This window comes from Scomber scombrus, chromosome 24, assembly GCF_963691925.1.
Source record: "Scomber scombrus chromosome 24, fScoSco1.1, whole genome shotgun sequence".
NCBI classification, from domain to species: Eukaryota; Metazoa; Chordata; class Actinopteri; order Scombriformes; family Scombridae; genus Scomber; species Scomber scombrus.
Window position 1 is genome coordinate 3,862,267 of NC_084993.1, and position 121,896 is coordinate 3,984,162.

At 37.8% G+C, this 121,896-nt stretch overlaps 5 protein-coding genes across 5 annotated transcripts; all 5 read left to right on the forward strand.

The window, feature by feature from the left end:
- Positions 1 to 10,824: 10,824 nt before the first annotated feature.
- LOC133976489 (SH3 domain-binding protein 4-A-like) lies at positions 10,825 to 25,659 on the forward strand. The gene is made up of 4 exons (XM_062414707.1): positions 10,825 to 10,948; positions 12,034 to 14,387; positions 25,159 to 25,347; positions 25,435 to 25,659. The coding sequence occupies exons 1-4, from the start codon at positions 10,825 to 10,827 to the stop codon at positions 25,657 to 25,659; spliced, it is 2,892 nt and encodes a 963-aa protein (XP_062270691.1).
- A 9,676-nt stretch (positions 25,660 to 35,335) lies between these two features.
- On the forward strand, positions 35,336 to 35,977 carry LOC133976285 (ADP-ribosylation factor-like protein 4C). Its single transcript, XM_062414450.1, has one exon. The coding sequence runs from the start codon at positions 35,393 to 35,395 to the stop codon at positions 35,975 to 35,977; it is 585 nt and encodes a 194-aa protein (XP_062270434.1). The 5' UTR covers positions 35,336 to 35,392.
- Positions 35,978 to 57,490: 21,513 nt separating this feature from the next.
- On the forward strand, positions 57,491 to 121,089 carry LOC133976662 (titin-like). Its single transcript, XM_062414920.1, has 20 exons — positions 57,491 to 57,518; positions 57,965 to 58,090; positions 58,183 to 58,343; positions 58,643 to 58,730; positions 70,467 to 70,613; positions 71,270 to 71,395; positions 80,630 to 80,784; positions 81,040 to 81,124; positions 81,588 to 81,737; positions 82,388 to 82,513; positions 82,606 to 82,766; positions 83,287 to 83,374; positions 94,080 to 94,232; positions 94,467 to 94,592; positions 119,403 to 119,563; positions 119,816 to 119,903; positions 120,184 to 120,285; positions 120,673 to 120,699; positions 120,851 to 120,936; positions 121,051 to 121,089. The coding sequence occupies exons 2-20, from the start codon at positions 57,997 to 57,999 to the stop codon at positions 121,087 to 121,089; spliced, it is 2,163 nt and encodes a 720-aa protein (XP_062270904.1). The 5' UTR covers positions 57,491 to 57,518; positions 57,965 to 57,996.
- LOC133976364 (protein mono-ADP-ribosyltransferase PARP11-like) lies at positions 83,656 to 87,218 on the forward strand. The gene is made up of 6 exons (XM_062414561.1): positions 83,656 to 83,753; positions 84,241 to 84,264; positions 84,632 to 84,712; positions 85,822 to 85,883; positions 85,993 to 86,113; positions 86,514 to 87,218. The coding sequence occupies exons 1-6, from the start codon at positions 83,672 to 83,674 to the stop codon at positions 86,591 to 86,593; spliced, it is 450 nt and encodes a 149-aa protein (XP_062270545.1). The 5' UTR covers positions 83,656 to 83,671; the 3' UTR covers positions 86,594 to 87,218.
- Positions 111,927 to 116,944, forward strand: LOC133976363 (uncharacterized). Its single transcript, XM_062414560.1, has 8 exons — positions 111,927 to 112,127; positions 113,065 to 113,214; positions 113,528 to 113,650; positions 113,743 to 113,903; positions 114,231 to 114,318; positions 114,604 to 114,696; positions 115,396 to 115,435; positions 115,837 to 116,944. Coding segments are annotated over exons 1-7 (663 nt in total). The 5' UTR covers positions 111,927 to 112,081; the 3' UTR covers positions 115,398 to 115,435; positions 115,837 to 116,944.
- Positions 121,090 to 121,896: the final 807 nt, after the last annotated feature.

Consider the following 121,896-nt stretch of genomic DNA (forward strand, 5'->3'; position numbering starts at 1 on the left):
CTAGCTAACTGTATATAAAGTAGTGTAAACTAGCTCCACCTCCAGCAGCTACAACAGTAACATGCTGCTCTAACACTGATGCTTCACTATTAATAATCTAATGATGTCATATATAATAATATATCAGTCAGAGGGACCAAACCACTACTTTTACTGTAATACTGCATACTACATCACTCATAATACTGCAGTACTTTTACTGTAATACTGCATACTACATCACTCATAATACTGCAGTACTTTTACTGTAATATTTTAACTACATTAAACTAATAATACTGCAGTACTAATGTACTTTCAGTAGTAAACTTGTATTAGTAGCTGATTAATCAATAAGTTCATGGAGTGCAGGAGCAATATGCTGCAGTTTGGACTCAGTGTACAGTATATAGGCTACTGTGCGTGTGTGTGTGTGTGTGTGTGTGTGTGTGCCCCGCCCCCCTCGCCGTGACGTCACCAGCTGCCATCCAGCAGCAGAGCAGCTCTCCTCCAGTCCTCCGGCAGACCGGAGCAGGGACGGACGTGGACGCGCTTCCTCTCGTTCACCTTCATACAACAACTTGTGGGACTGTGGAGCTTTTTTATTCCATCTTTTTTTTAAAAACATTTATCTTTCTTTTCATTCATTTTTTTTTGGGTGGATTTGTAACCCGCAAATGACGCGAGAAATAAAAAGCAGAAGATGAAGTGAAGGCTCCTCAGCTTCTTCTCATTAAGAGCACCAATCAAGCTTCAAACCCAGCAGGAGGTCAGTTCACATTACAGCCTCATTTTCACTTTATCACTAATATTGATCTTTTTAAACACATTATGTCTTCAGTTTAGTGTCTAATTTAGTAGATTAATGTGCAGGGAGAAATTCGGCTTCACCATATTTATGATTTTTCTTCATCCAGCATGGTGTTCACTGCTTTATAGTGAGCTTACACTGACATTTAATGACTTTTTATAGCGGTAAGTTACATTTAAAATGTTTCTGTATCAATGTGAGGTCGGTCCTGGTGTTATTTTCTATGCTTTTATGTTTACTTATGAGCCTTATCGTGCTTTCCAGTGTTTTCTGGTGCTGTTTTTGTATAATATGGTTATAATATTCCTATAATATAACATTAATTAGCCTATAGGTGCCTTTTCTTTTATTCATACCTCCTTTTTTTATTCCAACAATCATGAATATTCATAATTGAGCATGAACACACGGCTGCAGAGGAAGGCTCAGCAGCAGATGGAAATGAAAATTGACTGGGAAATGAGAAGTTGACGAGGCGCGTGCCCGTGTGTCACGTGCGCGTGCACGCGGGCGTCTCCAGCGGCTCCTTAGCCCTGCCAATAAGGTCATCTGATAAGCTGAAAATCCTCTCTGTGCAGCCTCACGCACGCACGCACACACACACACACAACACACACACACACACACACACACATACACACACGCTCAGGCACACACTTACACTTACACACACACTCACACGCACACACACACACTCACACACACACTGTCTTACAGCCTGCAGTCGTCCACAACTTTGTTTAATTAGATAGATTTTTGTGTGTTTCCTGAGAATATTTAGACACACACACACACACACACACACACACACACACACACACACACACACACACACACACACACACACACACACACACACACACACACACACACACACACACACACATCAGGGACTAGGTCAGGAAGGAATGTGGGGTTTTCCAGTTTCCCAGTTTCTTTTTCTTCCTCCTCCTCATTCCTAACCTTTCTTCTCCTCCACCTCTTCTCCCTCGCTCCTTTTCATTCTTCCAAATTCTCCTCCACCTCTTTTTTTTCTTCCACCTCTTCATCCTTCTTCTTTATCATTATCTTCCTCTTCCTTTCTGTTCACTTCACCTCAATCTCCTCCTCTTCTTCCTTCCTTCTCTCAGTCTCTCCTTCTTTTTCCTCTTCCAAACTCTACTCCTCCTCACCTTCTTCTTCATCATATATCCTCCTCTCCCTCTTCTTTTGTTTTAGCAGAAACACAGGTGCAAACACTGATGTGAAAGGGAGACTAATCACCTCCACCTTCACACACACACACATGCACACACACTAAACCCACACCCACACACACACACACACACACTAAACCTTCACACACACACGCTTTACGCTAAGCCTGAAAACTGCATGTCATCGTTTTCCAGCTCCCTGTGAAGGTGCGCTCCATTTTGCAACACACACACACACACACACACACACACACACACACACACACACACACACACACACACACACACACACACACACACACACACACACACACACACCTCTGTGCATACATCAACTCAGCATGTCGTCTCACACTCACAGACACAAACACCTTTTTCATTTTACATTTTGTTGCTTAATTATCCATTAACGAATATATGGCAGCATATGCAGAATATAGTAATTATTCTGGGCTCCTGGTGTGATTTTAAAAGCCTAAAAAAGGCAGCTGATGAGCTCCAGTGAGAGGTGGAAAGAGGCAAAACACAATGATTTAAGTACCATAATTAAAAATGTGCAGCTTTTCTACACGTCGGAGTAGAAGATGAATATTAAAAGACGTCTTCTGACTGCTGAGATCACTTTTTACTGCAAGGATGGAGATTTAACAGCATGCAAAACATCCGATAAACACACACAACTACTAATATTGATTTAGTTATGCACATGGATATGATTTATTTACAGATTACAGACATGAAATGAAGATTTTCCGACGGCATGGATGTTATGTTTGGCGTTTCATTTTCATTACATCAATTATTCACACAGTCAGACTCATAACTGCATCACCATATGGCAAAATAAAATACAACTTCCACTGTGTTTCCACTGCTCTTCTTTCATTTCTGCATTTATATGAACTAAAAAGACTGATTTGAATGTTAGTGGTGTAAAGATACATCGATTTACACTCACTGGCCTCTTTATTAGGAACACCTGTGCAACCTAATTCAACCTAATACAACAGCCCCGCTCTTAATTCTACATTTATGAAGCTTATACATTGTTAAAAAGGTGATAATCCTGCTTTATGTTCATGTATTAGGGTGCAGTATATTGAATGGTGTTCCTAATATTTTGTCCACTCCATTAACATACATGAGAAGGGCTAAATATTAATAACACAAGTCAATATATTGAGATCTATAATGCAGCTTTAAGCAAACATCTTGCTTTAATGTATAAAAATAGTAACTTAATGTTCTTTCAGGTTTTTTTTATATAAAATGTGAAGGTTTTAAAGCTCACTATATCAAAATAAAGCACTTTATAGTGAAAAGTAGGTCTAGTTTTTCATTTAAATGTCTGGGTGAGCTCAGAAATGATACTTTAGTTGCCATTTGTGATTGGATATCATCTCATATCGATTACTGGCTCCTGAATCTGAAACGTATCTTGGCAGATTTACGATATCGGCAAACATCAAATCAATATAATATCATATTTTGAAGAAACTTGTGATTTACAGCCCTATTTAAGGTATGATAATGAATCCAAAACACTTAAAAGTAGTTTGGAAAATGAGCAGCAGCAATGTAAAGCTGTTGAACGTGAACAGAATCAGTTTAAAGGTCAACTATTAATTTAAAAACTAAGCGCTACTTTTATAAATGTCACTTTAAATGGCTGAAATGTTTATAAAGTATCCTGCATTTACAATATTAACAGCCTTTTAACACATCATCATAATCATCATCATCATCATCATCATCACCTAATGCTTTATTTATCCTCCACTCAGCTGTTGATACATTAAACTATCCGCTGGCCTGAATTCGACCTGTTGATGTACTAAAAAAAAACCCCAAAACACCACTTTCTCTTCCTGAGCGTGAGCCTTTTTTTTCTTCTTTAAACCGCCAGAGGAAGAAGAATCTCCCTCTGCGGCAGGAGGAGAGGAAAGGAAAGGGAGGATGCAGCATTTAAAAAGAATTAGCACTTGTGGGCTCATCTATCTGGAAATTCATCCTGTAGGGAGAGAGAGAGAGAGAGAGAGACAGAGACAGAGAGAGAGAGAGAGAGAGAGAGAGAGAGACAGAGAGAGAGAGAGAGAGAGAGAGAGAGAGAGAGAGAGAGAGAGAGAGAGAGAGAGAGAGAGAGAGAGAGAGGAGAGAGAGAGAGAGAGAGGAGCGATTGTGATATTTTACGGATGAATTTCTCCGTTGATGAATGGTGGCGGTCGAGGCAGAGCACCAGCGTGGCCTAATGTATTTGACCACATGCCAAACTGAGGGCTTTTCTCTTTTCTCTTTTCTTTTTTTATTTATTATTATGTGTTTGTTTTATCCTGCAGCTTTAGAGGAGAAAATAAACAAACCCCCTGAATATAATAAAGCTGCTTTTGGACAATCAGAGAGGAGGAATATGATGTTTCAATAAAAAATGTGGCAGATTCAGTGACTTCAGGGATGAAGTTACACCAATGGACGGCCGGATGAAAATTGTTTCCTAATTGGCTGTTGCTCTTTTCAAAATGAATCAATGCTTATTAAATAGAGTGAAATCAGCTTAAGTCCTGTTTAAGGGTCAGAAACAAATACGTGTTGGCAAGATGATAGTTTTAAAAGCAGCATCAAGTTTGTTAAAATGTATTTGAAATGACATTTGCACCATTATTTTAAACCAAAAGTCAGCCTGAATGCTCCTGAAAATGTCAAATGGTGTAACCACAAAAGAATGATAAATATTAAATATTTTTATCCACCTATAGTGTATTTAAGTGGACTTATACTAATAATTACTTCATTGTAAAGTATTTCTACATTTAAATTTTAAGGCATTTAGTCAATACTGAGCAGGAAATATCCTAAAAACAACCATTTTTTCTAAATAAGTTTTGACACATTATGTAAAATGTGTTATAAATCATAGTGTTGCTTTGCTAAAAGTGGATTATATTTATTCCACATTTTAGTCCACACTTATTTTCCTGTATATAATCAGATTATTATGAAAAAAAAATACTGGTTACACCAATTGGACACTGAGTTGCATCACGTCATTGATCCTAGAACAGACCAGCATCTCTTCTACCGTCCACTAGGGGAGTAAATCATGAGTTTCTTCATGATACGATATTATGTTGATTCAGTGTTTGCCGATATCACAAAGACAGTCAGATGATGATATACATTAATGCTATTAACCTCGTTGATCAGTGATTTATTGCTGCAGATCGATGTATCTTCACACTTCTACCATCTACTGTCATCCACTCTGCAGAGAGATGCTGAACTAACACCAGAAAACACACTTTTTTTACCACTGTGACATTTTTTAACAGAGAAAACATCGAACAAATGAGATAACTGTAGGTCATAGCTGTGAGTCAGAGAACAAACAAGTCTTGTCCCTGAACTTTTAGTTATAATAACTTCATTTATCACGTCTCCCCTCAGAGCTGATGTCATGTTTTTAAAGGCAAATGGATTCAATTTACTCAGTTTAACGGCTACATTTGTAAATCTGTCTGACAGCACGATGAAGGGTAGAGACAATACTTTCATTCAGAGAGCAATTCTTTCATCTTTTTCCTCCTGTGGCAGCTTTATATCATACTGTAAATCACAGTTGTGTTTCCGAGCCAGGCGTCCAGACAGTAACTTGTGTGATTAACCCTCCTGTCGTCTTCGCGTCAAGGAAGGAAGGTAGGAAGAAGGAAGGAAAGGAGAAAGGAAGGAAGGAAGGAAAGAAGGAAGGAAGGAAGGGAGGCAGGAAGGAAAGGAGGAAAGGAAGGACGGAAGGAAGGACGGAGGAAATAAAGAAGGAAGGAAGGTAGGAGGGAGGAAAGAAGGAAGGAGGGAGGGAGGGAGAAAGGAAAAGAGGAAGGGAGGGAGGAAGGAAGGAAAGAAGGACAGAGGAAAGAAGTTAGGGGGAGGAAAGAAAGAGAGAAGGAGGGAGGGAGGAAAGAAGGAAGGGAGGAAGGAAAGGAAAGAAGGAAAGAGGGAAGGAAAGAAGGAGGGAGGAAGGAAGGAAGGAAGGAAGGAGGGAGGGAGGGAGAAAGGAAAAGAGGAAGGGAGGGAGGAAGGAAGGAAAGAAGGAAGGAGGGAAGGAAAGAAGGAGGAAGGAAAGAAAGAGAGAAGGAGGGAGAGAGGAAGGAAGGGAGGAAATAAAGAGAGAAAGAAGGAAGGAAGGACAGAAGGAAGGAAGGGAGGAAAGAAGGAACAGTCAAAACAGACGGGAGGACGACAGGAAAGTTAAATGATCTCGACAGGAGAATAAACCCTAATTATAGGCGAGCATCTCTCTCCATCGCCACTCGTTTCACCAGCAGTGTGCAAACATTCAAGGACATTTTATCCCCCGGAGTTCTTGCTCATTTTTTTGCTGGTTCGCTGCCACTTCGTCGCAGGTGTGAGCGCACGTCCGCATGCACGCTGTGGGAGTAGATTTGCATCGCCGCAGGCAACAGCGGGGCGGCTGGCGAGGTAACCGACTCGAGTAGGTCTAATTTGTTTGTGTCCTTTAGGTCAGGACTGAATTAAACACACAAAGAACCTGAACTCAGATTCCTGCAAAAACAAGATGAAGCAAGTTGACCTTTTCTCCAAGTTTTAAAGTTAAATAAAGTTTTTTTTGTTGTTGTTTTGGACTTCAGCAAACATGGAAAATGACTCAGAAGAGCTTTAGAATCACCAGAGGGAAGAAAAGTTTGAATTTTAAAACTGAAACCTGATGAGATTTTGTTATTTTGGAGCTCATAAAGTTGTTTTCACCTCATTTAATTAAACCAACGCTGAAAATCAGGCTGAGTAAGGTGTGTTTGAACTTGATTTAAGAGACTTTTAGGCTCCCAGCTTCCTGCTTTGATGTGGGATTACAGCCTGTTGGAGTCTTAACTTATGAAAATGTGACTTTATTACATTTAAATATCCTAAACTGTTGACGTGATTGTGTTTCTGTGCTCATGTGTCTGATTCTCTGCTCATTTTAAACAAGCCGAGATGGAGAAAACGATAAACTCTGCGAGCATATGGCTGCTGGAAACGGTCATCCAGGGATTAGGACGGGGCCGACCCTCGGCTAATTAAACTTTCGGCTCCCTGATGTCCTCGCTGCTCCTCCACAAGTCAGTTTGACTGAAACGAGTTAATAACAGAGAGTATTTCCCCAACTCGGTTATTAATGCACCAGAGGGGTAAAAAAACAAAACTATATATATATCCCTGATTCCAATTTTGAGGAACACACAAGCCCTCTAGCAGTTTGCTGCAGATCCCCTGGAAGTCTCCTCTCTCTCTGTAATTGAAATTTCCCTTCTAACGTGAAGTAAATCAAAAGTAAAATAGAGTTCACCCCCTCCCTTCTTTATTTCCCCTCATATTCAGCATCTCTGCCATCTGTGTGGGAAAGTCTTGTTTTCTCAGACGAGGTCACACGCAGAGTATCACAGTCTTGTTTAACTTTTTTGTCTCTTTTTTTTTTTATGCGTCTCGTGTTGCTTTTATGCTCCTCGAGTCTTGGATGTTTTTTTTCTCTTGGCACAAAAGTTGTGAGGCTCAGTGTGAATCATGTAGGACTGTGAGATGAACCTCCTGCTGAGAGGGAGCAGCTTCCAATTCCTCTTGTTTTCTTTCCATCTCTTTTTTAGTTGTGCTGCATCTGTCAGAGCCGTCCTCACCTCCTGCTGCATGTAGCGGGGGGATCGCCTTGGCGGGATATCAAAGTGGGTGACAGTCTCTTTGTCTGCAGGCTTGTTATTGATCGCAGGCTTGCTCCGGCTGCCCGCTGAGTGCTCATTTCCGAGCCAAGGGAGGGATTTTTATCGACGGGTGACGCGGCTCCTTGTAAGACAGGGTGCTGGAAAATGAAATGTCGCCTCGGAGGAGTTTGACAAGCTTTCAGCTCAAGCTCCAGCTCAGGTGAACCGATGCAGCCATTAAACAAGCCTCGCTTTGTCTTCCCCCTGCATGCTTTGTGCAGCTGAGAGTGTCACACAGTTTCCTTCAACATCTCAAGAGGATCTGCTCTGAAACAATCACAAGATTTCACAAAAAAATTGGAATATATAATCTTAATTCTGTCTAGCCACGTTTTAAAGACTAGACTCGACTACTGTAGTGCAGAGGAGGTTCACAGGGGAGCGATGAAAGCACAGGAAGTACAGCTACTTTGCCGTTTTTTGCACAAAGCTGCACCAATTAAGTGGAAAAGTAAAAGTTTGGCGAGAACTTTTCATTTTTTTGAAATCCTTTTTTGAAGCTTTAAGGGTGAAAAAGTGATATAGCACAGTCTTATAACAGTGTGAGGGATTTCTTCCATTATCATGTTAATAAAAAAAGTCCATTCAAATGCTTTTCAGTGTTTCTAAGCAGATGTTTTCATGTATTCATGTGCAAAATGAAGACTTATGACAGGAAATGTATCAGTTATGATGATGAAAATGGGCATACGGTGCCACAATTGAATGTTTTATCCTCCTTTGAACCTCCTTCATGATATCATGCAGGTTGATTGGTTGTGTAGTCTGTCACTGCAAGAATGTATGACTCTACAATTGCTTAATTTTACACCTTATGTCACCTCATCAGACAAAGATATTGTGCAATCTGAACCTGGCTTAAGAAAAAGCTAAAATACAGTAAAATTGAGCAAGCCATGGTTCCAAATGTATGGGAATAAAGGAGAAAATGTCATAATGTGCAGCATATAAACAGTACAGTTCATGTTATTCAGTATCCTGGTTCCTTTTGTGCATGTAAACGTACTTATCGGTGAACATCCTGCATCCTTTTGTATCTTCATGTAGCGATGCAGTGAAGCTGAATCGCTGCAGACAAGCACACAAACCAAATCTCATGGAGCAGCAGTGTGTTTCAGATTGCCTATTTGACCATTTTGCTGCTGTAAAAAAAGACTGAAGTGAGAAAAATGATCATCAGATAAAAGCTGTCCTAATTCTCCATATCGCCAAATAACTCACTGAATCCAAAATCCTCGATTATTGTCCAAACTTTTATGTTTCCCCTCAAAAAACAGAGTGAGCTCTGACAGAAATCTTCACAATTATATGTGATACTTCACCATATTTCTGTCCTTTCTGGTTGTTTGCATTGAAACGTGAAAAGAAAGTTAATTTAACAGTTGTTTTTCTGGAGGAGGAGGAATTTCTCACCAGCTGTTCATAGCCGGAGCAGCTGTACAAGCAGACAAAAAGCTCCGTGTGTGTTGAACTGAGATACAATTTTGCTAATAATAGCTTCAATTTCTGTGTTTCATTCTCAGTTTGGGGTAAAAATAGCTCATAAAGCGGCGTGGCGACACTCTTTACGGAAACAAAAACCTGCGTCTGAATCACAATCCTCACACAGTGTTTAATGTGAAAACACTGAGCCGAGTTTCAGCCCCAAACATTAAAGCCCCTAATGAAAGTAATCAGTGAAAGGTATTCACATGGCAGCCTCTACAGTCTGTGTTCCTTTAATCAGATTAAAATGGCATCATTAGTGTGCAAATGCAAATGTTCCCACTGTCGCTGCTCGCCACATCCTGCTGGAATAATAATAAAGTCTCTCATGACCGACAGGAACAACCTTTTCGTTGCAAAACAATTTCTTGCTGCCACTCTAATCAGATTACAGTTCTCTGCTGACTGCGTGTTTTCATAAACAAAATTGAATCACGGCTCAATTCTGACAAGGAAATTGGTAACTGGGTTCATATGATGAGAGATGTAAATACTAGAAAACGCACATGGCAGCGCGAGGATGTCGAGCCAGGGCAGGGAGAGAAGCCTTACTGTGAGATAAGAAAGGTTGATAGTTGATTTGAATCATCTCTAAGAAAACAAATTGAAGCATTCAAACCTCTTGGACACACACCTATAATTGTATAACTATGTTTTGTTGGTTTTATGTCATTTGAAATGACAGTTGCACCATTTTCTACCAAAAGTAAGACTGAATGCTCCTGAAAATGTCACATGGTTTAACCACAAAACAATGTAAATGGTTCCTGATCTCCATGATTCCTCAGATTAAATGTAATATTTAGAACAATTGTATTCCATTACCTTTATTTAATATAAAAAGTTATAATGTAAGATCATGCCAAACTAGTTGATATGGTGTTTTATTGAGAATGTACTGTTTTAAAGCAAGTTTAAAGTTTTTATGGTTACACCACTTAGACATTTTTGCCATAATCCTCTAATATATTCTCTCAAAATGGATTAAAAGCAGAAATTTGATGCTGGGTCCACAAAAAGAATGTAAAGCAAGTTATTCATACGATTATTTTCACATTTTAACCCCTTTAAATTTGACTAAACCACATGGACACAAAAAAACGTAATTGACCCTTATATAAAAAGCATTGTTAGTTGTTTAGATCAGTTTTTAGTGTTTTCTCTTCCTGCTTAACATCGTGTTTCTGACCTCCTTCATTGTCACTTTCCCGCAGAGTTTAAATCGATTTCGGTTTAATTTCTTTATTGCTTTCCAAATTGCTCCCACAATGAATCACCTCTCTCTCTTTCCCCTTCTCTGGGCTCACTACTCACACTCTTTGCATTGATTTAAGTAAAAAAAAAATCTCTCTGTGTGTTCAGCTGGGAACTCGTTACGTTCTCCTCAGCATCCTTCATACTGAGTTCTTTCAAAAATGCAGTGACCTTATTTTGACCGTTTCAAGCCTCTAACTGTGTTAGTGATCTAGAAAATTAAACTCCCTCCTCCAGCGTTGCTCTCCTCGGGGGAATGGTTGAAGGGTTGACACTCTGGATTAAACTCCTCTCTTTGGTGTTTGATTCCAGATGAAAAGCTGCCAATGAGCGAAAGCTACGACGGAGATCGGCCATGGCTGCCCATCGAATCATCAGAGTGACTAACAACAACCACATCCTCCCTCGCTGTAAGTCTGAGGGGACGCTCATCGACCTCAGCGAGGGAGTGACAGGGGCAAGCCTCACTGATGTCAAAGGTCAGTATATCATTATTGTAAAAAGAGAAAAGGGGAAAATGTCAAGATCGAAGACTATGTCTGAATTAAACAAAACTCGCTCTAATTTTGTTCTTTTCATCTTTTTTTTTTGCAATCAACATATTCAGTTATCTGCTGGAAACTGGCTCTTTCACTTCACTGGTTGCACTCCATTACAGCTTTGTTTACATGCTCTATATACGCTAATGAGGTGAACTAAAAATAGCGATTGATGCAGTTCATCTGCTTGTTCGTTTGACTCGTGATCTGTAAAAAGATTTTGTTGTATTCAGAAGAATTATAATGTTTGTTTTGGTGGTTTTCAGTTGCCTTTGTGTTGCAGATAAAGGATTAAACATTTCATTTTTCAGCTTTTAGGCTTTTCTCAAAGTTTTAGGCGGTAAACCAACACAATTAAATCATTTGGGCATAAACCTTCATGTCGGATCTGTAGCGCCATCACCTCATTAGTTCAACTGGTCCATTATTTCTGTCGTGTGAGACGCATCGTTAACAACAGTATTTTGATTAATCAGCAAATGATTAAGCGCACTCATAAACCACCAGTGTTGGGTGATGATTACAAAAGAAGTTACATCTGAAGTCAGACCTTTAAGATTTTGCTCAGGAGGGTTTTTTCCTCATTTTTTAAATATTTAACATCTTACTGAATACATACATATAATCAATGGGTTGTTAAATGATGTCACAGAACCAATTAAGCCCATGACAGACTTTTGACTTTTTTCATCAAGTATCTTTTCTTTCTATTTTATATTCCAAAATCTACATGAACTAATGAATACATTTTCAAAAGAGAGATAAATGTTGCTTCATAAGAAATGATCTCCCTTATAAATCATGTCAGTATCCATGAAAAACAGCTGAACTTAGATTTTTGGTGCTAAATGGGAACACTTACCCTAACTCGAATGGGTAAGTCTTGAAATAGAGTAACTGGTAATCTGTTAGCTTAACTATTACATTTCCAAAGTAAACTTCCCAACCCTGTAAACCACTTTGAAATCAGGACAGAAGCTGTAACACTTTTATGATCTAACACATTTTTCCTCCTTTCCTTCCAGTGCCTTCTCCCAGTGCCTTAAGGCTGGATACTTCAGCTTCCTATGGAACGGCGCAGGAAGTGGTCGCCATAAAGGATTACTGCCCCAGCAGCTTCACCACGCTGAAATTCTCCAAAGGTGACCGCCTCTATGTGTTGGACACATCGGGTGGGGAGTGGTGGTACGCCCACAACAACACAGAGATGGGTTACATCCCAGCCGCCTACGTCCAGCCGGTCAACTTCAGGAACTCTTCGCTCAGCGACAGTGGGATGATTGACAGTCTCGGGGAGGGATACGAGGAGGGGTCGAGGGAGTTTGGAGGTTTGGGGGAGTGGACAGGGATGACCCCGAAACCCTCCCCGATTTACAACAACAGTCCATACTCTGTGAACCCTTTTATCCTCCCGTTAGATCAAAACTGTAAAGATACAGACGTAAGGAACTCAGCAGACCTTATTCTCTTTGATGCCTTGGCATCACCATCAGCTAGCTCCACCTTTAACACAAGTACAGTTATGACGAATGGGTTTAGCAGCTGCTACATAAACAGCACCACCCCAATCAGCCCAAATCAAGAGGTTGCACCAGACCTCTACAGGGAGAACCCTTTTTTCAGGAGTAAACGTTCTCACAGTCTTTCAGAACTGTCCGTCCTGCAGGCTCAATCAAATCCAACATTACCCTCTTCTGGATTCTTCACGGGCCTCAAGGCTCCTGTGCCAGAGCAGTTTCAGAGCAGGGAGGATTTTAGGACAGCTTGGTTAAACCACCGAAAGCTAGCCAGGTCTTGCCATGACCTGGAATCCCTGGGTCAGAGCCCTGGATGGGGTCAGACACAACCGGTGGAGACTAATATCGTTTGTAGGTTGGACAGTAACGGAGGGGTTGTTCAGCTCCCGGATACACAGATCAGTGTTCACATCCCTGAAGGCCACGTCAGCCATGGAGACTACCAGCAGATCTCCATGAAAGCCTTGCTAGACCCTCCTCTGGAGCTCAACAGTGACCACTGCTCCATAGTCAGCCCTGTGGTGGAGATCAAGCTCAGCAACATGGAGACCAAGTCCTTCATCACGCTGGAGATGAACATAGGAGTAACTGTGAGGAAGGACAGCTGTCACACTGCTGAGGTGCTTTGTGTTCGGAGCGATTGCAAAGAAGGGCCTTACACGCCGATCCCTAATGCTTACATCTACAAGGATACAGTCCAGGTCCAGTTGGATAGTCTTGAACCTTGCATATATGTGGCGGTTGTGGTTCAGTCCCAGTACATGAGCCACAATACAACAGTTTGGGACTACGTGCAGAGGAAAGTAACTCTGGGTGTGTATGGACCCAAGCACATCCACCCTTCCTTCAAGACAGTTGTGGCAATGTTCGGGCATGACTGCGCTCCTAAGACCTTGCTGGTGAGCGAGGTGGGTCGGCAGGCTAGCTCCAGCCCGGCGGTTGCCCTCCAGCTGTGGGGGAAGCACCAGTTTGTACTGGGGTACCCTCAGGACCTCCTGGTGGGATTGTACTCCAACATGTCCAACTATCAGGTGAAGGTGAACGAGGGTGCTGGGGTGATTCGAGGGTTTCAGGTCAAACTGGGGAAGGTTAGTAGGCTGCTGTACATGATCTCATCGCATAACCCCGACAGCATCGCAGACTTCACTCTCAGGGTCCAAGTCAAAGATGCTCTGGACTGTATCCTCACACAGTTCTGCGTCCAAACTCCACAACCACCGCCAAAGACTACATCAAGGATAACGGGCCAGAGGAGGTTCTTGAAAAAGAAAGAGGTGGATAAGATCGTCCTCTCGCCTCTGGCTGTCACCTCCAAATACCCAAAGTTTCAGGATTGTTGCATTACCAACCTAAAATTTGGCAAGTTGATAAAAACAGTTATCAGGCAGCACAAGAGCACCTATCTGTTGGAGTACAAGAAGGGGGATGTTATCGCTTTGCTCAGTGAGGAGAAAATCAAACTGCGAGGGCAGCTGCGGACCAAAGAGTGGTACATTGGATACTATCAGGGGAAGATGGGGCTTGTCCACGCCAAGAATGTTTTGGTTCTAGGCAAGGTGAAGCCCATTTATTGGTGTGGGCCGGATCTAACAACCACCATGCTGCTGGAGCAGATTCTGAAGCCTTGCAAATTTCTTACATACATCTACGCAACAGTGAGGACGGTTTTGATGGAGAACGTGGGTAACTGGAGGGCGTTTGCAGACGCTCTAGGATACGGGAATTTGCCGTTGAATTACTTCTGCCGGACCGAGCTGGACAATGAGCCGGAGAAGGTGGCGTCGGTTCTGGAGAAACTGAAAGAGGAGTGCACGAACATGGACAGCAAGGAGAGGAAGTCGTTTCAGAGGGAACTCATGATGGTAAGACAAGAGGAATGTGTGTGTGAATGAGTTTTTATGCTTCTAATTCCTATTGTTTTCTATCATATTTTGGACTTTAAGGTCTCACACCATCATTTCTAATTATAACAGAATCAGTTGTTTAAAGGAGACAACCTGGAGGTGGAACTAGACATCAGAGTATTAAGAACAAATGGAGCAGAATGACTCAATTGAGCAACTGACTGAACATGTTACTTAGGTTTTACCATAAAAGTAGCAAGTAACAATAAGAACATTTCGCATTGACCTGGAAGAAGCTAAAAAAGTTAGAAATATGTTCTTACAGTATAAATTGACCTGGTTTTCATTGAGTTTAACCAGTCCTTTTAAACTATAAGGAGTAAGCTTTGTCTTTTGGCTAACATAGAACGAAATTCCTCAAAGATTAGGTTGACCAATAGTCCAAAAAACACAAAGACATTCCTTTTACACTTATAGAAAACAAAGAAAAACAGCAAATTGTCATATTTGAAATCTGTAAACAGTTTAATTAGTGACTACTCAGGATTTCACTAAGCAACAGCCCTTGTTATAGTCATAATAGCTGCAGATTTTCTCTCTGTATTTTAGGAAAGAATTGAATTGCTTGCAGTCTTAAAACTGCTGTTACATTGCAAACATTCACGCTCAGCAAAAGCTTTCACTGCACAGTTACTGTTGAACAAAATTGTCTTGCATAAAAAGCCTTTCCCCCCAAATGATGCACATCATGAACTGGGCAAAAGGAGACTTTTTTTTATCAGCGTCTCTCAGCTGCTTGCTTCATCATTAGTTGAGCTTGATGGCAGCGAAAAGGAACAAAAAAAACAAATTCCCCCAAACAATCAGAGTCACTTGCTGTCTGAATGATTAGTGAGTCTGTTACAACACCCTTCGACATCATTTCTCTCCACTGTAGCCCGCAGTGCAGTCGGACAATGTGACACAACCTGGAGAATTTGAGTCTTTATGCTTCCTTACATGAATGGTAAACAACTTGTCTTATAGAGTGGGTGTCTCACGCTGGGGGAAACAGCCATCACATGAAAGAAAATGAAGGAGAAAATCCTATAAAGGAAAGCATTGAAAATAAAAACATAACATCTGTAGCTCTCTCAAGCGAACACACACACACACACACACACACACACACACACACACACACACACACACACACACACACACACACACACACACACACACACACACACACACACACACACACACACACAGGCCTTGATGTGTTTTTCTTCATCTCTTCCTTTCTTCAGCACCCTGTGGGGAGCGAAATAGTCCCGAGACATTTCCCAACAGCAGACGCCATTACTCAAAAACTACTTTAGTAAAATACACGTTCACAACTGTTGTTTATCCAGGCGGAGTCGATGAAGCATGCACACACTTTCGTTTGCAGCGTTACGTGCAGGTTTCGGAGGAGTACGTGCCTTTTGCTAAATGGGACTTTTGACAGCAGCGGTTAAGTAGTTGCTGGCCATGTTTTTACCTCTTTTAGCTCACCTGCAACCACCTCTCCCCTGTTTAGCTGTAAGTCATGTGACCCCCCCCCCCCCCCCCCCCCCCTCCCATAATCTCAGTAAGTCTAAAGCAAAGAAGGCATGCTTTCATGTTTCATAAAAGGCTTTTATTCTCACGGCTACCTTCAACCCCTGCTGAGGCTTTTTTAACTTGCTGCATGCACAAAGGATGCCTTGGCTTTCTTATCGTCTTGGCTCCATCCTAGCCTCCTCTGAGCTTCATTTAAAAAACAAAAATTTGCTAGGGAAAAAAGAAAGGACACATTCAGATGTCCTCCAATAAAGTCCAGCAATTTTCTTTCATCAGGAACACTTTGATCATCAAGGACGGTGTAGTGTATGTGCAGGAATTTAGCTTTTAATATTTTATATATTTAAGATCCTTACTTGAGGTTGAAAAACAGACAACACTAATGGAAACGATGGACATTTCCACCCACACTTTATGACATTTTGCTCTTTTTCCACATTGAATTGAAGCTGTTTGATACACAGTTTTTATGGCTGCAGCATCCCATCAAAAAAGAAATACACTACATGTTCTCTACTTACTTTTATCAATTTATAGCCAAAATTCAGTTGGCATATTTGGCATCTTTGTACATGTTGAGCTCTTTTCTTGAAGTTCTGTGGCCACACAATATGAGCTTCTGAAGATAAATCCATTAATCTACGCTTAAGAGTTTAATTTTCATGTCTCTGTGTGCTTTCTGTGCCACCGTTCATTATGTTTAGTTGTTTAGATCGAAGACGTTTGGTAATGACTTTACAGCCTTTATAGCTTTGCCAGTGGACTTTTTTTTCTTTTCTTTTTGATATATCTCTAAATTAAATGTGTAGTTTGGTTTCTTCTCATCCTGCAGCATCAGTAGCAGATCTTGGCAGCACCGCTCTGTCAGATTTACCTGTGGGAGCTTTTATTTATCCACCCAAAAAAAGAAGCTGATACATCGTCTTAAACTGATTTTCTCCTGGATTTTTATGTCCTCGACACATCTTAAACTTGTTATCCCCTACTGCTCAGGTTGCTGCTGCGTCTCACCTGCTATAAACCACTCTGGTGGGTGTTTTTATATGAATGTGTGTTTCTCCTGCAACATTATCCCTCCAGAGAGCAGCGAACTGTCATCAAGCTGGAGTAGCAACTTCACAGGCTTAAATTACTACATCTTCTGCTTGGAGGAAAATAGATATAACCTCTCTTATATAATTTTTACTCAATAAGACATTGAGTCTCTGGGCTGTATCCTTGTAAACCTCCAGCTTACACAATCCTCGATTAGCAAACAAGGAGTTCATTCTTTGCTCTGATAATGTGGCTTTCTCTGGACAAAAATACACAAATCCACTAAAAGGAGAAAGAGAGGGATTAAAATGACACAGTTTGTTACGATATAAATAGTTTGGAGCACCTTATAGGAACAAAGACCACGCCATGAAATTGTAAAGGAGAGGATGGGATGTCATGGGAGGAAGTCTCATAGCTTCATTGTCTTTAATGACAGACAGAAAGAAAGGGTGAGAAAAGCAGGAAAAATAGGGTGTGGATGTGATAACTGATACAAGCAAGAGAAGAAAGAGGTTAGACACACCTTCAGTACAAAGGTTGAGAAAAAAAACCTAATCTTTGTTCATGAATCTAAGTTTTAATTAAATAATCTTCCATAACAGTTTCATTGTAATGTGATATAGTAGGTTTTTTTTCAGTAATGAGTCATGTTTGCAACTTGAAATTCAGTATTTATATTTAACAGCATGCTCACTAAAATATGTTATTCATATACTGTGTGTTTTCAGCTGCATCCGACATTTAGGAGTCAGCAGGCGCTAGTTCAGTTCAGCTCTGGAGGATGTGTGAATCGTGCAGGTCTGGAGTCAGTCAGCAAATCTTTCCTGCTTATTAAACTGAATGTGTTAAATACAATAGATGCAGCGTGTGCATGTGGATGTTTCTGCAAATGTACCTTATAATAGTAAAAATGTCATATATGATATCAAAATTGAGTGTCTCATTAAACATCCACCAAAATCTTAATGAAAATAAACATCTGTAACTATCAGAAAACGTAGTTCAAAGACTCATTTGCCTCATTTGGCTGTGTTGGCACGATCAGATTATGATAAATAAAAGAAAGTCATATTTTATTTTCCATGCTGCCGTAGAATAAACTACCAAATCTAATCAAATGGATCCTACTTGGTTAGAAACCTTGACTAATAAACTATCTAGTAAACTAGGTCAGACCACCCAAATCTGTGTTTTTATGTAATTATACCTCCTGAAGTGTGTGGTGTTAAGGGTTTTAACATTCTCCAAGCAGGACTATAATGTGTGAATCACCACTGCTAACCTGCATCTGTAGGATTTCCAATCAAAGTCAATCAATTGGACACAAAATTGACACAGATTGACACTAGAAAGACGACAAACTGTTAAATTAGAGATGCCAAATTGGACTAAAACTGGTGTATCGTCTGAAACCTTAAAACTGAAAGCGTTGCAGCAGAATAAACTCTTTTTTGCTCCCAGCTCTTGTACCTCACGAGCTGACAGGTGTTCCCATGTGAAATGTGAGCAGGCATTGATCAGGAGGCCCAGAAGGTGCATCCGACACCGCAGATCTTTTATTGCCCCCTTAGATCAAGTTACGAAGACCAAGGACAAATGAGAAGAGGTTGTGAGTGGTGGAGAGAGGCTGAAAGGCCAGGAGGGCGAGCTTTAATAATAGATGTGTGCACAGAGGTGGGGTTAACACGTAATCCATCCTCCTGCTTTTAAACTGAAGTCTTCAGTCATAAAACTCAATAATCCGTGGCTCAAATTAGACAATTAGACTAAAAAATCAATTAGACTTCAGTCCCCCTGTGACAGCCAATAAAAATCAGCATGTTTAGCAATTAAAGCGATGAGTGTTTAACAGCCGGGCTGCAGAAACTATAAATGTGTCAGAGGAACATGAGCTCCTCTGCGGCTGATCAGAGAGAGAGGCGGTGTGTATATCTGACAGCAGCATGGCAGACAGTTTTAACTTGATGATTTCTTTTCCAAATAAATCTCCATGACGGAGGTGATTGATCCAAACCCAACAGTCAGAACAGCGAAGGAGAAAGCAGGAAGACTGCTGTTAAATGGCTCGATGTGGTTTAGTCAAATTTAAAGGGGTGTCACCATTTGACATTTTCAGGAGCATTCAGTCTTACTTTTGGTAAAAATGGCGCAAATGTCATTTCAAATGATATAAAACCAACAAAAATACTAAATGTAGATTTTAACAAACCTGATTCTGCTTTTAAAACTATTTTTTAAAACATATTTTACATCTTTTAACATTATGCCAACTCACTGATCCAAATGTTTCCTCAGTGCAGTCATGCTTTCAAACTATGATTTTAGATAAAGAAAACTTATTCAAATGTTGAGGTTTTGCACTAATTTGTGGGAGATGCTTGTTTTGACATATAGACAAAACATTTATTAGTGGAATTAGAGATTAAAAACAACCAAAAGGTGTCCAAAAACGGATCCCCTTATAAAGGATTTATAAGTGAGTTATTAATTAGATTGTAATCACTTCATAAACCATTACCAACAGTTGTAAATGAGTTATAATCTAATTTCCCCATTCTTCAATGCAGGGGTCACTATTTGGCTTTAGATAAAGGTCGGCTATACTTCTGCATTTTTATTCATTTGGGTTAAATAGGCTTTCAGATCTTCCCCCATCTATCTTGATGTTTCTCGCCATCTCATTATGAGCATTAATTTATGCGTTATAGATACCCTCTGATCTTCTTTTGTGGTTGTTTTTCTGCTATAGTGTCAAATTAAAAATCTTCTATATTGTCCTTTTTTCCCACTCGTTTAGACTCTATTTCTCAGTTTTATCCATCTTTGGGCATATCAGATGAAACTATCCTCCCGAGAATAAAAGGCACAGCAGGTTTTTTTAACAATCAGTCAGCCATAAAAAAAAAGACATATGGTTACGATTGAGTGACAGATGTCAGAAGTTATATATATATATATATATATATATATATATATATATATATATATATATATATATGTGGACAGATTTCTTGATTTAGAGGAGGAGGGGAGCCAGTTTTAACCCTGTTTTATTGTAGCTATGAAGACGAAGGAGGAGGCCTTACTTTAACAATGAGTTCATTTTAACCTAATTATGACGTTTACCTAAATTAACGACATATAAGAGATCACATGCATCTCTAAAAAGAAGCATTCAACACTGTATTCAAGTGTAAAAGCATCCATCTCTCTATACATAACTCTCTCTCCTTCCCTGCTTACCTTGCCTCTTCTCCTCTTTGCTACCTGTCAGTATTATCAGCCTACCCTCCTCCTCCTCCTCCTCCTCCTCCTCCTCCTTCTTCTTCCTTCCCTCCTTCCTGTTGAAGCTTTCGGAGGTGAAGCTCATTTAGCTGTCAGCCATCCCGGTCAGCTGTCAGCTCCGTCTGTTTATCTGCTCCGAGGCTTCGAGGCTTCGAGGCTGCAGGTCGACGCTCATATCTCATATTTTTCAGACACTTTGTTGTCTGTCACGCATGGTTTAAACAGAATATTTATCATAATAATGTGGAAATATGGGAGTGTATCCTTTTTATTTTTTATTCATTGTAGCTTTCGAGGAGCGCAGGATGTTACATGTCAAATTAAGACTCCAAAGAACTTCAAAAATAGTGTCAAAAGCAGCACAGAGAAGTTTAAAGTTGCTCTGAATGAGAGTGAGAGACTGATAATGTAACTCCAGCTGGAACAGTAACAGCTGACCGAGTGTCCCTGAGCAACACGCTGACCTTTGACCCCGCATGTGGCGCAGCGTTTATGCATCTCAGAGGGAGTTTGACAGTGCCCAAATTTTCCGAGCCGGCAGGATTAAAGGAGTGCACCTATCTGCCCCCTCGATCACCTACTGACCTTTTGTTTGAGGCTCAAACCTCTTTAATCCTTTCCGGCTTAAATGACACGTCTCTGCTGCACGGAGCTCCTGATTTGCATTTGAACGCATCATGCTCGTTTCTGGACAAGCAGCTCGAACCCTGAAGTGTGTGTGTGTGTGTGTTTAAGTGTGTGTGTGTTTGGATTGACCCCCCCCCCCCAGTCTATATTTAGACCTGAAACCTGTGTGAAGCCTGAATCAGCAGACGGAGGTCATCGCATTTGGAAGGCCAAAGCCCTCGTCGTCGGCCAGGTGGCGGAGAGAGATAGAGGCAGTAAAAGAGGAGGAAGGAGGGAAGGAGGGGGGGTGGGGGTGGGGGGATTACAAAAAAACCAAAATAATCCATCATCTCAGTTTGAATTGAGAAATATGACCTGAAATGTTGTAGGTTAATTCACTTCATTGCAAAGAACCCCCGCAGCTCATAATAGGAGATAAAAGAGAAGATAAAAGAGATAATGGACAAATAATGAGAAGATTGAATGTAAAAATAGATCAATTTTAATAAGTAGCAGGTGCACGACCTCGAGATTATAGGATTTTGATAATGTAATAACTCCGTCAAGCCAGAATGAACAGATGGTAAAAATCTGCAGAAAATCCACTTTGAAACAGAGAAGAAAAGATCAATTTTCTGACTTTATTTTTTATATTATTCTGAGTAAATACCAAACTATTCTATTCTTTTTTTTTGCACAAAGAAGAGAAGTCATACCTGCAACTGCTCATTGATTAAAGACAGAAGGAAAGCATGCGTTGTGTATTTATAAGCTTTTAAGGAATAATCAATAATTGGACATTAATGTAGCTTAAAATCAATAACAGGAAAGGAAGGAAATTGCTTGAAGTTGGCGTCCAGACTATTGATCCGGTCGTACTGATCAATATATTTCTAACATTTTGTTTTATTGATTGATTGATTGATTGAATGCTTTTAATACACTGTTATGTCAGGGTTACAGCGGATAATTGTAAATCTGTGATAAACATACTGTTGCTTATCACAAGTCTGAATTTGAGTGACCGAGCAAAATCAGAAAACCTTAAAATGTTCTGCTTATTTCACATAATTAATTTTTTAAAACAAACTTTTCTTATTATAACATGATACGCTTGTTAAGTCCTCATAACAAGAAACATCCACATATCATTAAAACAAGAAAAATATCCATATTTTAGAGAAGATTGTAGCCTAGAAAAAGTGAAAATTACTAGTTTTTTGTGAAATAACAAGAAGGTTTTGTGACATAAGAAAAAAGATATCTAGTAATTAACACAAATTATCTTGTTAGGACATGAAAAATATCTTGCAATAACATAAAAACGATTGTGTTAAAACAAAAAATATCCATATTATAACTTAAGGGACGATACTGACTAGAAAAGGTGAAAATAATGGTTTGAAAAGTAGTTTTTTATGAATTTTTTGTGAAATAATAAGAAAGTTTTGTGACAAAAGATAAAAAATAACCAGTAATAACATGAAAACGATCATGTTAAAACAAGACAAGTGTCTCATTATGACAAGAAACTAAATACAGAACTATTTCCATCAGCATAATATTCAGTATTTTGTTTAATTAGCATCAGATTACACAGTTCTTCTTCTTCTTTCTCCTTCCTGTCAATTCACAGTGTTTTCCGTAGAGATGTTAATAATTAACATGGTCGGTGAATAATATATCATGCTTCAGATCAGTGGGTTTCAATGGGAGACACTTTAGCAGTAACAGCGCTGTAAATGGTCGAACTTTACCCTGATTACATGTCGGAGGTTGAAATATGAGCCTTGCAAAACCGATCTACAGCTTTACAGCATATTTTGTTTGACTTTTAATACATGAAGTGTTTCTGTAACTTCTGAACTTGCACTTAATATTTTTGGGTGCATACGTTGAGTGTGTAACTGTATGGACACTTCCCACCCTCACAGTCACTTATTATGAGTCTGAATTTGAGAGAAATCAGGATGAAATTTGGTCCTTTGTGGTTTAGATACGAGCGTTTTGGCGGCTGGAGACTCTGAATTAAATAGATTAAGTCGAGATTCCACAGCTGAACAAATACAAATGTATTAATTCAGTATTTTACTTTTCTTTTTCTTTTTTTGCCCCAAAATAATCTTCATAAATGCATCAAGATGTCTCTGATATGATTAAATACACAACATGAAACACATTTAACAAACCAGATGGGATAGCAGATGCTTATGAAACGATTAAGCCTCAAGATTTTAGGCTTAAGTAGCAAATTATATTCACATATGATCAAAAAATGTTAGTAATTATTCATATTACCATATTTTTTTAAAGATATTTGCCACCATGTTAGATTAGGGCATTTATTTCATTACTGATTCATGTTTTTGTCTATTAAATGTCAGAAACAAGTGAAAAATGCCATCATAATTACCCCCAAAGTTAAGTTAAGCATAAACAAATCACATTTAACATAGCATTTAATACTAGACAAAATGAATGAAACTATTATTGAAGTAGTTGTTTTCTAATTTTCGGATTAAAAAGGACATTAATTGGAAAGAGCTTTTACGAATTGGCATCTCTTAAAGATGTAAGTAGCTCTATGAATTCTTGGACATACATTAGAGCACATTATGAAGCTGCTTTTCTATATTCTTATGATTGTTTTCGTGTGATCATCGGTAGCCAGGCGACATGAATCACATCACAGATTCGGCTGTGATGTTGTATGAAGGCCATTAAAGACTAATCTTTTCTGAAATCCTTGATGACGAAGAGTTTCACGCAACGCCGACCTCCGATCCGATCTGATCTGATGAAGACATTAATAATAAGACGAATGTTCACTGAGCGGAAACTGTTCAGATGGGGACTAAGAAGGACGAGAACAGAGGAGCCTGTTTGCACATAATTTACATATTCAGACCCTGATTGGACGGTTAATTCATCATGTCGTAGATCATTTACAGAGTGAAGTGTTTTTACTTAACACTTACATACTTTTTACAATTAAGACGCAGTTTTAGAGACAACATTTTTATGTCTTTTCTTGCATTAAAAAAAATTGCATGGGCTCAAATGATCACTTTGTTAATGTCAAAGAAACATGTGGTTTGGGTTAAAATTACTACATCCTCAAAGTAAATGGACTTTTGTCACCATGGCTGCAATAATGACCACAGGTTTATGGTTAGTGGCTGATTATAGGTGAGATTTAATGTTGGGTTAATGCCTCCACTGCTCCAGGTCATAATTACCACAGCTGCTAAATGAAGTTATGTTTGAGACTGAAACATAACTATTTATCGTTTTTGGGTGTCTAGCATTTCTACCTACTGTGTTGTTTTTCTTGAGAGGATCTTCTGTTTTCAGAGGAACTCATTTTCATAAAGCCGAACCTCATTTTTGAGTCTTTATCTGCATTTTTGAGGTGTAGTAGTTCAACTCAAAACTAATATTTAAAGAGTACACAAGGTTTGTCTTATGCTTTATATTCATTTAGCAACTTCTCCCTTTGTTTTTCTTGCATAATTTTAAGTATTATTTGTAATATCTTCAAGTAAGATTCCTAGAAATCTGCTTCACACATCTGTTAAAGCTTTGTTTAGATAATAATAAAGAAAACCCCCCCCCCAACATTTTCCAATGTTTACTGTTGCTTTCAGCTTACTGAATCTGGCAGCAAAAAGAAAAACCTCGCCTGTATCAAATCTGACAGGTATATCTCCACAGGACTATCACTTTGAAGCATGTCTGAGGATGTAAGATGCTGCCGGAACTGAGACCCCCTGCTTCCCTCGACCAAAATCTTATCTCTAGACAGAAAAACACACATGCACAAACCCTCAGTGGCCGTTGTGCCTCTTTGCTAGAAAAACAAAACTGAAAAAGAAATTTTGCCTGCAGCGTTTTTTTTTTTCCCAGTCAGCTGCACTTTCATTAATGCTCAGTATTTTTAAACCCTTATTTTAACCGGGTTAGCGGAGTAAGAACATATTTACAGCAGTAGCCTTTGGGACACAACTTCTTACAAGAAGGGTTAGGGATTCATATTCATACATTCAACCATGGAGAACATTGTTTTTTCCTCAAAAGAATGTGTTTTAATCCTTTGAAACAGCGGCACAGATTGAAAATGTGGTAGAAATTTGAATAAGTAAGGTCATTTGTCATGTAGAGTGTTTTTGAGTATATTGAAAAGCGCTCCATAAATCCTGTGACGAAGGTTGTAGATTAAATTTTTCGATTGCCTCGTCTTACTCACAGGTTTTTACTGACCGTCTCTCTTTTTCAGGCGTTGCTGAAGATGGACTGCCAGGGTCTGGTTGCCAAGTTGGTCCTGGATTTTGTCTTGTTGACCACAGCAGTGGAGGTGGCGTCCCGGTGGAGGGAACTCGCTGATAAACTGGCCCGAGTGTCCAGGCAACAGATGGAAGCTTACGAGGCTCCTCACCGCGACAAGAGCGGCCTACTGGACAACGAGGTGAGACTCTTCAGAAGGTTTTATTACATTGATAGACATCTTCTAGTAAAGATAATAAAAAACGATATTTCTCTCTTTACCCTTTAGTGCATGTGGAAGCCAGCCTACGACTTCCTGCTGACTTGGGCGGACCACGTCGGAGACAGCTACCGCGACGTGATCCAGGAGCTCCACCTCGGCCTGGACAAGATGAGGAACCCGATCACCAAGAGGTGGAAGCACCTGACCGGGACGCTCATCCTCGTCAACTGCCTCGACACCCTCCGCAGTGCCGCCTTCTGCCCCACCGGATATGGAGATTTTGCCGTCTGAAGGTTGTCCCTCCATCCGAATCCGAAAGCTACCGGAGCTCAGTACACCTGTGGAGTTCGGTGTCCAGGACAGTTCAATGAAGGACACATTGTTTGGATGGACATAGGGGATTTTGGGTGTTCTGGTGAGCAATGTTTGGGTGGTCTGGTGAATCTCTAGGCTTTATTTAGCCTCAGATCTTCAGGTGCAGTACCTATGTTCTGGTCTCTTCTGTGGAGGCTTGGATTAGTGCTGTCGCAGCCCTCTAAACTGGTTCTTGTGAGGCACCAGTGGACTTTCTGTGGCGTTGGATGTTGGATAAATCGGTGTGAAACTGGAAGATTTTTTTCTTTTGTCATTTATCTTCCTACGTCTGTCTTGTTCTCTCTACCTCGCACCGTGTTCTGACAGGATGTGAAGCAAATTTAAGAGGCAAGTAGGCACGAATTTGCATCTGTGTGGGTTGGAAATGTAGGGATGCCGGGGCTTTATGAGTCAGCATCATTAACGAACAGACAAGAGAGAGAAGGAGAGAGAAAAGGAGGGGAAAATAGAAAGAACCAGAGTACTAACTAATGTTGTTGGTACGTTACGGTCAAATGGTCAAACTCGCTAGAATGATACAAGATGAAAATTGGCTTGGTGGTCTGAACACACCTTAATGTTTGTCCTACTTTCTTTTTCTTTCTACCTCACCCTTTGACTTTTGACATCTGCTGTATCTTTTCATATTGTCTTTGTTTATCTTTTGCTGTCTGTCACTATTACATTTTCTCTTTCTATCTCACACTTGTTGGCTGGGTTTCCATCCAATTATGAGGCAAATCTTAACCAAATTTCCAGAGAAATTGGCAAAAGAAAAAGCAGTTAGGAGTCACTGCAGAAGAAGAGGACACAACAAGATGACATCATTTAAAAAGCGGTGGCAGTCGAAGCTCAAATGATGGGAAACCATGTGGAAAACATGATGAAATATGACATGTATGTTAGTTTCATGTATTATTTCTCATTGGTCCTCACAGATCTGATGTTTTCAGCTCTTCGGTGACATTTAAATCATGTATGTCATCATTTATCCACTAAATCTGTTTACATGGCACTCTCCATCACAATACACCACATTTCTTTTGAATTTCTGGTGTTTCCACTCAGGTTTTTTAAATACAAACTAAGAAGGTGGATGGAAACCCAGCTACAGAATCTTTTTTTTGTGGTACTTTTCTTCTTCTTTTTAAAAATGTGCTCCAATCTTTTCCCCCCTCTCCCTCAGGAAAACATCAGAGACCTCAACCACTGCAGTTAATAACCACACATACTGTGAATACCTTTCCACCATCTTTAAAATTTAGTCCGATCCTCATTCTTACAGTCGTTTCTGTTGCCAAGCCAACTTTTCAACTCTAACACATTTTCCCGCCATTTCTGACTGGCAGTTGCAGAAGTTGCGGGAAATCCTTTGACCGCCCTCTCACTCGCATTTTTCTACAAGGCAACGCAAAACCTTTTTTCCCCCAATCAAATCTAATTAAAAATGGTTTGTACACCGAGAACATTGCTTGCCAAAAAAAAGTTAGCCCAATGCTAATGTCACATGTGACTCAGCGCAGTCCATGCAGTAAAGATATATCTGTTTATGCAAGATATACGTCTATTTTTTTACACTTGCAGAAAACACAGAAGATATATTGTCAACAGTGTTATTTTTGTGTATTCTTGGATTTGATTTTCGCCTGTGTGAGGTTCATTTCAGCTGGTGTAACAATGCTGCAGTCCAGTGCTGGAAATGGAAAGTTAGAAATTACTATGACATAAAATGATAAAATCGGTGTCTAGCTATTACAAAAAAAAAGTATGGACAGCTGGGATTTTTTCAGCCAAAGAATAAAACACAGCCCCCCCAAACAAAGGTTAACACTGTCTCAACCATAAGTACAATTCCCAATTTAACAAAACAAAATTAGTTGGTATCGTGTAGTGATGAAGAAAGTACTTAAATGCATTTTGACAACAATAAAATGTTAAAATCAGACAAATTTGCATTACAAAAATCGAGCACTTTTCCTTTACATTTCAATATTTTTTAACTTTCTGACAACTCCAGGATGCAGTATTGAAGTATTATTTTCATCTTGCATATTTTACCATATGAGGAGGTTCAGTATTTTCATTAAAGACACATCAGGCCAGTTATTTAGTTTTTTTAAAATAAAGAACTAGCATCTCAAATAGTCTTGTTTTTGTCAAATTCGTATTTAAAACAGCCTTTTTGTCTCCAATTTGTGTTTTTCAAGCTTTTTGTCTTTGATTTTGTGATCTCAGCAACTATAATCAATCATCTGTGACGCTTTTATTGACTTGAGTTCTACACTTTCATTTTCAGTCTTTGGTGTATTTTCTTGTTTCTTTTCTATATGTTTTTGTGACTGCTGCAGTGACCCTGTATCTGTTTGGAGTAATGATCTGAACAGAAAGTGTGGAAGGAGTTTATATATATATTTGTACCGAATGCCGATTAAGTATTGACACTTAAATTGCGTCACCACATCACCTGTGACAGTGTTTCTGTTCAGAAGGTATGAATAAAGCTGAATATTTAAAAATATATATATTTAATTCTGTTTTTATTGATATTCTCGTGTCTCCTCACATGCATTTACTTTCTTAAACAAACCCCTAAATCTACTACTAATGTGTTTTCCAGGATGTATTTTGGTTGCCTCGTTTATCCAATATATAAACAAGTTACTTAAATGTTAAATTAACAAGATAAGGCATGCAATTCAGAACATTTTAGAGATTTTAGAAGGTGTATGCTTCCCTCTTGTGATGGGGCTAAGCTCACACTTCCCCATTGCTTTCAGACTTCCTTCTAAACTAGACTAAACTTGTCCTTAATCTCTCTTTTTACTGCATGTACAAAGAAGAAAATAGCATCCATCATCCCATTTCACTCTGAGTAAGACAGCATTGTGATTCTTTGCTATTTTTATACTGTTATAATGTTAGATGATTCAGGCTTGAAGATGTATAGATGGATTTGAGAAGCTGACTTTGGTGAAAGAGTGAAAGAGTGAGAAAAATAATTGAAATCCTGCTGCTATAGTTTTTTACGTAGCCTCCGGAGCTGGAGGAAGCTTCCTGAAGCCGACCAATCAGAACAGGAGAAACTAAATGCCCCTGACATGCTTATTTGCGGTCCGACGAAGAGACCTGAGGGCCGATTGGTTAGGGTTAGGTATCAGGAGTATATCAGAGTATGACGGGGTCAGAGCCAATCAGAGGGAGAGTCTCTCCGATCAGACCCGAAAATGTGCATAATATGTTTGATGATGTATCTAAGAGAGCAGATTCCGTAGTGATGCAGTTAATGGTTGAGTAATTCTTCCTCCAGATCTCCTCCAGCAATTCGCAAATCGGGTCCCCAGCTCCGATTCTCTCAGCTGCAGAAGAGCGTTCATTAACCGACTGTGTACTGTGTCGAGTGTTGTGCGATGCTGTCATCCTGGAACACACACACACACACACACACACACACACACACACACACACACACACACACACACACACACACACACACACACACACACACACACACACACACACACACACACACACACACACACAGAAAACATATTCAAATATCTCACATGAATGCACAAAGGATCACATGTACCAATGCATGCACACACGAGTGCACACAAATCCATCCTTGTATGTGCCACACACAAACACACAAATACACACACACACACACACACACACACACACACATACACACGCACACACACACACACACACACACACACACACACACACACACCCACACACACACACACACACACACACACACACAGAGTTAATTAAAGCAGATAATTATTCTTCTTCAGTGGATGGGCACCTTGACACAGTCGTCCTTTGCCTCTCAATGACTCACCCTCGACATTCCCGCTCGTCTCCTGGATACAACTGCTGACTTGGACTTAGAAAACTTTAATATCTTCTGAGAGGCAATTTGTGGTACAGCAGAGAACATGTAGACACATTAAAAGCACATCAGATGAAGAAGCTATTATAAAAATGATTACACTCTAGGCAGGCATTGAAAGTGCATGTCAATAACTGCATACCAGCAATCAGTGAGTATACTCCACATCCTCTATGTATCCATGTATTTAACATCCTTTAAACCAAGGTTGTCTGCATTTAAAAACCTTTTTTATTTACAACTTCACAGCATTTGAGAGAAATTTAAAGTGATAAAAAACCTTCGCTTCAAACTGTGTGTGCAGCCAGTTGTGTTCACCTCCTGTTGCACAGAAAGAAAAATTCACACTGTCGGGAGATAGAAATTTTCAAATATTCTCTAAAATGTTTTTCTTTGGGGCTGCAAAAGCAGAGTTTTCTTATCGCCTCACACAACACATGGAGTTTGATGTTTTGTTGGCATGTAAAGCTCAATTTAGAGGATTCGTCTAGAATCTTGATGAGCAGATTTAACATAGTTGTTTAACAAAATCTTCCCTATGTGGATCACAGGTATTGTTCTTTAATCTAAGAGTCGATCTTGTGTCCACAGAAATCACAGGACAAGAGAGATGTGAGAGGAGAACTAATTTTTCTTTCCCTTCATTAATTCTAGGACAAATTGGCCTGCTTGGAGCAGCTTTTGAAAATGCAAAACAGGTGGTGAGATGAAAAGGCTTTGAGCCGTCTGTTTGTTTCATCTGCAGGAGTTTTTGTATGGAAGCGGGCCAGGCTGGTTTCACCTTGTGGCTCTGGAGAGTGTAAAGAGCCCTTGAAAGATGAGGGGAAAAAAGGGAAAATATAACAGCTTTGTCTGTTTTTTCTCACGTCTGGTTTTCAGCTGCGGGGGGATGTTTTCCTGTCTTCATGTGGAAGCCTCATGAAAACCTCCCAGTCATGCTGATTATCACATCTTCATATAGAGGATAACTTGTTTCTCTGGATCTGTTTCAGAAAGTAAAACCTTACCAATGATAGCCTACTCTCAATTCAGGTGTTTTAGACAACTATAGACCCTTTCTCTCTAAGATCCTTGAGAAAGCAGTCGCCAATCAGTTGTGTGACTTTCCACATACTAATAGATTATTTTAAGATTTTCAGTCAGGATTTAGAGCCCATCATAGCACCGCGAGAGCACTGCTGAAAGTTACAAATGACCGAAATTTCATCAGACAATGGACTTCTCTCCCTACTTGTCTTGTTAGATCTTAGAGTTGCATTCGATACCTTTAACCATCACATCCTATTACAGAGACTGGAACATTTAATCGACGTTTAAGGAACTGCATTAAGCTGCTTTAAGTCCTATTAATCAGATCGATTCCAGTTTGTAACCTTTAATGATGAATCCTCCATGCACACAATTGTTACACACAGAAACGCTCATTAATATGCAGACAATACTCAATTATATGTATCAATGAAGCCAGATGAAACCAAGCAGTTAACTAAACTCCAAGTATGCATGACCTGCAACCTTCTGCTACTGAAGTTATTGTGCTTGGCCCTGAACACCTTAGAAACACATTATCTAATGATATAACCACTCTGGATGGCATTACTCTGGCCTCCAGCACCACTGTAAGTAATCTAGGAGTTATATTTGATCAGGATATGTCCTTTAACTTCCACATAAATCAGATTTCATGGCCTGCCCTCTTTCACTTATGTAATAATACATAAATCCTGTCTCAAAAAGATGCATATAATCTAGTCCCCACATTTCAGGTTGCCCTAACAAGTCTCTAAAGACTCTCCAGCTGGTCCAGAATACTGCTAGAAAGAGAGATCATATTTCTCCAGTTTTAGTTTTGCAGTTTTAGCATTGTCTTCCTGTAAAATCCAGAATAGATTTTAAAATCCTTTTCCTCACTTTCAAAGCTCTTAATGGTCAGGCTCCATCACATCTTAAAGAGCTCATAGAACCTTATGAACCTACTAGGACACTGCATGAAGGCCCACTTGTGGTTCCTAGTATGTCTAAAAGTAGAATGGGAGGCAGAGCTTTCAGTTATCAGGCTCCGCTCTTGTGGAACCATCTTCCAGATTGGGTCCGGGGGGCAGACAGCCTCTCTATGTTTAGGAGTAGGCTTAAAACTTTCCTTTTTGATAAAGCTTATAGTTAGGGCCGGCCAGGCTTGTCTTGGACCAGCCCCTAGTTTTGCTGCAATAGGCCTAGACTGCTAAGAAACTTCCCGTGATGCATTGAGCTCCTCTCCCCCTCTTCATCTGTATGCATTTATGTACCATTGATGCATGTTATTAACCTGGCATGTTCTCTCTCCTCTAGTTTTATGCTTTCTCTCCTCTTCCCTCCTGTTGTTTTCTCTCTCAACCCCAACGAGGCTGAGGCAGAAAGGCAGATGGTCGCCCACCTAGAGTCCGGTTCTGCTTGAGGTTTCTTCCTGTTAAAGGGGAGTTTTTTCATCACAACTCTCACTGAGTGCTGCTCACGGGGGAATGTTGGGTCTGTGTAAATTATATAATATTTACGCTCTATTTAAAAAGTGCCTTGAGATTACTTCTGTTATGATTTGGTGCTATCTAAACTGAACTTTTAACTCTCCTCTTCATCAGTTAAATGAAAAAAAATAAGTTTAAAGTGATTAATTGTAAAAAAGAGAAGAAAGTAGACAGCTTAACCTTACAAAAAACTCAATTTCCAGAGAGGTGACTGGACGTTTCTGATTGAAGCTGGACTGATTAACACCTCTGCTCTGTTATAAATCACACATCATGGCAGTTTTTCTCATTTTCACTTGGAAAGAAGTATGTTTCCTTTCATTCTTTTTGTACTTTTAACCTTTCCAAACACCAGGCTGCAGCTCGTCGTCTGTTACCTGAGGGACAGCAAGGAGACGGTGGAATAAATTATAGGTAAATTAGCAAGGGAGGCTCTTGTTTTATGGATGAGGAGACTGTCTGGGAGGTGGGAGCGAGACAGAAAAGTGCAGTTAGAGTGAGTTGTGTTCTTACAAAGTCAGGTTGTTTATAGGCAGGACTTTAGTCACTTTCAGGGACACACACCAAAACTTAAGACCGAGGACGTTGACTGGCAATTCGGGACAAAAGCTGAATCTAATGTAAGTCTATGTAAATACCCTAAAAGTGATTTAAGTAAACTTGCTTGTTTGTGTGTACATGCATGTTTTTGTTACCCCTTTTCGGGCCTAGTAGTCCTCATGGGGACCCTAATGAGGAAAACGTAATCTGATATCCTAGTTGAGGTTAGTCTGCTCACAATGATTGGAAGTCAATGCAATGTCCTGATAATGAACTACACTGCACTCTCTTATTCTATTGTAGCTTATTTTAATTTCCAATTTAACACTTTTTAATTGCATATAAATGTCTTTTTATATTGCTTTTTGTTGATTTTGAAATTTGTCTTGGTGTCCTTTTGTTTTTAATTGCCTTGTTGTTGAAATGTGCTATACAGATAAAGTTGCCCTACCTATACGCAAACTCAGCAAACTCTATGTGTGTGTGTGTGTGTGTGCATGCGTGCGAGGTGGCAAGCAGCCACACCCTATTTTATAATTCGTTTCATTGATTTCACACACTCTCATTAGAAGGTAAATCAATGGAGGAGGAGGGCAACGAGAACAATTAGTGTGTTCTTGATGACTCAGGTTGTGGAACTGCCTTCTTACACTTTGTGTGTGTTGTCTGCTGGCTTTAACTTTTACAGCTTAAAGGGCAGATTTGTGTTTTTAAAAGACTATCTTAAAACAAGATCCCCTACAAAATGCTTATATGAGGCTTCATCAGTCTGAATTAGTCATATCAAGTGATATCTGACACATTTACAGACTTTTTAGCATCAAATTCCCTCTTAGTGTTTCCCTGTTGAGCTGTAAAGTTGAAACATAGAAGATGAAGATTTGACTCATTTTGGGCGACTGAAGCTTCAGAAAAACAGCTTTAATATTCATTTGGGCTCCTGAAAGTTGTTTTAAAACAGATTGCTGCAAAGCCACAGAGGTGCAGAGCTCATTACAGGTTAAATTTGCATAATTTTAAATACACTCAGAGTCAAATGAAAGTCAGGAAACTGTCAGTCAACCCTCATTTCAACCGCCCACACAGTCCTGAACTAATCAGCTAAAACAGGGAACACCTGTGTGGGTGGAGCCTGCTGACATGTCTGATCATTAAAGGTGGTTTAAGTGTATTTTGCTGAAGCTTCACTCCAACTAACTTGATTTTGAAGGTTATACATCACTACACTCATCTCTCTGTTGCTGTTCATTCTCCTGTGAGTAGCAGAAAATCTCCTCCTGTTGTCAAATGTTGTGCTGCCATCTAGTGGTAGTTATATTACAGTTCTTTGAATGCATGTTTTAGCTTATTTAATATAAATCAGGTGTACTAGATTCATGCTAACCATTTTTTAAAAGCATGCTTGTTGCATAAATGCATTTAGGACTAATTGTATTGTTTTCTTTCTAATTTAACCCTGTGAAACCTTTTTTTTACTGTGATAAAACTGTATTGAAGTCTGTATAAATAATATAGTGTTATGTTATGAACTGTCTTTATAGGTCTCTCTACTGAAAGGTAACACCAAACCAGCATACAAGACATTTAAGGTGTGTGTTTTAATATCTATCTATCTATCTATCTATCTATCTATCTATCTATCTATCTATCTATCTATCTATCTATCTATCTATCTATCTATCTATCTATCTATCTATCTATCAAAAGCACTGGAGTCATATATGAGGGTGCATATATATACATTTGTCAATCCTTATCTTATTTCTATTTAATATTGTGCAAATATAATATATATTACAATATAATACCATAGACAGATTGTTATTTAAATGTATTATAAGCTACATATTTGTATCTCATAGTAGGCTGCTAGTTGTGTGTAGATGGATTGATAAGATGAGTGAAATTGAATTGAATTGAATTATTAATATTATAACTGGAATATATCATACTTATATAATATCTATCTATTGAGCATATTGGACATGTTAAACTGCACAAGTGAAGCAGGAAAATAACGTGAGAAATATTTCCATGCTTCACCTCTGGGTGTCAGACTTGCAGCAGCTCAGGCAGCTTTGTGCGCAGAGGAAACACTGCAGCCAAATACAAAATAAAAGCATGTTTGACCTGAGTTCTGCTGTGCTTTATGATCAAACGTGAGGCTTTTATCTTTAAAGGCAAACCGGAAATCTCATTTTGTCATTTTCTACTGCAACTTGACACATCTATACATGGCAACGTTTATAGGCTGATCCACGCGTCACACACCATACGCTGGTGTGTGTGCATGCGTGTGTGTGTTGGTACATGAAAGCAGCTGCTGCGCACTTGGACACACGCTCAGACACAGAGACAGATACATGATGTGACACTCGGCCACGCGTAATTTGCGCATTTTGGAGAGCGTGGATGTGTGATGATTTGACTGTTTCTGGACGCCTGGTGCTGCTGGAGTGAGTCCAGGGATGCTGCGGCTTGTCTGGCTGCCGGAGTGCCTTCGCGCAACCAGAGGCTGCGCCCTCCACATCTGCTGAACAGGAGAGGCGATAATCAGGCGTCTCTGCGTGTTTTTTTTTTTTCTTCTCCTGACCTCACGCTTTGACTCTCACCGGGGGAATCACCCGTTATGGATCCCTCCTGGGACATTTAGACATCTCCTGCGGTGATATCTCTCGCTGCTGGGGACTGTGGGAGTGCATGCTCTTCCTCCTTCCCAGCCTGCAAGATGGGGAATAGTTTCTCCAATTTGGCTGCCTTCCAGTCCTTGCACATAGTCATGCTCGGGTTGGACTCTGCAGGCAAAACCACCGTGCTGTACCGGCTGAAATTCAACGAGTTCGTCAACACTGTCCCCACCATTGGCTTCAACACGGAGAGGATCCGACTGGGCGGCGCGGGGGCCTCCAGGGGCATCAGCTGCCACTTTTGGGACGTCGGGGGCCAGGAGAAGCTGCGGCCCCTGTGGAAGCCCTACAGCCGCTGCACAGATGGGATCGTGTACGTGGTGGACTCCGTGGACGCCGAGAGGCTGGAGGAGGCCCGCACCGAGCTGCACAAGATCACCCGGTTCTCAGAGAACCAGGGGACGCCGCTGCTGGTCATCGCCAACAAGCAGGACCTGCCCCGGGCGCTGGATGTCGGGGAGATTGAGAGGCAGCTGGCTCTGGCCGAGCTGAGCCCCTCCACCCCGTACCACGTCCAGCCGGCCTGCGCCATCATAGGAGAGGGGCTGGATGAGGGCATGGACAAGCTGTATGAGATGATAGTGAAGAGGAGGAAGTCACTGAAGCAGAAGAAGAAGAGGCAGTGATAACAGATTTTGGAAAAGAAAGCTATATATATATATATATATATATATATATATATATATATATATATATATATATATATATAAAAAAAGAAATCCTCTACTATAGAAATATAAGCTGGAAGATTCAAGGTATATTTTAAAGTGATACATAGCAGATATAAAGAAAAAACACAAAGAAGCATAAATATCTTTATTGATTACCACACACTCATTGCAAGTCTCCATATATGATAATGAAATATATTTATAGTGAAGCCACATGTGCTAAGAATACCAATAATGTCACATCAAACATGCCGAAACTCCATTTATCAATCTTTTTATTTGCAGAGAACAACTGAAATAGGTAGAATATAACCATGAATTATACAAACTCATAAAAAAAATCACTACAAGCTCAGATTTATGTGAGAAAATATTGATGGTTTGCCTCTATTGGTGACTGTTTTAACCCTCTTTACAGGCAGATAGTGTCTCCATAAACTCTGGCACTCCCTCTGTAAGTCCCTGCAGGAATATTAATAGGACTGTTTCACTGGGGATGCCTCCAGTAAAGCTGAGATGTTTTTATAAATTGTATATGGATCTACTGGCAGAGTTCCCTGTTGCTGCTGTGTTGTGCTGTGCACAGATGTGAGACTGTTAAATGAATGTGATGTGGGATGCACAGGCTGGTGTTTAGAGCTGCGAGGTGGCATTACAACGAAGACGAATCCCCTTGGAAAGACACAACTCTCTCCGTCTGTCTCCTTTAACATCCTCTCTGCCACTTTGAGGTGAAACAATAAGTAAAATGTAGAGCTGCAGCTATTATAGTCAACTCACAGCAAATTAATCAGCAACTGTTTTGATGGTAAACTTAAAGTATTTGGGTTTTTGGCTGTCGGACAGAAAGAAGAAACTTAAAAATGTCACTTTAAACTCACTATTCACTATTCTTAGACATTTTAGAGACAACACTTCTGGTCAGTTAATCCAACAAATATTCAAAATTCAACAAAAATAATAAAATATAACCATGACTCTTTTGTTAAGAGTTCATTAAAGCCATTAAAGTTTGGACTTCATAGAAATATTTGTCAGTTTTGAGGGTTTGTGGCTCAACAAAGCTGACCGGTCATTTGGGATGTAAAGAGCTCAAGACAAGATTGATGTTTCTTAAAAGTATCTCAATTCTCTTAAAAACATGTATTGTATTTGCCAAAATCACAGTTGGAAAGAATGTTGATGTAGGAACCAGCAAATCTTGAAATATAACTTTCTAAAAGTTGTGACTTTAATCATTTTAGACATTTCTGAGTTGTGTCTTTCCTGGAGAACCGTCTTTGTTTCCCCTCCTCTGGAAGCCTTATCGTAGGTCTTCAGCTCTGTGAACAGCTGATTTTGTCTCTACAGAGCTCAGCAGATGTTTGTCTGCTTCTGATTGGGAACTGATGATTTTATCACAGATTTGTCTGATTGATTTTATCTGCTCACCTCGGATCTACAGCACGTACATGTAGCTCTCTGTTTGTAGCCTCGGTTTTGACACCTTTCTTCCAAGTTTAGTCATTTAAAATTGCAGACACAGTATTTGTTACAGTCGATTACAACCTTCAGATTTAAAGCCGCTCTGATTTGCTGCCAAATACTCGCAGACAGCACATAAAGAGTAATTTAACACCAGGCTGGACAGCAGTTTCAAATTTTGTGCTATAACCACACAGTGATGTCCAGCTTACTAAACTACACTGATTCATCACTGCAGCAAAAAACAGATTTTCAGATGCTGTAAAGTTGCGCCATAACTGTTTTTCTGATGGCCAAAAACAATGTTTTGCTTAATTTTTAAGTGCAGGGATATGACTATTTATTTGTGCACCGAAATTTCCCTTTGAACATTCATAATGGAGCCAGAAAAGGAGGTGTGACATTAGCAGCACAGCCATAAATCCTCATAACAGCTTTATTTCCTTTTTCCTTGCCAGACACATTTCTGTCATTCGTGCATCAAAAATAATTAATTGTTCAGCAGTGGTGGAAGGAGTACTGCAAATTTTTACTAAAGGGAAGTAGGAGTATAAAAATACCCCATAAATAGCTTGCATTCAAAAGCTGATTTAAGTTAAAGTACTTAAAGTATCAGAAGTAAAAGTACTTTAACTTTCACTTGATTTTTTTAATGTTTTAATGTCTTACAATAAATCAAATGGGATTTAATGTCTAATGTCTAAATTAATTGTACTTTGTATTGTTGACTGGCAGAAGATTAATTTTTTTCCATTTTCTCAAAATATATTGACTGAACAATAAATCAAGAAAATAATCATTAGTTGCAGCCCTATTGAATTCCACCACTGCTGTTCCCTTTATAATCCACTATTGAGGCTACCAAACAAATGATCATTAACAAAATGCCGCCTGTTATCATGCATTGTGCACAACCCCAAAAGTATCCAGTACTTTATTATTTTCCTCACAACAACAAAGCATGTAGTCGTCAGCATAGAGTGAGCAATTTGAGACAAAATCATTTAGTCGGTCATTGAAATGGCGATCCTAGTAACGATTCTGTAGAAGAAATAAGCTGATCTCTTTTTCCCTGAAGTTTCTGAAAAGGTGTTATGAGTGCATCCCACATTACATTGATCTGCTGGTAGCGACAGGACAGAAAAGACGAGGAGCGAAGTGTCTTCCTGTAACCACGATGTAGTGAAACAAATTGACAGGCTGGAACCTGTTCAGCTGCTTCTAAAAAGTGACTTTTTTTCTCCCTCTTATTGAGAGATATTTAATCAAACGTTCATGCTGTGTGGGGGAGGTTTTTTTAATGAAATTAGTCAACCCTTAACTCTGACAGTATTAACATCTTGCTTTACCCATTTAACTACACACATTACACATGATTGATAGCTTGCAGAATATATGAGATTAGCATTTTTGTCTTAGCTTTGGTCCTAACTGACAGGACTGTTGAATGTCTCACATGGACTGTTGGCTTCATGCTGCGTTCAAATCAGAAAAAGATGCATAATTAACTGCAGTATGTTACTTAAATGTCTTAAGTAAAGTTGAATGTTTTTGAAGGTATCTTGGAAGGCTGCAAAAATGTACACGTTGTACTTGTAATTACCAACGGGCGGTAGTCAGAATATCATATTTTCAATGTTTATCCAACATGAACGTAGCATCCTCCTCCTCCTCCAGTGATCAGTCGAGCTGTGTTCAACATTGCATGACAGCCGCACCTTCCGATTACGATGTAAATTACATGGTATAATGTTACAGCCAAGATACAGCAAGACCAAACAATGTATTACATGCCAAAATGGGAAAAAAAGAAAGAAGAAAGAAGTATTTTTGGGATTAAACTCTTTGTAATTGATCTTGTGTGTTCTCTGGTTCGTAATTGGTCCTCAAAGCTTTAATCATGACAGGAAACTCCCAGTAGCTAAATACCAAACAATATGGTGTGATGTGACATTCGTGTGGTGTTGGAATAATTGGAAAAATTATTTCTCGTGAATATCCCCTCAAGTCAGAACAACAACAAAAATGTTTGGTACACAACTTGCTTTTTAGGCAACCAAAATGTTACAAGAACAGAAAACTGACTGTCATGCGACCGTTACGTCCTCAATCTGTGAATCTGGGGTTATGCCATAGTTAATTGATCTAACCAACGTTGTCGCCATGGTAGCACCTGTCACTCAAAGCAGCCATGTCCTTAATTATGCCTAAATTTAAGCATTAATAAAATTGACATGGGTGCGTAATATAAAAAATCACACCCAAGTTGTCATGAACAAGGAAATTAGACACGAAAATCAGTTTTATGGGGATTGACTCGTTTTTGGAGCCAACCTCAAGTGGCTATTGAAGGAACTGCAGTTTTTGGCACTTCCAGGTTGGGCTTCAGTTTTGAGCCCCAGAGGTTGCCACTTCGTTAACATGTGCATAGGAGCTGTAAGCAATTCAAAGAATAAGGTTTGCTTCTCAGATTGTTTCATTTGAATAGTTTTTAGAGGCCTGAAAAAATAAAAATATCATGGTATGAAAGAACCTAACATAATATGTCTAGAAGTAATATTTTTTCTTCTTTTCTAATTTATCAATCACTTTCCAACCCATCATCAAATTCATTTAGCTCCTTTACACTCCAGAGCCCAGTTTTTGTACCGAAATGCGCCACAAACCCTACAATAATCACAGTATATCCTCTGTTTCCTTTTTTAAACCTCTGACAGAGCGTAAGAGGTTTCAACTGATTCTTTATGTGTTTCTGTGGGTGGCCATGAATGGGATTTTATGTTTTATCTGTGTATTCTCCTGCATGCTAATCCCTCACACTTCCACCCTCGCCAATCGAAATGGAGGCTTGTCACGTTTCTGCTGAGCATGCAGAAGCTTTGAACACTGCAGAACTGGAACAACGTATAATGCTTCTTTTTTTTTTTAATGCAAGAGTGTGATTATTGTACTTTTTAAAAACCCTGAACCTATGTAATTGGGGAAAAAATGTATTTCTGAGTAGAACAAGAAACTACAATTTGACGACATCTGTACTTAATATCGTAAAAAGAAAAATATGTGGGGACATTATGCACCAATGATTAACCAAAGTGCGTTTGTTGAAGGTTATCTATCTAGCAAAACAATGACATTTTTAGACGACAATTAATCCTGTTTATTTATTCAGTACTCGAAAGCAGCAGTTTTCAGTTTAAAAAATGAAACTTCCTCAAAAATAGCAATGGTAAAAGAAACCAGCCACATCTGTTTGCCTGTTTGTCTCGTTGTGTCCTAAACTGCAGTACCACCAATGTCCACTGGATGCTGCCTCTTAAAAAACTCCAGCTCAATCAACATAAATGGAAAACCTTGCAAAAAACACAAAACGTGTGAATATTTTCCTCGAGAAGATTATCAAATAGACCAAAATCCGACACCTTATCTGTATTATTGAGTCCACCCTGTTACATAAGCCCAGTTTATTGTTTAATGTTGGGAAAGGCAGCTCGTGTTGAGTCAACAGAGGCTTTAAAGGTTATCAGGAGCCACCTGAGAAAAAGCTGTTTGCATTTCTCAGACAATGAAGCTGCTCTGATTTCAGTCTTTCAAGATTTCTCGCCTCACCTTTTTGTTTTGGTCTTTCCAATTCAAAGGCCTTAGCAATCTGTACAAAACCTCCTACAGTATCTTTAGACTTTGGTTCAGATAAGGGAAACTCTTTAACACGCCTTTAATAGGGGAAAAAATAAATATTGTGTGTACAGAATAGACTGAAATAATGGTAATAAAATTGAAGCAAACATGAAGAATATGGATCCAAGAAGACATCGAGCAGCGCCCTTTAACACTTTGAGCTGTCTGCGATGGAAACTGACAATTGTGGGAACATTTTAGAGGTTATTTACCCAAAATAATGTCCTACTGGTCCACCGACGACCAATTTGAAGTTAACAAACAAATCCAACATGAACATTTTGACATTTTGTAACTGCAGTTTTTAGAAGAAAGTTTAGGGAAAAAACGCACTTCAGTACATCCATGAATCACAAAAACCAAAATGATTGTTATGAAATGAAAAATAACTATGATTTACACTACATTCATTGTACAATCTGACACATAATGTGAAATTTAGTAAGTTTAAACCATCGTAAGAGTCTTTTAATCTTGTGAGTACTTGTCTTGGTCTTTAGACGCTCTGCTTAAAATCCTTCTAAACTCTGGTTCTCCTCCTTTCTTTAGGTCTTTCTAAGCTTTGGTCTTGGCCTTTCAGTTCTCAGGCATTAGTTTGATCTATCCAAGCTTTGGTCTCAGTCTTTCTAAAGAGTAGACTTCATGTAGAACACCCTGGTTTCTCCGGTCTTGAAATTTCTAAGCTCTGATCCCGGTCTTTCTGTACTCTAGCCCTGTTTTTTGTAAGAACTGTTTTGCTCTTTATAAGCTTTGAATGCTCAGATTTGAGTTATTCTACATTCTGGGTTCAGTCTTGTAATCTCTATTCTGTTATGATGATCTGCACCACAACACTGTCATCACATACAAATGCAATTCATCCTGAAGTCTGAATACATCACAGTTTCAGCTCTTCTGTCCAAAATCGATCAATACCACTTTGCAAATGAAGTCTTCCTCTTAAGATGCAGATTCCACCCATGTGCTGATCGTCTCTCATTCACACTCTCAGCGTGGGGCGTCTTCGGGGGTTTGCTGTGGTTCAGGTGGAGGCTAATCCGGCTGTGTTTTCTTCTTGCCAGCAGCGTGCTGGGGTGAACCGAGAGTCACTGCTGACGTCACGGCCGAGGCTTCGTTTGAAACACGGCTCATTATTTTATCCTTTTTATTTACAGGCTGGGAGTGTGAGAGGGGGAGGAAGGAAGAGAGAGATGAAGGGATTGTATGCAGTCATTTCATCTTGAATTGGGGGATTTTAAAGCTGAAATACATAAAATATGTTTTTAAGTTTTTTGAGTCAGGACAAAGTAAAAGTCTGAGTCATAAGAAAATTGCAAGTCAAGATGGTCAGGTATTTCAGGTCTGGCCACTAAAATTACATTTAAACATCTTACTAAGCTATGTTAATGGTGTTTCTTATATAATATTAGCATGGTATAGTTACATTATTTCTAATTAAAACGGAAGCATAACATAGTATAACATAACATGGTGTCATTCATTCCTGTCATAAGCAACCAATACCCCCCCCCCCAAAAAAAAAAATCCTGCCATAATATTTGATGGTTGAACATCAAAACACAAATCTCTCGTTATATCGCTCATTTTTAATGAATTAGATTTTTGCGTCGCCTCCTTCTGAAATAAGAGAGTCCTGCTCAGATGTGTGTCTTCTGTGTAGGTGGCAGCGATGCTCTGATTCTCTCTTATGCTGCTGTCAGAGCCAATTTATTTCATGTGTAGCGCGCACGCACACACACACACACACCCACACGCACGTCGCACACACATTAAAGACATCTGAATGCAGATACTGAGGCAAACTGGAATCGTCCTTTAAAATACCACATTGTTAGAAATTTGTGGGTCAGTGTTAGATAGAGCCAGTGTGTCTTCTGTGCTGCTTTGATGTGGTTTAATTCACAGTTAATCTACCAATATGACTTCTCAGCAATAAATAAGGTTAAAATCCAAACTGGGATTAAGATAGAAAAGGCAGATGGGAGTGTTAAAAACTGAGAAAAAAATTAGAAAAAGCGGAGTAGTAGATTTAAAACTTTAATGACAGCTGTTTAGTGAAGCGTGTCATTAACATGTTAAATTACCCACAGCTCACCTCTGTAATCCAGAGGGTGGGAGAGGATGCTGGGAGACCATTGGACAGAAATAAACTGACTCCATGTCAGAAGTCATCTGCCGGTCACTATTTTAACTTTATTTTCAGAGATTTTAACCTTTCTAGATCAAATTTATATCTAAAACAAGCACATTCACCCAACTATTGGCCAGATTATCCAACCCCAGATCCCCAAATGATAAATTCAAATGATTTTTTTTTTTGGGCTTTTTCCTTTTAAGACAGTCATGCTTCTCAGAAGATTGTTTTACGCCAAATTTTACATTTTTAAAACTTTTCAAGTCAAATTTGACTCATTTTTACATTTGAGAGTGTAAAACACCATAAACGCTGCTCCTTTTTTGTGCCACTGCCACACATATTTATTCACAAATTCATTCTTAACACTTCATAACATCTACTTCAATTGTGGTGACTGTTTGTTGTCCTCTTTAAATAACACAGGACCAAAATATAGATGGATTTTGAATCTTTTTTCTTAATAAACCTAAAGAATACACTCTGTCTGCTCTCTCAAAGCTTCATTAAGGGTTAATTAACCATTTATCCTCATTATTAAATAGATTTATGATTCATAAGTTTGGTATAGAGCCAGAATGTGAAGGTTAATCCAACTACTGAAGACTCCACTGTGTGTTTTCTTCAGAAGAAAGCAAAATAACCTTAAACCTTGCAGCAACAATAAATTGCACTTTGCATGGATTTTTTTTTATTCTTCTTTTTAAATCTTTTAGCCATTCAAGCCACACATTCAAACTTTGGTTGAACAGATGCTGCCTCCCCCCCTGAAGCTCCAAACTCTTCCAAACTCTCATCTTGTAAATGGGTCACGCATTCAAGTTACTTTGGTCGTAAATAATGACAAAATGAATGCTGTAAGAAAAGGTTTTTGTTGGGTAGTTGTTGTGTTCTAGGGTGGAAATATGGAGCAAATCCACCTCAGGCAGGTTAAAGGCTTTAATTTGCTTCAACATAACTGCAGAGTCGACTTTCTGTTTCGTCTCTTTTAGCTTAGAAAAGATTAACATGGTGCAATACTTTAAATATCACTTGTAAATATGACAATATACTGTATTTAAATTCAAGTCAAGTCAGTTTTATTTGCCCAACATAACAAATCATGCCTTTTTTCTCAACAGTCAGTACAGCAATACAACATCCACTGTCATTAGAGCAACAGAGGTGCAATAGATGGAGAAAAACAGTGTTGAACAGGATAACAATATTATAATGGATTAATAATATATGATCAGAGTTGGGGAGTAAATGTAACTAATCTGTTACAGTTACTGAGAAAAAATAATGTCATTAAATTAAAATTACTTATGAAAATGTTGATAATTACAAAGGAGGTTACCATGTGAGGAATGTCAAGCAGCTTCTAGGCGCCTTTTGAAACAGAATAGGACTTGAGCCACGCAACGTCCATCGCCGTGGAGACCAGACTACAACATGGTGAGAGAAAAGAAATTACTCACACAGGAGAGAGTATAATAAAGACATCATTCAGAGAGAGAGAGATGGAAAGAGAAAGATAGACGAGGTGAGGCTTTAACTTCTGCAAGATGGGGAAACAGATCCAGAAACTGCAGGAAATGGCACCGACAGCCAGGGAAACAGTGGTTTTAGGACGGGTGCTGGTCCAGTAAGACATGCCTGAGAGACAAGAGAGGACGGGAGGAGGAGGAAAGACGAGCAAACATAGAGGAGGAACATATGAAAACAGTTGCAATAATCATTAATCTCATTGGCAGGACGGTGCTGAGTAGATTCCTCAATTTAAGGCGACTAATTGTAGGTTGAGGCAAACGATGACTGTCATTGCAGCGTTTCGTACAACTTTTTCCAATTACTCGGAACATTTTCCCCCCTTCACATAACTCCTCGTTCTGCTTTTAATTGCCAAGTAAGTAAATAAAAGTGGTAGTTTCCTCACTTGGCCCCATAAGCTGTACTTAAAAGAGGTGAAATTATCTCCCACCGCCCATCAAATGTGGCTGAAAACTTTGGCAGCGCTGCTCTAAGAGGCTCAGGGTGCCTCTTAACTCTGCTCTCCTCTGTGACACTCTTGAGGCCAAAAATACACCGCTAGACCTCAGTTTACTGGTTTATGTTTCAGGTATTAAACTGGAAACTGTAGAAAATGCACAAAAATCCAGAAGGAGGGCAAGATCAGAGCAGAGAGAGGGGTTAAAGAGAGTCGGACCAAAACGTCACAGAATCTGTAATGGAAAGTTAAAGAGGAAGAATGAGAGAGGGGAGAGGGGAGAAAGCATTTCAACGTTAGATTTATTTATTTCAGATGATGACAGAAGATAGTCGCCTGACGCATATGTGCCGGATATGGAAAAACAAACTCCTGCATGTCTGTCATAGTGCACAAATACACACAAACGTACGTGACAAGATTGTTTGCTGTACTTTATACACACATGTAGAAAATCAGCTTCACTATATTCATCGGACAACCACTTTTATAATCTATGATGCGTGTATACAGTACATTTAACTGCCCTGATGTATATAAATAGTTTCAATTACTGTTTTCAATCATTACATTTAAATGCTGTTCACGTGTTAAAGGGGACATATCATGCTTTTTGTGTTATTTTACTGTTTATAATGTTAAACATGGTCAAAGTTACAAAACTGAGGTAAGCCTGCATGTTATATGAAATAATGATTTAATTATAGAAAGCTTTAGTCTCATTTGTTAAAGCCCTTGTTCAAGAACAAGGTAATTCAAAGGTCCTTTACAAAAAACAAGACAGGATATAAAAGCAACACATGGCAAAATAAAAAGACATTTAAGCACAATTAAAAGTGTTTAATTGGAAATCAAATTAAGCTAAAATAGAGTAAAGACAGATAGAAACAGGAGAATATAAGGTTATAGTGCATTGTGAGATATCAACCCTAAAATTTGGATTTTCTGGGAGTTTGTTCTGATATGTGGAGCATAAAAACTGAATGCTGCTTCTCTTGGTGTAGTTTTGACTTTGTGGGACAGAAAGCAGATGTGACCCGGACCACCTGAGAGGTTTGGATGATTCATTATGTAGCAGCAGATCTGAAATGTATTTTAGAGCTTCGAAAACCAACAGTAGTATTTTAAAATCTGTTATTTGACAGACAGGAAGCCAGTGTAAAGATCTGAGAACTACTATAAGACTAAAATACTTCCAAGGTACAATAAGCATCAAATTACATCGTAGTTATGATTTTTTCCCCCATATGTATCAAGAAAAACATTTTTTGAGGTTATGATGGGAGTAATACGATGCCATACCACTCCACATCAGCAGGGGGCGTCTGAAGTTTAATCAGGTAGCCAGAGTGATGGGAAAACTACTTTTTGCAGACACTTTAATGAAGTTGACGAGCACACAAACTGATTGCCAACTACATATTTCCAGCTAAAAAGAGAGAGGGTCCAGTACAAAATCCATTAAAAACACTGTAGGAGTCCGCAGTTCGGAGAATGTTTGAGCTTCAGTAGCCTCGGGTTGCGACTGTGTGACCCTTTGACCTGTCTGCTGCCGTCTTAAGCTGTAAATCTGATGCTGTGATTTGTGTAAATAAACTGTCCGACACTCACAGAGGAGGAGGAATGTGTTCGGCTCAAACTCTGTCTGCCTTCTAAGGTCGGAGGCCACCACACACAGAAATGTAACCCTGAAATGATCATCTTATTTATGAGAAACACTGATAGAACATATTTGGTTTGTCTTTAAGGATTTTTTTCTCATCCTCAGGAATCATCCTTCAAGTAATGAGTTAGAGAAACATGATCCACTGAGAAAAAGCCAAGCGGTTTATGTTTAACCTGGAACAAAACCTTGAGTAAATAAACTTTGTATGACATCAAACAGCGTTAGAGATGACTGCTGCTGACTTTCCCACACTCACAGATATAACTCAGGTGTGTCGCTTTAGCACGTATACCATCAACAACCAGAACTCAACCTTTATGTGGAAGATGGTGTAATACAATATGTGGAAGATGAAGTTCTAAATTGTAGCCTTGGTAGTCTTTCTATCATTATATGGCTTCATTAATGGTTAAAAGTCTCACTGATTGATGCTTTATAGATCATTTATAACTTTTTGGGGGGTTAGACCAGGTTGTTGAAAATCCTCCTTCAGCATCTTTTTTTGGCTATTTAGTTGATCACTGTTTATTAAACCCTTAAATCTACACTTTTAAGTTATAGTGAAAGTCACTATAAATTGAAGGAAGATGGTGTAATACAATATGTGGAAGATGAAGGCCCAAATTTGTATCTGAAATGCCATTTACTGCCTTTCTGTGAATCAAATGTAGCCATTATAGTCTTTCTAACACTATATGGAGTTATTAATGGTTAAAAGACTCATTGATTAATGCTTTATAGATAATTTCTAAGTCATTTAGAACTTTTTGGGTTGGCCCAGGTTGTGGAAAATCCTCATCCAACATCTTTTTTTGGCTATTTAGTTGATTACGGTTTATTAAACCATCAAGTCTACACTTATAAATGATAAAGCAAGTAATTATACATGTTTTATAGCCTGGTCGAAACATCCATTGGAGGAGTATGCATGAACCATTAAATAGTTAAAAAAAGATATAGAAAAGTTTAATGTCTGCAACCCATTTTCCCCTACATATTAAGCATTTAATTCATGCTTATAAAACCTTCTTAAAGATTAATTATCAACATTTATCAAAGTAATATTTGTAATCTTGTAAAGTGATGCTATCTGTAAATATTTATGGGGATGGGAGTAACTTTGTAGAAGAAAAAAACATGATAAAAAATCAGCATGTGAAATCAGTCGAGAAACAACAACAGTCAAGAGCAGAAATATGTAATTTTTTGGATATGACAGAGGTTATCAATCTACCCATGGGGGTTTCTCCTCTCTGTCATTATTGTCACTCATTTTGACCTTTTTTCCCAAACATTTCACCAAATTTGATGGAGTCAAAGTTTGAAACATCAAATAAGTTCAATTAACTAAAGTAAGAGGCAGTCAGAAATGTAGTTCTGAATATATCTTTGTCATGTTATGGGTGTTTTTTTGTTAAGCCTTGTATAATGTATCCATAAAACAGTGGAAAATAAGCATTGTAAGAATTGTGGTGATGCTTCCTCTAAAAGATGTTGACTATTTTAACCATTTACAGTCATATTTACACCCAGATTTATTCACTCTTGTAAAGATATTCTCCTCTGTTGTATTTTCCTTTGGCGCCATCTGGTGGACACACTCTCCTCCTGCACTTTCGGTCTACAGTAAACAGCGCTGCAGCGCGACGCACGCCTGTGTTGCACAGTTAAAAGTTGAACTGCAGACGTATCATATTTGTAAAATCATGAGAAAAAAGACACTAAAAAGATTAATATTTATCGCTGTAGTAATGTCATGGTTCTTGCTTCATGTATTCAACATGTGAATACTGTTATTAGACATCAGGAAGTTTGATTTTTGGGGAATTTTAGTCAAGTAAAGCTTTTTATGGACATTAGTCACGAAGTAGTTAGCATGAACATGACACAAAATGCACAAGGTAAAGAAGTGCAATTACTTTGGTATAGAAGCTCAAAAAAATGTTTAATGATAGCTTTAAATAATTACAGTAGTCAATCAGTTTATAAAGCTGTTAAACAGTGGCGTGCACAGACAGTTTGGGGGGCAGGTGCTCAGTGAAAAATAAGGGCACTCTGTGCAGCATGTGGAACTGCCGGCTGCCTTATTATAGCAGTGTGAGACACAAAAAAACATTACAGGCACATGTTGAATGTAATTGCATATTTATTTATGTCAATATGTTAATAAGAAATTGGACTATAGCACTGATCAGTCAATCACTGTTGTCTTATTTCTCTGGAATATACACACATGGAGAGGTTTTTAGCAAGTTAGGCAGCTACAATGATAGATCAGTGTACTGGTTGCAAAATAAGAAACATATGTTTTTTCCTGCCAGAACAAAAGAAGTGTACAAAGTGTCATTTTGAAGTGAGGAGTGAAGAGTGAGCATTACCATTCTCTAAAGCAGCGTCCTCCTCGGTGGTCATCATGTCATATCTATTATTGATTTGGGCTAGCGTCACTATAGCTTGTCAACTGAGGCTTAGGGGGCAAACAATATACTCGACTCGATTCATTTATGTGTTACCTGGCTGGTGGGGCAGGGGAGGAAGTTTGTGAGGGTTGCAGCTGTGCACTGCTGCGGCAACGCGCCTCCATTTGTGTCCGCTCTGCGCGTTCACGTTGACAAAGGAAGAGAGGTGTGTGCAGAGGAGGAGGAGGGCGGCGCATATTGGGGCATTATTATCACACGCATTTAATCGTCGAGCATTTATAGATTATCAGGTCAACATGGGCCACATACAGTACACTGTTTAAAAAAAAAAAAAAAAAACAACTTTCAAAAGGGCACTTGCTTGGTCCAGAGTGCAAAGGGCAGGTGCTATAGCACCACCTAGTGTCTATCTGTGCACGCCACTGCTGTTAAAGTTCACATTTCATTGTCGATGGTGCGAGAAGTTTAACCGAAGAAGTTTGATTCTGTCTAATTGTCATCAAACTAAAGTTCACTAACATGTCGTTTGTTTAATCTGCCTGAGAAACACCGCTGTGAAAGTAACTTACAGAGAGACGGAAGAATATAAAGTATGAAACTAAAATGTGACAGCAGCTCATTAGTTGAAACGCTTTGTGTCTTGACTGTAACCTCAGATTAGATGTGACCCTTCTTTAACCTTCACACTCACTTCCCTCTTTTCTCTCAGCAGCATCCTTTACTACTTTTTCATCCTTTCCTACTTTTTCAATCTGTGAATATATTAATAAATATCTGAGAGCCAGCGGTAAGTTTTGAATCATTTAAACTGATATGTTGAGAAAACGTATAATATCATGCTATATCTCTAAGCTTTGTTATTTTTTAAGCTTTCAATTTGAATTTTGTAACCACACCATCACGTAGGATACGTCTAGTTTCCATGACAACATGACCACATTTAGAGGTTTCAGTCCATCCATCCATCCATCTTCTTCCGCTTATCCGGGGTCGGGTCGCGGGGGCAGCAGCCTTAGCAGGGAAACCCAGACTTCCCTCTCCCCAGCCACTTCGTCCAGCTCTTCCCGGGGGATCCCGAGGCGTTCCCAGGCCAGCCGAGAGACATAGTCTCTCCAGCGTGTCCTGGGTCTTCCCCGGGGTCTCCTACCGGTGGGACGTGCCCTGAACACCTCACCCGGGAGGCGTCCGGGATCCTAACTAGATGCCTGAGCCACCTCAACTGGCTCCTCTCAACGCGGAGGAGCAGCGGGTCTACTCCGAGCTCCTCCCGGATGACCTAGCTTCTCACCCTATCTCTAAGGGAGAGCCCAGCCACCCTACGGAGGAAGCTCATTTCGGCCGCTTGTACCCGCGATCTCGTTCTTTCGGTCACTACCCAAAGCTCATGACCATAGGTGGGGGTAGGAACGAAGATCGACTGGTAAATTGAGAGCTTCGCCTATCGGCTCAGCTCTCTCTTCACCACGACGGATCTGTGCAGAGTCCGCATTACTGCAGACGCCGCACCGATCCGCCTGTCGATCTCCCTCTCCATCCTACCCTCACGCGTGAACAAGATCCCGAGGTACTTGAACTCCTCCACTTGGGGCAGGATCTCATCCCCGACCCGGAGAGTGCACTCCACCCTTTTCCGGCTGAGGACCATGGACTCGGATTTGGAGGTGCTGATTCTCATCCCGGCCGCTTCACACTCGGCGGCGAACCGATCCAGTGAGAGTTGGAGGTCACGGTCTGATGACGCCAACAGGACCACATCATCTGCAAAAAGCAGTGACCCAATCCTGAGGTCACCAAACCGGAACCCCCCAACGCCCTGGCTGCGCCTAGAAATCCTGTCCATAAAAATTATGAACAGGATCGGTGACAAAGGGCAGCCCTGGCGGAGTCCAACCCCCACCGGAAACGAGTCCGACTTACTACCAGCTATGCGGACCAAGCTCTGACACCGGTCGTACAGGGAACGGACGGCCCGTATCAGGGGGTCCGATACCCCGTACTCCCGGAGAACCCCCCACAGGACCCCTCGAGGGACACGGTCGAATGCCTTTTCCAAGTCCACAAAGCACATGTGGACTGGTTGGGCAAACTCCCATGCACCCTCAAGGATCCCGCAGAGGGTGTAGAGCTGGTCCACAGTTCCACGACCCGGACGAAAACCACATTGCTCCTCCTGAATCCGAGTTTCGACTATCCGACGGACCCTCCTCTCCAGTACCCCCGAATAGACCTTACCAGGGAGGCTGAAGAGTGTGATCCCCCTATAGTTGGAACACACCCTCCGGTCCCCCTTCTTAAAAAGAGGGACCACCACCCCAGTCTGCCAATCCAGAGGCACTGCCCCCGATGTCCACGCGATGTTGCAGATTCGTGTCAACCATGACAGCCCCACAACATCCAGGGCCTTGAGGAACTCTGGGCGGATCTCGTCCACCCCCGGGGCCCTGCCACCAAGGAGCTTTTTGACTACCCCCAGAGATAGGAGAGCTCTCGCCCGGGTCCCCAGACCCTGCTTCCTTTCCGGAAGGCGTGTCGGTGGGATTGAGGAGGTCTTCGAAGTATTCCCTCCACCGATCCACAACGTCCCAAGTCGAGGTCAGCAGCACACCGTCTCCACCATACACAGTGTTGACGGTGCACTGCTTCCCCCTCCTGAGACGCCAGATGGTGGCCGGAAGTCGTTCTCCATGGCCTCACCGAACTCCTCCCATGTCCGGGTTTTTGCCTCAGCGACCGCCGCAGCCGCCCCCCGCTTGGCCTGCCGGTACCTGCCTGCTGCCTCCGGAGTCCCACAGGCCAAAAATACCCTATAGGACTCCTTCTTCAGCTTGACGGAATCCCTCACCGCCGGTGTCCACCAGCGGATTCGGATATTGCCGCCACAACAGGCACCGACCACCTTGCGGCCACAAGACTGGTCGGCCGCCTTGACAATGGAGGCACGGAACATGGCCCACTCGGACTCAATATCCCTCGCCTCCCCCGGCACATGATCAAAGTTCTCCCGGAGGTGGGAGTTGAAGCTCTCTCTGACAGGAGACTCTGCCAGACGTTCCCAGCAGACCCTCACAATGCGTTTGGGCCTGCCAGGTCTGACCGGCATCCTCCCCCACCATCGGAGCCAACTCACCACCAGGTGGTGATCAGTTGAAAGCTCCGCCCCTCTCTTCGCCCGAGTGTCCAAGACATGCGGCCGCAAGTCCGACGACACGACTACAAAATCAATCATCGAACTGCGGCCTAGGGTGTCCTGGTGCCAAGTGCACATATGGACAACCTTATGCTTGAACATGGTGTTTGTTATGGACAATCCGTGACGAGCGCAGAAGTCCAATAACAGAACACCGCTCGAGTTCAGGTCGGGGGGGCCGTTCCTCCCAATCACACCTTTCCAGGTCTCACTGTCGCTGCCGACGTGGGCGTTGAAGTCCCCCAGCAGAATGATGGAATCCCCAGAGGGAGCACCCTCCAGCACCCCCTCCAAGGAGTCCAGAAAGGGTGGATACTCTGAACTGCTGTTTGGGCCATAGGCACAAACAACAGTCAGGATCTGTCCCCCCACCCGAAGGCGGAGGGAGGCTACCCTTTCATCCACTGGGGTAAACTCCAACATACAGGCGCCAAGCCGAGGGCCAATAAGTATCGCCACCCCTGCCCGGCGCCTTTCACCAGCGGCAACTCCAGAGTGGACGAGAGTCCAACCCCTGGTTCCAGAGCCCTTGCTATGCGTCGAGGTGAGGCCGACTATATCTAGCCGGAACTTCTCCACCTCGCGCACCAGCTCAGGCTCCTTCCCCACCAGAGAGGTGACATTCCACGTCCCTAGAGCTAGCTTCTGCAGCCGAGGATCGGACCACCAAGGTCCCCGCCTTCGGCCGCTGCCCAGCTCACTTTGCACCCGACCCCTTTGGCCCCTCCTGCGGGTGGTGGGTTCACTTGAAGGGGGTCCCATGCTTTCTCTTTGGGCTGTGCCCGGCCGGGCCCCATGGGTGCAGGCCCGGCCACCAGGCGCTCGCCATCGAGCCCCACCCCCAGGCCTGGCTCCAGGGGGGGGGGCCCCGGTGACCCGCGTCCGGGCAAGGGAAACAGAGGACCATATATTTTACTCGTCATAAGGGGTCTTGTGAGCTACGCTTTGTCTGGTCCCTCTCCCCGGACCTGTTTGCCTTGGGTGATCCTACCAGGGGCATAAAGCCCCCGACAACTGAGCTCCTGGGGTCATTGGGACACGCAAACCCCTCCACCACGATAAGGTAGTAGCTCAGGGAGGGGGGAGGTTTCAGTGTCAACAGGAAATACATTTGAAGCCTTTAACTTTGAATATCTGGCTGTGAACAGTTTTAAGGAATAGTGATGTGATGAGGAGTCATAAGAGGTTTTAAAGGGATATTTGTCCCTAAAATTAGACTAAAGTCAATGTTGGAAATTACTCGAGGTGCTTGGTCACTTTATGTTCTCCTACTTTACATTCATAAAATGTATATTTAAACATCTAATATAATTTCATAACACACAGTAATGTAGTGGTGAGCACATGTTAAAAAGAAGAGGTTCACATTTCTAGTCTGTCTTAAAACAACAGTCAGGAGGTTTTTCTTTTCAGATGGTTTCATTTATAGAAGTGTTAGAAGTCCAGACAATGAAATGTCATTTCACACTTCATTGTCTACGCTGTGAGAAGTTTAACCAAAGTAATCTGATTCTGTCTAATCATCAAATTAAAGTTCACTAACATGATACATGTCGTTTGTTTAATCTGTTTGAGAAACACCGCTGTGATGAGGAACTGAAGCATGTCCTTTTATGGCGATAACTTACAGAGAGACAAAAGCATAGGCTATAATAAAATATGAAACTAAAATACAGCTCATCAGGTGAAGTCTTGACTATAACCACAGATTATATGTGACCCCGCTTTAACCGTCACACTCCCCTCTTTACTCTCAGCAGAGGAAGTCAGCAGCATCCTTAACTACTTTTTCAAACCTTCCTACTTTTCAGTCTGTGAATATATTAGTAAATCTCTGTTTCCTCGAAATATTTTAAAATATCAACACAATCAAATTGTGTCTTACTTCTGTTGAAGACTAAATGAGAACAGAAAAAATGTGGATATTTTACTTTCTGTTTTGGACCGCAGTGAGAGCCAGGGGTAAGTTTTGAATCATTTAAACTGTTTTTAAACTGATATGTTGAGAAAACGTATAATATCATGCTATTTCTCTAAGCCTTGTTTTTTTTAAGCTTTCAATTTGAATTTTGTAACCACACCATCACGCAGGATAAGTCTAGCTTCTGTTACAACATGACCACATTTAGAGGTTTCAATGACAACAGGAAATGTACATTTGAAGCCTTTAACTGTGAATATTTGACTGTGAAAAGTTTTATGAATTCGGTTTAAGGAATAGTGATGTGATGAGGGGTCATAACAGGTTTTAAAGGGATATTTGTCCCTAAAATTAGACTAAAGTCAATGTTGGAAATTACTCGAGGCGTCTGATCACTTAATGTTTATTGTTTTATAAAATGTATATTTAAACATCTAATATAATTTCATAACACACAGTAATGTAGTGGTGAGCACATGTTAAAAAGAAGAGGTTCACATTTCTAGTCTGTCTTAAAAACAGTCGGGAGGTTTTTCTTTTCAGATGGTTTCATTTATAGAAGTGTTAGAAGTCCAGACAATGAAATGTCATTTCACATTTCATTGTCTACACTGTGAGAAGTTTAACCAAAGTAATCTGATTCTGTCTAATCATCAAATTAAAGTTCACTAACATGATACATGTCGTTTGTTTAATCTGTTTGAGAAACACCGCTGTGATGAGGAACTGAAGCATGTCCTTTTATGGCGATAACTTACAGAGAGACAAAAGCATAGGCTATAATAAAATATGAAACTAAAATACAGCTCATCAGGTGAAGTCTTGACTATAACCACAGATTATATGTGACCCCGCTTTAACCGTCACACTCCCCTCTTTACTCTCAGCAGAGGAAGTCAGCAGCATCCTTTACTACTTTTTCAAACCTTCCTACTTTTCAGTCTGTGAATATATTAGTAAATCTCTGTTTCCTCGAAATATTTTAAAATATCAACACAATCAAATTGTGTCTTACTTCTGTTGAAGACTAAATGAGAACAGAAAAAATGTGGATATTTTACTTTCTGTTTTGGACCGCAGTGAGAGCCAGGGGTAAGTTTTGAATCATTTAAACTGTTTTTAAACTGATATGTTGAGAAAACGTATAATATCATGCTATTTCTCTAAGCCTTGTTTTTTTTAAGCTTTCAATTTGAATTTTGTAACCACACCATCACGCAGGATAAGTCTAGCTTCTGTTACAACATGACCACATTTAGAGGTTTCAATGACAACAGGAAATGTACATTTGAAGCCTTTACCTGTGAATATTTGACTGTTAACAGTTTTATGAATTCAGTTTAAGGAATAGTGATGTGATGAGGGGTCATAACAGGTTTTAAAGGGATATTTGTCCCTAAAATTAGACTAAAGTCAATGTTGGAGATTACTTGAGGCGTCTGATCACTTAATGTTTATTGTTTTATAAAATGTATATTTAAACATCTAATATAATTTCATAACACACAGTAATGTAGTGGTGAGCACATGTTAAAAAGAACATTTCTAGTCTGTATTAAAAACAGTCGAGAGGTTTTTCTTTTCAGATGGTTTCATTTATAGAAGTGTTAGAAGTCCAGACAATGAAATGTCATTTCACACTTCATTGTCTACGCTGTGAGAAGTTTAACCAAAGTAATCTGATTCTGTCTAATCATCAAATTAAAGTTCACTAACATGATACATGTCGTTTGTTTAATCTGTTTGAGAAACACCGCTGTGATGAGGAACTGAAGCATGTCCTTTTATGGCGATAACTTACAGAGAGACAAAAGCATAGGCTATAATAAAATATGAAACTAAAATGTGACAGCAGCTCATCAGTTGAAGCACTTTGTGTCTTGACTGTAACCACAGATTAGATGCGACCCTGCTTTAACCTTCCGTCTTTACTCTCAGCAGAAACTGTCATCGGCATCCTTTACTACTTTTTCACTGTGAATACAGTAATAAATCTCTGCATACTCTAGTCTAAATATTTTAAAATATCATCAGAATTATCTTGAATTTACGTGTCTTACTTCTCTTGAAGAATCAATGAGAACAGAACAAATGTGGCTGGTTTACTTTCTGTTTCTGACGGCAGTGAGAGCCAGCGGTAAGTGTTGGATAATTTAAACTGTTTAAACTTTCATGTTGAGAAAAAATATAATATGGTGTAAATGTTATTATGTCATATGTCTCTGTGTTGCTTTGTGTTATTTTTTTAGGTTTCACTTTGAATTTTGTAGTCACACCATCACGTAGAATAAGTCTAGTTTCTGTTACACGATTTAGACTTCAGTGACAACAGGAAATGTTCATTTGAAGTCTTTAACTGTGAATATCTGGCTGTGAACAGTTTTATGAATTCAGTTTAAGGAATAATGATGTGATGAGGGGTCATAACAGGTTTTAAAGGGATATTTGTCCCTTAAATTAGACTAAAGTCAGTGTTGGAAATGACTCGATGCGCTTGCAACACTTTATGTTCTTCGTTAATAAAATACGTATTTAAACATTTCATAACATTTCATAACACACAGTAATGTAGTGATAAGTATATGTTCAGAAGAGGTTCACATTTCTAGTCTGTCTTAAAACAGTAAGGTGTTTTTTCTTTTTAGATGGTTTCATTTATAGAAGTGTTAGAAGTCCAGAGAGATAAAATTATACAATATTAAACTGAAAATCAAATACGAGGCCAGAGAAAACATTAGGGCGCAAGGTTTATTTCTTCTCTCTTTTCTTATCATTTGAAGGTCTGCCCCCTACAGGTTGGGAACCACTGGAATAAACAGCAACAGCTATCTCTATCCATTGTGTGTAACTTGCTGCAGTGAAAGGGTTAAAAAGGCATTTTTCCCTTGTCTTTATTTTATTTTGCAGAAGAACCACTCTACAAGAAAATAGGTGACAAAGCTGTTCTCACACCAGACTCTGTGGAGAATCTCATCACCAACATAAGATGGATACATGATGATAATAATGTTGCCATGGTATGGCATGGAGACGAGATTTTATCCTACCAACATTTCAAAGGTACACATTTAATGTAAATCCAGGTGTTTGGTAGAAAGATATCAAAGATAGATTTTAGTTCAAATTAAGGATCTAAATGTTTTGCAGTTATAAATTAATTATTTCAAGGGATTATTTTTCAGTATTTCATAGGTTCATAGGTCCCAGATTTTGGCTAAATAAAATGATGTTATAATACAGGAGTTTTAAATGTGTTTTCTGCATGAAGGTGTCACTTATATTGTACAAATAGTTCCCAAAAATCTGAATATGTTGCATTTTATAGACTCATTCATTCATTATATCTGTCAAACCCAATTAAAAACCTAATTACACAGTTATCAAAGGGAAATTAAATAAATTGGGGTTAAAATTCATTTGATATTTCAGAGGGAAATCAGCTTTTCTCCAGCTGTCGACTCTTAAGATGACTATAAATCCTCATTTAGAAGATAAACTTATTGCAGATCGTGGTTCACTGAACATTTCAACTGGAGTGATGACGATCACAGGACTGACTCGAGACGACAGCGGCATTTACACAGCTGAGATCAACGGCAAAGAAACCAGCAAGACTAAACTCCTGGTTATCTGTAAGTGGAGGAAATGTGTATGAAGTTTGGTTTCATTTATTAAAACAGCCTTAAATTCAAAGGAAGTTTTTTTTTGTTTCATTTTCTATCAGCTCCTGTCCCTAAACCCACCATCTCTGTATCGTGTGAGCCTGAGATGACCTACTGTGTCTTCACCTGTAGTGGCAGCATCACAGGTGCTGAACCAGTCACCTACTGGTGGACAGCAGATGAAAAGAGGTGGAATTCAACCAACCAGCACAAAATAACAAAGGTATCACATGATAATGATGTTTGCGAGTCTCATCACTAACAGATAAATCCTGTTGCAACAATAAACCAGAATCTAGTCTTTAAATTGATTCACATATTCAGGCATCAGTTTAATTGTTCAGTGATTTTTTTTCAGGCTTTCTGTTGTCCGAGTTACTCTCTCTGCATTGTGTAGTTATCTGAGCTGTTACTGTACTGTTGTTAATCTGGACATACTGTGAAAAACAAAGGTTCCATAAAAATGAACTCTTTATGTTTGGTTTATGAGCTTTCAGCTAATATTGTTTTTCTCCTTTCTAGGTAGATAAGGAGCTGTGGTTCAGCTGTGAACTTGAAAACCCAGTCAGCTCCATCAGCAGTGAAAAAGTCTTCAACCCCTTCATAGAAAGTGAGTTATCAAACCAACAAATATCTGCTGTAACACATTTAATGTATTAATGCATCTTAATATTTGTGCTAAACATGACAATGTCCTCAATGTCCTTAAAGGAGTTACACAACATGTTCTAACAGACATTAAATGATTACATGATGAGCTTTGAGTTCATTATTGTTCTGTATTGGGGCTCCTCAGAGTGCATTATCAAAGATCAGCTAAAGACATTAGAATACAATACAGTGTCCCTATAAACTATTATATTAATTTTTTTGTAGGTATTCAGAATTGGAGGCACCTCTTAAAGGCACTAGTTGGAGTAATTGTGTGCATCATGATCATCTTAATCATCTATTTAATACACAAATACATAAAAGGTAAGTAGTCACAAAATATTGTATTTATTTTGATGCACTAAATATTGTGTATTTTTGTGGTCTGATATAAATCAAATCTTTGCCTTGAATTTACATTCTTTATATTTCTTTAGGTGTGGTTTATTAATATTTCTGTAAATTTGACTGATAATCTAGTCGAGCATCAAACATAATCAGGTTCTTTCAGGAGTGTGATTCTACCAACAATAATAATCCTGATGATGTATTTTTATGCTGAGAGACACAAAGTTTCTATCCTCATGCAAACATCCACAACCAGAACAAATATCAACAGATTATTTTATGCAGATTTCATGAATCTCAAAAGAAAATGTGAAGCAGCAGAATTTCCTGTCAGGTTTTGATTGTGGATGTTAATTAAGTAGTAACTCACACTCTGTTTACTGGAAAATAAACTCAAATTATAAAACAAATCATGATTAATGAGGAATTCCAGTGAGTTAACACACACTTATTCATCTTTAATACAGAAAGAGCTGCTAACAAGACACTGAAAGGTAAAAAAGTACTTTTTCACACCTATTTGTCATAAATAATTACAGTATTTATTATGAAAATATGTTTAATGTTCGGTTTTCCTGCATATAATACTCAAAAGCAATTAATATCAAAACTTTTTAAAAAATAAACTAATGAATTTGTTAATTTGTAGCATTAAAACTTTTAACTGGTCATCAGTTTAATCAGTTATTGTTTCAAACTTTTTTAACAAAACAACAACAGTTACAAATAAAACATGATTAATGAAGAATTCCAGTGAGTTAACACACACTTATTCATCTTTAATACAGAAGAAGCTGCTAGGACAGGTAAGATTTTCTCTCTGATCATCTATTTGTCTTTAATCATTTTAGGAGGATTTAACATGACAGTATTTGTAATAATGTTCCATTTTCATGCGCACATCCAGCACTTTAAAAATGCAACAAATAAAATGCTGAATTTGTTCATTTGTAGCTTCAGAGAAGCTCACTTGTCATCAGTTTAACCAGTTATAGCAGTTATATAACTTTTTACATAACTGGTTAATTATAGAGAAGTTAAAACGGCAGTCAGATCATATTGGAAATTAATCTTTGGTTTAACCGAATTATATGTACTACTTCATTTACAGTTAACATTATTTACAAATAGGAACTACAACGTTCACGCATGTCAGATGCATTGTGATTGTGACAGTTTAACTTTTTAACATTTTAACAGAGGAGCTAACAAGTCTTCTATTGAAAAAAGAAACATCCACCCAAACCAGTAATGAAGCTGGTGAGTAAAATGTTTTAATATTCAACAGGTTTGATGGTCAAAGTCATGACAGTTGGATTTCTTCTTTCTGTACTTAAGCACAATTTTAGGTACTTTAACTTGAGTGTTTTCCATTTTATGTTACTTTATATTTCTGTTACATTTCAAAGGGAAATATTAAACTTTTTACTCCACTATGTTTATCTGACAGCTACAGTTACTGGGAACCTTGCAGATTTCCTAAAACATGTGATCATGATATAAAATATTTGTTATAATTAAAGCTGCAAGCAGTGTTGGGCGGGACCTTGCCCCCTTGCGTACGTCGGGTCGTGGCGAAGCGGAAAGGTTTCCGTTAGGGGCATCACACATTTAAGGGCAAGTTGTGCACTTCCTGTTTAATTTAGGTCAGTGGTGTCAGCGCATGATTTGTATGTCTTGATAAGACAAACAATTGAGTTTTGGTTGGATCTTTCTACGACATTCCTATCAGGCATAGTGGCTGTCTAAGTGTTTCTAGGTGGCGCTAGAGAGCACATTTTGGCACTTTTTGGATTCATTTTTCCATTTTATCAAATTTATGGCCAGACCTGATGTGCATGGTAAATTTGGTCTGTTCTGGAGCATGTTTAGGTGGTCAAATTTAGGGTCAAAGTGGTGATAGACTCTCCTCCCATTCATTGTCAGAGCAGCACTTTTTAATTTCGTTGTATTGTTCACAATATAATGACAATAAAGGCTTTTGACTTTTTGACTTTGTCTATGGGAGTGTTTTGGCGAGGGTTTTTGGGCACTTGACCTTTGAGGGCTTCTAAAATCCAATCCGGACGAGTAATGAAAAAGTTGTTCAGAACTTTTGTGCAGCAGGGTGTGATAAATCAGCTATTTAAGTTTGAAGCCGCCACGATGAACGCCCTCGGACAAGATAACGTTTGTAGGAGGCCACGAATCGTCAAAAATCCCACATGTAACAGCAAATTGTGCACTTCCTGTTGGATTTAGGTCAGGGGTGTCAGCGCGTGATTTGTAGGTCAAATTGAGGCTCAAAGTGTCGATAATATAATAATATTAAAAATAGGAAAAGAAACAAAAACAATAGGCTCTGGATTCCTTGCCCTCTTGCCTTTTGGCTCCGTCCCTAAATAGTTGAAATCAGCAGCAATTTGAACCAGAGCAGTAAAACTTTATTTACACATAAATAGACACTCACAGAGGCCATTTTTTTGCATAACAAGTAATTTTTACTTTTGATAGATTAAATATATTTTTCTGCTGACATGTTTGTAATTTTACTGCAGATTCTGACTACAGACTTTTATTTACTGGACTAATGGAGAACTTTTAAAGTGTGATATTACCACGACTACTAAAACAGACTGAATGTTACAATGTTGACTCTCCATTTAATTGTTTTGTTCGGTTTCCACCAACTTCTGAAACAAATATTCATCACTTTGGCTGAACAGAAGATTTATCTGAGCTGTTTAAAAAAAATAAAAAAACCTTTAGAGCTGAGGGGAACTGTAGGATTCATTCTGGATTTGTCATTATGACCGACACATTTCACATTATACAGTCATTTGATACATTGTCCATATAAAAGTATAGATTAGTGCACCTTTAATGCTCATTAAAATAAAACAAGTTTTTCAAGTTACTCTGTTTGCTCAGCAGCACCAGTTTTACACATCAGTCACTGGGGGTTTAATGCTCATTAAAATAAAATAATAAGTGTCTCAACTTATTGCTCTTACTGCTTAGTATGTTAAAGCAGCATCTGCTTTACAGAGTAGCCTGTAAAAAGTAGGAGGTATTTCACTTCTTACCACAAGGTGTCAGTAGTCATTAGACCTGAAGACATGTATTTGTCTTCCTGTAACCTGCCAGAAGTAAAAAAATTAAAAAAAAAAAAGGTGGAAAAAAAGTTTAAATGAAATAAAACTGATACAGTCTCTTCTTTTTCTTGTAACAACACAGACCCCAAACCATTATGGCAGTATGAGAGAAAGAGTGGAGAATGGAGGGATTACATGGAAATGGTAAGTTAGCTGCAGAGTGGAGTTTATGTTTAACTGAGACACTTGTTTGTCTCTGAATAATAAATACATTTCAGCATTATTATGATTTGAATGTACTTTTTTCTGCAGACTGACCCTCAAAATAAATGCTCAGTATCCAACGATGACATTGAGGATTGGTACCAGGACAAACCCCAGGACAAAATGTCCTTCAAAGTGAAAGGACACCCCTGCGAGCTGGACTTCACAGGTCGAGTTATCTTTTAAAAACTGTGAAAAATGGCAAAGTTTAATATCTTTAAAGTTGTCTGTAAATATCTGTGAAAGTTGGAACTAACTGTTGGTAAAATAGACTGTTAGAGTTTAGTTAGTTGTGGAGAGTTTAAAGTAGCTGTTGATGCTCAGATTAATTTCCTTGAAAGAACTGCTTCATTTAAACCCAACAAAATATTAATGAATTATTTATTTATTACTGGAAATGTTATTCTTCCAAGATGTTCTTTTTTACGTGTTTTTAACTTGTGAAACAGTATTTCATTTTTATGTACCTGCATAAGAATGACAATTAAAGTGAATTGAATTGAATGTCGAACTGTATGCTAGTTTGTAGAGACATTTCCTTTTTTGCATCTTCAGTGGACCTGGGTCACACTGACTAAAAGACTCTATGTTACACTTTAAGGAATATCACTTCACATTTTTGGAAATTTACTACTCTCATATTAGTCGGGTAAATATTTTCAGCAAGCAGCCAGTTAGCTTTGCTTAGCTTAGCATCAAGACTTAAAGCAGGAAGAAGCCTAACATAAACACCTCTAAAAACACAACTTGTTGGTTTTACATTTTGGTTTATGTACGTGTTAAAATTAGTTTGATATAACAGGTTAATTAGTGACTTTAGATATTCAATTAGACAAATTGTATCTTCAGCAGAGCCAGGCTTACTTATGCTAACTAATACATAATCTTAGTTATAATATAATGAAATAAAAGACTCCTGAAACATCACATGGAAAATTCAATTATATTTTCTTATTTTCCACAGAGATGATTCAAACTAACCTCAAGAGCAAAACTAAACGCAACATCAGACGTGTGTTGCTGCCCCCTAAATGCTGATGTATAGCAGTTTCCTGTTCTGACCATCAGTTTTAATGATCTTCATCTCACTGAGGCCACGCTCCCAAGCAACAGCAGATAAAGGGAGAACATGGATCAGCTCAACCACCATCAGAAGGAGGAGAGGTTGTCGGCTGTACAATACATATATGGAATTTCACTTCGATCTTCTAATGCCAGACAACAAAGCTTCTGTTACCAGCATAATTTAAATGTTTCTGAAGGTTCCTCAAGTTTTGCTTTAACTGTATTTTAAATTGAGGATAGATGGTTTGAGAAAGTTGAATCAATGAGGTCTGGATGTGTAGGCATCATGAGAAGTGTTACTAATCTATATTTTGTATGATATTGTTTTATATGTGATTAATTGCTTGTAAATGTTGCTAATTAAATTGGTTTTAATTGTTTGTCTTGTACTGTATTGTTTTATATCTTTTTTCGAACATTACACCATTAAAGGTTACATTAAGGGTTAATGTTGATTAATGTTAAAATTAAAAGATCATTTCTTTACAGAAGTTGAATTAGATTTCCCTTCTGTGTTCTAATATTTAAGCCTTGAGTTACACAGTTTGAGCCAATATAAACTATTTTCTTCATTCTATTAGGCCAGGCAAGGCAGCTTTATTTGTATAGTGCAATTCATACCCACTGGCAAATCAATGTGCTTTACATAAAAACAAACATTTAACTGTAAGAATTGGAAACAAAAAACAAAAAAACAAACAATTTGAGAAATAAAACCCAATAATAGTAAAAAACATAGAAACATTAAGAAATACAATTAAAAACAAAATAAAACCCCACCAATCATAACAAATAAAAATAGAAAGAGAGACAAATAAAATAAAAACTAGACTAGAATAGAGCATAAAATATAAGTTTGCTGCATAAAATAATGATTTGCTTTAAAATCATTAAAAGGACATACAGTGCAAATGCTTTATAAAAGCTCAATCATAAGCACATGAAAAGAGAAGTGTTTTTAACCTGGATTTAAAAATGTTCACAGTTGGGGCTGATTTCCGTAGCTGCTGGTAGTTCAATCAGGAGAGACAAGTAAATAGAAAGATATTTATTGTAAATATGTAATGAATAAAATCTTAATAATGACAAAGTTTTTGGCGCTTGAACTCCATGAGGAATCATCTCTGAACGGCTGCATATATATGTATAGATCCCCATGAAGTCCAGACACTGGTGATGGTAATTGCTAATGGGACTGAAGAGAATATGGCAGATGGGAATAGACTGCAGATCCTGTAGAGAATGGCGGAGATGGGGAGGTGGTGGGGCGCAGGAACAGCTGTATGACAGGAGTGAAGCAAAGGGAGAGAGGCACATTTAAACGGACCGCTACAGGATGATAGGCTAAGGCTGAAGTGTGGCGATTTGCTATTGGTTGCTGAGATCGACAGGTCACTAGCAACAATTGAAATAACGCCCTAGACATAGAAATCTAGGTAATAGATGAGCATGCTTGAAGGAGGCAGAAGTTACCAGTTATGCCTGTATGTTTTAGAGTCTTCTGACTGAACTTTCGCTAAGCTTCATTTTGTTCCAGTTGTGTAAAAGCTGCTTTACCATGTAGTAGACATTCACTTAGAAAAACACATCACACGTTTTACAGCAACACACAAACTCGGGGGTGGGTGATAGTTGAACTAATCTATTTGTAACCGGTGGTGGTTGACGATGTGACGTGTGTGCGTTGTGTACATTGCAGCAGCAGAGACTCAGGCAGAATGATTTTGAACAGGACATCCGTTTATTTTGATCACAGAAACAAACAACAACAAAATCCTCAGGTCAGTCAAGTTAACACATACGAGCCCCTACACAAATCAAACGACACAGAAACATGTTAGTATATGAAGCAAACCTCAAACTAACAAACAGAAAAGATGCGTACATCACCCATGGATTGCAGTTACCTCTCCCATGGTCTCTTTAAAATTAAAACCTGAAGAGTACGGTTTGGAACCTGCTCTATGTGTAAAGTGCCTTGAGATTAATTTGTTTTGATTTGGCGCTATACAAATAAATAGGGATGTCCGATATTATTGGCCCTCCGATATTATCGGCCGATATTTAATTAAAAAGTTAATATCGGGGAGTATCGGTATCGGGTTTTTATAACCGATATTTGTTCTGTAGGCTTCAGCATTTCCGAGCCTGCATGAACACAGCATGGGATGTTTACCGGCGCGTGCTTGATGACGTATAACAACAACAACACGCTAGACTCGTGGGTCTCTAACCGTGGCTAACAGTGGCTAACAAGTTCATAGCGTCCACCGCCATGTACACGAAAACACAAACAGAAACGAGGTTTACCTCCTCGTTGTCATTTTCTCTGTTATGCTTTCGGCGAGTGGCCTCTGTGACGTCACCGTCAGAGTCCGGTGGGTCTTATCTGGGTCCTACTCTGCTGGAGACACAACAGCTGAGAGGAGCGAGTGAGAGGACGTTTCTATTAAAGGTCCCGCCTCCAGCAACGGGGCTTATGTCTGTGGTTTGGAACTATTTCCGAGTGTTCCTTACGGATAGTAAATTTGTAATTTGCAATTACTGCAAAGCAGCATAATAAATATGGCAGTGCAGTTGAAGTTGTTCTTTTATTTTGCGCAGACAGTGTTTACATGTGGAAAGCCATGTTGCATTTATGCATGCATCCAGGGGGGCATCACAGTAAAATTAGGCATAATGTGTTAATTCAACAGTAGGAGATATGTTATGTTGTTACCTAATAGTTTTGGTGTAAAAAACCTGCATATATCGGTATCGGGTGATATCGGTATCCGAAATGAAGAGTTGGGGAATATCGGAATATCGGATATCGGTAGAAAAGTCAATATCGAGCATCCCTACAAATAAAGATTGATTGATTGAGCTTGATTAGAAAAGTGGAGAGGCAGAGGCGGGAAACAAACTGTTAGTGGAGGGTCGCACAGAAATTAATGTCGGGGTACAATAAAAACACTCACACGTTCCACACTTGACCGGAGATGATGATGATGATGATGATGATGATGATGATGATGATGATGATGATGATGATGATGATGATGATGATGATGATGATAATGATAATAATAATAATAGTAGTAGTAGTAGTAGAAGTATGACGTCCCTAGACCTCCATAGTAAATGGGTCTGCCTTGCTTTCTACTCTCCTGTCTTCTCTGCTCCTAGATCAGGGTTAGTCAAACTCATTTTAATTCAAGGGCCCGTACAACCCAATTTGATCTCAAGTGGGCCGGACCAGTAAAACCATTGCATAATAACCTACAAATAATATATATTATAACTTTACTATAATAAACCATCTATTTACCTAAGAAGAATGAGTGCAATTTCAACAATATTGTCTGTTTTTTTGTTATGTTTTGCACAGAAACTGCTGATTGATAACAATTTGCACATGAATGATTTTTAAAAATAGTCACGATGTCCTAGATGGTCTGGTCCCTCCTCCCTCACCAAGGGACTGAAGTCACCTTTTGGGAGCCTTCTAAAACAGGGGAAGTTCAAGATGGCGTCCTCTCCCTCACTCTCTGGCCCTTTTGGAAGGCTGGTGCCTTTCAGTTTTTTGATTGTGTTAAGAGCAGCCTTGGTTCATATTATTTTTTACTTTAAAATTCTTGGTTGAATAGGTCGAATTTGTTAACTTTTTAATAAATCACTTATTTAATTCAAGCTCTTACAGTGTTTGGTCTCCCAGCTTTGTTATGCCCTTAAACGAGCTGGGCATAACACTAGTAATATAATTAACTCAGTTACATAGCCTATGTATCCTCCTTATGTCAATATTCCCGAGCTGTTTTAAATAAAAAGCACATACAATTGTGATAAAACAACAAAAAGGGTGTTCAAGAAAGTAATATAAAAGTGAGATGTAATGTGTCCTAAAATAGGACTTATGAGAAGAAGCCAGCTGTCGTGTTGAAATGTTTCAACCTTTGCAAGCCCCAATACTCAAAACAAAACATTGTCAGTTAAAGAGCTTTTTATGGACATTAATCACAAAGTACTTTATATGAACATGATACAACATGCACAAAGTAAAGAAGTGTAATTACTTACAAAAGCCAAAGAAAGTTTTAATAACGGCTTTAAATAATCACAGTAGCCAATCATTTTAACAGAAATGGTGCCTATCTGAGACTTTGTAAACCTGATAAATTTCACATTTCATTGTCTATACTGCGAGAAGTTTCACATAAGTAGTTTGATTCTGTCTAATTGTCATCAAACTAAAGTTCACTAACATGATACATGTCGTTTGTTTCATCTGCGTGAGAAACACCGCTGTGATGAGGAAATGAAGCGTGTGAAAGTAACTTACAGAGAGACTAAAGCATGTAATAAAATATAAAACTAAAAATTTGACAGCAGTTCATCAGGTGAAACACTTTGTGCCAGACTAAATGTGAGTCATGTGACCCTGCCTTAACCTTCACACTCACTTCTCTCTTTACTCTCAGCAGCATCCTTCCCTACTTTTCACTCTGTGAATACATTCATAAATCTCTGTATACTCGAAATATCATTGAACATCGTGAATTTATGTGTCTTCTGTTGAGACTAACTGAGAACATAAAATGTAATTCTGTTTTGGACCGCAGTCAGAACCAGCAGTAAGTTTTGGATAATTTAAACTGACATGTTGAGAAAATATATGACATGTTATATGTTTTTATGAAATTTATTTTGTGCATGCTTCATGTTATTTTTTTAGGTTTCAATTTGAATTTTGTAACCACACCACCACGTAGGATAGGTCAAGTTTCCGTTACAACATGATCACATTTATAGGCTTTAGTGACAACAGGAAATGTACATTTTAAGTCTAACTGTGAATATTTGGCTGTAAACAGTTTTATGAATTCTGTTTAAGGAATAGTGATGTGATGAGGAGTCATAAGAGGTTTTAAAGGGATATTTGTCCCTAAATTCGATTAAAGTCAACTTGGTCACTTTATGTCAATTACTTTTACATTAATAAAATATGTGTTTAAACATTTAATAAAATGAGCACATTAAAAAGACAGTTCACATTTCTAGTCTGTCTTAAAACAGTCAGGAGGGTTTTTTCAGATGGTTTCATTTATAGAAGTGTTAGAAGTCCAGAGAGATAAAATAATGCAATATTAAACTGAAAATCATATATGAGGCCAGAGAAAATTATAATAAACACAACAACACTTTCTTTGAAGGTCTGACCCCAACAGGTTATGAACCAGTGGACTAAACTACCACAACAACAGCTTGTTTATTCATTTATATATTACACATTTGTGTATTCATTTATTTATTAACATTTATTCATTCACACATTTGTCTATTTGTAATTTTGTTTATGTACGTTTATTTATCCATTGTGTAACTTGTTGCCTGATTATAACAATACAAAGAAATATATATATTTTTTTTATTAAATAGGTGCACTATATAACTTTAGACAGTTTTTATTTTATTTTGCAGAACCACATGCACAAAGAAAAAAAGAACTATTACTTTGGTATAGAAGCTAAATAAAAAGTTTTAATAATGGCTTAAATAATCACAGTAGCCAATCTTTTTAACAGAAATAATGTCTTTCTGAGACTTTGTAAAGCTGTTAAAGTTAACAATTCATTGTCGCTGTGAGAAGTTTGATTTTGTCTAATTGTCCTCAAACTAAAGTTCACTAACATGTTACATGTGGTTTGTTTAATCTGCGTGAGAAACGCCGCTGTGATGAGGAAATGAAGCCCTTGCCTTTTATGGCGATAACTTACAGAGAGACTGAAAATATGAAACAAAGCGCAAGACGGTGGACATTCAGGTGAAGTGCTTCGTGTCTGGATGGTAACTCTCTTTACTCAGTCTCAACAGCTTACTGTCCTACTTTTTCACTCTGTGAAATTAATTAATTAATAAATCTCTGTATACTGTACATATTTAAAAATATCACCGTCACCGTGAATTTATTTGCCTTACTTCTATTCAAGTCTAACTGAGAACATAAAATGTGGATGGTTTACTTTCTGATTTGGACCGCAGTGAGAGCTAGGGGTAAGTTTTGGATCATTTAAACTGTTTTTAAACTGACATGTTGAGAAAATGTACAATGACATTATAATCTTTGTAATTTCTGTACATGCTTTGTGTTATTCTTTATGTTTCAGTATGAATTTTGTAGCCACACATCAAGTTAGACAATTCCTGTTACAACATGATCACATTTAGAGGCTTCAGTGTAAACAGGAAATGTACATTTGAAGTCTTTAACTGTGAATATTTGGCTGTGAACAGTTTTATAATTTTGGTTTAAGGAATAGTGATGTGATGAGGGGTCATAACAGGTTTTAAAGGGATATTTATTCACTAAAATTAGTCTAAAGTCTGTTGGAAATTACTCGAGGTGCTTGGGGCTCTTCAAATAAAATGTCATAACACACAGTAATATAGTGGTAAGCACAAGAAGAAAATGAGTTTACATTTCTAGTCTGTCTCAAAACAGGAGGTTTTTCTTTTCAGATGGTTTCATTTATAGAAGTGTTAGAAGTCCAGAGAGATAAAATTATACAATATTAAACTGAAAATCATATATGAGGCCAGAGAAAATAATAATAAACACAATAATTCAACATTTTGTTTTTCTCTCTTCTTTAATTTTTTATCCTTTTGATCTGACTCCTACAGGTTGGGAACCAGTGGACTAAACTACCACAGCAACAGCTTGCTTGTTCATTTATTTATTAACTTATAAATTCACACATTTGTCTATTTATAATTTTATTTATTTATCTTTTTACTTTTATCTATTGTGTAACTTGCCATGAATATACTGATTATAACAATTCAAAGAAATTGATAATTGTTTTTATTAAATAGTTGCACAATATGACAATTGATGTGATAAGCATTTTTCATTTCATGTCGACTTCAAACAGAAATTTGCTTGTTTTCATTTTATTTTACAGAACCACTCTACAAGAAAATAGGTGACAAAGCTGTTCTCACACCAGACTCTGTGGAGAATCCAATCACCAGCATAACATGGAAACATGGTGATAATATTGCCATGGTATGGTATGGAGACAAGCCTTCATCCTACCAACAATTCAAAGGTAGACATTTAATGTAAATCAAGGTGTTTGGTAGACAAAAATCAAATATTTTACACAGTAGTTTAAAGTTTCTGATACTTTAAAGTTGAGATTTTGGTTTAAATTGGAGTTGTAAATATTTTCAGTTGTAAATTAATTCAATGTCAAGGGATTCTTTTCAATAAGTTTATCTCAAACTTTGGCTAAATTAAAAAATACAGGGGTTTTAATTGTGCTTTCTGGTGGAGTTTTTAAGGAGTATAACCCATTACATTTGACAAATACATTAATGCTAACTCTGAATTTCACATTAATAAAATGTTATGATTCTTTAAAGGTATACTGTAAAATAACATCTGAATATGTTGCAATCCATAGAGCCATTCATTAAATCTGTCACACACAATTACATAGCCTACCTTAATTACATAATTATAAATAGGTAAATTAATGGAAATGGGGTTCAAATTTACTTTATTCTTCAGTGGGAAATAAAATAAGCCTTTTTTGTATGTAAATGAGCTGTTCTACAAACATGTTTAGTGTTTTAAAGTGCAAATTTCTCCAGCTGTCCACTCTTAAGTGACCAACACTGGAAATAATTGTCTGTAGCTGAAAACATACTGTAAGATGACTATAAATCCTCATTTAGAAGATAAACTTGTGCGTTTTTACAGATCGTGGTTCGCTGGACATTTCAACTGGAGTGATGACGATCACAGGACTGACTCGAGACGACAGCGGCATCTACACAGCAGAGATCAACATTAAAGTCAACAGCAAGACTCAACTCATGGTTATCTGTAAGTGGAGGAAATGTGTTTGAAGTTTGGTTGAATTTATCAAAACAGCCTTAAATTCAAAGGAAGTGTCTTTTTGTTTCATTTTCTATCAGCTCCTGTCCCTAAACCCACCATCTCTGTAACATGTGATCCTGAGATGACCTACTGTGTCTTCGTCTGTAGTGGCAGCATCACAGGTGCTGAACCAGTCACCTACTGGTGGACAGCAGGTGATAAGAGGTGGAATTCAACCAACCAGCACAAAATAACAAAGGTATCACATGATAATGATGTTTGTGAGTCTTATCACTAACATATACATACTGTTGCAACAATAAACCAGAATCTAGTCTTTAAATTGATTCTCATATTCAGGCATCAGTTGGTGACCAGCTGAGGCATAATCCAGACTGTTTCTGAAATGAGCTTTAACTACAGTTGTTGCTGCTGACTGACGATCACTATAAAACAGACACGCTGCGGGAGGCTAAACACGGGAGATAACTATTGATGCGACCATAAATTAATTCACATTCAATTCTTTGACTCAATTTATTGCCCTTTATTATCATATCACAACGCTGTGCAGCTGATACATTTTAATAGTTGCTAACACATGAGCTTGTGCAAGGAAAAAATGCATATAAAAAGGTCCATAATGTGATGTTAAGCGGTCAACAGAAAGTTTCCCTCCCGACTCACCCTCCTTCGTAGACAAAATCAGAACTGAGCACAGGTGAGCACAAGTATCTGTAATCAGAGTACACTGCACAGTGACACGCCCACCACCCAAGCGCCAATGGCGTATACTCACCCACATCACATCGACATCCAAACCTACCAACATGACACTCACACTCATAAAAATACCAGGTTTTTGTGATGCAAAGAAATAAGAACAATGAGAGAACTTTGATGCTTTGGACCACGGCTTTTGCTGTAAGATGCAATGCACTCCAATCCCTAGCCACCAATCAGAGTCCGAGCTTTCAAATACTCTGCAACCTGTCAGTCAGAGCGGCTGGATCTCGCCTTACTGCTGTGCTATACTGTGTTTTGTTGCTGAGAGTTGTTGGATGTGGGCCAAGTTTAGTTATTACTGATATACACCTTTCTTAGTTATTTGTTTGTGTTAGTTTCACTAAGAGTAGGGGTGCTGCTCATCTTTTTGTTTTTTTGTATCAGTCATTATTAGAGGTTTTGGTAGGTTTTGTTTCTGGGGTTTTTTTTCTCATCACATTAGACAGATTCGTAAGCTCTGTTTTAGGAGTCATCTTTTGGTTATATTCTTTTGTTTGTTTGAGCAGCATCAATCGGCCCTTGTTTTGTTTCTGTAAACTTCCTCTGCGTAGAGTTTTGAGTAATCCTTGGTTAATAAATATTTTTTTTTCTAACCTTAACATCTGTTTTTTATGTTACATCTTTCATTTAACGATCTGGGTTGTAACAATGAGCTTTAAGCTAATATTGTTTTTTTATCCTTTATAGGAGGATAAGGAGCAGTGGTTCAGATGTATACTTGAAAACCCAGTCAGCTCCAGCAGCGGTGAAAAAGTCTTCAACCCCTTCATGAAAAGTGAGTTATCACACCAACAAATATCTGCTGTAACACATTTAATGTATTAATGCATCTTAATGTTTTTCCAAAACATGACAATGTCCTCAATGTCCTTAAAGGAGTTACAAAACATGTTCTAACAGACATTAAATGACTAAATGATAAACTTTGAGTTCATTATTTTTCTGTATTGGGTCTCCTCAGAGTGCATTATCAAAGATCAGCTAAAGACATCAGAATACCATTTGTTTGAATCATTAATTCATTCTTTTTTTGTAGGCAATCAGACATGGATGTTCATATTAAAAGTAGTAGTTGGAGTGATTCTGGTTGTGTGCATCACTGGATACTTCATATACAAATACAGAAAAGGTAAGAAGTTACAAAATATTGTATTTATTTTGATTCACTAAACATTCAGTATTTTGGTGGGCTGATATAAATCAAATCTTTGACTTGAATTTACATTCTCTATATTATCTTTAGGTGTGGCGTATTAATATTTCTGTAACCTTAGTCGTGCATCAAACATAATCAGGTTTTTTCAGGAGTTTGATTCTACTAACAATAATAGACCATCCATCCATTTTCTGCCACTTATCCGGGGCTGGGTCGCGGTGGTATCAGGCCAAGCAATGTGACCCAGACATCCTTCTCCCCAGCAACGTTTGTCAGCTCCTCCTGAGGGATTCCAAGGTGTTCCCAGGCCAGAAGGGAAATATAATCCCTCCAGCATATTCTGGGTCTACCCTGTGGTCTCCTCCCAGTTGGACTTGCCTGGAACACCTCCAAAGGGAGGTGTCTGAACTTTTAACCCTATCTCTAAGACCCAAGAGCCAAGACACTCTCCAGAGGAAACTCATTTCAGCCGCTTGTATCCACAATCTTATTCTTTCGGTCACTACACAAATCTCGTGACAATAGGTGAGGGCTGGAACATAGATGGTGGATCGAGAGTTTTGCTTTCAGGCTCAGCTCCTTCTTTACCAGGACAGTCTGGTGCAATGCCCGCATCACTGCTGATGCGGGCATCCGCCTGTTGATCTCAAATTCTGTCTTACCTTTACTCATGAACAAGACCCCGAGATACTTTCACTCTTCCACTTGGGGCAGTAACTTCCTCCCAACCCTGAGGGGGCAATCCACCTGTTTCAAATCAGCTGAAAACCATCCCATTGCCTGTTGGAGGTCCTGGTGTGTTGAGGCCAACAGAACCACATCATCTGCAAATAGCAAAGAAGCAATTCTTAGGTCCCCAAACTGGACTCTCTCCTCCCCCCAACTGCGCCTTGAGATCCTGCCCATGAAAATCACGAACAGGATCAGAGACAAGTGGGACCCTGGCGGAGCCTGACACCCACTGAGAACAGGTCTGACTTACTGCTGAGGATGTGGACACAGCTTTCACAGTGGTCGTATAGGGACCAAATGGCTCGCAGCAGCGACCATGGTACCCCATTCTCCTGCAACACTTCCCACAGGGTCCCCCGAGGGACACATTCGTAAGCCTTCTCCAAGTCCAAACAAAGCACATATAGACTGGATGAGCGAACTCCCATGCCCCCTCCAGTAACCTTGCAAGGGTGAAGAGCTGGTCTACTGTATCACGGCCAGGACAGCCACCTTTCCAGCTCCCTGGCATAGGCTTTTCCCGGGATGCTGAGTAGTGTGAACCCCCAATAGTTGGAACACACCCTCCGGTCCCCCTTTTTAAAAATGGGGTCCACCATCCCAGTCTGCCAGTCCATGGGCATTGTCCCTGACCTCCATGCGACATTAAAGAGGTGGGTCAACCATGACAACCCCACAATGTCCAGAGCCTTCAACATCTCAGGGAGAATCTCATCCGCCCCCCGCTCCTTGCCACTGAGGAGCTGTTTAACTACCTCAGTGACCCGCTGGATCATCTAGCTCTGCCTCCTCCACAGAGAACAAGATTGGCCGGGTTTAGGAGTTCCTCAGAGTGCTCCTTCCACTGCCCGACAATATCCCCAGTCGAGGTCAGCAGTTCTCCACTCCTGCTGAAAACAGCCTGAGCTAAGCCCTGCTTCCCCCTCCTGAGTCGCCTGACGGTTTGCCAGAACTTCTTCAAGGCCATCCGATAGTCCTTCTCCATGGCCTCACCGAATTCCTCTCACACTCGGGTTTTTGCTTCAGCAACCGCCCGAGCCGCTGTCTTCTTGCCCGTCCCGTACTGTCTGCTGCTTCTGGAGACCCCAGGGCCAGCCAGGACCTTTACCACCTGTGTCCACCAGTGGGTTCTCTGGTTGCCGCCCCGACAGGCACTGACGACCTTCAGGCCGCAACTCTGAACAGTCGCCTGCACAACTGAGGTATTGAACATGGTCCACTTGGACTCCATGTCCTCACCCTCCCCAGGAATGCAGGAGAAGTTCCTCCAGAGGTGGGAGTTGAAGACCTCACGGACCGGGGGCCTCTGCCAGACGTTCACCCTCAATACTTGTTAAGGCTTCCCAGGTCTGTCCAGCAGCCTTCCCCACCACCTGATCCAACTCACCACCAAGTGGTGATCAGTTGACAGGTCTGGTCCTCTCTTTACCAGATTGTCCAAAACATAAGGCTGCAGGTCAGATGACGCAACTACAAAGTCGATCTGGTACCACTTACCCTTATGATGAACACCCTTATGCTCGAACATGGATCGAACATGGTGGCTAGCACAGAATTGGTTGGTTCAGATTGTGCAGGCCGTTCCTCCCAATTAACGCCTTCCAGGTTTCTCCATCATTGCCCACGTGGGCGTTGAAGTCTCCCAGCAGAACTATGGACTCGCCGGGCCACATCCCTTCCAGGGCGCCTCCCAGCGAGTCCAAGAAGCCCAGGTACTCTGAACTGCTGTTCGGTGCATAGGCACAAACAACAGTCACAGCCTTCCCCTGAGCAATGCGAATTCGCAGGGAGGCGACCCTCTCGCCCACGGGGGGAACTCCAACTCAATGGCGCTCAGCGAGGGACTAGTGAGTATCCCCAAACCCGCCCGGCGCCTTTCCCCTTGGGCAACTCCGTCTCCAGGAGTTTGGTTCCAGAGCTGGTGCTCTGCGTAGAGGTCAGTCCAACTATGTCTAGTTGGTACCACTCCACCTCCAGCACTAACTCCGGCTCCTTCCCCACCAGCGAGGTGATGTTCCACATTCCCAGAGTCAACTTGTGACGCTGATGATCCACACGCCTAGGCCCATGCCTCTGCCCAATGCCCGATTGGCATTGCACCCGACCCCAGACTTAATCCCTGCAGGTGGTGGGTCCACAGGGCAGCAGCTACATGTTATTTCTTCAGGCTGTGCCTAACTGGGCCCCTGTGGAAGGCCCGGCCACAAGGCGCTCACCGGTGAGCTCCCCTCCCAGGCCCTGCTCCAGGAGGGTGCCCCAGTTTCCCTTTTCCAGGCAAGGTTCCTGTAGCCCTGTGTTGCTGCTTCATCTGAGGTTATTTGAATCATTCTTAGTCTGGCCCCTCACCTGAGACCAATTTGCCTTGGGAGACCCTATCAGGGGCTAATGCCCCCGACAACACAGCTCCCAGGGTCACTGGACACACAGGCAAACCCCTCCACCACAATAAGGTGACGATTCACGGGGGATGTATTTTCATGTTGACAGGAAGTTTAAGTTAATATTTCTTTCACACCTATTCCTGGTTTATGTTTATGCTGATTAGCTCCTACTAATTATATTAAGGCTGGTTATTTGTGTTGCAGTGATATTATTTAATAAGAAATGATTAAGATTTCTGACACCTGTAATTTGCTTCTATACTTTTACAGTATTTTCCTCAAAGAATAGAAGATATGATGACGATTCCTGAATTTAATGTACTTTCCAGCAGTCTCCCCCGCATTTCAACTGAAAGGCTGCCCCGACTGTCTGTTTTAATGCTTCATGGAGGAGGAGGAGGCTGCAGCCTTCTTGGCTGCCACACAAGCTAGATGCTGTTGGCACTCCAGCAAGGTTTTTTGTAAATATGATGGCTTTGAACAACTTTCCTGTTTGATCTGCCTTGCTCTCAAACTTCTGGTACAATACATAGATGGAGTTTCACCTCAAACCTTGATCCTCCTCAACTCATTATGATGTTTTATATGTGATTAATTGTTTGTAAATGTTCCAAATTGAATTTTAATTTGAATTGTTTGTGTTGCACTGTATTGTTTTTTATATATGTTCCTTCCGAGGGTATTTTATTTTTAAAAATTACATCATTGGGGGTTACATCAAGGGTTGATGTCGAATAATGTTAACATTAAAAGATAATTTCTTTGGAGAAGTTGAATTAGCTTTCCTTTCCTCATTACTTTAGCCTTGAGTAACACAGTTTGAGCATAAACTATTTTATTTTATTTTATTATCATTTAAATGTCTTTTAAAACAATTATTTGTATTATTTGTATCTTGTATTTAATCATGTATCCTCAAGATATTTAACAAGGTTTTTGTGATTTCTTTGAGCACAGTAAACTGAGGTCACTGCTTGGAGAAGAGCTTACTGTTATAATTGACCAAAGTAAGATTTAAATTCAAGCTTTACTGTTTGTGGACACATTTTTTAAATTATATCTATATAATATTGATCATATCAATAAAGATGTATTAACTTGATATGTAGTATGTGTAATTTCCCTCCCCCTTATTCTTAATCAAGGTGTTGTAAACTGTTTTTCTTTTATTTATTCCACTTCCTTTTCTCCACTCATACCTCAATTCCTCAATGAAACTTATTAGGGTTGGTTGCTGTGATTTTGCAGGAGAAAGGGACAAAACAACAATTAGGACCACAAGCTATGATCTTGTAAAAAAAGAAAAAAAACAAATTAAAAGAAACTGAGCTTTCAACCCTGCAGGCAAAATAATCACTCATGCAGCACAAAAAAAAAGATTCATAAAACTGTGGAAAATAAGCATTTTAAGAATTGTGGTGATCCTTCCTCCAAAAGATTTTAGTCTAGTTTAACCATTTACAGTCATATTTACACCCCGATTTATTCACTCTTGATATTCTCCTCTGTTTTTTCCTTTGGCGCCATCTGGTGGAAAAACCCTACACCTGTCACTTTGACAGTAGCAGCGCTGCAGTGTAATAAATGCCTTTTATTCTCATATCCTGTCCTTAGTGAGCAGGACAGGTGATGATGATTAATGAGAGAAATGAAATGAGGGCTGAAAAGTGACAAAGTAAACATCTCTAAATCAGGTTCTTGGTGTGCAGGATTCACAGCTCCCTGGAGTCACAGACGTCCCTCAGGATGTCAGGTTTAACAATGATGACTTGAAATCATTTTAAACTTTGTAAAGAGTGATCATTTTAACCCAAAGCTTGAACTTTCACTGAATCTAACGGAGTGTATTGTGTGTCTAAAACAACCACGACTTAAATACAGCCGTGTTACATCATCATAAAACATAATTATTTTGTGCAACGAGCTCAATGAATATATAAGACAAACAAATCTCGCGAGAGAACTAGAATCAGATAAGACCTACCTTATTTCCTTAACACAACATTTCCAACTTTTTCGCTCTGAATATATTAATACATCTCTGTATACTCGAAATACTTTAAAATATCATCGTAATCATCGTGACTTTACGTGTCCTACTTTTTTGACGAAATGAGAAGAGCAAAATGTGGATATTTTACTTTCTGTTTTGGACCGCAGTGAGAGCCATCGGTAAGTTTTAAACTGACATGTTGAGAAAACTTATGTCATGTTATATTTTTAATAATATCATATATGTCTGTGCATGCTTCGTGTTGCTTTTTTAGGTTTCACTTTTGTATTCGCACCGTCACGGAGGATAGGCCTATTTGCCATTACAACATGACCACATTAGAGACTATCAACAGTGACAGAAAATGTTCATTTGAAGTCTTTAACTGTGAATATTTGGCTGTGAATTGTTTTATAAATTATGTTTAAGGAATAGTGATGGCGCTTTGTCACTTTGTTTTTTTGTTTTTCATTAATAAAATATGTATTTAGATATTTAGAATTTCATAACACACAGTAAAGTAGTGGTAAGTTTATGTTAAAAAGATGAGTTCACATTTGTCTTAAAACATCTTTTCAGATGGTTTCATTTATAGAAGTGTTAGAAGTCCAGACAGATAAAATTATACACTTTTAAACTGAAAAGCAAATAAGAGGCCAGAGAAAATTATAACAAACACACCAATACATTTAGTTTTTGTCTCTTCTTTCATTTCTTACCCTTTTGAAGGTCTGAACCCTACAGGTTGGGAACCAGTGGAATAAACTATCACAGAAACAGCTTGTTTACTTATTCATCCATTTACACATTTGTCTATTTATAATTGTATTTATTTATTTGTATATATATTCTATTTATCCATTGTGTAACTTGCTGCAATGAATACATTGATTATAACAATACAAAGAAATTGATTTTTGTTGAGGCATTCATTGTTAAATAGGTGCACAATATGACTGTGGATGTGATCATAAAAGCCTCAAACGGCATTGTTCATTTCATCTCGACTTTAAACAGAGAAATCTGCATTCATTTATTTTTATTTTTATTTTATTTTGCAGAAGAACCACTCTACAGGAAAATAGGTGACACAGCTGTTCTCAGACCAGACTCTGTGGAGAATCGCATCTACAGCATCACATGGAAACAGGGACCTGATATTGCCATTGAGTGGTATCGGTATGGAGACAAGACTTTCTCCTACCGACAATTCAAAGGTACAAATTTAATTTTTCATACCTTTAGTTTGAAATTTTAGTTTAAATATATTGGTAAATGAATCAAATCAACCAAAGTACATGTGGGACTGACAAAGTTAATCAATTATTACTACGTTGTTTCAATTAAACCAATCACTGTCTGGTTATGCAACCATTCAGTAGATACTTGGAAAGAAATAGAAATTCAACAAATGGGTCAATATTGCAGCATGTATATATCTGCTAAAATGACTATTAAGGACATTAGAAAAAATTAAATACATAATAATGGCCTGGATAAAAGTTATAGAATCAAAGGATCTAATATTTATTCGAGATTACTCTAGAAAGTTAATTTAAACAAACAAATTTGCAAATTGCAAAAATGTAATCAATTATAATTTAAAAAGTACATATTAAGGATCTTTTTAAAGGTATACTGTAAAATAAAGTTGAGCTTTCATGTGTTTGAGCCTTAAATTGTACAGATAGTCCCCAAATATCTGAATATGTTGCAATCCAAAAATGTATTCATTCATTTTCCCCCTAAAGCCTAATTAAATACCTTAATTACATAATTATCAGTGGGCAAATGAAAACAAGGCTTTTGTATGAAAATCAGCTGTTCTACAAACATTTTTAGTCTTTTAAAGTGCATATTTCTCCAGCTGCCCTCCTTAAGTGACCAACACTGGAAATAAGTGTCTCTAGCTGACAACACACTGTAAGATGACTATAAATCCTCTTTTAGAAGATAAACTTGTACATTTTTTCAGATCGTGGTTCACTGAACATTTCAACTGGAGTGTTGACGATCACAGGACTGACTTTAGACGACAGCGGCATCTACACAGCAGAGATCAACGACAAAGTCAACAGCCAGACTGAACTCCTGGTTGTCTGTAAGTGGAGGAAATGTGTATGAAGTTTGGTTGAATTTATTTAACAGCCTTAACTTAAAAGGAAATGTCTTTTTGTTTCATTTTCTATCAGCTCCTGTCCCTAAACCCTCCATCTCTGTATCATGTAAGAAAACCTACTGTGTCTACACCTGTGATGGCAGCACCACAGATGCTGAACCAGTCACCTACTGGTGGACAGCAGATGAAAAGAGGTGGCCTTCAACCAAGGAGCTCAAAATAACAAAGGTATACACATGATAATGATGTTTGTGAGTCTCATCACTAACAGATACATCCTGTTGCAACAATAAACCAGAATCTAGTCTTTAAATTGATTCACATATTCAGGCATCAGTTGGTGACCAGCTGAGGCAGAATCCAGACTGTGCTGTTTAGTTTTATAAACACAGTTTCGCTTTAACTAATAAATTAAACCAGCTCCTTAAAATCTGTATTTTTGGTTTATGAGCTTTCAGCTAATATTGTTTTTCTCCTTTCTAGGAGGATAAGGAGCAGTGGTTTAGCTGTGAACTTGAAAACCCAGTCAGCTCCAGCAGCAGTGAAAAAGTAATCAACCTCTTCAAAAGTGAGTTATCACACCAACAAATATCTGCTGTAACACATTTAATGTATTAATGCATCTTAATGTTTTTCCTTAAGGAGCTAAAGCTTTGAATTTATTATTTTTATACATTGGGGCACTATAGTTATCAACGATGGGATGAGCTGTGGTGGAAGTATAGTAACAAAAAGACTTTGGCACTAAAAACACTGTAACGTTAAAACATAGAAGACTTGATTTGACTCACATGGACGACTGAAGCTTCATATTAGCTTCAGATCAACTTTTAAATACATGTTTTCACAGAAGGAGGACTGTGGATTTAGTCCTCCATCACTTCCATTGTAAACATTATGAAGGGATCTTCTAATGGTCAGTATGAACAGGAGGAATCATTACAGCAAGAAAAACAGGTTTCAGGGCTGGTTTGGCTTCTGACTGTTTGAAGACAAACTCTAAATATGAACCTGTCTTTTTTATTTTGCAGAAGAACTACTCTACGGGAAATTAGGTGACAAAGCTGTTCTCACACCAGACTCTGTGGAGAATCCCATCTACAGAATAGTGTGGAAACATGGACCTAATATTGCCATGCAGTGGTGGCATGAAGAGACTTCATCCTACCGACAATTCAAAGGTAGAAATCTTCTCTAAATCAAGGTGTTTGGTAGACAGAGATCAAAGATTTTACACATTTGTTTGACATTTTTAATACATTTAGGTTGAAATTGTCTACAAACGTCTTTAGTGTTTTAAAGTGCATATTTCTCCAGCTGCCCACTTTTAAAGCTGCAGTCTGTGGTTTTGAGAAAAAAGTGGACTTTGCCAGAAAATTTGAACTAGTACAGCTTCCAGGTCCCTCCTTCTCCCTCTCTGCTGCGCTGCAGTCATGCTTTCTAAGCCCCTCCCCACAGAGGAACCTGCCGTACACGCACGTGAAGGTTCGTCCCCACAGTAAGAGAGGAAACCTGTTTGACCAGTGAGAGCACGCACTGTGCATTGACACTCCTCTGGGCTCTGATTGGTTGTTTTACTGGGAGCGAATGGATTCTTGCAAATCATTTTACGACCACTGGGTGGACCCAGAGACAGTGAATTATATCACAGCTTATCTGTGTCTTATTCTACCGTCACATCATAATGACAATTTTAGCAAATGTAACACAAAAATACTTACAGACTGCAGCCTTAAGTGACCAGCACTGGAAATAAGTGGCTCTGGCTGACAACATAATGTAAGATGACTATAAATCCTCATTTAGAAGATAAACTTTTACATTTTTATAGATCGTGGTTCACTGGACATTTCCACTGGAGTAATGACGATCACAGGACTGACTCGAGACGACAGCGGCATCTACACAGCAGAGATCAACAATAGAGTCCCCAGCAAGACTCTACTCCTGGTTATCTGTAAGTGGAGGAAATGTGTATGAAGTTTAGTTTAATTAACTAAAACGGCCTTAAATTAAAAGGAAATGTCTTTATGTTTCATTTTCTATCAGCTCCTGTCCCTAAACCCTCCCTCTACATATCGTGTGATCCTGAGATGACATACTGTGTCCTCACCTGTAGTGGCAGCACCACAGATGCTGAACCAGTCACCTACTGGTGGACAGCAGGTAAAAAGAGATGGACTTCAACCAACCAGCTCAAAATAACAAAGGTATCACATGATAATGATGTTTGTGAGTCTCATCACTAACAGATAAATCCTGTTGCAACAATAAACCAGAATCTAGTCTTTAAACTGATTCACATATTCAGACAGTTTAGCTTTAATTATATCTGGTTAATGAATGTAATGTGCACAGTGACAGACTGGGATCAAAAATTGGTCCCTGGCATTTGAAACACGCAGACACAGAATGGACGAAATTTGGGAGCTGTTATTTGGGTTATTTTCGGTAACTGTTTTCCATAAAAAACTTAGACTTTAAATTGCACCAGAGATGAACTGAGTTCCACAGAGAGTCTAGTATACTATCATTTATAGCAGATAATTCAATCTTGCTGACATGCTAAATAGTGGATTACATATATATTAAAAAGCTGATGACTGACTGACTAAGTAGCCACAGTACTGTTGTTAATCTGGACATACTGTAAAAAACAAAGGATCCATGAAACTGAACATTATGTTTGGTTTATGAGCTTTCAGATAATACTGTTTTTCTCCTTTCTAGGAGGAAAAGAAGATGTGGTTCAGGTGTGAACTTGAAAACCCAGTCAGCTCCAACAGCAGTGAAAAAGTGTTTAACCCCTTCATAGAAAGTGAGTTATCACACCAACAAATATCTTCTGTAACACATTTAATGTATTAATGCATCTTAATGTTTTTCCTAAACATGACAATGTACTCAATGTCCTCATAGGAGTTACACAACATGTTCTAACAGACATTAAATGACTAAATGATGAACTTTGAGTTCATTATTTTTGTGTATTGGGGCTCCTCAGAGTGTATTATCAAAGATCAGCTAAAGACATTAGAATATAATACAGTGTCCTTATAAACTATTTGTTGTTTTAATGTTTTATTCATTCTTTTTTGTAGGTGATCTGACATGGATGTTCATCTTAATTGCAGCATTTGTAGTGATTCTGGTTGGGTGCATCTTCATCATCTATCTCAAACGCAAATACATAACAGGTAAGAAGTCACAAAATATTGTATTTTGATGCAGTAAATATTGTGTATTTTAGTGGTCTGATATGAATCAAATCTTTGACTTGAATTTACATTCTTTATATTTCTTTAGGTGTGGTTTATTAATATTTCTGTAAATTTGACTGATAATCTAGTCGAGCATCAAACATAATCAGGTTCTTTCAGGAGTGTGATTCTACCAACAATAATAATCCTGATTATGTATTTTTATACTGAGAGACACAAAGTTTCTATCCTCATGCAAACATCCACAACCAGAACAAATATCAAGAGATTATTTTATGCAGATTTCATGAATCTCAATTGAAAATGTGAAGCAGCAGAATTTCCTGTCAGGTTTTGATTGTGGATGTTAATTAAGTAGTAACTCACAGTCTGTTTACTGGAAAATAAACTCAAATTATAAAACAAATCAAGATTAATGGAGAATTCCAGTGAGTTAACACACACTTATTCATCTTTAATACAGGACTCGTTGTCAGGACAAAGCAAGGTAAGACATTTTCACATTAATCAGCTATTTGTCTTTGAGTATTTAACATGACAGTATTTTTTAATAATTTTAAATTTTTATGCACAAATCCAGCACTTTAGAAGTAATTTATATTAAAGCTTTTACAAGGAAAAAAACGGTTTCATATCCATTCAATGTACTTTTTAAATGAACTAATGAATGTGTTCATTTGTAGATTAAAGTTTTTTTGTACTGGTGATAACCAGTTATACAAATGTATTTATTTGTAACTAAATACTGACAAAGACATCGGATCAACATATTTTTTGAATAACAGCAGTAAAACATGATATATATTGTGTGATAACTGCATCATGGTTGTGATTGTTCTTCATTCATTTGACAGCGATGGAAGTAATGCTTTCAGATTTCCAAAATACATTCAACCAGGACCCGGCATCTGTTGTGACCCACAGTACCAGCAATGGTGAGTAAAATATTATAATATCAAATATAATTGCAAACCAAAACCCCGAGAATGAGAACAATTGATTTTTTTAAATAATTTGTTGGTCCTTGAACTGATATATCTGCAGTAAAGTAGACGTTTCACTGTCTGACAGATCTGATTTAACCCGTTGATACCATCAGTTATATTCCCCTCAGTAACTGCATTTACTTTCTGTACTTTAGCACAATTTTGAGTTACTGTAACTTCAGTTGAGTGTTTCCAGTTTATGTTACTTTATATTTCAACTACATTTCAAAGGGAAGTATTGAACTTTGTATTCCACTATGTTTATCTGACATCTACAGTTACTGGGAACTGGGATTTATCTGAGCTGTTAAAAAGAAAAAAAAACCTTTAGAGCTGAGGGGAAGTGCAGGATTCATTCTGGGTTTGTCATTATGACCGACACGTTTCACATTATACAGTCATTGTTCATGTAAAAATATAGATAAGTGAAGCTTTAATGCTCATTAAAATACATTAAATAATTGTCTCAACTCACTGCTCTTACTGCTTAGTATGTTCAAGCAGCACCAGCTTTACAGAGCAGTCACTGGGGCACTGTGATAAGTAGGAGTTATTACACTTCTTACCACAAAGTGTCAGAAGTGGATGGTACTTAGCAGAGCTGTTGATATGGTCAATAAATACGGTGGCCGGTTAGTGCAAAACAAAATTACAAAGTGCAAAACACTTTTACAAAGCATGAAACAAATTTACATGTTGGGAAACATTTGTACATGTTGTTAAACAAAATTACATATTAAAAAACAAATTTGTTTCGCAACTTGTAAATTTGTTTTCTAAAATGTAAATTTGTTTTGTCTGTGGTAAAAGTGTTTGGCTTATGTAATTTTGTTTAACAACATGTACAAATGTTTCCCAACATGTAAATTTGTTTCATGCTTTGTAAAAGTGTTTTGCACTTTGTAATTTTGTTTTGCACTTACCGGCCACCGTAAATAAACCTGAAGACATGTATTTGTCTTCCTGTAACCTGCCAGAAGTTTTAAAAAACGGGGGAAAAGGTTTATAGTGAATCAAACTGACACAATCTCTTCTTTTTCTTGTAACAAACAACACAGACCTCAAACCACAATGGGAGTTTGCAGGAAAGAGAGGAAGATGGCATGATTTCAGAGAAAAGGTAAGTTAGCTGCAGAGTGGAGTTTATATTAAACTGAGGAACTAAATTTGTTTCTGAACAATAAATATATTTCAGAAATATTATGATTTGTTTGGACTTTTTTCCACAGACTGACCCTCCAAATAAATGCTCAGTAACCATTAATGACATTGAGAGTTGGTACCAGGAAAAACCCCACGACAAAATGCCCTTCACAGTGAACGGAGACTCCTACGAGCTGGACTTTAATAGTTGAGTTTTGTTTTAAATACTGTGATGAGAGAAAAAAGGCTGTTTACTGTTACGTTTAAAGGAATATAATTTCACATTGTTTAAATGTTTTGCCCAAGAGTTGATTAAGAAGACTGATAAACAACTCTCATATTAGTCTGATAAATATGTTCAGCAAGCAGCCAGTTAGCTTAGCATAAAGACTAGATAAAGACTAGATAGCAGGTTATTATTTTCTGCTGCAGTTATTATTAGAGCAAAATTATCCAATTCTTTCCTGGGAAATTTATGGACAGAGAAAATACAAAGAACAATTAATAAATAATCTAAGCGGTAATATACTTTAACCTCTTTAAAAAGACTCCTGAAACATCACATGGAAAATTCAATTCTATTTTATTTTCATGTTGTTTTCCACAGAGATGATCCAAACCCAAGTGAAGGACAACAGTCAATATAGCATCAGACGTGAGTTGGTGCCCCTCCATGCTCATGTATAACAGTTCCCACACCCGAGCAACCGCATGGCCAGTCCGACAGTCTGTTTTAATGTTCATCATGTCACTGAGGCCACACTCACAAGCAGCAGCAGATAAAGAGAGAACATGGATCAACTTTTTGGTTGCCAAGATGTTGTCGCCTCTGGTTTTTTGGCACTCCAGCTACTTTTTTTGTTTTTATTAATGATGTGCCTTTTGGAAAACTACCCAATTTTATCTGTCTTGATCTCAAGCTTGTTACCAGCATAATTTAAATGTTATGTTTATGAAGGTTTAATAAAACCATGGAAGTTTTGCTTGTACTGTATTTTAAATTGAGGATAGATGGTTTGAGAAAGTTGAATCAATGAGGTCTGAATGTGTAGGCATCATGAGAAGTGTTACTAATGTATATTTTGTATAATGTTGTTTTATATGTAATGAATTGCTTGTAAATGTTGCTTATTTAATTTGAATTTGAATTGTTTGTCTTGTACTGTATTGTTTTTTATATCTTCCTTTTTGAAGATTACATCATTAGGGGTTACACCAAGGGTTAATGTTGAATAATGTTAAAATTAAAAGATAATTTCTTTTGACAAGTTGAATTAGCTTTCCCTTCATTGTTCCAAAGGAATATACACAGTTTGAGCTACTATGAACTATTTCCTTTATTTTAATATCATTTTATTTTATTTGAATAAAATATGAATAAAATGACAGTGGCTCAGTCATCAGCACATGTAGGTGTGGCCATCATGGGTTTAAGGTATGAGGGGCGGCTACTGCTTCTTCATTCATGCTCACTTGTTGTGACTGTCGACTTATTAGGTTTGGTTGCAGTAATTTTGCAGGAGAAAGGGACAAAAAAAAACAATTACACTTGAAAGAGGATCACAAGCTGTGACCTTGTGTATGACCTTGTACAAAATAATTAATAAATTAAAAGAAAATGAGCTTTCAACCCTGCAGGCAAAATAAAGTCTCACTCATGCAGCACAAACAAGAAAAATAAATAAACTAAGATTTATAAAACAATGGAAAATAAGCATTTTAATAATTGTGGTGACGCTTCCATCAAAACATTTTGACTATTTTAACCATTTACAGTCATATTTACACCCAGATTTATTCACTCTTGTAAAGATATTTTCCTCTGATGTCCTTTGGCGCCATCTGGTGGACAAACTCTCCACTTGCACCTTCTGTCTGACAGTACACAGCGCTGCAGTGTAATAAACGCCTTTTATTCTCATATCCTGTCCTTAGTGAGCAGGACAGATGATGACTAATGAGGACTGAAAAGTACTCAAATACTCAGATAAAAGACTTTAAACTTTCTAAAATGTGTCGTTAAATTCACATTCCAGTTTTGTTTTATGTTTGCAAGTAAGTCTAAAAAATGCCAGTGAATGCCATTTGAAACACAACTGTTGAATGCTAATTTTTATTCGTCCATTTCTGCTTGTAGGTCTTTTTAAAATGAGATCGTTTCAGAGGTTTTTAAATGCAGAAATACTGGGTGTCATTACACATTGTTAGTTATTCTACTTCTCCACCACATTAATATCACTCAAGTAGTTCAAAGACTGAAAATCTTAAAGTAAATTTCTTTCCCTTCGTGACTGAAACGTATAATAAAATATTAATAAATGAAAGTTATAAGTGCGTCATGCAGGTGCGGCACCTCCTTTCTGTTGTCACTTCACCCTTCACGCTCACCTGTGACTGTCAGCAGCGACCTTTCCTAAATATCAACAGAATCACCTTGAATTTTACCTCTATTGAAACCCAACTGAGAACAGAGAAATGTGGCTGGTTTACTTTCTGCTCTGGACCGCAGTGACAGCCAACGGTAAGGTTTGGATAATTTAAACAGTTTTTCTGAACTGAGATGTTGAGCAGATTGTAATATCATGGTATATTTCTGTGCATGTTTTGTGTTGTTTTTCGGTTTCTATTTATTTACGTTTTTGTCCACACCTTCAGGTAAGTATAGTTTCTGTTTAGACCCACATTTACAGGCTATTAACAGTGACAACAGGACTTTTATAGGGCTTTTCATAAAGGTGAAGAGTTGGCTGTTAACAATTGGGATGATGAGGGGACATGAGGCATTTGTAAAGAGGTTTTAAAGAGAGATTTGTCCCCTAGAAGTAGACTACTACCTGTGTTGTAACAGTCCTCCTATTTTGCATTAAGAAAATTAATAAAAACATTTGATGAAATTGCACAACATGCAGTAGAGTAGTTGTGTTTAAAAAGACTGGTTCACATTTCAAGTATGTCTTAAAACAACAGTCAGGTGCTGTTTCATTTATAGAAGTGCTAAAGGTCCAGAGTGATAAAATTACACAATATTTCACTGGAAGGTAAATATGAGGCCAGAGAAAATTATAACAAACACAGCAGTACAACATTAAGCTTTATTTCTTCTTTCACTTCTTACGCTTTTGAAGGTCTGACCCCTACAGGTTGGGAACAAGTGAACTAAACTTCCACAGCAGCTACTTTATTTTATTTTATTTTATTTTATTTTATTTTATTTTATTTTATTTTATTTTATTTTATTTTATTTTATTTTATTTTATTTTATTTTATTTTGCAGGTGAACCACTCTACAGGGAAATAGGTGACAAAGCTGTTCTCACACCAGACTCTGTGGAGAGTCCCATCTACAGCATAGTGTGGAAACATGGACCTGATATTGCCATTGAGTGGTATGGAAATGAGACTTTCTCTTACAGACAATTCAAAGGTACCAATTTAATCTAATTCAAGGTGTTTGGTAGTCAAAGATCAACAAATATTTTTTGTGTTTTAAAGTGCATATTTCTCCAGCTGCCCATTCTTAAGTGAACGACACTGGAAATAATTGGCTCTAGCTGACAACATACTGTGTAAGACAATAAAATATCCCTGTTTAGAAGCAAGATTTGTGCATTTTTATAGATCGTGGTTCACTGGACATTTCAACTAGAGCGCTGACGATCAAAGGACTGACTCGAGACGACAGCGGCATCTACAGAGCAGAGATCAACAATAAAGACACCAGCAAGATTCAACTCCTTGTTATCTGTAAGTGGAGGAAATGTGTATGACGTTTGGTTTAATTTATTAAAACGTCCTTAAATTCAAAGGGAGTGTCTTTTTGTTTCATTTTCCATCAGCTCCTGTCCCTAAACCCTCCATCTCTGTATCATGTGAGATGACTTACTGTGTTCTCACCTGTGAGGGCAACATCAAAGGTGCTGAACCAGTCACTTGCTGGTGGAGGTCAGGTGACATTGTATGGAATTCAACCAACCAACACAAAATAACAAAGGTATACACATGATAATGATGTTTGTGAGTCTCATCACTAACAGATAAATCCTGTTGCAACAATAAACCAGAATCTAGTCTTTAAACTGATTCACATATTCAGGCATCAGTTGGTGACCAGCTGAGGCAGAATCCAGGCTGTGCTGTTTAGGCTGTGTGGCTTTAACTATATCTGGTACAATGAATGTATTGTGCATTTTCCCTTGTCAATTAGTAATTAAATAAACTGAACAGCAACATGAACAAGCAAACCTGCAGAAAATCAAAAAAGTCAGATCTAAAACTCTAAATATTACATGTAGCTTACAAAATGGTTGGAAAATGCAATATGTTAAGATCATTTGGGAATTATAATGGGTTATTATAACATTTCTAGTGAGAAATGTGCATTTTATGTTTCTAATCTTTATTCAATGAATGTATATGGTGTTTAGTTTGTCAGTTATTATGAACATTTTCTCAGGCTTTCTATCCCAATTTCTAGGAGGAAAAGAAGTCATTGTTCAACTGTGCATTTTCAAATCCAGTCAGCTTCAATGGCAGTGAAAACGTCCTCAATCCCTTCATAGAAAGTGAGTTATCCGACCAACAAATATCTGCTGTAATAAATGTAATGTATTAATGCATCTTAATGTTTTTCCTAAACATGACAATGTCCTCAATGTCCTCATAGGAGTTACAAAACATGTTCTAACAGACATTAAATGACTAAATGATGAGCTTTGAGTTCATTATTTTTCTGTATTGGGGCTCCTCAGAGTGCATTATCAAAGATCAGCTAAAGACATTAGAATACAATACAGCATCCTCGGAAGCCACTTGTTGTTTTAATGATCTATTAATTCATTTTTTGTAGGGAATGGGGCACCAACCTTCACACTAATTGGAGCAATTCTGGCCATGTGCTTCAGCTGTTGCTGTTGCTGCTGCTGTTGCAAATGCTTGACAAAAACAAGAGGGATTTACTGAGAGACAATTTCTGACAACATAAATGACTTTTGGGGTTGTTTGAACCAGCAGAAAGGACCAACAACTCAGTAAACACGGAGCGAAAACTCCAATCTTTTGGGCTTAATGTAAGACAAATCATAAAACAAATTCTCACATTCCTTGAATCTCTATGCACATCTGAGCCAAATTTGAACATCATGTAAATTAAATGTCTAATCATTATAATCATGGTAAAACTTTGATATGTGTGATCAACTAAGGACATACTGATTTTCTGATTTTATCACATTTTTACTACATGTGACTGTGATAAGATTTTTGAGTTAATGATTGTATATGGTAACTATTTATATGTTGAATTTAAATTTGAATATGTTTCTTGAGGTTTAATCTAATCACATAAGTGTTGCATAAGTATATTTTACTATGAGAACAGTAGATGGTTTGACAACAACATTAAGTTATAACATGGCTTTGTGATGAAAGGTTGATGTTGAACTATGTTAAAATTAAAATATAATTTCTTTAGACTGAGTGAGGTAATTTCATCTGTGCGCAATTGTCAAAAAGGGTCATCGTGCAACCCAAAACCAAATTGTTTTAATTTATAGATGGAAAATATAACATGCTTTATGCTTCATGGGAATATAAACAAGTTAATCTCATTTCAATATATATTTTCTGAAAATGCCACAGATGTATAATATACCCTTTGGTATGCTTGGGTAGAATAAAGATGTCATAGCCTCTCTCCTGCAACCCTTTGGAAAGTGAGACATCTGACAGAAAAAAGTCACTGAATCCCCTTTTGCATTTACCATAAAAGTGAGAATACTTGCACACTCCAAATTCAGGGAAGGTACCTGAGGACATATAAAAGAAACTGAACTTTCAACCCTGCAGGCAAAATAAAGTCTCACTCATGCAGCACAAACAAGAAAAATAAACTAAGATTCATAAAACAGTGGAAAATAGGCATTTTAAGAACTGTGGTGACGCTTCCATCAAAAGATATGGACTATTTTAACTATTTACAGTCATATTTACACCCAGATTTATTCACTGTTGTAAAGACGTTCTCCTCTGTTGTTGTTTCCTTTGGCGCCATCTGGTGGACAAACTCTCCACCTGCACTTTGTCTGACAGGAAGCAGCGCTGCAGTGTAATAAACGCCTTTTATTCTCATATCCTGTCCTTAGTGAGCAGGATAGGTGATGATTAATAAGAGAAATGAAATGAGGGCTGAAAAGTGAAATATAAAATAAACTAAACATCCCTCAATCATGTTCTTGGTGTGCAGGATTCACAGCTCCCTGGAGTCACAGACGTCCCTCAGGGTGTCAGGTTTAACAGCCCATAATGACATTGTGTTGCACAGTTAAAAGTTGAATTGCAGAAGTATCATATTTGTAAAATCAATAGAACAAAGACAATACAATTATTAATATTTATCGCTGTAGTAATGTCATGGTTCCAGTTTCACAGCAGGAAGTTTGATTTTTGGGGGCTTCATTCAAGTAAAAAAAGAAAAAAAAGGTAAGTATACGCTTCGCCACAGTGATATTTATTGACATTGGCCACAAAGTGTTTTACACGAACGTGATGCGACATGCGCAAAGAAAAGAGGAAGTGTACTTTGGTATAGGAGAAAGAATAAAAACAGGTTTTAATGATGGCTTTAAATCATTTTAAAAGAAATTATGCCTTTCTGAGACTTTGTTTAGCTGTTAAAGTTCACATTTCATTGTCCATGCTGCGACAAGTTTGACCAAAGACCGTGGTCGGTGTGGTGAAGCGCTTTTGTGTCTGGGCGGTAACCCTACATTTGCGAAAGATCTCGCGAGAGTGATCCAAATCTTGATCTTTACCTAAGTCAAACGGAGTGTATTGTGTGTCTAATACAACCAGGACTTAAATAAAGCCGTGTCACATCATCATAAAACATAATTATGTTGTGCAACGAGCTCAATAATTAAATATGGGGAACAAATCTCGCGAGAGTTACTCCAATCTAGGAAACCAGAATCGGATAAGACGCAAACCTGTAAACTGCGCCCTCGCTTCCTTATTTACTCAGCGGCAACTCTTCCTACTTTTTCACTCTGTGAAAACATTAATAAATATCTGTATACTCGAAATATTTTAAAATATCATCAAAATCATCGTGACTTTACGTGTCTTACTTCTATTGAAGACTAAATGATAAGAAAAAAATGTGGATATTTTACTTTCTGTTTTGGACCGCAGTGAGAGCCATCGGTAAGTTTTGGATCATTTAAACTGTTTTTAAACTGACATGTTGATAAAAAAATGTAATGTTATACATCTTATAAAGTCATATGTCTCCGTGTTGCTTTGTGTCATTTATTTTTAGATTTCACTTTGAATTTTGTAGCCCGGAGAATAAGTCTAGTTTCTGTTACACGATTTAGAGGCTTCAGTGACAACAGGAAATGTACATTTGAAGTCTTTTAACTGTGAATATTTGGCTGTGAACAGTTTTGTTAATTCGGTTTAAGGAACAGTGATGTGATTAGGAGTCATAAGAGGTTTTAAATCTTGAAAATTGACTAAAGTCAGCTTGGTCACTTTACGTTCTCCTATTTTACATTAATAAAATATGTATTTAAATATTTAATAAGATGTCATAACACACAGTAATGTAGTGATAAGTATATGTTAAAGGTTCACGTTTCCAGTCGGTCTTAAAACAACAGTACATTACAAACAGTACAACAGAGGTTTTTTCTTTTCAGATGGTTTCATTTATAGAAGTATTAGAGGTCCATAGACATACAACTATACAATATTAAACTGAAAAGCAAATATGAGGCCAGAGGAAATTATAACAAACACAACAGCACAACATGAAGGTTTATTTCTTATTTCTTTTCTTTCCCTTTGAAGGTCTGCCCCTACAGGCTGGGAACCAGCACATAAGCTTGTTTATTCATTGAGGCCTATATATATTTAATTTATTTATTAACTTATTAATTCATTCACACATTTGTCTATTTATCATTTTATTTATTTATATATAATTTTCTTTATCCATGGTGTAACTTGTTGCAGCTAATATACTGATTATAATACAATTTTTTTTCTTTTTTAGTTGAAAAGGTGCACTGTATGACTGTGGATGTGACCCAAACGGGTTAAAATGCATTTTTCATTTCATCTCGACTTTAAAAAGAAATTTCTGTTCACTTGTTTTTATTTTACTTTGCAGAAGAACCACTCTACAAGAAAATAGGTGACAACGTTGTTCTCAGACCAGACTCTGTGGTGAATCCCATCATCAGCATAAGATGGAAACATGGACCTGATATTGCCATGGAGTGGTATCGGTATGGAGGCACGATTTTCTCCTACCAACAATTCAAAGGTACAAATTTAATCTAAATCAAGGTGTTTGGTAGACAGAAATCAAAGATTTTACAAATTATTTTTTTTTAAATTTCAAACATTCAATTTTGGTTGAAAATAAGGGTCTAAATATTTTCAGTTGTGAATTAATTGGATTATAAGGGATTCATATAATATTGGCCTTTGCTGATAACATACTGTAAGATGACTATAAATCCTCATTTAAAGATAAACTAAAACTAAATTTTTATAGATCGTGGTTCACTGGACATTTCAACTGGAGTGATGACGATCACAGGACTGACTCGAGACGACAGCGGCATCTACACAGTAGAGATCAACAACGAAGTCAACAGCCAGACTGAACTCCTGGTTATCTGTAAGTGGAGGAAATGTGTTTGAAGTTTGGTTTAATTTACTAAAACAGCTTTAAATTCAAAGGAAGTGTTTTTTTGTTTCATTTTCTATCAGCTGCTGTCCCTAAACCCTCCATCTCTGTATCCTGGGATACTGAGAAGACCCACTGTGTCTTCACCTGTGATGGCAGCACCACAGGCACTGAACCAGTCACCTTCTGGTGGACAGCAGATGAAAAGAGGTGGCCTTCAACCAAAGAGCACAAAATAACAAAGGTATCACATGATAATGATGTTTGTGAGTCTCATCACTAACAGATAAATCCTGTTGCAACAATAAACCAGAATCTAGTCTTTAAATTGATTCACATATTCAGGCATCAGTTAGTGACCAGCTGAGGCAGAATCCAGACTGTGCTGTTTGGTTTATGAACTTTCAGCTGATATTGTTTTTCTCCTTTCAAGGAGGAAGAGGAACAGTGGTTCAGCTGTACACTAGAAAATCCAGTCAGCTCCAGCAGCAGTGAAAAAGTCTTCAACCCCTTCATAAGTGAGTTATATCACCAACAAATATCTGCTGTAACACATTTAATGTAGTAATGCATCTTAATGTTTTTCCTAAACATGACAATGTACTCAATGTCCTCATAGGAGTTACACAACATGTTCTAACAGACATTTAATTATGAGCTTTGAGTTTTTCTTTCTATATTGGGGCACCTCAGAGTGTCTTATCAACGATGGGATCAGCTGTGGTGGAAGTATAGTAACAAAAAGAGGAACTTTGGCACTAAAAACACTGTAAAGTTGAAACATAGAAGACTTGATTTGACTCATTTGGACGACTGAAGCTTCATATTAGCTTCGGATCAACCTTTAAATACATGTTTCCACAGAAAGAAGGACTGTGGATTTAGTCCTCCATCACTTCCATTGTAAACATTATGAAGGGATCTTCTAATGGTCAGTATGAACAGGAGGAATCATTACAGCAAGAAAAACAGGTTTCAGTGCTTGTTTGGTCTCCTGACTGTTTTAAGATAAACTCTAAATATGAACCTGTCTTTTAACATAAGCTAAGCTAATTAACTAACCAGCTGTTTTTGGTGACTTTATATTCAAACACATTTAACAACATTGATGCCCCAAGAGGGAGCTTAAAAGATGGATTAAAATAATAATTTTTTCATCCATTATATTAAACTTTTGCTGTTGAAAAGTGGGCATGACATAATGAATTTTAGCACTGTGCTGCTAAAAGTTGAAGATTGATTGATGGGTGGATGTCATGATATTATTGGTTGGTTCAAGCTCATGTAAGCACACAACGTGTTTTGGTTTAAAGGAGGAGAACAATTAGGTGTACCATATGACTTTAAACAGAGAAATTTGGTTTTATTTTATTTTGCAGAAGAACAACTCTACAGGAAAATAGGTGACAAAGCTGTTCTCACACCAGACTTTGTGGAGAATCCCATCACCAGGATAACATGGAAACATGGACCTAATGTTGCCATGGAGTGGTATGCAGACAAGACTTACTCCTACCGACAATTCAAAGGTACAAATTTAATCTAAATCAAGGCGTTTGGTATCCAGAAATCAAAGATTTGTATTAGTTTGAAGCTTTTGATACATTTGTATTGAGATTTTGATTTAAAATAAATTACATTTCAAGGGATTCTTTTCAGGATGTATACAGTTTATTTCAGATTTTGGCCATATTAAAGGATTGTATTATAGTACAGAGCTTTTAATTGTGTTTTCTACATGAATTGAGTTTTTTAAGCAGGATAACCCATTACATTTAACAAATACAATGAATAGCCAGCTTTGAATTTTTACCTGAACTTATGCAGATAGTCCCCAAACATCTGAATATGTATAAATACCTTAATTACATAATAATCAATGGGTAGTAAATGTAAATTGGGTTACTTTTTTGTATGTAAATCAGCTGTTCTACAAACATGTTTAGTGTTTTAAAGTGCATATTTCTCCAGCTGCCCACTCTTAAGTGACCAACACTGGAAATAAGTGGCTCTAGTTGACAACATACTGTAAGATTTCTATAAATCCTCATTTGGAAGATAATCTTGTGTATTTTTACAGATCGTGGTTCGTTGGACATTTCAACTGGAGTGATGACGATCACAGGACTGACTCGAGAACTCAGCGGCATTTACACAGCAGAGATCAACGGCAAATTCAACAAAAAGACTCAACTCCTGGTTATCTGTAAGTGGAGGAAATGTGTTTTGAAATGTGCTTTAATTTATCAAAACAGCCTTAAATTCAAAGGAAATGTCTTTTTGTTTCATTTTCTATCAGCTCCTGTCCCTAAACCCACTCTCTACGTATTGTGTGATCCTGAGAGGACCTACTGTGTCTTCACCTGTGATGGCAGCACCACAGGAGCTGAACCAGTCACCTACTGGTGGACAGCAGATGATAAGAGGTGGACTTCAACCAAGGAGCTTAAAATAACAAAGGTATACACATGATAATGATGTTTGTGAGTCTCATCACTAAAAAATGAATATGCACGCACATCTAAACTTAATTTAACAGGTGCTGGGTGAAAATAACTGCAGCTGTAATAAGAAAGAAGACACCCGCACACTGTATTATGCGCTCCCGTGATTTAATGACATACCAACACAACGTTTCGACCCCGAAAGGTCTTCGTCAGGTGCAAAAGAAAAGAAAAGTTAGTCTCATCACTAACAGATAAATCCTGTTACAACTATAAACCAGAATCTAGTCTTTAAATTGATTCACATATTCAGGCATCAGTTGGTGACCAGCTGAGGCAGAATCCAGACTGAAGAAAAATATATATTTATTTAATTTTTTTTCTGTAAGCATTAAATTGTACCAGGGATGAACTGAGTTTGAAATCCAGTCTAGTATACAATCATTTATACCAGATCATTTAATTTTGCTGACGTGTTAAATATTGGATTACATGTACAGTATTGAAAAGCTGATGACTGACAAAAACAAAGGCTCCATAAAAATGAACTCCTCACAAATCTGTACGTTTGGTTTATGAGCTTTCAGCTAATATTGTTTTTCTCCTTTCTAGGAAGAAAAGAAGCAGTGGTTCAGCTGTATAGTTGAAAATCCAGTCAGCTCCCACAGCAGTGAAGAAGTGTTCAACATCTTCATGGAAAGTGAGTTATCACACCAACAAATATCTGCTGTAACACATTTTATGTATTAATGCATCTTAATGTTTTTCCTAAACATGACAATGTCCTCAATGTCCTCATAGGAGTTACACAACATGTTCTAACAGACATTAAATGACTAAATGATGAGCTTTGATTTCATTATCAAAGATCAGCTAAAGACATTAGAATACAATAAAGTGTCCTTATAAACTATTTGTTGTTTTAATGTTTCATTCATTTTATTGTAGTTAGTTGGACATGGATCTACATCTTAATACCAGTGATTCTGGTTGTGTGCATCATCATCATCATCATCATAGTCTGTTTGATTTCCAAATACAAAAAAGGTAAGAAGTCACAAAATATTGTATTTATTGTGTTGCACTAAATATTCTGTATTTTTGTGGTCTGATATAAATTAAACCTTTAACTTGAATTTACATTCTTTATATTTCTTTAGGTGTGGTTTATTAATATTTCTGTAAATTTGACTGATAATCTAGTCGAGCATCAAACATAATCAGGTTCTTTCAGGAGTGTGATTCTACCAACAATAATAATCCTGATGATGTATTTTTATACTGCGAGACTCAAAGTTTCTATCCTCATGCAAACATCCACAACCAGAACAAATACCAAGAGATTCTTTTATGCAGATTTCATGAATATCAAAATAAAATGTGAAGCATTAGAATTTCCTGTCAGGTTTTGATTGTGGATGTTAATCGGCCTGTGTGTTGAAACTGTAAACGACATCGTGATGATTCAGCACAAATATTCACAACAGTGTGTTTGAGTTCATGATGTTTGTTGTTGAGTAACACACAGTCTGTTTACTAGAAAATAAACTCAAATTATAAAACAAAACATGATTAATGAAGAATTCCAGTGAGTTAACACACACTTATTCATCTTTAATACAGAAGAAGCTGTCTGGACAGAGCAAGGAAAGACAGTACATTTTCACACCTATTTGTCATTAATAATTTAGAATTTAAATTATTTTTTATTAAAATATGTTTAATATTGTGTTTCTGCATCCAACACTTAAAAGCAATTAATATCAAAACATTTTTTCTAATCATAAACTGGTGAATTTGTTTATTTGTAGCTTTAAAACATTTAATTGGTCATCAGTTTAATCAGTGTGACAGATTCATATTTTATTTATTAACCAGAGCAGAATGATAGATCATGTAACCAATGAGTACATGAAGTTTAATTATTTCTTTTCAGAAGAGTAGCTGTTTTTTGTGCTTTTCACAAAGGGAGGCTTAAAGTTTTATACATCGACTTCATGTTTCCATTGTATCTTTACACAGTCATCAATCATACTGTTAGTTTTAACAGATAAAAATAAAACATGTATTCTGACAAATAGACTTTTTTTATATCAGCAGTTCAAAAACATGTAGCATAGATTTAATGTAATAACTGCATCATGGTTGTGACTGTTCTTCATTCATTTGACAGAAAGGGGAAGAAAGTTTTCAGCTGTCCAAAATAAATCCAACAGGAAGGAGACATCTGATGTGGGCCACGATTACAGCAAAGGAGCTGGTGAGTTGTTGTTTTTTTGACACTCTGACAGATGTGTTGTGGTTGTAACAATTCATTTATTGATAGTGATCTCATCAAGTCCAGAGATCCATGAAACACAATAACCGCTTTTTAATATTTTAACAGAGAAGCCAGTAAGTTTTCTAGGTATGAAAGTAACATCAACCCAGAACACAACATCATTTTCTGTATTTATGCACAATTTTCTTCCACATGTCAACGTGAAGTATTGAAATTTTTACTCCACTATGTTAATCTGACAGCTACAGTTACTGGGAACCTTGCAGATTTCATAAAACATATGATCATGATATAAAATATTTGTTATAAATAGTTGAAATTAGCAGCAATTTGAAGCAGAGCAGTAAAACTTTATTTACACATGAATATAACACTACAGGGGCCATTTTTCTGCATAACAAGTACTTTTACTTTTGATTATATTTTTTCTGCTGACTGATTTACAAAATATTCATGAATTATTAATTTATCATTGGAAATGTTAAGAGGCAAAAAAAAAAAAACCTTGAGAGCTGAGGGGAACTGCAGTATTCATTATGAGTTTGTCATTATGACCGACACATTTCACATTATACAGTCATTTGATAAATTGTTCATATAAACATATAGATTAGTGCAGCTTTAATGCTAATTAGAAGTAAAATAAGTGTTTTAACTTACTCAGTTTGCTCAGCAGCACCAGCTTTATAGAGCAGTCACTGTGATAACTAGGAGTTATTACACTTCTTACCACAAGGTGTCAGTAGTGGTTGGTCATTAGACCTGATTACATGTATTTGTCTTCGTATAACCTGCCAGAAGTTAAAAAAAGGAGGAAACAGTTCAGAGTAAATAAAACTGATGTGGTCTCTACTTTTTCTTGTGATGAACAACACAGGCTTCAAACCACAATGGCAGTATGAGAGAGAAAGTGGAGGATGGTGGGTTTTCAGAGAAATGGTAAGTTAGCTGCAGAGTGGAGTTTATATTTAACTGAGACACTTTATTCGTCTCTGAATAATAAATATATTTCAGAAATATTATGATTTGATTGGACTTTTTTCTGCAGACTGACCCTCCAAATGAATGCTCAGTAACCAGCGATGACGTTGAGAAGTGGTACCAGGAAAACCCCCACGACAAAATGCCCTTCACAGTGAAAGGAGACCCCCACGAGCTGGACTTCAAAGGTTGAGTTACATTAAAAATACAAACTAATAAATAATCTTAGTTATAATATACTATAACCTCTTTAAAAAGACTCCTGAAACATCACATGGAAAATTCAATTCTATTGTATTTTCTTGTTGTTTTCCTCAGCGATGATCCAAACCAACCTGAAGACCGAAACTAAACGCAAGGTCAGACGTATGATGATGGAGCCTGAGTGCTAATAGTCTGTTTAAATGTTATTCATGTCACTGAGGACACACTCACAGCCAGCAGCATATAAAGAGAGAACATGGATCAGCTCAACCTTTGAAACACTACCCTGCTTTATCTGCCTTGCTTTTAAACTTGTGGCAAACTGTACAATACATAGATGGAGTTTCACCTTGATCCTCTGATGCCACCCAGCTAAACTTCTGTTACCAGGATAATTGAAATGTTATGTTTCTGAAGGTTCCTCAAGTTTTGCTTGTACTGTATTTTAAACTGAGGATAGATGGTTTGAGAAAGTTGAATCAATGAGGTCTGGATGTGTAGGCATCATGAGAAGTGTTACTAATGTATATTTTGTATGTTTTATATATGATTAATTGCTTGTAAATGTTGCTAATTTACTTCTTTTTAATTGTTTCTCTTGTACTGTATTGTTTTTATATATTTTTGAAGAATACATCAGTAGGGGTTAGACATAGGGTTAATGTTGAATAATGTTAAAATTAAAAGATAATTTCTTTAGAGAAGTTGAATTAGCTTTCCCTTCCTTGTTCCAATACTTTAGCCTCGAGTTACACAGTTTGAGCCACTATAAACTATTTTCTTTGTTATTATCATTTAAATGCCTTTTTAAAATTATTTTTATGTATCTTGTGTTTTATCATGTATCCTCAACATGTTTAACAGGTTGTTTTGTGATTTACTTGAACACAGTAAACAGAGGTCACTGCTTGGAGAAGAGTTTACGGTTATGATTGACCAAAGTAAGATTTAAATTTAAGCTTTAATGTTTGCTCCAGACATTGTACAGTGTAAGTAAGAAGTTTTATACAATGTAAATTAAATCTATAATATTTATCATGTCAATAAAGATGTTTAAACGTAATTATATGTTTAGTATGTGTAATTTCCCTCACAATCCCCTCTTTTTATTATTCTTAATCAAGGTGTAGTAAACTGTTTTTCTTTTATTTATTCCACTTCCTTTTCCTCACTTATACCTCACTTCAAAAATATCTTACAGTATTGTCACTAATGCTCAGAAACTGGTACACAGCACAGTTAGTCTGCAGTGTGCACACAGATGAAAAACTGTTCACACCTTTTATACCCTGGAACTATTCCTACTTGTGAAGGCTGCTTCATCCAGTAAACATCCTTATCTGGTTTCATTTCCATCTAAAGTGCTCTGTCCATCTTGCATTATATAGTGGATATATTTACGCTCAGTATTTGGACACTCAAATAAAATGGGAGTGGTTAGATGTAGTGCACTTGATATTAAATAGGGAGTGATTTCAGATATAGCCTAAGATACCTTTGGTCCTACATATTCCCTTCTGTTACTTTGATATTAGTTTAGTATTGGGATAAAGTCCTCTTAGTTAAAGGTTACATGGTAAGATTCAAATGTAGGACAACTTGCAGCCTATCTTTAATCGAAGCTTGTGAAGCGCAGTTTCAGGAGCGGGAACACACCCCAATTACACCCCTTCCGGCTCCTATATAAACCAGCCTAACCCTCTTCCCCCTCTTCGCTCTCGTATTCGAGAACAACCTTTCTTTTATTTGAAAACTCAGGAGGTTAGTGAATCCCACAGAGACATGGAGAGTTGCTTCACCCCTGAATCCTGCACTTACCTCCTTGCCAAGTGGATGTCTGTCAACATGATGCAGACCAAAAGTTAAACCCTGTGACGAAAAGAACATTGAACAGACGTACTGAGAGAGCATTTCTGACCAATAACTGAACTAAGGCCTGAACTAAATCCATAAATGACTTTTGGGTTGTTTGAACCAGGACAAAGGACCATCAACTCAGTAAACATGGAGAGAAAACTTCCATCTTTTGGGCCTCATCTTCAGATGAGTCATAAAACTCTCTCATTCCCTGAATCTCTCTACAAATCTGAACACCATATAAATTATATGTCTAATCATTATAATCATGGTAAAACTTTGATATGTGTGATAATCTACTGAGGACATATTGATTTTTTATTTTACCACATTTTTTTCTACATGTGACACTGTGAAGATTTTTGAGTTATTTATGTTTTTTTATGGTAACTGTTTATATGTTATGTTGAATTTATATTTGAATATGTTTCTTAAGGTTTAATCACAAGTGTTGCTTTAAGTATATTTTACTATGAGAACAGTAGATGGTTTGAGAACATTAAGGTATAACATGGCTTTGTGATGAAAGGTTGATTTTGAATATAAAGTACTTTAATTTATGTCGGTTTTAACTTATAGGTGGAAAATATAACATGCTTTATGCTTCATGTGAATATAAGCCAGTTAATCTCATTTCAATATATGTTTTCTGTATATGCCACAGATGTAAAATATAGCTGTTGGTGTGCATTAGGTAGAATAAAGATGTCATAGCCTCTCTACAGGTAAGAGTTTCATCCTGACTCCATCTGTCAGAATAAAGTCGCTGAATCTCCTTTTCCATGCATTTACCATAAAAATGAGAATATGTGCACACTCCAAATTCAAGCTAATTAGCAGGATGGGGCACAGCTGGACCCGGTTTGCTCCATGAATAAAGCTGGAGAAGCTGCCAGTTCAGAGAGTTTGTGGAGAAATGTGGTTCAAGAAAGGACATTCAGACTTTAGTAACCCAACAGGTGCTTGCAGGTAATCTAAAAATTGCCCTTGTTGATAGGCTTAATTGTATAGGCTTCATCAAAAAAAAGCAAATTTGAATCATCTAAACTTCCAATTCATTTACTTTTGTCCTGTACACTTTTATAATGAGATCGTTTCAGAGGTTTTTTAAACGTAGGAATACAGATGAGTGTCATTACAGCTCAGACCTGAACTCAATAGTAATTCCACTTCTCCACCACATTAATATCACTCATGTAGTTTGAAGAATCTTCCTTGAAGTAATTAACAAGATCTGGTAATTTACTAATGAGCAGTCACATCTGCTGCATAGACGAGGAATAATCTGCTTTATTCTGCCGTGTTTCAGTCAAGTCACTGCAAGTATGAACTGAAGCTTCATATTCACTTTAGATAAACTTTAAAAACATTTTTGTACAAGCGCAGAAACGCTACCACGTATCTGATTGGACCGGTTTCTTTTCTTTTCTTTTCTTTTTTTTTTGCTGAATAAAATGGCAGCAGGGCATCATGTAGGTACAGACATCGCAGTTGCCAGGTAGATAAGATAAATGAGTGTGAGTGGCATTTCCTTGATTCTTCTGCCGTCTCCACCCTTTCACCCAGCTTTGACTGTCAGCGGCAACTTTCCGTACTTTTTCCACTTTCTGGATATAGTTATAAATCTCTATATATACGTGAATTAATTTTAAATATCAACAGGATCACCGTGAATGTACTTTGTTACTCCTATTGAAGCCTACCTGAGAACAAAAAGATGTGGTTTCACTTTCTGTTGTTTGTCGCAGTGACTGCCAGTGCAGGTATGTTTTAAATAATTTAAACAGTTTTTAATCCGAACAAATTATTACATAATTCATAATAATTTTCTATGGGTGGTTTGTGTCACACTATCAGCTTAGATAGTCGAGTTCCCGTTTACCACCTGTTCACATCGATAATTATTTTATAGGGCCTGTCGTAACTGCGTAGTTTGCTGTTAAGATGTCGTGATGAAGGGTCATAAATCCTTTTGCAAAGAGGTTTTAAAGGGCCATTTGTCCACTATAATTGGAAATAGACTAGAAGCAGTGGTGGAAATTAGCTGAGGCACTTTACTGTTTTAATTAAATTATCATTATGTATCTGATAAGTGAGGAATGCTCAAAGGAAGAGTTACAACCTTTTGACAAATATATTAATAAATACTTTATAAATGTACTGCTGTAAATGCTAGACTGGGGGGCTTTAAGGAAAGTGTTACCTCTTGTTTTTTGAGTATTTTATTCAACATTTAGAGAAAATATAATGTTCTTTGTACTTCTACTTAGCTTTTTACTAAAACTTGAGCATAATACACTTGATTAAAGGGGGGGAAAGTAATCAGTAATTAGAAATTTGCATTCACCTGTATTTATTTTATTTTGCAGAACCACTCTACAGGAAAATAAGTGACAAAGCTGTTCTCACACCAGGCTCTGTGGTGAATCCCATCAACAACATAGTGTGGAATCATGGACCTAATGTCGCCATGGTATGGCATCGGAATGGAGGCGAACCTTTATCCTACCGACAATTCAACGGTACAAACTCTAATCTAAATCAAGGTGTTTGGTTGACAGAAATCAAAGATTTTACACATTTTATTCCTGAGTGGCTCTAGCTAGGAGATAAACTTGTACATTTTTACAGATCGTGGTTCGCTGAACATTTCAACTGGAACGCTGACGATCACAGGACTGACTCGAGACGACAGCGGCATCTACACACCAGAGATCAATGACAAAGTCAACACCAAGACTCAACTCCTGGTTATCTGTAAGTGAAGGAAATCTGTATGAAGTTTGGTTTCATTTATTTAAACAGCTTTAAAAATTCAAAGGAAGTGTCTTTTTGTTTCATTTTCTATCAGTTCCTGTCCCTAAACCAAACATCTATTCATCATGTGACGCTGAGATGACCCACTGTGTCCTCACCTGTAGTGGCAGCATTACAGGTGCTGAACCAGTCACCTACTGGTGGACAGCAGGTGAAAAGAGGTGGAATTCAACCAACCAGCACATAATAACAAAGGTATCACATGATAATGATGTTTGCGAGTCTCATCACTAACAGATAAATCCTGTTGCAACATTAAACCACAATCTAGTCTTTAAACTGATTCACATATTCAGGCTTCAGTTGGTGACCAGCTGAGGCAGAATCAAGACTGTGCTGTTTAGTTTATTTAGTCATTTATATATGAAATTAGCTTTAACTGTATCTGGTGCAATAGATGAATTGTGCATTGTCCCTGCTAAATGGATAAAAAATAACAGCAACATGAACAAACCTGCAGAGAATAAAAATGTCATAAAAAAGTGACAATAAGTTTGGGTATTTTAGATAATGTAATATTTTATGAGCTCTCATAGTTTGACAAAACAAGATATTTTGTCACATTGTCACCATTTCTGTGCCGCTTTTGGTCCTTTATGCACAAGATGTGGCAGATAGCTGCAATTACCAACACAGTCTCACATCAAAGTGTTTTTACTGATCACTTTTAAAGCACGTCTGGGTCTAGCTCCAAACTACATAAATGACGTGTTGACTCCGTATGAGCTGGCCCGCAGCCTTAAATCCTCGGGTGGAACCTTTCTGGTGGTTCCAAAGTCAAGACTGAAATCTAGAGGAGACCGTGCTTTTTCCATCAGGGCCCCTCAGCTTTGGAACAACCTGCCCAAGGAAATAAGGCTCGCACATTCAGTATCTTCTTTTAAATCACTACTCAAAACTCATTTCTACAGACTAGCTTTTATGTGATGTCATCTGCTTGTTTGTTCGTTTTGCTTATTGCTACTGTCTTTTATTTAATCTTATTTTTACTTTGTCTTATTTATTTTATACATTTTTATATTCTCATTATCTCGAACTGTATTCATTGTCCTCTACTCTCATCTTGTCAATGCCAGTCTTGTTACCTCTCTCTGTGTTGTGTGTCTTGTTTTTTATTGTAATGCTTTTGCTTGCCTTGTCTGTCAAAGCACTTTGTGAACTTTGTTTTTGAAAGGTGCTGAAAGTTATTATTATTAATAGCTATGTTGGTCCTCAGCGAAAAACGTATACGTTTCACAAATAGCTTGTGTGATACCTACCCCTTTCTATTGTTGTTATGGAAGTTGAAACCAAACACAAACAAAGTCGCCATAAAAGTAAGCTCCTCAGAAATCTGCATTTTCAGTTTGAGCTTTCAGCTAATATTGTTTTTTCTCTTTTCTAGGAGGATAAGGAGCAGTGGTTCAACTGTATAGTTGAAAACCCAGTCAGCTCCAGCAGCAGTGAAAAAGTCTTCAACCTCTTCATAGAAAGTGAGTTATCACACCAACAAATATCTGCTGTAACACATTTAATGTATTAATGCATCTTAATGTTTTTCCTAAACATGACAATGTACTCCATGTCCTCATAGGAGTTACACAACATGTTCTAACAGACATTAAATGACTAAATGATGAGCTTTGAGTTCATCATTGTTCAATTCAGAGTACATTATCAATACAGCATCCTTATAAACCATTTGTTTACATTTTTTTTATTAATTTCTTTTGCAGAGGATAACACATGGAAGCTGATCTTCCTCATACTACCAATTTCTCTGGCTGGGTTAATCATTTCTGTCTATTTCAGACACAAGTACAGAAAAAGTAAGAAAATATTATTTATTTTGATTAACTAAATATTCTGACATAAATCAAATCTTTGACTTGAATTTACATTCTTTATATTTCTTCAGCTGTGGTGTATTAGTATTTCTGTAAATTTGACTGATAATGTTAAACAAGTCATGCATCATACATAATCAGGTCCTTTCAGGAGTATTGATGAGAGACAGGAAGTTTAAGTCAATATTTCTTACACACTTAATCCTGGTTTATGTTTTTGCTGGTTAACTCCTGCTAAGTTTTTTAAAGCTAGATAAATGTGTTAGTGATATTCTTTACTAAGAAATAGTTCCTGACACCTATAATTTGTCTGTACACTTTTACAGTTTTTGCCTCAAAGAAAGGGGGATGTGATGATTAGGAGTGTTTACACTTCTTGCCACAAGGTGTCAGTAGTGGTTTGTCATTAGGCCTGAAGACATGTCTTTGTATTCATGTAATCTGCTAGAAGTTAAAAGCAGAAAGAAAGAAGCTTGGCAAATCAGACAACTGACACGTTTTCTTTTTCTTGTAATGAACAACACAGGCTTCAGACCACAATGGCAGTTTGAGAGATTGAATGGAGGATGGTGGGACTTTGGAAAAACGGTAAGTTTGCTGCAGAGTGGAGTTTATATTTAACTGAGACACTTTATTTGTATCTCAACAATAAATATATTTCGGCAATATTATGACTTGGATGGACTTTTTTCCACAGACTGACCCTCCAAATAAATGCTCAGTAACCAGCGATGACATTGAGAGGTGGTACCAGGAAAAACCCCACGACAAAATGCCCTTCACAGTGAAAGGAGATTCCTACAAACTGGACTTTGATAGTTGAGTTATCTTTTAAATATTGTGAAAAATGGCAAAGTTGAATTTCTTTAAAGTTAACCTTGAAATATCTGTGAAATATGGAACTAACTGTTGGTAAAATATACTGTTAGAGTTTAGTTAGTTGTGGTGAGTTTAAAGTAGCTGTTGATGCTCAGATGAATTTCCTTGAAAGAACTGCTCCATTTAAACCCAACCAAATATTCATGAATTATCAATTTATTACTGGAAATGTTATTCTTCCAAGATGTTGAATTGTATGCTAGCTTATAGAGAAATTTCCTCTTTTTGCATTTTCAGTGGACCTGGTTCACACTGACTAGAAGACTCTGTTACACTTAAAGGAATATAATTTACATTATTGGAAAGAAGCTTATTTGTTTTTTTTTGGTTTTTTTTACCAAGAGTTAGATAAGAACACTGATACACTACTCTCACATTAGTTGGATAAATATGTTCGCTTAGCTTATCTTATCTTAGCATAAAGACTTAAAGCAGGAAGAAGCCTAACATAACTCCCCTAAAACCACAACTTTTTTGTTTTACACCTTGGTTTATGTACATATTAAACAAATGATTCATAACAGTTTAATTAGTGAACTTTAGATGTTCAAGTAGACAGATTTCTATCTTCAGACAGAGCCAGGCTACCTTATGCAAACTAATACACAATCTTAGCTATGATATACTGTAACTTCTTTAAAAAGAAACGCATGGAAAATTCAATTCTATTTTATTATTTTCCAGAGATGATCCAAACCAACCTGGAGGATCCCGAAGACCACAAAGTACGCAAGGTCAGACGTGAGATGATGCGCCCTGAATATATAGCAGTGTTCTGCCCTCACTGTGCGTAAAGCCACCCTTGCAAAGCTAGGCAGACAGTTAACATCAGAAGGTGAGAAAAAAGGACCAGGAGGAGACTGATTTCGGTTTGAAGGCAAAGTCTTGTTTAGTTTTCTGATTCTTTTCTTTCCTTCATTTAATTTTTGTAGAAAGAATGAATGTTACAATGTGTACTAAATAATGTTTTCCACTGTAAATATTTAACTTTTTTAACAATGCTTTTTAAAGACATGAATTGACACCAACATGAATTTAGCAGCTAAACATTCACACAGTTGCAATGAAATGGAATGAGTAGTAGTGCAGATAAACCACATAAATTGCAATGTTTTTTGGAAAATGTATGTGCCTTTGAGAAACGTCCCTGTTTTATCTGCCCTTGCTCTCAAACTTGTGGCTAACTGCACAATACATAGTTGGAGTTTTACCTCGATCCTTGAATGTCACTCAACTAAACTCATGTTACCAGGATAATAGAAATGTTATGTTTCTGAAGGTTTGATCTAAAGTGTTGCTTTAACTGTATTTTAAATTGAGAAGGATAGATAGTTGAAAAATGTTGTATCAATGAAGTCTGGATGTCTAGGCATCATGAGAAGTGTTATTAATGTACACTCATTGGTAACTTTATTAGGTACACCTTGCTAGTACTGGGTTGGCCCCTCTTTTGCCATGGTGCGTGACCTTGCTGGAAGTAGCCATCAGTAGATGGGTACACTGTGGTAATAACGGGATAGACATGGTCAGGAACAATACTCAGGTAGGCTGTGGCATTTAAACAATGCTCAATTGGTACAAACTGTGCCAAGAAAATCTCCCCCACACCATTATATCAACACCACCAGCCTGAACCGTTGATACAAGAGGATGGATCCATGCTTTCATGTTCTGACGCGACCGTCTGAAATCGGGACTCATGAGACCAGGCAGCGGTTTTACAATCTTCCATTGTCCAGTGTTGGTGAGCTTGTACGAATTGTAGCCTCGGTTTCTTGTTCTTAGCTGACAGCTTTGTGGCACCTGGTGTGGTCTTCTGCTGCTATAGCCCATATTCTTCAAAGTTTGACATGTTGTGCCTTCAGAGATGGTCTTCTGTAGATCTCGGTTGTAATGAGTGGTTATTTGAGTTACTGTTTCCTTTCTATCATCTCAAACCAGTTTAGCCATTCTCCTCTGACTTCTGGCATCAACAAGGCATTTTTGGATATCTCAGTGGATATCTCTCTTTCCGTTCTCTGTAAACTCTAGAGATGGCTGTAGTTGAGTAGTTTTATTTGAGTTGGTTGTAGATCAACAGGTTGTGAAATACTCAGACGAGCCCATCTGGCACCAGCAACCATACCACGTTCAAAGTCACTTAAATCACATTTCTTCCCCATTCTGATGCTCAGTTTAAACTTCAGCAAGTCGTCTTGACCATGTCTACATCCCTCAATGCATTGAGTTGCTGCCATGTGATTGGTTCATTAGATATTTGCGATAACAAGCAGTTGAACAGGTATACCTATAAGTGCTTGGTGAGTGTATATTTTTTTCGATATTGTTTTATATGTGATGAATTGCTTGTAAATGTTGCTAATTGAATGTTTTTGATTGTTTGTCTTGTACTGTATTTTTTATATATTCCTGCACAGGGTTTTTTATTTTTTAAGTTTACATGGCTAAAGATTTGAGTATAGTCAACATTAAAGTTAAACCTGGCTTAGTGATCAAAGGTTAGTGTTAAATAATGTTAAAATTCAAAGATAATTTCTATAGACAAGTTGAATTAGCTTTCCCTTCCTCTATGCAATAATTTCGCCTTGTGTTACACACGTTGAGCCAATATAAACAAATATATATATATTTTTTTTATCATTTGAATGCCTTTATTGTTCTTTTTTTATTAATCTTGTGTTTTATCATGTATCCCCGATATGTTTAACAGGTTGTTTTGTGATTTATTTGAGCACAGTAAACAGAGGTCACTGTTTGGAGAAAAGCTTACGAAACTGATTTGTTGACCAAATTGACGCTTAAATTCAAGCTTTAATATTTCCTTCGGATTTTTAGGCTTATTTGCTGGAGGTGATGCTCAGATGAAGTTTTATGCAGTGTAAATTAAATGTACAATCTTTATCATATAAATAAAGACATTTAAACTTGATTTTATATGTGTAATTTCCCTTACCATCCCCCATTTGATTATTCTTAATCAGCCTAAAAAAAAAAAAGGGAGGGGAACCCCACTCTGTCAGGGGCTTGACCAAGTGAGGTCACTTCAGGATATATTGGCACTCTTTGCTGGTTTGTTATCAAAAGCAGTCAGACTACATGCACACAGAAGATAAACTCTTTAATGAAAGTGTCATTTCGGAAGGAGTAGGAAAAACAGGTACTTTTAGTAATGAAGCAAAACCTCCTGTTATTTGTGCACTGATCAACAACATCGGTTGGCAGGACTCTGGATCAGTCACAGTATAACACATAAAAAGGTAAAACATGTCTTATACCACACACACACACACACACACACACACACACACACACACACACACAATAAGAACAGATCATTTCACATACAGTATGTACAGTATATACTATATGTGAATAACTTTTTACACAGGCAGCAGCACCAGTCAGCAGACGTTGCACTTTGCAGGGTAGGGTAATTGTAAGTTATACATATATATATATAAATTACAACCATAAATGCCATAATTATTACAATCATAACAATCACAGATATCAAAAATGAAGTATGCAAAATAGAAACTTCATTCACAATTACATAAATATAGACGAAATAAAAGAAAGAATCAAATGATCATGCATTATAACATATTGCACAAGTCCTATATCACACAAATATTCAAATAGAACAACATACTTATATATTGTGTTTTATTTATTTTTAGTATGACTGATTTTAATTTTTGCATCCTTAGGCTACCATACCACATTAGGCACTAGATCCCCCTGCTCCTCCTACCTCAGGCTCTCAGTGGAGAGACCTGAGATCAACCTGCTCCTCTCCCCATCTCCTACTGCTGACTGTGAGATCTTCTCAGCAGGTAGAAAACTGCTAGTTCATAAACTAGAACAACAAACGTTAATTGATCCACACTGTGACATTATATCATTGAGGTGGCGTGTTTACACCCTGTGCCACCCCCTGGACAGCTGCCCATGTTGCTCATATCAGAATCCTGCACTGTTAACTAGAATCAGATAAGACCCTGCTTTAACCCTACGCACTTATTTCTCTCTTTACTCTGAGCAGAGGCTGACAGCAGCACCCTTTCCTACCTTCTCACTCTCTGAATACAGTACTAAATCTCTGTATACTCCAAATATTTTAAATTATCATCAGAATCGCCGGGAATTTACGTGTCTTACTTCTATTGAAGACTAAATGAGGACAGGAAAATGTGGCTGTTTTACCTTCTGTTTTGGACCGCAGTGAGAGCCAACAGTAAGTTTTGGATCATTTTAACTATCTTTGTTAATATCATGGTTTATTTCTGTGCATGCTTTGTGTTGTTTTTCTGTTTCGACAAAGATTTTTGTAGTCACACCCTTAAATTAGATCAGATAGTCTATTTTCCGTTGTAACATGCCCATATTTAGAGGCTATTAACAATGAAGGGACGAATTTGAAGACTTTAACTGTGAATAGTTGGCTGTGAACAGTTTTCTAAATTCAGTGTAAGGAATAGTGATGTGATGAGGAGTCAAAAGAGGTTTTAAAGGGATATTTGTCCCCTAAAATTAGACTAGAGTTAGTGTTGGAAACTGAAGGTGCTTGGTCACTTTATGTTTATTGTTTTTCATTAAGAAAATGTGTATTTAAACATTTAAAAAAATGTCATTAGGGTTAGGGTAAGCTAATGTAGTGGTAAGCACATGTTAAAAAAAAACAGGTTCACATTTCTAGTCTGTCTTTAAACAACAGTCAGGAGGTTTTTTCTTTTCAGATGGTTTCATTTATAGAAGTGTTAGAAGTCCAGAGAGATACAATTAAACAATATTAAACTGAAAAGCAAATATGAGGCCAGAGAAAATTATAACAGACTTAACAGCACAACATTAAGGTTTAAGGTCTGCACCCTACAGGTTGGGAACCGCCACTGCAACAGCTTGTTTATTCATTTATGTGTATTAACATATTTGCATATTAATCTAAGTATTAAATTCATTCATTCATACACAAGTCTATTTATAATTTTATTTATATATACTTTTATTTAGCCATTGTGTAACTTGCTATAGTGAATATAATAAAAAGAAATGTTGTTAAGTAGGTGTACAGTATGACTCGGGATGTGATCATAAAGGGTTAAAAGCTCATTTCATCTCGACTTTAAACAGAGAAATTTGCATTAATTTGTTTTTATTTTATTTTGCATAAGAACCACTCTACGGGAAATTAGGTGGTGAAGCTGTTCTCACATCAGACCATGTGGGGAGTACCATCACAAACATAACGTGGAAACATGCATCTGATATGGCCATGGAGTGGCATGGTACTGGAAAACCTTTATCCCACGGAAAATTCAAAGGTACAAATTCCATCTAAATCAAGGTGTTTGGTAGCCAGAAATGAAAGATTGAAAGTTTTTTTACATTTAAGTTGAGATTTTTGTTTAAATTAGGGTTGTTTAAATATTTTCAGTTGTAAATTAATTTTATTCGAAGGGATTCTTTTCAGTATTGAATAGGTTTATCTTCTCTTATCAGCTGTTCTACAAACATTTTTAGTGTTTTAAAGTGTATATTTCCCCAGCTGCCCAAATAAGTGGCTCTAGCTGACAATGTACTGTAAGAGGACTAAGAGATCTCTGTTTAGAAAATAAACTTTGTACATTTTTACAGTTCGTAGTGTGCTGGACACTCGAACTGGAGAGATGATAATCGCAGGACTGACTCGCGACGACAGTGGCATCTACACAGCAGAGATCAACGGCATTACCAGCAAGACTAAACTCCTGGTTATCTGTAAGTGGAGGAAATGTGTATAAAGTTTGGTTTCATTTATTAAAACAGCCTTAAATTCAAAGGAAGTGTCTTTTTGTTTCATTTTCTATCAGCTCCTGTCCCACAACCCACCATCTCTGTATCATGTAAGGCTGACAAGACGACCTGTGTCTTCACCTGTAATGCCACAGTCACAGGTGCTGAACCAGTCGTTTACTGGTGGAGGGCAGATTACAGGAGGTGGACTTCAACCTCCCAGCAAAAAATAACAAAGGTATACACATGATGATGATGTTTGTGTGGCTCATCACTGACAGACTACACTTTGTCATAAAAAAGTGACAATATAAGCTCCGTAGTTTCACAAAACATTCAAAGATATAAGTTTAAACCTTCAGCGTTCAGATATTTTTAAAACTATTTCCACAGTTGTCATGGAAATGGTAATAAAGCATGACATTAAATGATTAATTCCTGTATTTATTTTACAGTTGGATATACATTATTACCATTTCTGTGGCACTTTTGGTCCTTTATGCACAAGATGTGGCAGTTATCTGCAATTAACAACACAGTCACACATCTTCTTTCTCCTTTCTAGGAGGATAAGGAGGAGTGGTTCAGCTGTATAGTTGAAAACCCAGTCAGTTCCCACAGCAGTGAAAAACTCTTCAACCCCTTCATAGAAAGTGAGTTATCACACCAACAAATATCTGCTGTAACACATTTAATGTATTAATGCATCTTAATGTTTTTCCTAAACATGACAATGTCCTCAATGTCCTCATAGGAGTTACACAACATGTTCTAACAGACATTAAATGACTACATGATGAGCTTTGAGTTCATTATTTTTCTGTATTGGGGCTCCTCAGAGTGTATTATCAAAGATCAGCTAAAGACTTTACAATACAATACAGTGTCCTTATAAACTATTTGTTGTTTTAATGTTTTATTCATTCATGTTCTTGTAGGTAGTCGGACATGGATCTACATCTTAGTAGGAGTGATTCTGGTTGTGTGCGTCATCTTCGGATACCTAGCATACAGATACAAAACTCAACAATGTAAGTAGTCACAAAATATTGTTTTTATTGTGTTGCACTAAATATTCTGTATTTTTGTGGTCTGATATAAATCAAATCTCTGACTTGAATTTACATTCTTTATATTTCTTTAGGTGTGGTGTATTAATATTTCTGTAAATTTGACTGATGATCTAGTCGAGCATCAAACATAATCAGGTTCTTTCAGGAGTGTGATTCTGCCAACATAATAACCCTGATGATGTATTTTCATGTTGACAGGAAGTTTGAGTTTATATTGATTACACACATGCAGTGATATTCTTTCATAAGAAATAGTTACATTTCTGACACCTGTAATTTGTTTGCACATTGTTACAGTATTTACCTCAAAGAAAGGTAAATAATTAGGGTGTTTACATTTCTTACCACCAGGTGTCAGTAGTGGTTCGTCATAAGACCTGAAGACATGCTGTTAGTGTTTAGTTAGTTGTGGTGAGTTTAAAGTAGCTGTTGATGCTCTGATGAATATCCTTGAAAGAACTGCTCCATTAAAACCCAACAAAATATTCATGAATTATTAATTTATTACTGGAAATGTTATTCTTCCAAAATGTTGAACTGTATGCTAGCTTGTACAGAAATGACTATTATTGCATCTTCAGTGGACCTGGTCTGTGCTGAAAGTCTCTATGTTAAATTTGAATTTGGAAATATGCTTTTTTGTTTGTTTTTTTACAGAGAGATAGGAAGACTGATATACTACTCTCATATTAATAAGGTAAACATGTTCAGTAAGCAGCCAGTTAGCTTAGCTTAGCATAAAGAATTAAAGCATGAGGATGTATAACATAAACAAGGCTAAAACCACAACCAGTTGTTTTTTACCCTTTGGTATTGGTACATATTAAACAAATGAGATATATGATATATGTTTAATTAGTGACTTTAGAAGTTCGATTAGACAGATTTGATCTTTGGACAGAGTCAAACTAAGCTAACTGCTGACTGTAGCTTCATATTTAAGATACAAGCTTCTGATTTATCTTTGTGAAAGAAAGTGAATAACTGCATTTCCGACTTCAACTAATAGATAATCTTAGCTATAACATACTGTAACTTCTTCAAAGACTCCTGAAACACCACATGGAAAATTCAATTGTATTTTGTTATTTTCCACAGCGATGACCCAAACCAACCAGATGATCGAAACATCAGACGTGTGATGATCATATATAGAAGTTAGAGGAGGGATTGAACTGATGTGCCGTTGAATAACTACCCTGCTTTATCTGCCTTGCTTTCAAACGTGTGGCAAACTGCGACACTCTCCCTAAAATGACCGTATACCATACTACCAGGATAATTGAAATGTTATATTTCTGAATGTTTAATCTTAATAGTTAATTAACTGTATTTTAAATTGAGGCTAGATAGTTTGAGAAAGTTGAATCAATAAGGTCTGGATGTGTAAGCTTCACGAGAAGTGTCTCTATACTTTTATATTATATTCATAGGATGTCTTTAGTTGTGTATTCCTTTTTAAATATTGCTAATTGTATTGTTTTTTTAAATGCTTTTATTTCATTTAAAAACTCAAACTTAATTTCCTAGTGTGAGAAAAATCATTCATCATCTCAAATTGAAGTGAAGCTCACCTTTAAATTATCCAGAACAAAATAATTTAATGTTCATCAACAGTTCGGCTCGAACAAGTAAAAAAATAAAACACATCCAAACTCTTTTAATCCAAAATTAGAAATAGGAAAGCTTGATTGATTCAGATTACTCATGAACCAGGACAATTCTTATAAAGACATCTTTGTTTTAAAGTTTGTTTTTGTTTTATTTGCAGTATTAAGTCTCATGCTTCCACTTGTAGTATTTTATTTTTGAAGCTTACGTCACTAATTAGTAATTTTATTATTAATTATTACTAATTAGTCAGATGAAACTCAGCCGTCTTGCTGTTGACGCTCGTTTTGCAATACGTTTTATTTACCTTGAGTTACACAGTTTTTAACCACTATGAGCTATTTTCTACATTTTATTATCATATTATCCATCTTGTGTTTTATCATGTATCCTCGAGATGTTTAACAGGTTGTTTTGTGATTTATTTGAGCACAGTAAACAGAGGTTACTGTTATGAGAAGGTGATGCTCAGATGAAGCTTTATACAGTGTAAATTATATATGAAATCTTTATCATATCAATAAAGATGTTGAAACTTGATTATATGTGTAGTATGTGTTCCTTCATTCAATGTGAGAGAAAAAGGAATTCAAAGTAAGATAAACGCGTCCAAATCTCTCGAGAGTTTCGCGTCTCCATACAAACTATCCAAACCTAGACGCGTCACTTGTTTCCTGATGCACTCAGTTGCGACCATCACCGACATCCTCTCCTCTTCCCCTTTCCTTCTGTCTCTCTCTCTCTCTCTGTGTGTATATAGTTATAAATCTCTATATACTTTAAATATTTCTAAATATCATCAGAATCGCTGTGAATCTTCGTGTTTTACTTCTACTGAAGCCTAAATGAGAACAGGACAATGTGGATGTTTTACTTTCTGTTTTGGACCGCAGTGAGAACCAGCGGTAAGTTTGGGATCATTTAAACTGTTTGTTAAACTAATATGTTGATGTTAAGTATAATAATTATAGTTATAATTATCATGGTTTGTTTCTGTGCATATTTTGTGTTATATATTTCAGTTTCATTTTTAATTGAATGACCACGCCTTCACTTCATGTTCGGTATAGTCCATTATTTTAAGTTTAGACTCACATTTAAACACCTTTAACAGTGATAACAGCTATTTTATGTCAAGTCCTAACTGTGAAGAGATGGATGTGAACACGTTTGTTTAGGGGTCATAATAAATATGGAAGCCCATTTCCGTAATGTGATGAAAAAAATACGTCGCTAAATCATTACAATGAGGAACTATCTCGAAATAATGACGTAGTAACTCAAAATAACGAGTTAGTATCTCATTGTTAATGCTTCTGGTTTCAATGATGACTTAGTATTTCCATATAATCAGAAACTATCTCAAAATAATGACATACTAAGAAGTTATGTCATTATTTTGAGAGAGTGTCTCATTGTTTTGGCTCACAGGATCTTTTTTTCTATCACATTGGCCAAAAATGGGCTTTGATACATAAATAATTTGTTTGAAAAATGGTTTTAAAGGAAGAGTTTGTCCCTGAGAATTGAAATTATAGACTAGAATCAGTGAATTAACTAAATAAATACTCTATACTATTCTTTATCCAATTGCAGTTATAGTGTCATTTTTATGAACTAACCAGACTGTTATAGCTGTTTTATTTGTTTTTACCTACTTATTAATTACATTAACATTACATTATTATGTTTAGCAAAAGAACCAATCTACGGGCAATTGGGTGGCAAAGCTGTTCTCAAACCAGACTCTGTCGGGGGTCCCATCACCAACGCAGTGTGGAAACATGGACCTGATATCGCCATGGAGTGGTATGGAGGCACGCCTGACTCCTACCGACAATTCAAAGGTACAAATTGAATCTAAATCAAGGTGTTTGGTAGACACAGATCAAGAATTTTACACATACACAAGTTTTTGATACATTTTGGTTTTGGGGGCCTTAATATTTTCAGTTGTATTGAATTATAAAGGATTCTTATAGTACTTAATATGTTTATCATAGATTAAAGTACTACATTATAATGCAGTGGTTTGAATGTGTTTTCTGCACGAATTGAGTTTAAAAAAACCAAACGTATAACCAATTACATTTGACAAATATAATCCCTTTAATGTGGCACGATGGTGCAGTGGTAAACACTGTTGCCTCACAGCAAGAGGGTTCTGGGTTCAAACCCGCCGGCCAGCTGGGGCCCTTCTGTGTGGAGTTTGTATGTTCTCCCCGTGCCTGCGTGGGTTCTCTCTGGCTTCCTTCCACAGACCACAGACAATTACATCAACCTAACTTCATGTAGGACTGGCTCTTTCAAATTGTAATCAATTATTACTATTATGACTTTAATTAAACCGATTACCATCTGGTTATGAAACAATTGGAAAGAAGTGACTATTCAACAAATGGGTCACCATTGGAGTATGTGTATATCTGTCAAAATGACTATTAAAGACATTAAAAAAATTAAAACATGTATAAAAAGTATAATAATGGTCAACAAAACATTTTTTGTATTTGAAAGCGTATTTTTCTCCAGCTGCCCACATTTAAGTGACCAACACTGGAAATAAGTGTCTCTAGTTGACAACATACTGTAAAATGACTATAAACCCTCTTTTAGAAGATAAACTTGTAATTTTTTACAGATCGTGGTTCGCTGGACATTTCAACTGGAGAGATGACGATCACAGGACTGACTCCAGACGAAAGCGGCATCTACACAGCAGAGATCAACAACAAAGTCAACAGCCAGACTGAACTCCTGGTTATCTGTAAGTGGAGGAAATGTTTGGTTTAATTAATCAAAGCTAGTGTTTCTCAAGGAAAACACTGCCTATGTTTGGCCGTGTTAATATGATCTTTTACATCCTAATTTCCTCCGTGCACAAGCAAAAATGTACTCTGCATTTTCGTTGTCAGGTACTTTTTAAAGGAAGGAGTAAGACAGAGCTGCAAGTGTCATTGCAACAGTCTTGACAATAACACATATGCTTACTGTAATCAAAAGGGGCCTACATTTTAGTGAAATCTCTTTTTGTTCTTGTTTTTTTTTATCAGCTCCTGTCCCTAAACCCACCATCTCTGTATCATGTGATACTGAGAAAACCTACTGTGACTTCACCTGTAGTGGCAGCATCACAGGAGCTGAACCAGTCACCTACAGGTGGACAACAGATGACAAGAGGTGGACTTCAACCAATCAGCACAAAATAACAAAGGTATCACATGATAATGATGTTTGTGAGTCTCATCACTAACAGATAAATCCTGTTGCAACAATAAACCAGAATCTAGTCTTTAAATTGATTCACATATTCAGGCATCAGTTGGTGACCAGCTGAGGCAGAATCCAGGCTGTGCTGTTTAGTTTATTTACACAGTTCAGCTTTAACTATACATTAAATTATCTCCGCAAAATATGTACATTTGGTTTATGAGCTTTCAGCTAATATTGTTTTTATTCTTTATAGGAGGATAAGGAGGAGTGGTTCATCTGTACACTTAAAAACCCAGTCAGCTCCAACAGCAGTGAAAAAGTGTTCAACCCCTTCATAGAAAGTGAGTTATCACACCAACAAATATCTGCTGTAACACATTTAATGTATTAATGCATCTTAATGTTTTTCCTAAACATGACAATGTACTCAATGTCCTCATAGGAGTTACACAACATGTTCTAACAGACATTAAATGACTAAATGATGAGCTTTGAGTTCATTATTTTTCTGTATTGGGGCCCCTCAGAGTGTATTATCAAAGATCAGCTAAAGACATTAGAATACAATAATAAAATCCTTATAAACTATTTGTTGTTTTAATGTTTTATTCATTGATTTAGGAGAAGGTGATCGGACATGGATCTACATCTTAGTACCAGTAGTTGCAGGGATTGTGGTTATATGCATCATCATCGCCTGTTTCATATACAAATGCAAAAAAGGTAAGAAGTCACAAAATATTATATTTATTTTGATGCACTAAATATTCTGTATTTTGGTGGTCTGATATAAATCAAATCTTATCTCTGATATGAATTTACATTCTTTATATTTTATTTAGGTGTATTAATATTTATGTACATTTGACTGAAAATGTAAATTTGAGGTTCCTTGATAGACACACTGAAAGACACCAGAGACATTCTGCCTTTCTGTTTCTGTAAATCTGAAGCCATAACAAAGCCTGAGGGTTTGATAGTTATAAGGGCAAGATCAGCGTTGAGTAACACACAGTCTGTTCACTGGAAAATAAACTCAAATTATAAAACAAAATGTGACTAATGAGGAATTCCAGTGAGTTAACACACACTTATTTGTCTTCAATACAGGGAAAACTGATGGCTATACATTTACAGGTAAGATGGTACTTTTTCATATTGGTCATGTATTCGTCTTTACCCATGTTGCACAAGTTTGACATTCACAAAAAAAAGTGACTAAGGATGGATATGAGCCAGTGTCAGCTTTTGATCATAGATGTCAACCTGCCTCTTTATTGAAATTAAGGTTTATATGATATTGTAAACCAGTTCTATAAGCACATTGGAGCCCCTGCTGGACTCTATGGGTACACAAGGTGGAGCCTGATGAGGGTTAGGGTTGCTGTGACATGTCATCATTGGGGCCGGGTATCTTTTTTAAAAGTTATGATACCGGCACCAATCCAAGTGAAGTGATGTTGGCAATCCCATGCTATTACCCAATAGAGTCCAGTAGAGGGCAGAGCAGGTGAGCTCCAGCTGTAAATGACATTATCCTCATTCATCACAACAGCATTTGTTTGAGCTCATGACGTTCATTGTCTCTGTTTACTAGCAAATAAACAAAAATTATAACACAAAACATTATTAATGAAGAATTCCAGTGAGTTAACACACACGTTTTCATATTTAATATAGGCGAAACTGTTAACAAGAAAGGAAATGGTAAGAGAGTACATCTTCACATTAATCACCTATTTGTCTTTAATAATTTTAGAGTATTTAACATGACAGTATTTTAAATAATGTTCCATTTTCATGCACACATCCAGCACTTTAAAATAATAAATATTTCAATTTTTACATGCAGAAACCAGTTAACTTTTTACATACCAGGTTAATTGTAGAGATGTTAAAACTACACTCCGATCACGTTGAAAACAACTAAATTTAAAGTGAACATTATTTACAAATGTCTACACATATGTAAACTGTTCTTTATTCATTTGACAGACATGGAAGTAATACCTTTACATTTCGAAGAATCACCCGATCAGGACCCGTTATCTGTTGTGACCCTTAGTACCAGCAATGGACCTGGTGAGTGAAATATTATCATATCAAATATAAGTGATAGCTAAAACCCTGAGAGTGATACAAACATTTATTCATCTTCATTGTCGGAAAAGTTGCTGATGGGACAGAGGAAGGTAAGATAGCAAATTTTCACATTGGTCTCCTGTTTGTCCTAAATAATTAATATCTGAACTTTTACAAGCAAAAACCAGCATTTCAAATTATTTCAATGAATCTGTAGATTTGTAGATGCTGATATTTAAAAAAAAAAAATGT

Excerpts from the sequence above, each read along its gene's own strand:
- LOC133976489 (XM_062414707.1), top strand. The coding sequence starts at position 10,825 with ATGGCTGCCCATCGAATCATCAGAGTGACTAACAACAACCACATCCTC. Across the intron at positions 14,388-25,158 it reads TTCAGAGGGAACTCATGATG|GCGTTGCTGAAGATGGACTG; the intron begins GTAAGACAAGAG and ends TCTCTTTTTCAG. Across the intron at positions 25,348-25,434 it reads GCGGCCTACTGGACAACGAG|TGCATGTGGAAGCCAGCCTA; the intron begins GTGAGACTCTTC and ends TTTACCCTTTAG.
- LOC133976285 (XM_062414450.1), top strand. The coding sequence starts at position 35,393 with ATGGGGAATAGTTTCTCCAATTTGGCTGCCTTCCAGTCCTTGCACATA.
- LOC133976662 (XM_062414920.1), top strand. The coding sequence starts at position 57,997 with ATGACGATCACAGGACTGACTCGAGACGACAGCGGCATTTACACAGCT. Across the intron at positions 58,091-58,182 it reads GACTAAACTCCTGGTTATCT|CTCCTGTCCCTAAACCCACC; the intron begins GTAAGTGGAGGA and ends ATTTTCTATCAG. Across the intron at positions 71,396-80,629 it reads GACTCAACTCATGGTTATCT|CTCCTGTCCCTAAACCCTCC; the intron begins GTAAGTGGAGGA and ends ATTTTCTATCAG.
- LOC133976364 (XM_062414561.1), top strand. The coding sequence starts at position 83,672 with ATGTTCATCTTAATTGCAGCATTTGTAGTGATTCTGGTTGGGTGCATC. Across the intron at positions 84,265-84,631 it reads CGTTGTCAGGACAAAGCAAG|CGATGGAAGTAATGCTTTCA; the intron begins GTAAGACATTTT and ends TTCATTTGACAG. Across the intron at positions 86,114-86,513 it reads CTACGAGCTGGACTTTAATA|AGATGATCCAAACCCAAGTG; the intron begins GTTGAGTTTTGT and ends TGTTTTCCACAG.
- LOC133976363 (XM_062414560.1), top strand. The coding sequence starts at position 112,082 with ATGTGGCTGTTTTACCTTCTGTTTTGGACCGCAGTGAGAGCCAACA. Across the intron at positions 113,215-113,527 it reads ATCCCACGGAAAATTCAAAG|TTCGTAGTGTGCTGGACACT; the intron begins GTACAAATTCCA and ends ACATTTTTACAG. Across the intron at positions 113,651-113,742 it reads GACTAAACTCCTGGTTATCT|CTCCTGTCCCACAACCCACC; the intron begins GTAAGTGGAGGA and ends ATTTTCTATCAG.